The sequence below is a fragment of the Mytilus californianus genome, unplaced genomic scaffold, assembly GCF_021869535.1.
Source record: "Mytilus californianus isolate M0D057914Y unplaced genomic scaffold, xbMytCali1.0.p SCAF_8, whole genome shotgun sequence".
Classification (NCBI taxonomy): domain Eukaryota; kingdom Metazoa; phylum Mollusca; class Bivalvia; order Mytilida; family Mytilidae; genus Mytilus; species Mytilus californianus.
The window spans coordinates 80,249,187-80,373,873 of record NW_026262734.1 but is presented as its reverse complement, the minus strand read 5'-3'; the positions used below and the strand labels follow the sequence as shown (position 1 = coordinate 80,373,873).

The window sequence follows — 124,687 nt, the reverse complement described above, 5'->3', positions numbered from 1 at the left end:
GTATTTGAATCCTGTGAAACAGACATAATCAATGGCACAGAAACCTGACTCTTAAGTTTTATATCACCATACGAGTATATATTACCATCCGAATACACTGTTTACAACAAAAATAGAAAAGACGGATATGGATGAGTATTGTTAGCAGTCTCAAATAAATACATCTCATCACAAGTAATTGAATATGACACAGACTGCGAAATAATCTGGTCAAAAATAACATCTCCAAACAATAAAACACTATACTTAGTCGCGTACGATAGACCACCTTCAGATAAAGGGGATTCATTATAAAACATTGGTATCTCTCTTAATACTGCGTGCAAAAAAACAAATGCAAACGTCTGGCTAAGTGGTAACTTTAACCTTGACAAAATATACTGGGAAAAAAATTTGACAGTACCAAATAAACCTGACTCAGCATTACACCAACAACTGCTTAATATTCATGATGATAATAATTTAGCACAAGTAATAAACAAGAAAACCAGAAATGATAGAACTTTGGACTTAATGTGCATGACATCCATCCTTTGTCAATATAATTGAGACCCTCCCACCTATAGGAGGAAGTGACCATGACATTGTCTTTTGTGAAATAAATTTTGCTATACCATCACCAAAACAACACCCACATAAAGTACGTATATACAAAAAAAAGAAGCAGACTGGGAGAACACAAAGAAATATTTCATACTAACACATGATTATTTGAAAGTGAACAAGACAACTATGACTGTCGATGATCTATGGATCACCTTTAAAACCAAAAACGACAGAAAACATCAACAAAAATATACCAACGAAAGAAAATGGAGAAAAAAATTACCATGGATAAATAAAGACCTAAAAAGATTCATCAGAAAGAAAAACAAACTTTACAAAAAGAAAAATCATGACTCATCATACAACAATAAATACAAAGAGATAAAGACCAAACTTCAAAAAGAGATGAGAAAAGCATACTGAGCATACATTGAAAATATGATCTTTGACATCGACATAAAAGAACCAGACCAGAAATATTTCAACAAGCAACCCAAAATGCTACACTCTTATATAAAAAGCCAAAGAAATGAGAACACCGACAGTGGATCTTTATGAAGTGAAGGTATCCTTCATACAAACCCCTCTGAAAAAGCATTTCTATTACAACATGCATTGCCATATCCCAGACAAGTCCAATCAGCAAAATATCTAGGCATTACACTTTCTTCGGACCTCAAATGTAACAAACACATACAATAAATACCAAACGTCAAACAGCAAAAGAAAATCAATCCTTATTATCAATCAAACGAAATCTAAAAATTAACTCAAAATAGTATAGGAAAGAGCTTATCAAACTATAGTAAGACCAAAATTAGAATACTGCTGCACAGTTTAGGATCCACACACCTCCGAAAATATTTATAGATTGGAACAAGTATATACAACGAAGAGCTGCACGAAATACTTGCAACAGATATCACAATACCAGCAGTGTATCTGAAATGCTAGAAAATCTAAACTGGCAAACCTTCAAGAGTGCAGGTTGAAAACCAAACTCTTAATGTTCAACAAAGTCATAAACAATGAAATTGCAATCCCATCGCAAGGTATACTCATGAAATGCCAGTCTAAAACAAGATCTACCCACCAACAAGCATACAGACAACTTCAATGTAACAAAGACAGTTTTGAATTTTCATTCTTCAGCCAAACAATCAAAGATTGGAATAAATTACCACCTGATATGTCAAACCAAACCTCTACAGACAACTTTAAGGATGCACTCACTCATTAAGTCCTCCTTGAATAATTCTCGCACCTAAACTAAATGTGCCTATTGTTTTTATCTTAATATAAAAAAAACCCATAAAAAATGGAAAACAATCAAAATTATAAAAATTGTAAATTTCATAAACATGATAAATAAAAGAAAAAATGAAATAAACTTAAAACAACCTCATACAGGCATGCGCTGGAAAATTATCCCCAAAACGATGATGGTATTTCGTAACTAAAGGAGAAGAAGAATACCAGTCTGCATCACAATTAATCTTCTCCTACTACTAGTCTGAATACCAATATTCCAACATTTTTCTTCCGTTTCTAAACAAAGATTTTTAAATACTTACTATGCTGAATAATATTTTACCATTCTGGGGCATCAGACTAGTGGCTAACAGTGCAGAGTGCAATACCAACAAGAGTAACCATTAAATCATACTATACCAACAATAGTAATCATGAAGTCACACTATACTAACAGGAGTAATCATGAAGTCACATTATAACAAAAGGAGTAACCATGAAATCATACAATAACAAAAGGAGTAATTATGAAATTATACAAAAACAAAAGGAGTAATTATGAAATCAAACAATACCAAAAGGAGTAATTATGAAATCATACGTATTAACTAACAAAAGTCATCATGATATTACACAATACCGACTGTAATAATTATAAAATCACGTATAATTATCAATGCAATAACAACATCAGTAATCATGAAGTCACATTATAACAACAGGAGTAATCATTAAGTCACTCAATACTAAAAGCAGTAATCATGAAATCACATTTTACCAACAGGAAAAATCATGAAGTCACACTAAACCAACAGGAGTAATCATGAACTTACTCAATATTAAGATCAGCTATCATGAAATCACACAATACCAACAGTAGTAATCATAATATTACTAAATACCAACTTAAGAGTAATCTTGAAATCACCAGTTTACCTATTTGAGCTGTCATAAAATCACATAATACAAAAAGGAGTATCATGGAATTACACAATATCAACCGAGAAAATCATTAAATAAGACAATGCCAACAGTAGTAATCTCGAAATAACACTATCCAAACAGGTGAAATCATGATTCGCACGAAAATAGGGTAAAATATTCTTCTTTCCATGTTTGATCCTATGCGAAATTTAAGTATACTTTTTCCTTGCATTACGTAAATAGAATTTTCTAAACAAAACGTTGTACATTTTGACACTACAGGTACGCAAGTAAGAAGACATTCATATGTTTATGTATAATGAAATAACTGTGTAGTTTGTACCTTATCTAAGAGTGCATTTCTTTCTAACCAAAATTTTGTAAACGTTGTGTGGCGTTTGTTGTTGTTTTCTAAACGCTACAAAAGTAGAAACAAATACATTGTTAAATCAGTGTTTACTGACCCTGTTTGAACTTCCAATAATGCATGCACATGTTGTTGGTAAACAGACTTTTTGCAAACGTAGAAACAAATACATCGTTTAATCAGGTTGAAGTTAGAAACAAATGTAGCGTTTGTACTAACAACCGATGAACGACAAACTGTAGACGCATTTTTAGCGAGTGCATAGTTTGTCAAAGTTTATGTAAACTTTGCAAACGTATGTTAGAAACAAATGATCAAAACATGAGCGCGCTTAGCCGTTTGCATCGTTTGTGTTAGAAAGAAATGCACTCTAAAAAATATGTAAGCTATTTTTACCTGTATGTGTGATGAAAGTTCTGTGTAAATAGTTTGACAAGGAGCTGGCTTATCACGACGCAATTGTAAGTATTACCAAGGAATTGTATATCTTAATTACTTTCGTATTACTAGTGTTAATTCATGTACTGGTTACTCCCAAAAACAATATGTTTTTGCATTTTTATGCAGACAATTTCTATATTAAAGAAATTAAAATTTCCATCACATTTTCAAGTACTTTCCCTTTCGTTTTAGCACTCGAAAAGAGAAACGAAGGGGCGAGGCCCTTCGAACTGATTGTTGAAGGACGAATAGACGACTAATCAACTAGGCTATATACCTTGTACCACAACCTCGTCATATATATTTTTGTAAAGTATACATTATAATAATTATATATATAATTATATTTCTGGACAAGAATTAAAAGAGACAAAAGCATAATGTTTAAAATGGCACGAGAAAAATCATCAAACTTTACCAAAGACATACTTCAGGGGGCACAAATAATCTAAAATCGTTGTTTGTATTTAAGATTTTGGTGAACTTAATTTGAATCACTATTCATTTGTAACTAATTTCTTTTCAAAAAGAAGGATTTTGTTTCCTTGTGTTGATTCAATACTAAACATATGGAAATTTTATAGAAAATCAACAGCCTTTCCTCTTGTACTCTCATGTTTGGCAATTCGGTGCTTGATAGATAGAGGATAATTGCATGCAGTCCTAGCAATGATTTCCTTAAAACAAGTTTATAAAGTTAGATATTAGTTTAAACAAATATAAATATGGACCAATTCAAGTACACCTTCTAGGGTGCGCTCGACTTTAGTGACTCATCACGAGGTTGTTTAGGACTTTTGTAAACAATAAATCCTGGCACATCATAGAAAAACAAGTGAATAATCTATATTTAAAATTTTATAACAAATATCTCTTTTTTAAAGTCTGTGGATTTTCTACAAAAATCTTGGTTTTATTTGCCACAAAATCCTCTTTTTCTATTAAATGCAATGAAACAATAAATAATAATGCTTTTGCATGAAGTTCCCCCTTGGTATATATATTTACAAAATGGCCCATCTCTATTATTCATTATTTTTGCTGTTTTGATACTATTGCAGTTTGAAAATTTCGCAATTCAAATGGCTACAGAAGGGGTCATAAACATTAAAGTCATATGAAACGAATTTCTTGTAATTTTAATGTTTTAAAGGGGCACTAACTGTCAAATTCATGTTCACCGATTTGACTCAAATTCTCATATTTGATTTATAACAATGTAAAACATTTATCCAAATTATAAAAAGTATCAAATAAACAATTCACAGGGCATGGACTCGATAATATGTAGCTTCGTTTCGTGTGTATTTTAGTCTAGACGCCATCTAAATAACTATCGAGTTGACCTCCGAAGACCTCCGATGGTCATTTAAGCGATATAAATATACATATAGATATAAATAGATAGCGAACTCGTGCAGTTGGATTTTTCTAAATCTGTTTAATTTCATATCATAGATTAAAAATACAAAATGTTAATCATCGTTTTTACCTGTATAAGAATGATTTGTGTGGATCGAATCAGTCAATCGAATGGTTTACCTTTGTTTCAATTTCAATGTTGACATTTTTTTCCTTTAAATAACTGAACACGCACAATTCATGCATTATCCATCTCTAGCTAAGGGGTTAAATTGAAGTTCACATGAATACGGATTTAATGAGGTCGAAATATTCACTCTCAGACAAGTGAATTATTCATCATCAATGTTTCTTAGCTTATTTTGACAAAATTGAACCATACTGGCTGCTAAAAGCGAATTATAATTTTCTTATTTCATTTTCATTAATGATTGAACAAAAAAAAATAATATTTTAGATTTTATATATATCTCGTAGATAGTGCCCCTTTAAATTATTGATCCAGTGCATGCATATATACTGAACTAAGTCCACGTTTTTGTATTTATTAGAAGCGGGACATTTAAAGACGTATCGTATCCGTATCTGATGCGTTGACGTATCTGAACGTATTTATGGGTTATTGATCAAAATTGATTATTTACGTGTTTAAATAGTACATGTTTATGTGGATTTTTTTTTGTTATGTTAGATGTCTTTCGGTCATTAATACACTCTCTTTTTAAGGTGTAATACCACCAAATCATAGTACGTCACATCCGGTTGCATGTCATCTTACATTATACTAGATTTTTCTCAAACTATTGAACTGATTATGACAAAACTTGACAGGAATGCTTGAAATAACCAGTATTACAAAGGAAAAAAGTCACATTCAGTTTATTTAACAAAAAAGTCTTCTTAATATGGGAAGCTCCTTTGACCTTGTGAGTACTCTCATGTGTTAAAATTTCTTGCTATTTAAGTGAAATATTACAAATAATGAAATATTCTGAGTGGATTGAGTCTCCAAAATACATTTTATGAGAAAATTTCCTTGAAATAGGACTTTACCATGAATATTAGTTGACAGAACAAGCCATACTTAGAGTCTTGGGGAGCTTTTTCTCCTTATTTCTTATATTCTGCTATACTAGAAAACTTTTCCTAAGAAATACTTTAATAAATATATAGTTTTAAGTAAATGAAATTATTTTTAAAGCAGTAACAACAAATAATTCACCAAAAGAGAAGTTTTTTATGTCCCTCTCTGGAACTTGGCGTAAATTTAAGTTTTACGTAAGGACTTATTGAAACCTCCTTGGAGACAGTAAACTTTTATATGGATAGTTCATACAGCTTGAATACTTTAATTAATCATTTATAATAACATTTCTATCCTAAATGAGTGAAAGTTACCCCAAAATTTTTATTTATTGGCCTAAAAAGTAGAAATTTTGAGTAAATGAGAGGTATAAATGGACCAAAAGAGACCTTATAAGGAAGACAAAGAGGTCCATTAGTAGTATTTATCATCCCAAAGTCATCTTTTGCATCATATTCAACTGTTTGTAGGCAGATGTGATAAATATTTGATCATTTATTGGTCAACACTATATTCTATCATGATGCGGCTTGGTTTGAATTTTTTTGCTCGAATCGCTGTTGATGTCATCTTACATTATACTAGATTTTTCTCAAACTATTGAACTGATTATGACAAAACTTGACAGGAACATTCAGTTTATTTAACAAAAAAGTCTTCTTTACACGATAGTTTTCAATTTATGTTTACTCGTTTATATCTAAACACTCGATATTTAGACCATCGATCGTCACTTTTCAGGCATGAATTTAAATGATACTAATGCAGATATAGATAATGATTGAGTCAAAAACTGTGATGATAATTTCGAGAACAAGGATAAGAGAGGTTAACAAATAGGGAAAGGGTGATGAAATTTTTTGTTCTCTTTCATTTTTACTATTTGAAAAAAAAAGTATTGCCTGCTAAATGTATTAAAATTGGTATCAGTCACCAATCCGACTCTGCAGATGTTGAATGATTCATTTATTAGCAAATTTAAAGTACGCGTATAGATATTGTCAACGTAAACTTTAATTGTTAAATATAATTCAACTTCACGCCTGGGTAGTTCTAATGATTTAAATATCGAGTGCTAAAACATATACAAGTATATAAGATCAGGAACATATATATATATATATATATATATATACTGTTCCCAGATAAGATTGACACGAAAAACACGTGATTGTTAAATGTGTGTAGATGTTAGCTTCTGCTGTCGTCCATGCTTTCATAATTGTATTGTTAGTTTCTGTAACTAAATATATATCGTAGAAACAATTCCTTTAGGGCAACAAATGTAACAATAGATAAAAGAAGTCATGATTTTGACATACAAGAAGCTAGTATATAAACACATTTTAAATACATCTGTTAAACAATTACTAAAAAACAATTCAGGTATTAAAATTGATAGAGACCAAAAATAGTCATTAACCTTTCACTTTTTTTTCCAACTCTTTTCCCTATTCTCGATTGCTACATGTATTTTAACAATAACCAATAGATACGTTCATATACGTCAACGTATCAGATACAGATACGATACGTCTTTAAGTGTCCCACTTCTATTACTGACCTATAAGGTATTATCGACAAATAATATTTCATTCAGTGATTGTTGATCGCAAGCTATATAATTTTCGAGTTTGTTGCCGAAGTTTACCTGATCGTGACATTGATAAACAATCAATACATAGCACGTGGAGAGCATGACAAATAAGTGAATAGCTCTGATATTCTTTTTTTTTTTATATTTTCCATGCGTTCCAATTTGATAATTAAACTTTTCCTTAACACTTGTTAAATTATTTGTTGTATGAAATTGTTCTTTAAGAATCAGTTATTACTATTTACCTTCCTGTGCACGTTTGTTTTCATTATTTCATCACGGTTTTCCCATTACACTTGCGCTGTGCAATGGCCAAAGTTGTAACGAGAGGTCTTGTAGTTAAAGTCACTGCCTACGGAAAAATATCGGCGAATTAGTGTACAAGAAGACAATAATTCAATATCAGTACATTTATGAAGATTTTGACAATATGAAGGATTTTCTTTTACAAGAAAGTTCACGTTCACTTGCTTTATAGTAAAACTTCGCCATTCAAGCATATAAAATTGATTCAACTCTTTTCTTAATATGAAGTTTCATATGTATTAAATCTTATTTGGAAGTGTGCTTATTTATACAGACAATTAAAGCACTTCATACGTGATAATTTGAATAAAACCGTTGATATGCTACTTTTCGTTTCAACTGAACATAATAGAAATCATTGCTTTCAAAATTTCTGTACAAAGGTTATTAATGACATGCATATATATGTTTTTGAATGAGGGCCAAACATAACACTTATCATACCTGTTCCTCTTTATCATTTTGTTGTTATATTGCATAAATAATATTTTTGGTTATCTGCATAACCCTTAATTTACATCGTCTGTATTGGTGTATTTACATATACATTAGATCGACTAAAATCACAGGCATTGTTAAGTGATGAAATACAAGATTATAAGCGCATGTACTGCAAAACTGAATGCTTTCTTTTTAATTCATTGGCATGTAAAGCGTTAGACGTGCACACACATTTCAGATGATGATTATAAAAGGCTGTTAAACGTCCAGTGGCAAATAATACGTATATTCAGGACGAGAACGTGTTAATGTTAAAAGAATATTAACCCTGCTTTGTACTAGACTGACACGCCGATTCGGATTTTTAATGGTATAGTTCACAAGGTAACAGTCCGCTGGAAGATATGTCACCCTTCCCCGACACATTAATCTGACTCCGGGCCGACCAGTCTTTGCTCTCACTTCTTAATCGTTTTTTTTACATGGATTCGTCTTCGTTTTGTACAAATATACATCATTCTAAATCCTCTTGTCTGTATGCGAATGACTAGCAACAAGATATAAAAATATCATTTCCATATAAAAAAGATTAAATCGAATGTTGAATGATGAAATCGAGTGTTGAAAAACTAATGTTGAATGTTGAAAAAGAATGTTGAATGTTGAAAAAGAATGTTGAATGTTGAAAACGAATGTTGAATGTTGCTGCTCACAAGGAAGCTACTAAACCAAGAGTTCCAAAATGGTGAAGTCGAAATCATCCCTTCGTAAATTTTACGGACGCCATCACGAATTGGTTGACCGTTATGGAATAACCATTTCACAGATGCTATCGGATATGTTCCTTATGTCGTAATTACAATCCACTTCCTTTTTCACCACGAATATGACCTACCGAATTAGACTATTTACCGGATTTGTAATAACATGAGCATCACGACAGGTGCCACATGTGGATCAGGATCTGCTTACCCCTTCGGAGAACCTGAGATCACCTCCAGTTTTTGGGGGGGTTCGTGTTGCTTAGTCTTTAGTATTTCTATGTTGTGTCTTGTGTACTATTATTTGTCTGTTTGACTTTTTATTTTTTAGCCATGGCGTTGTCAGTTTATTTTCGATCTATGAGTTTAACTGTCCCTCTGGTATCTTTTGCCCCTCTTTGAAATCGAATGTTGAATATTGAAAACTAATGTTGAATGTTGAAAACTAATGTTGAATGTTGAAATAGAATGTTGAATGTTGAAAACAAATGTTGAATGTTGAAACAAATGTTGAATGTTGAAATCGAATGTTGAATGTTGAAATCGAATGTTGAATGTTGAAATCAAATGTTGAAAAACAAATGTTAAGTGTTGAAAACGAATGTTGAATGTTGAAAACGAATGTTGAATGTTGAAATCGAATGTTGAAAAACGAATGTTGACTGTTGATAACGAATGTTGAATGTTGAATGTTGAAAACAAATGTTGAATGTTGATAAAACGAATGTTGATGTTTAAAACGAATGTTGAATGTTGAAAACAAACGTTGAATGTTGAAATCGAATGTTGAAAAAAAAAAAAGAATAAAAAAAATTTGAAAAAAAAACTTTTTTTGAAAAATATTTTTGAATGTTGAATGCTGAAATCGATTGTTGAATGTTGAAAACGAATTTTGAATGATGAATGTTGAAATCGAATGTTGTAGAACGAATGTTGAATGTTGAAAACGAATGTTGAATGTTGAAAAACGAATGATGAATGTTGAAAACGAATGTTGAATGTTGAAATTGGATGTTGAAAAACAAATGTTGAATGTTGAAAACGAATGTTGAATGTTGAAATCGAATTGTGAATGTTGAAATTGAATGTTGAAAAACGAATTTTGAATGTTGAAAACGAATGCTGAATGTTGAAAACGAATGATGAATGTTGAAAACGAATATTGAAAAACGAATGTTGAATGTTGAAAACGAATGTTGACTGTTGATATTGAATGTTGAATGTTGAAAATGATTGTTGACTGTTGAAAACGAATGTTGAATGTTTCAATCGAATGTTGAATGTTGAAAACAAATGTTGAAAGATGATAAAACGAATGTTGAATGTTTAAAACGAATGCTGAATGTTGAAAACGAAAATTGAATGTTGAAAACGAATGTTGAATGTTGAAAAACGAATGATGAATGTTGAAAACGAATGTTGAATGTTGAAATTGGATGTTGAAAAACAAATGTTGAATGTTGAAAACGAATGTTGAATGTTGAAATCGAATGGTGAATGTTGAAATTGAATGTTGAAAAACGAATTTTGAATGTTGAAAACGAATGCTGAATGTTGAAAACGAATGATGAATACTGAAAACGAATATTGAAAAACGAATGTTGAATGTTGAAAACGAATGTTGACTGTTGATATTGAATGTTGAATGTTGAAAATGATTGTTGACTGTTGAAAACGAATGTTGAATGTTTCAATCGAATGTTGAATGTTGAAAACAAATGTTGAAAGATGATAAAACGAATGTTGAATGTTTAAAACGAATGCTGAATGTTGAAAACGAAAATTGAATGTTGAAAACGATAAAAAAAATTAAAGTTAAAAAAAAAAAAAAAAAAAAAAAAATTAATATTGAACGTTGAATGTTGAATATTGAAACAACTTGACATCCGTTTAAATAGTAGAATATTTTTTATAGCAGAAACATCATATAATGCGGAAAATTGAGAAGAGACGTTCTTTGGCAAAACACTACCGGTGTCTCTTTTCAGAAAAAAACTTAGATAAAAACTGATCGTAAGTTATACTGAATTTGCATTTATGATAAATTACCACGATTATAAGATAGCGATGTACTCCTAATCAAGGTATTAAGGACCACAGATGTTATATTTATCCAAATGAAAGAAACTTGTATTTGTTGAAAATATTTTTTAAATCCTGTTACTTCCAGGATAATTAAAAATCAATGTGAAAACTAATTACAAACTTTTTTTAAAAATTTGGGACACATAATTTTATTTCAAAATGCCACTTTCAATTCTTGTATTAATATCTTGATTACGATACAACGAAATCTTACCCTTGTAATCATTCATGCTTTGTTACTTAGTACACGGGTAAAGTATTATGTACTATGAAAATAAGAAGGCAAATCCAGGCAATTTGATTGGACGAGAAGTTGTAAGTATGTGCTAAAGCACATACATCCCAAACGGGCACTGTGATAAAAAACACTTATAAAAGTCATTTCAATGTCTATAAATAATTGATAAACATGTATCACACTTAAATGATTATGCTGGATACGTCAAAAACACATCAATCAAACAAAAAAAAACATATTCAAATCCTTCATATCAGTTGCCTCATGGGTTCAATGATCCATGTTTTATGTTTGAATACCTTCGCCTTTATTTATCTATCGGAACTCATAGCGATAGAATATTTGTTAGAGAATCGTTTTTTCATAACACCAGTTCTCTTGTGCCGAAAAATTCAATTCAGCTATCTTTGAATCAGTCGCATGACGTGTACATTTATTTTCCTAAATGTTTCTTGTTTTGGTATTAATTGAATTTTACTATTGTAATAACAAATTAACAATGAAGGTATGTTAAGAACTCCTACCATGATTTTCTTGATAATGCTTTTCTACGCTTAAAAGGAACTATTTGAACCGAGGGCTGATAGTAGTAATGTTGAAATCGTCCTTCCGAATGGCCTACAGACGCCCTAATAACTTTGTTGTACGTTATATAATATATATTGCACATTTTTCATGTAACTGGTTTTGCTGCAAAAGAAGGAGAAGACATCTAAATGTCTTATTTGATCAACTTTGAAGCACTTATATAAGCATTTTAATTGTTTTTAACAGTGTAACTATGGTTACGATTTATGTTTGGAATCCAGACGCCGAAATAGGGAGCGTAGGACATGTTTCCTTGGAGGTTGACAACAACTCAACATATATAAGCTGGTATCCACTTAATAACAAGACTAAACTTCAACAAAAAGTAAGAATTGAAATTTAGCTCTTGTAATGCTTACTACATTCATGTTATAGAAACACTGATTTGTTTCATATACTTTCAGTATTGATGAACAAAGATATAAAAACACAAGTTAATAGATTTGGGCTAAAACGGTGATTTGATAAAGAATCTATATATGTCAATAATTTTTTTCATCATTTCTACTGCGATGGACAACCCATTTGAGGTGGGTCTCATTGGGGTCTAAGCGTGACACGACATTGGCCGAGTTTTGTAAGCGTGATTCGTGAAAGACAAATTATTGTGTGTGAAAACGGGAAACAAAGTCGGGCGGGACACGTGAAATTACAAGCCTTATTATTATTAAAATGATAAGTGGTATACGGGAATCTGACAAACAATAAGCGGGATAAGGGATCAGAACCCCAAACATGAGACCCTCTTTGAGTGCTATATATATATATATATATATATATATATATATATTTCAGATAATAGTTTCTACCAGCTGTCAATACTCGAAAGCTGCAATAATAGTTGATTTACAATGTGTTGCTTTTAAAATCATTTTCAATAGTGAACAAACAAATGTTTTATGAGGCAAATCCACCATTTTATCTTTCCCAAAACAGCTTCTTTGAAGTGAGTTCGTATTCTGAAAAATAGTCTTGTCTGAACGAATTATGTCTTTTCGAGTATAGCTATATTTCATATACATGTAATGTCTCATGTCTTTATCATTGTTAATTTAGGCTACCATAAAAAAAGCATTACCATCATCGTACGAAGAAGACAGTTCACATTTTGCTATGAGACCTGCAGATGGGATATTCAGAATACCACGTGATCTTGTTAGCGCTTCAAAAATAACTGACTGGTGGACACACAACAAGCCAAGCAAACAATATCATCTTTTGGCGCGTAACTGTGCAACAGTAGTTCGAGATGCGTTGGTAGTTGGATCAAGGCACCAGGTTCTTATTTCGTTATTGAAGCTGTTGTCATGGAAATGGTCTGTTACACCGATGGATATAAGAACTTATTGCACAATTGTGAAAAAGAAATTCATATTGATAAACTTAGACATTTTAAACATCTTGATTATGTTAGGAACATTGTTTCTGATAGGATTTGCCACAGTTGCTTTTATAAAACTACTTTATGTATTATTTATTGACAGCCATACATTTTCACAATTAATACGCATGTGCTTACGGATCGTACTTATTTTAACAGTTCTTCTCAAATATTTTGAGTGTACCCTAACTTTAGGTATGATTACTGCATTGGTGTTAATTTGCTGTTTCTTGGTATATATGTTATATATTTTTCTTTATTACTCTTATATGATTCTTGTGTTCATTTCATATAATATTTATTATTGGTTTGATTTTGTTGCAAATGACATTTCAATATTATGTGGGATTCTTCTCCTTGCATCAAAAAACTTCAGCTTGTCGTTATTTGTAGCATTTATCATTTCCTTGACTCTTTGCATGCTAAAGTTTATAGCGGTATGGATTTTTTATGATAATTGTGATATTATTGTTTTGCTGCTTATTGTTATTTTAAATATAGAAAAATATATTCAAACTATAGGGCAGCAAATTCGCAATTACATGACAACCGAGCCTTTAAACTGACAAATAAGGACTAATCAAATCAACAGAATGGACTACACGTGACATGGTTATCACAACATACATATATACATATTGAATACCATAAGAAAGAATTAATTATGTACAACAAATTTAGACTTAATTATTAAAATATATGTTAACTGAAATTGAAAATCTGATTATTCCCTAATTAACAATTTACATTTAGTCATCTATTGTATTTTTCGTCTTCAAGGGAATTTGAAATTGAGGATAGATCTGTGAAAGTGTCTGTTATATTGATTCATTACTTTTTAGTCTCGTGGTGACTTGTATTTTGATAAATTGTATCAATACATACTTGTATATTTTGTTTGTTTACCTCTAGAAGTGTTTCGATATTGTGTGGTTGGGTTGCTGTCAATATATTGGCCGAATGGCAGTCAAGATACACGAAGATGGTCCTGTACATAAGAGTTTATTTTTTTTTTTCATTGACGCAAAAACTCCCAGGTAAGAGATGTCATGCGCGAAGTTGAATCCTTGGTAGATCAAACTCAAAACTATACAAATGATGTTTGTGCTTCTCCTTCAGGCATCCATCATTTAGGAAGAAACGATATTGGTTTACCTGAATTCTGAATATTTTGTTTTGGTAGGGCGACACCGATATATAGCAACAAAATTAAGTGTTGAAATAAAGCGTGGCCTATACAAAGTGTACTTATACGATAAAAACAAAACAAAGAATACCAAAAATACCGATTTAAGACATGTTTACTTATTAAAAGATCTTATTTTGCTGATTAATTTTGCTGCTCACACTTTCTCTATCTACATACATTTTCATTAAAAAAAACCCACAGAAATCGGTAAAAGTCGTTATTGAAGGGCAATAATAACTGCTATAGGGAATCGAATGCCGATTTCGATTAGACTGACCTTATTGTATATTTTGGATATCGGATCATTTTTGCTGTTGGAGTTTCTCTCTATCTTTGTAGATTTCAAGATTGTAGCAAGAAACGCATAAATGGATGAAACACAATCATCTTTCTACAATTCTCAGATGATATATATCAAAATTATTTATAAATTAAGGTTCAAACTCCCTAAGACAAGTTGACCTTAGATGGAGTTCGGTCTTTTAAATTTTAGTTTAACTAGTAATGTAGAGTTATGTAGCTCATGACGCGTTCAAGTATTAACCCCGGTTTTCAAATTGTTGTGTTTGAGTGTTCCTGGTGAATGTAAATAGATTCATGACGCGTTCAAGTATTAACCCCGGTTTTCAAATTGTTGTGTTTGAGTGTTCCTGGTGAATGTAAATAGATGTAACAATAAAAAAAAAAAAAAAACAACAACAGAAAAAAACACTTCGGACTGACATAATTTAGCCAGAAGATATCACAATAATGATTGTAGTAAAAATATGTCGTTATCAATTCAGCAGTTTCAGAGAAGAAAATGTAAAAGATAAATCTCCTTCTGTGACAGATAGACGACGACAGCCGCCAATGGGCGCCAAGTGGTTGCTATAGCTTATGGATCTTTGGTTCAGGTGAGCTGAAAAATTAAATTCGAGAGCTACTATATATGACCGTTTTGGAACCGGGTATGTCGACTGGATTAGCAACTCCTGCTATACATGCATCAACAAGCATGACACTCTTATAATATTACAAGTAATTATTGTCAAAGTCAGAAATGAAAAGAAATCGGTAATTATATCCGCTTGTCAATAGTGGGCATGTGGAACCTACCGCAGAGTTTAAGTTTTCCCTCGCATGTTGAGCAAAGGGGAAGTTGTGAAACAGTAGATTTTCCCAATATAAAAAAGAAATCATTCGAACTACTGGGCATATCATTAGCTGATTTTGAACAGAAACATAAGTAAAAAGCGGGGAGAAGAAACCAAGAGACACCAATAAAAAAGAACAAATGTATCCTTTAGTTATTTGTTTCATTGCGTCGATGTCTCATTGAAGGTATCACCACATATCCTGCGGGACCAATGGAAATGTTCAGATATATAGAGTAACAAAAGGCATAAAGATGTTACAGCTTACCGTGACTAACACTAAACATGATAATGTGATATCTAAACTTTTATTTGCAAACATAGAGCATATTTCTAACCATATTATGACATTGGTTTATAATCTCTATCATGCAGATATTTTAGATTGTGATTCAGACATAATTTTCGTTACCAAAAGTCTTTTATAGTAGAGATATTGATATCATAAATTGGTCAAAACTTTTACTAAATTTTATCACGAGTATGGACTCATTGCGGAAGTATAAATCCGCGTTCAGAATTGATAAAAAGTAGTATTAAGTACCCTGTATTATGGTAATATTGTTTAGCTTAAATATGTAGGAATTGTCTTTCAAACCTGTCTGCCTGGCTTGATAGACATAATAATACATGAGAAAATAGGTAGATGTGGCTTGATTGCCAATAAGACAACTGTCCATAAAGATCAAAGGACAATATGATGAAAGGTTATGAGTATACTTGCTTCTTGTACTTTTAGGATAAGTATAATTTTTAAAGTTTGAGGCAATCATGTCTTCATGAACTTTTTATGACATACCTGTATGAAATCTTCTATGCGTACATCAACCGATATGTGTAGAACGGCATGATTTCTGTTCAGCAGGTTAAGTACTTTGAGCATGCTTTGAGTAACTGGGAGCATTCTCTATTATGGTATATTTTGTTATTTTTTTTTGCTTTTTTGTTATCTTCTGTATCCTTAGTTTCAAGTTAAGTGCTGTTTCTGTACTGGTTTTTAGTGTATATTATTGTATATATACCCTTTTAAAATTAATTGATCGAGATTAAAAGAAGACTATGTTAAGACAAAAAAAAAGTTTCCCCACAGCACATTTTCATGAGCTTGTCCCAAGTCAGAATTTATCGTGTATCATATCGTAATGTTATTCGTCATCAATTTTTGATCGTTTCTTTTAAATTGACTTTCAACTTTTATAGACTAGGAACGATTTTAAACTTTACATATTGACATATCATATACACACCTATATTGTGTCTTCTAGATGGTGTTTGGTTATTTTTGTCGTTGGGTTGTGGTCTCATTGGCATTTAGTCCATTACTCCTTTTTCATAAGATATAGTTGATCAAATCTGGTTTAGAGGGAGTCTAAATATATACCTTAATACACGCTACACTTCTACTTTTTATTGATTAAAACAAACATTGATAAAACTCATCCATATAAAACACAAACTAATCACAATTGTTGTATATAATAAAGTAAAATCCCAAAGTGCTAATAAAAAAAAACATTGGATAATGGACATGTAAGGTTATATTTACAACTTTATAGCACTGCAAAACATTACCGGTTAGAGGTTATTTTTAGCTTAAATAAACCCCAAGCAAAATATAATTCAAACGGACCTTTTTAATTTAACTTGCTATACTGGAATCAGGTCAAAACTCTTAATACTTGTCTTTTGAAATGGTAAATTTAACCTACACGGGAACAACATCTGCAAACATGTTTTGGAAAGAATACGTGGGCAATATTTGTATATGATAATATGTTGTAGAATTGTCACTGAGACAACAATCCTGTTTACCAAAAGTCAGCTAGCAGAAAATATGGAAGTCATGATAATTACATGCATGTATTGCCTTTATAACTAGTGACCAAGAATCATTTGACGAGTGTGTAGATGTAGAACATTTTTAAAATAAATATGAAGTAAAACTCTGACACTATTTTAAAAAAGAGGACAGCAGAAAATGTAGGTAAAGGAGACCATTTTTTTTTTAAATAAGCATGATGTTATCAGTATTAAGATCAAAATTCATTAATGTAATAAAACAAATCTTGTGTGACAGATAGACGAAAACAGCCGACGATGGGTGCCAAGTGGTGGTCATAGCTTATAGAAGTATGATCTGGTTGGGGTGAAAAATCTAAATCTAGAACTGTGATCGTTGTGGAACCGGATATGTCGACTGGATTAGCACTTCCTGTTATACATTCATCAACAAAAAAAGCAAAAAAACAAATAAAGCTAGCCTCACAAGAATGAGTACCAGATACACGGACAGTGCTATATACTTCTGTCTCATTGTACAACCCCTTTGTAAAAGTCATTGTTAAAGCCTTATTTAAGAATTCACAAAGTTATAAACTAATTTCTAACTTTATAATCACAGAAGCTCAATTGTTAATTCAATAACAATATCTGAAAGTAAATATTTATGTTCATTTTCAACTCAATGAGTTGCACCACAATGAGATTTGACAAAAACACTGTTTTCTTAAAAATCTTAGCACAAGTATAGTTTCCGATCTGTGTCAGCATACGTAAGTAATACTATCTGATTTCTCATCATCATATACATGTACGTGTTAATCAACGGAAATGCGTATCACCAGTTGATCTTTCTTCTTAAATTTACTCATGCATCAGGATGTGTCTGGTTCAAAGTATGGAAAACGTCCTTGATGCTTCATTGGTTTCTGAATGTTTTGGATAAACAAATGTCTTCTGAAAATAATAATTAACATTATTCTACTTATGATATTTCAACTTGCATGATATGGGTGTTTTAATTATAACATTAAAGAGAATAATTGGAACCCTGGTAAATATCTACGCGGGTCAGGATTGGGTCTTAATTTCTTAATTTTTGTCAGGCCAACTTTTCTATTTTACATTTATTGTCCTATTCTTTATCTTTAAGCGCCATATTATTCTCTTTTCTTCATCAAACATGTACTTCTATTCATCCTTGAAATTATTTTTGTTTTCTTTATCATTTCGTACTTTTTGGGTTGTCTCATAGACTTTTATCCCATATCTCTTATAAATTCAGAAATCATTGTATTGATGCGAAATAGCATCCAACATGCAACAATAAAAACTTTATTCATATTAATTAAGTAGTGATTTTCTAACATAACAATTTTTGCAAATGTGAGAATTAGATTTTCATTTTTGCCGGCTGTCAAAGCTCGAAAAGAATTTTTTTTACTGAAAAATAATGGATGTTGGACACAAAATAAACGAAGGATAAACAAAAGCAGACATTGATTTCTTAGTGAATGCTACCGTTATAACATTACTATACCGGTCGTACTTTAACAGTGATTACCTGAACATGTTTATGCCATTGTTTTACTTGTTTAAGAGTTTATGACAATATTTGAAATTTTATCATTCTACTTGTAGCTTTTATACTTATAGACATACATCTTAATCAGGGTACAATTTTCAGTTGATTTTCAATATCAAATTACTTTTTAACCGATCCTAATCAAAGATAAATAATTGATGAAACTCAAAATTGATTATTCAATAGCCACCATTTGGTCTCTTGTGGAGAGTTGTCTCATTGGTAATCATACCACACCTTCTTTTTCATATTTTTGCTGTTCTATTGTCAGTCTATTGTGATGGCTTTCATAATTTGTTTGGTACATTTATCTATAATGATTTTAAGAATGTACCTCTAAGCTCATCTTTCAAATCAGGTCCAATCTGTACTTCACTTTAATTTGTTCTTCTCAATACACTCCTATATAAACCTGTATTTGTAAATGAAATATGTTAACAATGTATGCAAAATTTATAAGCATATGTAAAGTGGCATCATCTATGCAGCGACTCACAAATTGAATAGGCTTATAGGTACATGTATCTTTAACACTAAACGATGGCTTTAGTAGAATGTGACTGGATGCCTTCAGTTTTATCTTATAGCTCATTTCACATATTCAAAACCAGGCGCTTTTACAGATTGCTTTCCGTAACAGGTGTCGCTAATTGTTGTATGCTGTATGGATACCTTCAATATGTGAACAGTGAAATCAGAAATTATTGCAAACATTTATATTGCAATTTCGCCATGTCCAGCAAATATCGAGATTAGTTATTGTGATTTTTTGTCAAGGCTGCATACAGAAATATGTATCGGATATTAGAATGCGAGTTCTTATTCGTGGGATAATATTAACGCTGTCTCAATATTCGCATTAATAAAAAATCTCCCAATATTATTAATTTACATAATTATGTATTTGACTTTGTTCTTGCGTCTTTAGTGAATAGTTGTCATATTGGCAATCTCACCACATCTCCATATCTTTGTAACTAGAAAATTTCAGTAAACTACATGAGATGCCCTTAGCATTAAGTAAGGTCATTGAGTCACCATGATATTAATTTGATGATAGACTGTTATATATATATATTATTCTTAATTATTGTACCAGAGTATTCAATTTACAGCATTGCTTTGGTTTGTGGATATGACATATAGCTGTACCTCGATTTTTTTCTAAGCCTTATTTTTATGAATGCCAGTGATTCACAAGCTAGGGAAAATTTCCCTTAATAGGTAAATTTCTCTTAATTGAAGGATTTATTTCTAGTTCTGAATTATTTCTTTTTTTATGAAATCCACATGTTTTTAATTAGAACGGCATATATTATTAAAAAGCAACATTTCCAAAATAAGACTAGTACATGACTTATTTACTGAAAAGTTTCAAGCCTATGAAAAACATCTTTATCAAGTTTATAGAAATGTAATTTTATCTGTATAAATTGTGCAATTTTAATTAAAAAGAAATATCATCGTGTTGTCTTTTATCTGGAGAGGGGATGGGGCGTTGCCTTTTCTCCGGACAAACAATTGCTTTTGTCAAATTAAAATAAACCCTATTTTTTCTGCAACCATGTCTCCCTTCTCACAACATTTAAATGGTAGGTGTCGAAGTATTGTTTGTAGAGTTTACTGGTGTAGTCATGTTTAACTCTTCCTTACATATATAATATGTAAATCAAAATTTATCGTTTCTTACCAGAACCAGCTGAAACTTTCAAGGTCAACTTCTGCCATATATCTTTGCTTTAGTTAAATGTTATCCCCTTTCATGTTTGATGATGTAGAGCAAGTAAAGAATAAGACACTCCTTTCCTTTTCCAATATAGTTTAAGTTTCTTCTTTCATTTGCAGTACATGTATATGATCTTTTCAAAGTTTGATAGTCATGCAACCAAGGATTTGATGAAACCTAGAATCTTTTTTGGAAAATCTAAGACGATTTTATGTTACTCTGATACACTATTTTACTGATTGAGGATCTGTTCCATATCACCTCTCAAAACAATGCAAACTTAGTTCAATCAGAAGTTCAAGTAGCAATTTTTACTAAACAGTAACAGTTCATGCATTAACAATATTTAAAACAGTCAGAATAAATATAATAATAAACCTCAAACATAAATTATGTAAAATATTCGAAAGTATTTACAAACAAGCATAACAGTGCATTCAACAAGAACATATTAAAACAGTTAAAACAGTTCCATGCAAGTTCAATATTATACACTTTAACCATAAATTTGTCTATTATAGAAAATATATGGTCGATTAAATGTAACATAAATAATTTACTGCATAAGCTCCACAATACTAAAGACCCTTTATTATTTAACACATAATATTACCCATCGGACCTAGTAGATGCGGATTCACGGTGGAGGTGAGGGGGGAGAGGATAATCATTCCCCCTTTGACTGGAAAATATATAATCTTCCTAAATTTTTTTGGCCTTTGGCGTTATTATGTATTCAATTTTCTGTAATTACGCCCTCTTAAAAAAAAATCGTGGAACCGTACCTGCCTATACACATCTTCATTACATAGCTTAATACATGTGTAGATTTAATACAGACAATGATAACCATTATATTATATCTCAAACACCATTAAAGAAATAAAAATAAAAATTTACAAAATTATATCTAACTTGCTTCATCTACACCTCACCACTCAATATGACATTACCCTTTTTCAACTCTTTACACATTTATCAATCTACAATACATAGTCCTATGGGAAGGTCTGGATGGGATTTCTTCCATTCTTTATTTTTTTATTGTTAAGATCATTGTTCTCTTTTCTTTATCAATTTTGTCAATCATTCTCCATTCTTTGTTTTTTTGCAAATTTTCTCTATTATTTTTTGCCCCTTTTGCTGCAATTTTTGACCAATATTCGCTATTTTTTAAAACCGTATCCAAACCTTTTTATAGTAACATATCAAGTCATATTTTTGAATAAAACTATACAATTACAAAGACCGAAAATGACTTAGACACCTATGTACAAAAATTATGCACTAAAACAACAATAATTGAAAATTGTGCAACTAATAGTGATTTGATACTTCAAATGTTTTCCTTTTCATAGTTTCATTGAGGGAAATAAAACCGGAATGCTTTTTTACCATTTAAAAAATCAGGTCATATCAAGTAGATGTAATCAATTTTTTGATACACTTGATAAAAAAATCTGTAAAATGACATCTGCCACTTTTTCAAAACATTGTGCAAAAAAAAAATGAATAATTAAAATGTAAAATGCAAAAAAAAAAAAAATACATTCTAACTGAAATAAAATTCCTGCCCATTAAGGACATCATGCAGTTAGCAAAAATATCAATGCTGCAAACACTGATTTTTGTTTATTTAATGTTCATATAATGTAAACTTTTAATATCTATATACAAAATATGGACAACTATTTGCATAATGGAGGTTAACAAAAGTATGTTAACATGAAGGTATTTGAATAAATTAACTTTTTTACACTTTATTTGCAAAAAGATAAAAAGCAATAAACGTAACATTACAAAGATCACTGCCCTAATTTAGTCGTCGTATGTTATTAAATCCTTTTTAAAAGAAATAGATCGAGAAATACTTTCTGATTTAAAGCATGCAAAGAAAATTAAGATTACAACAAAAAAATACAAAAGAGCATAGAAGTAAATAAAAATCTCATCATAGAATTAAAAGCGAATGGTGGACAACAATAGAAATAGATACAACTTTTGTAGCTTTATTTACTCACTCATTTAACAGTTCATTACATAGGTGTAATAAGGGAAATGCAATTCTTACATATATACAATGATTGGTATGACAAAAATAGTCAATTCACAAAATGTTTATGATTTTATAATAAACAATGAACAGATCAATATTTTTTTTATATATTTACATTAAATACCGTAAATAATGGATAGTTGTTTCATCTTGATAATACCTAATCTTCTCATATTTTATATTGATTATTTTGTGAGAACCAGGTTATCGAGTATAATAAATAGACATTCATTTCGTATGTCCATGACTTTCAGAAACTGAAATTGACACTCAAAACTGTTATAATACTCAATACACTACTATGACATAAGTGGTATATTCTTTCTTCAACAGAACATATATTAAGTGTTAATAGGATACTTACAAAATGTGACAATAAAATGTAAAAGTTTTCTATTTACAATTTTGAAAAAAAATGTTACTTGTGATATCACTACATTGTCATAAAAATAAATGTTGATATTTCAGACAAACTGTCATTATGCACATAGTTCTTAATAAAGATGTTAAAGTTAAAGCTTGCTAAAACTTATTTTACCCTCACGCATTTACAATCTTCGTATAAGACATCTTGTAACACGATATTTTTGTGAGGTTGTGGGTTATACTTAAGTATTAAGGACAGTATTTCAAATGGAAATGAATACATAAATATTATTGTAGAAGTTTAAATATTTTCAGACAAAGATCAAGGAGATACATAATGATAGCTGACAGAATATTTGATAGAAATTCATTGATGTAGTTATGATCCCTTTCAATCTCCGAATTAAAGGGGTCAAATAATGACCTTAGTTTATCACCGCCTTTCCTATCTAGTTAAGCACAAATGCATACATAATAAATAAATCATGTCAATATTACATATACATTAAAAAAAGTGATATTATATTGTTTTATCTAAAATGCTGTTATATCATATTTTTTCCATGAATGGTATACACTAATGATAAAAAATTATCCATTTCAAGAAAAAATCAGTTGCCGTTAAAAATATCAAGCATTAAGCAATGGAAATAAATGTCACTCTACGGAATGTACAGCAAAAAATGGTTTCATTGTGTTCTATTTTTGGATGAAAATAATGAACTATGGTTTACAATTACCAAAATTAGTAACGCTGTTTGTAAACAAAACTCAACAAAGATACCAGGCTTATAATTAATTCACCAGTCTGCATTAAGTCTACACATGACGCACTGGTGCCACTCGAATCTAACCAGTTATAAGGTCAAATAAGATTTGAATTTGGAGAGCATTGAAAACTGAAACTTTTACAAGGCTATGCTAAATATAGCTTAGGCCATTTATCCATGGGTTAGAAGAACCTTCATGTTTCGGATATTTTTTCAGACATTTTATGAAGAGAAAAACACAAAAAGATCGAAGCAATGATATTTAACTCTGAGGTGCTGACTATTGGAATGCTGATGAACTTGAAAGACAAAATAAAATATGCTTGTGAATAACTGTACATTACATCTAAATTGAAAAAAAGTACAAGATTTTACTCGGAGGGTTATACAATAACAAACACTTAAATAAAACTGAAATATCTTTGTAAAGGTTTTCTTTATATTCGGCACATTTACTTATGCTTTCACTGTTATGGCTCTAATGGTGTCCGGCCATTTAATACGTTTTGTAAAGCAGGAAGCTAAGTCTGTCTTATTTTTCAAACCTTGCTGCTTTATAACTTCAATAACTATATCAACTGCAGGAGTGGGAACTCCAGCGATTTTGGCAAGGTTTTTGAATATTTGTTTAGGACTTTCCCCATTCCTTAAGGCATTAACAAGAGTTAGCAAAACTCGTTTGTCGATTTCAAGTTTAACTGCTAAGTGCTCAACAAGTGTTGAAATATTTTTATCTTTCACTAGGTCTTTAAAACCGTCAATATATATTTCCGGGATGTCCAATTGACTTGAAAAGTAACGTAACAGAAAAAAGACCCTTTCCAACCAGTCAGGAGTTTCCATGATCGCAAAGCACGTGTCAAATATTTCTCGTTTGGGTTTATCCAAACAAAGTTTACTCATGTCTTTAAGTACATATATTATAAGTTTTATATCACAGTTCTGTATCTTTCCGTCGACTAAGCTCTGTAAGAAACCAATGGTTTCCGTTGAAAAATCGTAGTGGTGAGAAATGCAAATATGAATCTTCCCCATTCCTTCCAGTAGAGTTTTCTCATTCAAGAGAGATTTTAAAATAGACGAAATTAACTTTTTATCGATTTTACTGTGTTCACTGATCCATCGACACAACAGATTGGTTTCACCTTTGAACACATAAACCTGGACAGCCTGTAGAATGTCTTGTGATACGCCTGCCTTCATTGTCAAAATTTCAATGAGAATAGAACTTAGATCGGATAGTTTGAATGGATATCGCATAACAACCAATCTTTCAATGATATCGGATGGAATTGCTAGTTCGTCGGAAATCATTGGAATGTACAGCTTTAATTTATCTAATATAACATTATTGTCAGTTTGCTTCGTTGGTGTCTGTGTTAGGGATTTAATGGTCTCCAACAATTCGATTAGTTCTGCTTTAGCTTCAACTGATTTAGCTACTTGTAGAAAAATCTCTAATATAAGAGATGGGACAGCTTTTTTAGGTTTTTGTCCAGTCAATACTTTTTTCAAGTCAATACTGATAGCTGAGTGTATGCCGAAGTACTCTCCGATACCACCCACAACTTCAGCAACCACTGAATTTAAATTCTTTTCACAATCAAATATTTTGAGTATAATTGGCACTATGCGTTCATCGATACCAAAGTTCTTGCATCCCCATTGGATTATTTTTATTTTCAATTTTTCTTTATCATTTTTCAACAGATCTGTTACTATGTATAGAAATTCTTTTGAAATTCCTAATCTTCTTTCAAACAATTGCAACAAAGTGTCAAACTGTTCCTGACTAATAAATATTTTCAACGTATCTTGTATAATTGCAACTATAGTTTCTTTTGTATCATATAATGGTGTTTTTCCGTTCAACAGACTCTGAAAACATTCAATAGTTTTTTCTGATATGTTGTAGTATTTGGCGATGCAAATAGGAATCTTTTTTAGCCACGTGGTTTGACTTTTTTCTTTTTGAATGGTCTGTAAAATTGTAAGTAGCAGCTTTGAGTCAATGTTTATCCATTTTCCTAAGCATTCAGATATAGGTTCACAGTCGCCTTTAAATATAATGGACTTTATTGACCTTGGCAATTCCAACGGTATTCCTATCTTTGCACTGACGATTTCCGCCACAGCAAGAAAAAGTTCACACGGATCAAACGGGTCTTCTAAATCAACAAGTCTAACAAGAATGTCAGGTGGAATGCCAAATCCATTGGCAAGTGCTGGGATATACGGTTTTATAATCGTAAACAGCATATGAACAAACAACTTTCCAATATCTTTTACTGAAATGTTTCCCTCTAGAATCGATTCCAAAAGATGTTGCTTATTCTTGGACAGTCCAATCATTCGACCAATGCTACTGATTACGGGAACTAGGCTGGTATAGTCTAGTTTGCGTTTTACAATACAATTTAAGACAAATGTTACAAGCTCACCTGTTGTACCTGCTGCTTCTGTAATCCATGAAGTTAACAAAGCACAATCTTTCTTCTGATCTAATTCAATAACACCACGCACAAATCCTTCGGGGAGACCAAAGTCAATCGCGATTGACATAAAACACTGACAGATCATGTCTTCGGGAGTACCAGCTTGCAGTAAGTTCCATATAAGTTTAGAGACTTGTACATCAGCACCAAATGCTTTACATTCTGTGAAAACAGTCGATCTTTTATCCGTATCTTCAATTTGGTCAAAGATGTAACGTATTTCCTTTAGTTTTTGTTCTGGCGGTTTCGCGTTCATTATGAGTTCTAAATCTGTTCTGATGGCCGGATGAAGATCGTGCTTTTTGGAGTAAGTAATAAAGATAACATTGAAAATACTTATAACACTACAGTCATTCATGATAGTTGTTCCAAGCACATTGAGAACAGACTGATTGACATCCGATTTTTTTGACAGCCATGCGATGAGTACATCAACATTCCCTTCTTTTGCAAAATCCTTGATTGCATTAATGGTATCTCCTTCGACTCTGACATGTCGCAATAAAAATAATAGAAGTGGGATACCTGCCGTTGGAATCTCTCCGTGTAGTATTTGTTTTCCAAGATTTATGGCATTTGTTATTTGTCCTGCTGACTCCGATGCTAGAGGTAACAGCTTTTCAAAAACCTGTGTGACAGGATTTTCCTTTGAAATTACAGATGACTTACTTATCTGGATGCATATTTCCAAGACGAATGTCTGGATTTCACATTCTGGCATATTGCCGTCAATGATATGTTTTATTTCTCTGGCCATATCGGATGACAGCCCAATATGAGTTGATAGAGAAGTTATAAAAGATATAACTGCAGATTTCATATTGCAACAGTCATTCAACGACAACTCTATAGTTGCCGTTAGATTGGTATTTAGACCAATAGCGTTGCATAACATATTTACTAAGGTTGTATTCGTTTTGCCTTGCAACATGTCTTTCAAAACCTCTAGAATACTTTTCGAAATACCGACTCTTTGTCCAACTGCATGTAAACAAAACATGGCCTTTTCAAAATTGTTTGGTTTGATTAGAATAGTGGCAAGGAAGTCATTTATTTCTTCTGAAATATGCATTGCATTCAGAACTTCCTTGATTATTCTTTGTCCCTCTTTACTCTTGAAAAAAGCTTCTACTATTGTCCACTGATTTTGTTGTAGCCTTTTATTGTCACATGATGATATTATGATGGTTATAAATTGGAAAAGTTCTTCGGACAAACCAAAATATTTTCCAGTATGCTTAACTATTGTCAATATGTCATCTCTTTTAATCGTCTTACCACGAACGATTCCTATTATTGCCACAAAAAGTTTTTTATCAATGTTTGCAGCATCGCAAATCCATGAAATGAGATTCTCTGGATTGCCATCAACCAGCAAAGATTGTAACACAGCAGAAAAATGACCTGGAATCTTTAAACTATCGAGATTTGCTTTAAGGAACTCAAATATTTTATCCTGTGTTATTCCTCCTTCAACGATACATACTAAACTGTTTATTATGTCTTGTGGTATACCTAATTTAGTAGCAAGAATGTGGCTTACTTCCTGTATTGCCTCTTTTCCTACAGCTTTCACTAGATCTTTTCCAATTCTTGTTATGTGTTGTGATATTTTTCCTTCGAATTCGGCAGAAAATGAAAACGACAGTGATTGATCCACTTGTCTACGTTTGCTTAGGTCAGTTTCAACTTGTTTAGCCACAAATGAATCTACTGTGCCAGTTGTAGATGCTACGCATGAATGATATTGTCCCTTTGCAAAATTTATGTTACCAACGAGTTTCTTTTTTCTTTTTGACATTTTATTTGGTTTACTGAGTCTGAATCCAAGATTGAATTCATATGCTTTCTCGTGGACACTGTGACTTACTATATTTTGTGCAAATTTGTGAACATCTCCATCAAAAACAATGGAGGCACCTTTTGTTTCTAAAGTTCCAACACTCAATTCCTTACTTCCTCCATTGACATCAATCGATGTTGGCTGAGTTATCCTCTCATCACCCTCGAGGCCAATATCAATTCCTCCTCCACATAGAGACCGTGTCACAAGGTCTATATCAGCTGCGAAACCAAGCTTCACTCCTGACTTTCTATCAAGGCGAGATTGTATATCCAGGATGTCCACTTGACCTGTCAAGCCACCACTATCTATATTAGAAGTATCAATTGTGGCATTTTTTACATTGTCCAAATGCAGTGTCCCACCAACGTGTAGTTTCTGCATCTGTTGTGTTGTTTGCTCGCCTTTTTCATAGTTTGCACTCACTGTTGCTATACTTGATTCAATTCCAATACCTATGTTGACACGTTTATTACTAGCCTCAAGTGAAGCTCCTTCTATTCTCAAATCATCAGTCCTAACATTCATATTACCTTTCACATCTATATTCGCTGAATTCAGAACATTCACTTTCTTAGCCTTCACAGTATAATCACCGCCTATATTAGTCGAATCAGTGCTTGTTGTTTGATTACTTCCACGTTCATAAATTGCTTCAATTCCAAAACTTCTCTCCTTATCTTTTGTAGATTTCTGTGTAAAAACTTTGATCCCCTTTTCATTAGTCTCGTGATTTAAAAGACGACGTGAATGCGTTATTTTCCCCATTTCTGCAATTTCTGAAACATTACCAGATGAATTGAGACTGCTTCCTTGCCATTCAATGTTAGATGTTTCTGATATTATAGAGGTTCTCGCTTCAGAAGATGAATCTTCTAGTGATGTCCCTTGTGATTGTTGCGAACTTTCATCCTTTTGATAGTATTTTATGCCCAAAATTGATGAAGTTTCTTTCGTTTTTGTCGTGGTTTGAAGGTCAAGCATTGATATTCCTCCTGTGGCACGAATGTCGTTTCCAAATTCTGATTTTATATTACCGGCTACACTTGTAAAGCTTCCCCCGGCTTTGAACACATTTAACCTACCAACTATTGTAGACTTTTCCACATGTGTCATGGTAGTTTCTGTGGTACTTCTACAAAGTCCAAACCAGGATGATTTTGTTTTTCTTTTTGTAGTTTCGTATTTGTTCGCCGTAATCGATATGTTGTTTCCAGCTTTAAAAGTATTTTCCCCTTGGCTTTTGATGTCAGATGCATGGATTTTGATTTTTCGTTCTGCTTCAATGTCTATTGCGGACTGTTCTTTATTTGTTCTTCCAGCACTCAATTTACTCCCTTCGCAAGGTCCTCCATTTGCGTCTGATGAAATAATTATGTCATGATGAGCTTTTATTTTCATACCACTACCGGCGTCTAATTCACTAGCAGACAAGGAAACTGAATCCTTCTCTGACTCCAAATTGATATTTTGTCCAGCACTTACAGAAGATCTTTCACACAAATGAAGTTTTCCTCTCGATGTCAGACGAACGTTTTCTTTTGCTTTGATTTTAACATTTTTGTCAATTTTCAAGATTCCCTTAGTTGTTGCTAGTTCAAGATTCTTTGCATCCATACCCTTTCTTACATCAATACTTGCTGCTTTTATTGACAAACTAAATTGAGATTTTTGTTGAGTTGCAATGATGACGTTCTGATCTTCAACAATTAATCCCAAATGATCAGCTATTTTCAAGTCTTTGTAAACATCTGACCTATTTAGTAATTTGTTTATATCTTCCAGTGCACGGGTATTCAGAGTTAAGCATCCAAACTCATGATTTGCCTTTTTATTGTTACCTGTTAAAGAAATGTCCCCATGCTTAGCTTCTAGTTTTGCCTCCTTTACCTTGCTTTTTTCATGTAATGTGATGTTGCCACATTTTGATACTGCATCCATTTTATCTGCTTTTATTTCGCCAAAGTCTGTGTTACCTTTGCTAGTAGTGTTTAATTCTGTCACTTTTATATTTCTAGCGTTAATTGTATTTCCACTCTCCAAAGTGGCGATTTCTTTTGTAGAAACATTATCTAATGTAATGTTTTCTATTGCCTTTAAATCAAGTTGTTTAGATTTTACATTACCTGCAGCTATTCTTTGAGATATCACGGACATGTCTTGTTGAATATTTGCTGTGTTAATTTGTACTTCTTGTTGTGCTTTTACGTGAAGCGTCTTAGAATCGATGTTTTGTATTGTTGCATTGTTTCCTTGAACAACTGCCTGTCCTTCAGTTTTGATTGATTGCAGATTTGCTTCCTGGCTTACATCAACATGTAAATGTTTTGATTCCAGGTTTTTAACTTCAGCATTGTCACCTGTTAATCTAATACTTCCTGTTATTGCTTTCATAATCCGACCTTGCCCACCAAGTTGTTTGATTTTGCTTGCGGATATGATTATATCCCCGCATGCTTCAATATAGCCGTCATTTTTCCAGAGTCCTGTTCTTCCCTGGAATTTTAATGATGCAAAGAATAAGTATCCATCCGAACGAATATCTGTATGTTTGCCCTCATTTATAAAAGAATCAATTCGTATACCTTGATCAAGATTATTTTGTGGAAACTCCAAGCTTTTGCTGAACGAGTTTGGTCCAAATATTTTATTTATAAGATTTTTTGCCACTTTTTTGCCTCTTTTTTTAAGACTTCGATATTTAATCCTTACGAAGTCAACATTGAGTTCCAAGGGAATTATTTTTGAGTAGAAACTGTGTGCGTTATCTAAAGATGTGATCATTTCATTCATGTCAAACTGTCCTAAGCCCCCCTTCGAAATTTTTTCGCATATTTTTACAACGTCTTCACACAGATGTGATGAAACACTCAGATCACAAATAACTTGTTGTATCTTGATTGTTTGTTCTGTCAATTTGTGAATATCCTCTGGAGTATTGGCCATCGAAATCTTTGATAAAGAAGAATCAACTACCGATTTCCATCTTTCTAGGTCACCTGCTTGAGGGATTGTTGACATTTTCGCTGAGAATTGAAAATTAAGTACGGATTTGATATTAATTGATTTCGAATGAAGAAATGAACCTACAATAATACAAAGAAGACCTTCAATAACAAGTATTTTCTGATTTTCTCCTCCTAACTGGGAAATGTGTTCCACGTTTAATTTGTCAAAATTTTGTGGACAATTTAGGCAAATGGGAGCCACTATTCCAATTTTTGTACAACGAACCTGTCCATTATTGACAAAAGAACAGTCTGCCTCAATTTTAATCTCACCTTCACTGTTGATTTTACCCATAATAAGCATATTGCTAGCATCAAAGTGCATTTTTGCTTCGCCGTCTATGTTTTTTAAATATTGAATATGACCTTTCATTTCTACTGTTGTCGCTGTGACTTGCAAAGATAGTTCGCTCTTTTGTTGATTGTCATTGTTAATTTTGCTTTCTTTATCTATTAGAAGCGATGATTCAGCCAGTATTTTTATCCTTGGTGTATTTTTTATTAGCCCCTTTAAATCTATTGATGTTGCTTGTATTTCCAACTTCTCAACGTTTGACACTTTACTGTTGGAATCAACAAACAATGACTGTGCAGCAAATAAGTCTGCGGTATGGATATCCTGAATCCTAAAATTTCTAAAAGAAACACAGTGTCCTTCGATTTCTACCATTGTATCTGTTTTTTTACCACAAATTATACCACTAAGCTCAACACTCCCATGAATTGTTGTATCTTCTTCTCTGGCATTACCTATGTATAACTTCCCTTTTTCTAATTCTATTTTGCAAGTGTCATCCATTCTGATGATCTCAGAAGCGATCAGATTGCACTCTCCGACGGAAAACAAACAGACTGATTTTTCTGAGAGTGAAAGGCTTCGTTTACAGTCTACCAAACAGTCACCCTGTATACGGCATTCAAATCGTCCTTTAATATCAACTGTACTCACATCTTCTAAAACCACATGGTCTTTGGAATTCTCTGATATGATAACAACTTGTCCTCCCCTTGAAATATACAATGATTCTACTACAAAGTGAGCAGATCCCATTACATGAAGCTGTCCATTAACTGCTAGTCTATCACTCTTGTTCATTTTCGGTTCACAAGAAAAAGCTTTACACCGAAGAACTGCATGATCATCTATGTCAATTATTCTCCCACGACTCAAATAGAGCCGACCACTTGTATTAACCATACCGTGAAAATGTGTGGATTTGTCAACAGCAGCTGCAATTTGTAAGTGAGGCACATCTACCTCTCCTTTTATAATGACATCACCGGAATTGCTAATAATGCTAGCCTTTATTTGATCATCTTTGAATGAAGAAATGTTTCCATCTATTTCAATATCCATTTCAGAGAGTAGCTTGCATTCGTTGTTATCGGTTGTTGTGGGTTCAAAAAGAAAACACTTTGGATCAATTTGTTCTTCAGCAAACACTTTAACAATTGAATCTTTGTCCAGAGATATACTTCTTGCGCGTATTTGAGAGTAAAAAGAGATTTCAATATTTCCTTGGATAAATAACAAACTATCAAGGTTCAAAATCTGTTCATAACATACCAGTTTACTTGACTCATCTGTTCTAATAAAAAACGTAACATTTTGACTTCCTGTCTGTGCCTTTAGATTTCTCGACACGAATGTGCAGTCTTCCTTTAACCACAAATAAAAATCTGGAGACACAGCTTTGGTTTCGCTAAGGCTGTCAATAGTAAGTTTCTGATTACCTAACATCTTTTCATCTCCAAAGGTTCTTTCTAAATGGAATACACTAGTGGTTAAATTCTTGTGCATTTTGCAGCCATCCATACACAATACTGATACGTTTGCTGATTTTTGTCTGCCTTCAATGTCCATTTTCAAAACTACAGAACCTTTGGTGCATTTTAATTTTATACCATTTGCAGGTATAACAAATCTGTCAGAATCGTTCGACATACCACCACTACAGCAAAAATGAAACTCCTTAGAGAAAGGCGATGAAAATTGTATTTCGAATAGAGATTTAACTTTTCCATCTATGGATACCTTCTCTTTAGAGCCCCAACTTAGTTCTACTGTCGATTTATAGCTTTCGATGATACCTGCATTTGTTATGATAGCTGCCCAGATTTTGTTAACATCATTTGAAATCAATATGCCATTATTAACTATATCTGCTTTTGTACTAATTGAAAGAGGTCCATTCGTGCATTCCAGCCTTGCGCCTTTGTTGTTTATGATATTTTCAACTACATTGATGTCCAGAACATCTGTTACTGAAAGGGATGAAAAGTTTGATAACGTATTGTCACAATCAAGGTATAAAGAATCAATGTTTACGCACTTTCCATGGTTGAAAAAGTTTGAACATTGGCATCTGACTGCATGTTTGTGTTTACTTGATCCGGAATCATTAACCTCTAGATCTCCATGATGCTGCCATTTAGAAATAATCAATGATGGAATTATTCTTTCATTGTCAGAATGAAGCTTCATTTGAGATTCCTTTTCTGTAAATAGGTTATTTAAAGTAAGTATTTGGTAAGAATTTGTTATTTCCTCTACACTTTCTTCGAAATAATATATTTCAGTCTTGGATGACGTTGTCATTATGACATCAGCATTTTTTGCTGACATTCCATGACATGACAAAGTTCCAAACATTACTATATCATCAATGTGATCAAGATTTACTGGTCCATGTACTATAACTGACCCGTTTAAATCTAGATGAATCTTTCTCGTCTCTGATTTTTCTGACGTGAGCTGATAGATAAGCTTATGGCATACAATGTTTGAAAGTTCATCAATGGTTGTTTCGCATGCCCCTCCGATGCAAACATAGCCATCAAGATGCATTTGGCTTTCAATGATAAGTTTTTGGCTTGGACCTGTCAGAAGTCTCAAGTTTGGAACCTGTACAATCCCCATGACTGTTATATTTCCGCACTGGCTTTCCACAACTAGTAGAGATGGGACGGATCGATCATTATGCACACAATGAATATGCCCTTTCAATTCAATGTTACCCGACGTTTTCACCTTACATATTTCTTCGTTTAATTCTGAATTGGTTCCATTTATTTTGCATACAGATCTTTCCGTTGTTATCATCTTTTCAGCTGTTATCAGAGATGAAGATGACATTGTAAAACGGCCATTTATGGTAAGTTCGGGTTCACATACAAAATCATGTCTGACAATCATTTCACCGTCCCCATTTGTACGCACCTCAATTTCGATGGTTTTACAATTCGATTCAACAATCATATATTCAGTTCTGAGGAGGCTTCTATTTAAAATGTTGATATATGCATGTTTATCCTGTCTAAATTCTGTATAATTTTCCATTTCCGATTGATCATATAAAACCTCATGTCCGTTTGCTATCTCTGGATGACGATGGAGAACTGTATGATTCTCCATATTTGTTCGATCATATAAAACTTCATATTCGTTTGATATTTCTTGACGATGACGGGGGTCCGTATTGTTTTCCTTGTTCGTAAATTCATATACGTTTGTAATCTCTAAACAAAGAATGGTAATTGTTATGTGGTTAAGAGTAACAAATCCCTTTTTCGACTCTACAAGGAGTTGAGCATCCCCTTCTATTGCATTATGAAAGAATACAGTCCCTCGGGTGCACTTAATCCACATTCCTTTCTTTGGTAAACTAATTGAAGACTTCCGCAAATCTGATCCACCACGAAAACTGCAATGAAATGTTGGGGCATTGTGAACAAAAACAGTCAAACCTTCTGTGGATAGAAGGATACCTTCTAGTTTTGTGATTACATTTTTCATTGTCGTATAGTGTATTTCTACTTGTGAATAATGGCTTTGGATTGTACCATGGTTTTTCAAATTACCAGCAAATATTTTCACAACTCCAGGGCTGTTGATTTTTCCGTTGTTCTTTAGGTCGTGTTTTTTAGAAAGTGTGTCTGTTTTGTGCCCAACCACTGCTGTAGCTATTTTGATACTTTTACCAAATATCGACGCTCCCGATTCATTTGCGAGAAGACACACATTTTGAATTCTTAAAGGACCATGTGTACATTGTAAAATTCCACCAGTTCGATTGTAAAACTCTCCTTTTCCTTGAATGACCAACTCTGAATTAGCAAGTTTTACATCATACACATTTGCAGTTGAAGACATAAGGACATGCCCATTGTCAACTTCAATACATCCTTTGTGATTCAAACTTCCGTATTCCTTTGTGTTCTTATTTTCTTTAAACTCTAATGTGCAGGAATTCATAGATTTGATAACAGCCCATTCAGTAACTCGAGCTGAAATACCTAAATACAAGTCCCTTGCGTCAAAAGAACCATTAACAATTCGACTTTCCTTACATATGTCAATTTCTAAATCTTCCTGTGATGTTATTTGACTTTCATTTTCTTGTTGGAAAACTCCAGTATATATACTTAACTTGTTGTTCAAGTTGTAAACTAAGGATCCATTATGAAAACAATTGTCAACTGAGATATTGCCACCATTTTGGATAATAAGTGAACCTGTTTCATAGATGCTAAAGTCATTTGTCTCAAAAGATTCGAAGCTTCCCAATTTCATCTGTCCATTAATTCTGGTATCACCTTTGCATATCCCAGATATACATCCTAAAGTACAAATAGATTCATTTTCTACACATATGTTCCCATTTATTTCTAGAAAAATCTGTTTGCATTTTACCTGGCTTAAATCTTCAAAATCACCATACATTTTAAATGATATCTCGGGAGATATAATTGAACCTCGCTGTTTGTTCCATGATTCAATTAGTGATACAAAGTTGTCCACCTGCAATTTTAAATTTGTGTAATCATTGTCGTACTTTTCCTGTGGACAAAACATTTCCCACTGAAGCTTTTTTGTGGTACTTGTTAGTGTTGCACCTTTAATTTCAATCGGTGAATAAGGATCAAATCCATGTTTAAGCATCACAAAAATGAGCTTTGTATCCAATCTTTTGACGGCATCACCCAATTGTATATTTGAAGGAAGCAAAATGTCATGTTCATCCGTGCAATGTTTATGTTTAATGCTCGATAAGTAACGGTTTGCTGTATCTTTGTCACATTTCCTACATGATAATAATGATTTACATTTTACTTCCATTAGCTCCGAAGCTTCAATTGTACCATGGTTGCAAATGTCTCCTTCAACGTGAAGCTGTAATGTTCCTGTTATATTCTTCGATTTATGATCACGACAGCAACATTGCATAACACTATCTCGACCAGTATGTAAGTAGCCACATACGTGCACACCAAGTATATTGCCATTTCCGTTGGATTCGTTTGTCATCTTATTTTGAAAGTGTCTGTGGTATTTGACTTGACCATCAATGAAGACCGTTTTGCCTGCTAATTTAAGTGTTTCTGTTTTCAGACGGGCGCTTACAGAAAGTCGAACTTCATGATTACTTTTCAGTGATATATACGGACACACCATTATACTGTGAACAACCATATTTAAGTTACATTCAAGTTCAAGACGTTCACATGTCATGGCTTTTGGTGCAACTGAAATTTTATCTGCAGTAACTCTTAATTTCCTACCTTTTGTCTGACAATGTTTAAGTTGTACATGACATATTGTCTCTTCTAACGAGCAGTGCACAGTCAGGTATGGCTACAAAGAAAAAGAAAAACATTATTTATTAGTGAAAAAATAAAGGAGATACATGTATTGTGTTAAAAATAAATACTGCTGATTCATTATTGTTCGTTGGGTGCCAATTTTCGTGGATTTCGTGGGAACAGGTGAACCACGAATTTAAATGTTCAACGAATTACAGATTTTCCATAAGGTCGAATACAGAATACGGCAAAACCACAAAATTAAATGTCCACGAAAATACAAGGTTTCATCAATCCACGAAGATTGAAACCCACGAAAATAATTGAATCCACAGTTATACTTTTTTTATATATTACCTGACCGTGATTTCATTCATGTCTTAGTTAAATTGATTTAAGTGATCTTACAAAATACAAACGTCGAATTTATTTGCAATAGAGACAAAACACAATTTCTGGTTTGTAAATTTTAAGAACTTGTTTGTTTTCTTGAAAACATTTCTTTTTTTAAGATGGGTTAATGTATCGTTTTAAGGTCAAGGAACAGTAAATGGGCTATGTACAGATTTTTGTAAAATTTTGCATCTTAGATAGGCTCGTTGAATTATATAGAAAAATCGAAAAAATAATATATTTATCTCTTTTATTATCAAAAATCGCCAGAACCTACATGCTAAGAAAGTTTGACAAATTTTATGAAAACCAAACAAGTTATGTTACTATCGACACTGCCTTACTAACTAAAATAAAGAAATACAAATCTGTTTTTCAAAATTGATATACAGCGTGTAATTTTGTTAATGTTCCCGACTTGAAATGTATGTCACTTTACATATCTAATATATGTTCAAATTGAAATATTTCATGCAATAATTTAAGAAAAAGATAATGCATAACAATGCCTTTCTTTCAGGTTGCACTTATACAAATACAGAAAATGCAATTTTCCATAAGAACTCCCTTAAGAACTAAAACTGTGCAACTTTTATAATGAGGTTGCGTACAAAATTATATCCTAGAAAGTATTGTTGATATGCACTACTATTTTTGACTAGGTCAGTTTTCCAACTGAAGGTCGTTGGTTCTCTCCGGGCATTCCTGTTTCTGCCAAAACAACTGACCAACACTAAAAAACACACAAATGCTATATGGTGTCACACACCAATTAATCAATCAATTGTTATTTTTAAATACACGATCAGTTATTTTAAACTTTAGAGGATTGAATAGAGGCAATAAGGCCTTTATTCAGCCAAAATATTACTGCTAATTCAAAAGTTATCATACATATTCTTAAATTTGTCCAAACTAGACTAAGGTTCAATGTATTCAGGAAAGAAAATCAAATTTCACATTGCACGAAATACCATGCCAACAAAACCATGACAAATTTTTTTGTAAACTTTCTTGATTTTCCTTATTTTCCATTAAATTTTAGGTCAAGTTTAGATAAGAAAAGTATTGCACACCCAAGAGACAACTTTATGTTTAATGAGATTACGTCAATAGTTATAATGGTTACATTCTCTTATACTATTTTGTTGTTTCTTGGCTGCGCACGATGTTCCACAACAGAAATAATGTTTTTTGTGAAGACAGATAAAAATCTTTATGTTTTCCATTTATATTTGTTGAACCTTTGCATTTCCAAACATTATGTTCCTATTTGAAATAGTTGTCAAACATTTTACTTTCTTTGGCAAAACCGGGCCTTAATGTCCCTACTCCTTTCCGTTTACTCCCCTTTCGCATGTCTTTACCATAATAGAGAAAAGACACTTTCCTTCTGAAATCTTATGTGTCTTTTTTTTTGGAAGTTAGTTAAACAATTGTATAACCTTGTGCTATATGTCTTTTTGTATCAGGTAGATTTACAAACAATATTTTAGAACTCATTATTTTTAACAAAGAAGCCTTAAATGTTAAACTTCCTGTATTTGAAAAAATCCTTTACATCGTTTTTTTTAACAATTGCAATCTCAAATCTGTTCAAACAGAACCGCACATCAAACTTTGTACAACAGAAAAGTTGATTGGACATGAGTGACAATTTGTCACGCCCTCATGAATGGGCGTACGTGCTATCAAATACTTTCAAAAAGCTTGCATTAAAATTATTTTACACACAAGTAACTGTATTTTCTAAACAAACAAAGAATATTTCAATTTATTTTGCGTTTAACGTGAAATGAAGCCAGGGATTCGTAATCTTCAAAAATAGTTCACTAACGGTTGATAAAATGTAGAAAGTCTGAATAGAAATATAACAATTAACAAGTTTATAAATTGCATTGAAAGTACAACATCTAACCATAGATATAATTGGCTTTAATATCTATGATCTAACAAACGATAAACATTGCTAGAAAATAATGTGCCACTCTTCCTCAGGTTGAGATGGCATATATTGGTTATTTGATTTTATGAGATTAACAATCGAAACCCCCTTAAATATTGTCTCTTGACAAGCACGAAAAGTGTCGAAACTGCACTTCCAACAGATGGCAAGGATATCTAATCATATAAAATTTTTGCAATCAATTTTTTAAATGCAATGTGGCATTCCCTGTTGATCGTTTAATAAATAAAGGCAACAGTAGTATACCGCTGTTCGAAATTCATAAATCGATTGAGAAAAAACAAATCCGGGTTACAAACTAAAACTGAGGGAAACACATTAAAAATAAGAGGAGAACTACGACACAACAGAAACACAACATTAAAATGTAACACACACAGAAACGAACTATAATATAACAATGGCCATTTTCCTGACTTGGTACAGGACATTTTAAGAACAAAATGGTGGGTTGAACTTGGTTTTGTGGCTAGCCAAACCTCGCACTTTTATGGCAATGTTAAATATAACACTAAAACACTGCACAATAATAAATTAACATATTCGTTTATATCTGAGCTTTAGAATAATCGAGATTGCATTATGTAATGGACTAATTTTATTATTTTCTACTGTCCCTCTATATTAATCGATGGGCATTCCTCTCCCTTTTGAAATTACTTAATCGAATATGAAGTCACAAGTTTGTCTGACGTTAAAATACGTAGTCCCATATTTCACGGCTACATTGAAACACATAGTGCACTGATTCGCCATAATATGTTGAACTTCATGTTTAATACTGAAACTATAAGAGATATCAATATTTAAAAAAAAATCAAATTCGAATACTTGCAGCTATATGAAGTCAGTTTATAATAGGCGTGGTAATCCATCCCTTTTATCCAATCAACTGTCCTTTATAATAAAGACCTTCGTGCGATTGTAGTTGAAACATTGTAATTCATATAATGACATTGTTATAGTTTTAGAACACAATTACATCAACATCAAAATGTTATGTACTTTATTGCGGAAGCTGTGGGCTACTGATTCAAAATAAAATTGATTTCGACAAGTTGCTTTGTAACCACTGTCATGATGTTGGGTGTAATGATTGAGTCAAAAATCGTGGTAAAAATATCCAGAATAGGGAAAAGAGAGGGAATAAATAGGGAAAGGGTGATGAAAATATTTTCGGTCTCTTTCATATTTTGTGTTTGGAAAAAAAGAATTGCCTGCTAATTTATAAATGTATTGCTATTGGTATTAGTAGTCAGTCTCAGTCTCCATTTATAAGTAATACAGTACGTGTATAAATATGGTGTTGTTCACATTAAGGTTTATGACCCCTTCTGTAGGCCTGTGTAGTACGAAATGTTCAAGGTGAAACAATATCAAAACAGCAAAGATAAAAAAGATCTGTCATTTCGTACATATTCCAAATGGAAACTTCATTCAAAGAAATATTATTTATGTGTTTATTGCATTATATAGAAAATAGGGATTTTGTGGCAAATAAAGCCAAAGATGTTTGCAAAAAAATCTACAGACTTCAGTACAGAGATTTTCGTTATAAGATGTTAATAGACATAGGAAGATGTGGTATGAGTGCCAATGAGACAACTCTCCATCCAAGTCACAATTTGTAAAAATAAACCATTATAGGTCAAAGTACGGTCGTCAGCACGGAGCCTTGGCTCACACCGAACAGCAAGCTATAAAGGGTTCGTAAAATATACTATTTTAAAACCATTCAAACATAGATTACTCACTTGTTTGTCAATGATGTGCTACCGTTTTTTTTTTACCAAAAAGTCATGAACAAGTTAAACTTTAAATTCCAAAAATCCATGTGCTGAGTCACTGAAGTCGAACTCACCCTAGAATGTGTACTTGAATTGGTCAATATTTATATTTGTTGTAACCAATATCTTTATTGATAAACTTGTTTAATGAAATCATTGCTAGCACTACATGTAATAATCCTCTATCGAACACGCACCGAATTGTCAAATATAAGAGTACAAGGGGAAAGGCTGTGGATTTTCTATAAAAGTTCCATGTTTGGCATTGAACCAAGAAAAGGGTACTCAACTGCATTTGTTTAATAATTTAACTTCACGACAGGGTAGTTCTAATGATTTAAATATCGAGTGCTAAAACATATACAAGTATATAGATTGACACAAAATCTCGTGATTGTTAAATGTGTGTAAATGTTAGCCTCTCTTGTCGACCATGTAATGTTTTCATAATTGTATTATATGTATTGTAAATATATATCATAGAAACATAAGGACAATAAATGTGATTAAGTCAGGATTTTGACATAAAAGAAGCAAGTATGTAAACACACATTACACATCAATTAAACAATTATTAAAATATTTATTTATTAAAAAACAATTCAGATATTTCAAAAGAAAGAGACCAAAAATTTTCATCGCCCTTTCTCTATTATTTCCCTATTCTTGGCTTTTTTTAAACAAGTAAATAATATATACAATGTCCCATAAATACGTTCAGATACGTCAAGGTATCAGATACGGATACGATACGTCTTTAAATATCCCACTTCTATTAGAGACAACAACAAAAAAAACAACAATTAAGGACTTAGAGTGGTCGAGTGGTTGGTTCGGTCATTGGTGCTGTCCAATACTTTGCAATTTTGTTGGTTGCTTTTTACCATAAATGTTTTTCGTTTACTTATAATGCTATAGTATAAACCAAGCAGTGGCATATTTATTTTGAAATTGTTTAAGTCATCTCAGCTTTTATATAACTTATTATATGGTATTATTCCTGCTAATTGTTGAAGGTCTTATCCAGACCTATAACTGTTCATATTCTTATCTGATACCTGCATACATAGTATTATCAATCATACCACAACTTTTAATTTGTATAAGCCTATTTATTAATGACAGACCATTGAAGGAAATGAGGGTTCTATTCTATTATTCATAAATGATAATTTCAAGGGTCCTCATTATCTATTGTTCTTCAATAGTTTACTGCATTACATCTGATTTCAAATTATAAAAACCTTTTTCTTTACCTTAATACTATCATACGTCATCACAAATGAATTCAATACCAATGATACGTGTTTCTTGAAGAAGCTTGTTTAAAACCAATAGTTTTGAAAGCCAACCATAAAAATCATTTAAAAATTAACATTCGGTGTTGAGCGTTCCTTATGAAAGTAATTCCAGAAATGTGCTTTGGACGTATTAAATTTACTAAGTTTTATATTAATTTTTTTACATGCCTGGGTCGATACCGCTGCTGGTCGACTATTAATTCCGAAGGAAATGATTTGTCCAGTAGTCACGATTAGTACTTTCAAAAATTGGTAGAGAAATGATTTATAACTAACCTTTCTAAAACTATTATTTATAAATTTATATAAAAAATCAATAACAAACTAGGGTTTTAATTCTATTAGACTAGGTTGATCTTAGATTGCTTAAGTATCATTTCAGGTACTCATTTTGTAATATAGCTCTTCAACTGTTTCGGTTCTCCTACATCATTGGCTTCCACAAATTCGGCTTTCAGCTTTTATAATGAAGATATATTGAGAAAGTGCTACGAACGCCTGAAATCTATAAGGGTTGTTTTTATTTTCATATCCAAAATTGCACATGCACAGAGTTATCAGGTAAAGTAACACCGTTGCAAATTATTCATGCTAAGTTCGAATTCTGATCTGATTTATGTAGATTGTAGTTTCGGTATTTTACGAAGAGTTTTGGACTTTCTAACTAAGTTATTTTGGATATCCTCTTGTCATCAATATTGTAAAAAATATAAAGTATTTTCCTACCTTTCTGTTTGAAACTCTGTCCTCCAAAGACAACTGAAATACAGCACTTGCTTTTGTAGAACATCTTTTGAGGTGCACTGTGGTTGAATTAGAAGATTTCAATACTTGATGCAATCCAATGTCTTTGACTGGAATGAAGACCTCAAGTATGCCACCAATTTCTCTCAGGTATGGTTTTTTGGTACTGGGTAACTCTCTTCGCACATTTATTTCTAACTGTTCCATGTTACCTTCCTTAACACGACTCTAAATAAAAAAGACAAGAATAAGTTACTTAAATAGATAACATAACGGATATTGTTTTTAAACAATATTTTGGAATTAAGTAAACGTCTCCTAAGTGCAAAAATCTGATTATTTGCCCTGGCTTATGCTATACATTATGTCGTATTTATCAGGATGTCAGTTCATCAGTTTTTTCTGACTCGCGCATCACTAAAGAGATATAAATTGTCAAAAGACAAATCTACTGCAGTAAAACTGATTCCGTTAATTATTACAACGAAAAAAAAACCATTCATGACACAACACCCTTATGAACACTCAATAAAAACAGAACCACTTAAAAAGCGCTGTTATTTCCTTTTTTTTCATTTCAATAAGTAAAGGTATCATTTCATAAAAAAAATTACGACAGTTTGCTCTGTAAAAAAGTATAATATGGTCAACTTCACATGACGGCAATAAGAGAGATGCATGTCACAAGGTCACATTAAAGTTTGCGCTGTCAGTTGTCCATTAAAAACGTTCCACGAATACCACTTTAGAATAAAGATATAATATGGCATTTGCATATGAGGACAATAAATTGTCATAAGTATAACTTTCTGGCAAATGATCTCAGGGAATTACATTCAACATGTGTTGTTATCACAATTCTAATAAATACCAGTTGTAAAGTTTCCATACTTCCCTCAGCCACCACTCCCCTCCCTAAAAATAAAATAAATGGTCTGAATATAATAACGGTATCATATGACCTACTACACGTAATGGCAAACAACTCTACCAAGTATAAAACCATTCTGTAATACGGTCTCTTAGGAGATGCATTCACTCCCAATGACACATTATTGAATCAAATAGTCATAGTCCAATATTTCCAATTAAAAGGTCGAAATTATGGCGGTCTAATCTTATCAACATCACATGATTGGAAAAAAAAATACCAACTTGATTTACGATAGCTTTCTATTAAACGGAGTGAGAGAAGTGTAATTGTTCAAATACTAAACAAATTTAATCAAAGTTCCACAACTCCCGTTAACATTATAGCTGTTATAGCACAGTCGATAAAATATAGTTACAATTATTTCTACCAAGTATTAGAGCTTTTTATCAGAAGTTCGTTCAGTATTGACGTATTCTGACAGACAGATAAATGTCATTAACATAACCAGCGTAAGAGCATGGGTCTTTATTTATAGAACATGAATTTCTCTCTCCATGAAAATAAAACAATGCAATGTGATTTATTTTAAGCGTTCAATAATCCTTCAATTACCTTTAAGTTAAAATAGTAAAATAACCAATGTCCTTGCTAAAGGGTATCCAGAAAAAAATTTTTTCTACAAAATGCTGAAATGCTTACCATTTCGGTTATCTGAGTTCTATTGCGATTGGGTAAATATCATAACTTTACTGCATTCGTTATCAAACTATACGTTTATAAAAAATATCACAACATTTTGTTCAATCCTTCCATAATCGTTCCTGCTGAATATATTTCAATAATGCACTTATTCATAATAACTGTCTATGGGGTCGATGACACATGGGATTCTTTAGCAGACATTATCAGTTGAGTACCTGTGTTCTAATTATAGAACCTTGTAATATTGAAATAACAAAGACATGTTTTGAAGTACAAGTTATTGCAATATTGATAATACACAAAAAAAAAATTTGTTAATTTTGTAGTCCTATCAATGAAAAATATTTGAAATGAAATATACATAAAAATTTAAATAATTCTTAAATTGCTAGCAAATATCCGGAATATGGTTTTGAACATAAATGCACTGAAATGTGAGGTTTGGTTTAGGTAGTAATAGATTCAACAGCTTTTGTTATTGTTTTCAACCCTAATCGAACATGTTGAATTATTCCTTTAGAAAAGGATTAGATTAAAGTTACCTAGTATATAAAAATAAGGGAATGCGGTATGATTGCCAACGAGACAACTATACAATAAAGACCAAATGACATAGTTGCCATGAGCTATAGGTCACATGTTCAGGTAAGGCCATCAAATACTAGTATAACCATTTAGTATATATTGGGAATCATTCATGCAAATTTGAAGCGAATCTGCGTAAGTTTCCTTCCAGATACTATTTCCCATTTTGAGATTATGAAAATTGTGCCAGATTTTGAAACCTACATCTCTATATGACGTTGATTTGATAAAGTGACGAAGGCCCTATCCCTGGGACAAGAACTTATGTAGTATATATTTTACAAATTTCTCTCATGCATCATTGTTTTCATTTCATGATTTTCTGTTTATTAATCTTGTCTAAGGCTTTTTTCAGTTGAAACTTCCAAACAATGTGAGGAAAGGCATTTTTTGTTAACTTTGCATGGATATCTAAACTATCAATGATTACAATGTATGAAAGTCTTCTTAAAAATGAAAACACAAGCAAGGCTTAATCAAAGTTCTGACTGATAGATTGACGGGCCAGTTTCGGACGAAAAAATTTTGCTTATATATTTAAACTTTGTTCCGTGGTATAAATATTTTCTTCTCAAGGGTTGTTGATCGTATAAATGATACCATTTTCAAATACAAAAGGGGACATTATTTTATGTTATTGTTATTTCCCTTTTACCAATATAAATCAAATCAATAGTTGTAATATTTTTGATATAATTGTCTATAGAAAGTCGAGTCAAAATAGACAAAACAAAGTACTCTTACGCAATAAATGTTCAAGATAAAAAAGGTTTAAATATTTGGATATACAATTGCCATGCACAATTAACACAACTTTTTCATTATTATTCATCTATTGGGAAGTGGTCCAAAATGATTAATTGCGAAGAGTTGTATTAAAATACCTGACATGTATTCTATTTAAAAGCCTTGAAAAGAATAGGTTCATTATTCAAAAAAATATAGTTCGAGTTATTGGAAGCTTTCCAAACTAAGTCTTTTTTTTCAAGGCCGATACAAATATTTGATTATTCATATTATGATTTCATTTACTTCAACAATGAATATACTAACTATTGGCCCAAGTTATTTTGTTCAAACTTTAATATATTTTTTTCAAATCTTCAATTAATATTTTGCATTTTGTCAGTTACATCTATGATATTGAATTTTAGTCGAATGGAAGAGATTTTTTTTAAGCATGGACATTAGAAAATACCAGATAATCTTACATAGTTAACAAAGTTTGACTGAACGGTCTTTGTGCATTTTTTGTTTCAAACTTGGGTAATTGTTTCCAGAGTGTATTTGAAATATTTTTTTGCAATATTTGATTGATTGGTTATCAATCGTTCTTTTTTTGAAACCTCAATAAACCGTTCTTCAAAACATTAAGGATTTAACTTAATTATAGTAGTCCTTCTAAAGCAGAAAAATGTGAAAAAACTCATCAAAGATACCAGGGTTCTAATTTTGTTAACACCAGACGCACGTTTCGTCTGTAAAAGATTCGTTAGAGACGTTCAAATGAAAAAAAAGTTAAAAAGAATTGAATTCAAATAGTTTGAATGGTTTTGCCAAATACAGTTGATATTATCTTATCTGCGAAAAAAAAGAGAAAAAAATAGTATTTCGAACAATTCAAAGTTTTGAAACTAGGTAATTTAGAGACAATATAAAAGATAATTAATGTTGGCACATCTAGGACGAAGATACGTTCGGGATGATTAAACAGTCGATCAAATACTTTCTGAATTCAATGTATATGACGCTCTGTGCAGGTGGTAAAACGATTACCAGTTAATAATATGTTCAACATAACCAACCAGATACCGTTTTATGTATGCACTATTGAATGACTTGATGCATGTGACTAACACTGCGGAAAGAGTTAACTATCTATCCTTAAAAAAACCAACATTTATTGCATTAGCGTTTTATGATACATTACACTATGAAATTCATATGACGTGCTTTTTCATTTTTACACATGAATCTTGCGTATAAGATCCTTAAAATCACTTTGATGTAACACTTAAAAGAAGTATTAATTTTATAGATGTTAAAATTTAATATGTAATGGAATGCTTTCAGTTTCAAATAAATGATAAGTCTGAAATTTTGATAAGTTTTAAGTTTTATCTATGTTATTGTTATTGATTAACTTTGTGACTTCAAATACAGATGTTTTTTTTATAAAGCTCATTGATATAGATCTAGTATTGGTTATATTTTTCAGAAAACATTAAATATTATCTTTTATTTGTTAATCAAGAAATAGCTATTGATAACATAACCAATAGATAGAACTAATTTAATTTATTCTAAATTTAAAGTATTTAAAAATAAACAAAATTAGAAATCATTAAAACAATTGCGTAAAAAAATCTTTAGCATTCATTTTTGTTTCTCACTCAGCCTTTTTTAGGAATATTACTGCAAATCATAAAATAATACAATTCAATAAATAATAAATGAAGAGAAATTTTTATAAGTGAAACTCAGAAATAAGGAAGTTAGATTCTTTTTCATTGCGTTGAACATATTGTTTGATATGCTCACACCATGCACTATTGATTCATTTTTTTCGAAGGTATCAATTTTCGTGGATTGAGGAAAACTTACATTGTCGTTTATATTTGATTTCGTGGTTTGGCCAAAGTCTGTTTGAATTCCTGAAAAAAATTGGTAATTCGCTGGTCATTGGAATTCGTGATTCCCGGGTAACCACGAAATCCACGAAGATTAGTATCCAACGAATAATAATGAATCCACAATAAAAAGAACATACCGCGTTATCTACCTTCAGGTTATATAAATCGTTTAATTTTACTTAATTTAATTTTTTCATAATTGTGTTCAAATTAAAAATCGTAAAAGGTTCCGTGCATCAAAGTGATCAGCTAGAGATTGATTGTATGAGTGCACAAGTGCACTATTATTTGCCAAAAAACCGATACTGAGCTCCATCCGTTGTTATTAACTTTCCCCCTTATTGAATATACAAGATGATCACAACTCAATTAAATAGAAAAGTGCCATTTGTCCCGTAATTTGCATTGTAAAACTATTTATTTATGATTTATGCACACATATCTGAAAAAAGTAATCAAGGAATCGTTTGCTTCGTTTCATGTTTCTTTTTATAAAATCAATAAATGTTTTGTCAAATTATTCCCTGTAAAAATAAAACAGATGTAAAATGTATTGCACAAAGACCAGTGAAAATCCACGAAATATCAATTTACCTGTATATAAAAGAAAATGATATCCGTTAGCAATATGTATACATGTATATGCTTGTTTGGTGCCCACCTGCAAAGACTGATATAAACCTAACTCAGAGATAATATCAATTGTTTCGTCATGTGACCTCAAAATCTCTTCAGCACATGCTCTTAAACACAAAACAAGGTTTTCAACTTTCAAATAGAATTAAAAATTTACAACTGCACAAAACAAAAGTTGAGACCAAGGACCAAATACCCTACAAATTAAAACGAAATGCACTCACAACAAATAGATAAAACATTAATAATGGTGTCCCGGAAAACAAAAAGATACAATATAATTTTTTGATAGGTTGTTTAATTCTTTGCATGATCCTAAAAACAACATAAATTAAGCACGCATACATAGGTTAAACAAACCCGAAAAGAGGATCCAAGCCCTCCATTTTTTTTTCATATTCCTAAAGAGCCGGTACCATGTAATTAATAGATGAACTGGTCGACGAGGCATGTCTCGTTTTAAGGAAAATGGGGAAGGGCATGCTTACTGATTTTCTGAGTAAAGAAAGTACATTAGTGTTTGATATTTGATAACATATAAAATATCACACCATTAATGTCTATGAATGTTTCGTGTCTAAACGCTATAATTATTAAAACTATCAATCAATCAAGCAGTCAATCAACTATCAATCAATCAATAATCGATAAATGAATGTGGAATTCGTCAAAGTTTACACTATGCAACATTTCAATTAATTGATGAGATTATTTACAACCACTGGGTCGATGCCACTGCTGGTGGAGTTTTTATTCCTCGAGGGTATCACCAGCCCAGTAGTCAGCACTTCTGTGTTGACATGAGTTATCATTGATATGGTCATAATCATAGATTAACTGTTTACAAAACTTTTAATTTTTGAAATACTAAGGCTTTTCTACCACAGTAATAGATTACCTTAGCTGTTTTTGGCAAAACTTTTAGGAATATTTGGTCCTCAATGCTCTTTAACTTCGTACTTTATTTGGCCTTTTTAACTTCTTTTTTTATTCGAACGTCAGTGATGAGTCTTTTGTAGACGAAACGCGCGTCTGGCGCAAATACAAAATTTCAATCCTGGTATCTATGATGAGTTTATTTACAACCACTGAGTCGATGCCACTACTGGTGGAGTTTTTATTCCCCGAGGGTATCACCAGCCCAGTAGTCAATACTTCTGTGTTGACATGAGTAATCATTGATATGGTCATAATTATAAATTAACTGTTTACAGAACTTTGAATTTTTGAAATACTTAGGCGTTTCCACCTCAAGAATAGATTACCTTAGCTGTATTTGGCAAAACTTTTAGGAATTTTTGGTCCTCAATGCTATTCAACTTCGTACTTCATTTGGCCTTTATAACTTCTTTTTGATTCGAGCGTCACTGATGAGTCTTTTGTAGACGAAACGCTCGTCTGGCGCAAATACAAAATTTCAATCCTGGTATCTATGATGAGTTTATTTACAACCACTGGGTCGATACCACTCCTGGTGGAGATTTTGTTCCCCGAGGGTACCACCAGCCCAGTAGTCAGCACTTCTGTGTTGACATGAGTTATCATTGATATGGTCATATTTATAAATTAACTGTTTACAAAACTTTGAATTTTTGAAATAATTAGGCTTTTCTACCTCAGGAATAGATTACCTTAGCTGTATTTGGCAAAACTTTTAGGAATATTTGATCCTCAATGCTCTTCAACTTCGTACTTAATTTGTTTGGCCTTTTCAACTTCTTTTTTGATACAAGCGTTACTGATCACGATGAGTCTTTTGTAGACGAAACGCGCGTCTGGCGCAAATACACAATTTCAATCCTGGTATCTATGATGAGTTTATTTACAACCACTGGGTCGATGCCACTGCTGGTGGAGTTTTTATTCCTCGAGGGTATCACCAGCCCAGTAGTCAGCACTTCTGTGTTGACATGAGTTATCATTGATATAGTCATAATTATAAATTAATTGTTTACAAAACTTTGAATTTTTAAAATACTAAGGCTTTTCTACCACAGGAATAGATTACCTTAGCTGTATTTGGCAAAACTTTCAGGTATTTTTGGTCCTCAATGCTATTCAACTTCGTACATCATTTGGCCTTTTTAAGTTCTTTTTTTATTCGAGCGTCACTGATGAGTCTTTTGTAGACGCAAATACAAAATTTCAATCCTGGTATCTATGATGAGTTTATTATTAATCAATCAACCAATCATATAATTCACCAACCAATGAGTCAATCAACCAACAACCACATCTATGTTGTAAACTCTGTATATATAAGCATTTTGAAGAATATTCCAAAACTGTATTAAACCAGGACACAGTATACTTTTTGTCTAGAGCCGGGACATATAATTTACATTTTAGGTTAGTTTCACAATTTGTGACATTCGAATGAAAGATAATAAAAAGATTTTCATTCTTAAATGTACGGAGAGAATTTCATACAAATTTATAATTTTCTTATACTTGTTTCTTTTGAATAAGGGTAGGGACAAACCACAAATTCCTAAAATAATCTATAATTGATCAAATGGGTCCACAGCTTACCGGGGTACATTTTCTGACTTTAGTTTTGTTCGAGAAAAAGTGTCTAACAAACATATTGAACTCCAAGGCAAATAAAAAAATTGGAAGTCCATTTAAACTGACAAAAGTCAAACCCTATTAATCAACGGAATAAACAAAAAAAGTATATTTCTGACTTGGAACAAAAGAGAGGTGAAAGATACCAGAGGGACATTCAAATTCACAAGTCAAAAATAAACTGACAACGCAATGGCTAAAAAGAAAAAGACCAACAGAAAAACAATAGTACACAAAACACAACATAGAAAACTAAAGACTGATCAACACGGACCCCACCTAAAACTGGGGGTGATCGCAGGTGCTTCTGAAGGGTAAGCAGATCCTGCTCCACATGTGGCATCCTTCGTGTTGCTCAAGTTAGTACAAACTCGGTAATAAGTCTAATTCGGTAGGTCACATTCGTGAAAAGGTGACGGGATTGTTGTTACGACATTAGGAACATATCCGCTAACATCTGTTAAACAGATATTACATAACGGTCAACCAACTCTTGATGGTGTCCGTAAAATTATAAAAAAAAATTCCAAAGAAAATGATGTGTTAAACCTGGTTTTGTAGCTAGCTTAACTTTCCGCATGTATGGCAGTTGTTTATAGTTCTTTTATATTAACAAATTGGGTTTGCAACTCTTAGAGACATCTAAGGTTAATGTGACAATAATTAGGAAATCGGCAAAGACGTCAACAAAAAAGGTGTAGTAAATAGTAAAACTCATAAAAGATTCCAAAACCAAAATGCTGTACGCCAGACGCGCGATTCGTTTACATAAGACTCACCAGTGAAGTAAATAAGACAATGACGTCACCAACAAGAAAGTTTTTGTTTTCATAGCACATACCGTTTATAGTATACACTTTTCCGAATCTTGATGGTAGAATGCATAAAAGAAAAAAAGGGCAAAGACAATTAACAGGGAAACTTAATTGAAATAAAAAAGATACACAACTTCAGTACCTAGAATCTATAACTCAAGAACATCTAAGTTGAGTTTTAATTTGTTAGAATTCATTTTTTCCCATAAAAGGTAATGCCGGCTATAGACGATTAACATACTAAGGCAAGTCATTGAGAGGATTTGTTTTTAATATTTCAAGAAAATTGAATTAATTTAAGACATTTTCCACAGTCGATTGGGTTATTGGTAATCGAAGTTTAACTGGCAAGACTTAAACTTGATCATTAGACGGCCGACGTTTATCTATTTATAAAGTTTCATTTTAAATGTACATGATAATGTTCACTTATTCAATGACAGGTCTACACATATACACGAACTGACAAATACACCAAACAAATCTCAAAATCTCTTGAATGACAAAAAATGAAACGTTTTACAACAAAACTTTAAATATAAAATTACATTGGTAACAAACATAACTAGGAAATTGTGTCAAGTAAAAAATGTGCTTAAGGTCTAAAAGAAAAAGATGGACTAGAGATTCTGAAGATGCCAATAGCTTAAATGATTTCAATAGCTGACTATGCGGTATGGGCTTTGCTCATTGTTGTAGGCCGTACGGTGACCTATAGCTGTTTATTTATGTATCGTTTGGTCTCTTGTGGAGAGTTGTCTCATTGGCAATCATACCACATCTTCTTTTTTATATTCAAATATTTATTTAGTCCGATGAGATTTGTTAAGGTATTTTCCACTTACTGCAACAGTAAGAATATGCTTCATGCATGACATTTTATTTCAAGTTTTATAATTTCCAAGAAAACACGATATATTGCTTCTTAAGCTATGTATTAATTAAATCGGTAAATATCTATTGCATGAACCAGTTGAGCTGTCAAATACAACCTTCCAAAAACCTTTTGAATGTTTAACCAAAACATTAAACAGGTTTTTGGGCACATGATTTTACTTTTTTGTTACGTGCCCCCAGTTGTCAACAGAAGTTATAAAGTTGTGCTAACACGATGAAAATGTAAACGCATTAAAATATATACGTTTCTTTTATGACACGTGATGGCTCCAATAAAAAATTAAATATCTTTTTTTAATTTTAGAATACGATATGTGATATTTTGTCATTGCTAATTATACGGTATGGATGTTGCTACCTGATGAATACAGAACGGTGACATTTAATTTAATGTCATATTGCATTGTCCTAAACGAGTCAGTTATAATCGGTCATTAATTAATAGTAAGTATAGCATGTATAGGTCCGTTATTTATTCCGAAAATCTTCTTGGAGAAATTAATAGGGGAAATTAAGAACACAAGTGGTTAATTGATTATCTTTTATAAATCTATTTGGAAAAAGATTAATGAATAAAAACAATCAAAATGAATCGTTGCATTCCGAAAAAAAAGTAAAATCACAAAAATACTGAACTCCGAGGAAAATTCAATCGGAAAGTCCCTAATCACATGGCAAAATCAAATGACAAAACACATCAAACGAATGAACAACAACTGTCATATTCCTGACTTGGTACAGGCATTTTCAAATGCAGAAAATGGTGGATTGAACCTGGTTTTATAGCCCTATACCTCTCATTGTACGACAGTCTCATCAAATTCCGTTATATTCACAACGATGCGTGAACAAAACAGACATAATAAATAAAATAGTCAAAATATGGGTACAGCAGTCATCACTGTGTTACAATACCAAAACAAACAATCATTTACAAAAAAACACAAAAGCATCTATCAAATTAAAAAGAGTGCACACGCTGAAATGTCTCGCCTTCTTTTACTAACCATTGATTTTATGTTGATAGTCCTAAATACAAAGCCTTACTACAAGTAACACATAAACGTAACATGATCCAAGAAAATGAGGTCAAGGTCAGATAAACCAAACGAGAAATACATGTACACCTAACAATCATTCAATAAACCAAACATAGTTGACATATTGCTTATTGTTTCTAAGAAACAGTCTTAGACAAAAAACTTAACATTGACCAATGAACCATGAAAATGAGGTCAAGGTCAGATGAACCATGCCAGACAGACATGTACACCTTACAATCAATTTAGGCATTAAATATAGTTGACCTATTGCTTATAGTATCTAAGAAACAAACTTAACCATGAAAACTTGACATTGACCAATGAACCATGAAAATGAGGTCAAAGTCAGATGATACCTGCCAGACATGCATATACACCTTACAATCCTTCCATACATCAAATATAGTTGATCTATTCTTATAGTTGAAGAAAAACAGACCAAACCACAAAAACTTAACACTTAGAAATGAACCATGAAAATGAGGTCAAGGTCAGATGACACCTACCAGTTGGACATGAACACCTTGCAATCATTCCATATACCAAATATAGTAGACCTTCTGCTTATAGTATCTGATATATGGACTTGACCACGAAAACTTAACCTTGTTCACTGATCCATGAAATGAGGTCAAGGTCTAATAAAAATTGTCTGACGGGCATGAGGACCTTGCAAGGTACGCACATACCAAATATAGTTATCCTATTACTCATAATAAGAAAGAAATTATCATTACAAAAAATGTTGACTTTTTTTCAAGTAGTCACTGAACCATGAAAATGAGGTCAAGGACAATGGACATATGACAGACGGAAACTTTGTAACATAAGGCATCTCTATATACAAAGTATGAAGCATCCAGGTCTTCTAGCTTCTAAAATATAAAGCTTTTAAGAAGTTAGCTAACGCCCCCGCCGCCGCCGCCGCCGGATCACTATCCCTATGTCGAGCTCTCTGCGACAAAAGTCGCAGGCTTGACAAAAACCACATTCATTGCACACATCCGAACTGTGCATCACTGGTTTGTCGAAAGGATAAGTGTATCCTGTAATTCTCGCAATGAAAGAAATAATAACAAGAAAAAAATCTCTAAAGAGATGAAACATAGATCAAAGTAAAAACAGACCACAATTCTGCGTCGCTAAAATTCAAGTTCTTGGATATCATAAGAGATGTCCGCTACTCTGTATCAAAATAACAAGCTTTTTTAAAGACGGTTATACATAATTAATAGTATATACAAAACGATACTAAAAAAGCAGAAAAAACGGAGGGTCCGTATGCTTGTTTTCAAGATATAAGCCATTGAAAATTTGGCTACGCGTCGCCAGTAAAACTGCATTTGCGACCGTCAAATCGCCAATTGACGGTGGCAACTCTTCAACTACAGTACTGGATAGTTAAGATAGTTAAGAGTTAACCTTTTAATAAATATGTTTAATGTTATATATAGATAGAATAATCTCTATATAGAAAATGAACGTGGATGTGTATGTGTACATCCCCAAAAAAAAACGTTTGAAAAGAATACAAATTTAGTTATGTTTTAAATTGCTGATGACAAAATCGATATTTGTACCAATGTAAACTATATCCAAAGATCTAATTACAACATTGGTAAGATAACCTTTACTAATAAGTTTGGTTAAAGGTTCGATGAGTTTACATAGTGATTTCCGCGTTTTTAGTACTAATTTACTAATCGAATCTTTGTATCTATGAAAGAATTTAGTAGAAGCATTGAGTAATTTATGGTAACGAAATCCCTGACTTAATAGTTTACCAGTGATGCATTGATTACGTTCGTTCAAATATATGACATCACTACAAACACGGACATAACGAACGAGTTGTGATATATAAACACCATATGATGGAGCCAAAGGAACATCGCGCCAAAAAGAGGAAAATTAACAATTGGGAATGAAAAGTCGTCTCTTTTGTCGTAAATTTTAGTATGGAGTTTCCCTTTAGAAATTGAAATGTTTAAATCTAGAAAAGGACAACTAATACTGTTTAAGTTAGATGTATTCAAAGTAAGTTCTATTGGGTAAATTTCGGAAGTATACTTATAGAACTCTGGATTATTGAACGAAAAAAATATCATCAAGATAACGGTATGTATTGTTGAATGTATCAACCAAATGTAACAATGACGTGTCTTTACTGAGTTTGGTCATAACTGAGATTTATAGCAATACAGGAATAAATCTGCTATTAAAGGGGCGCAGCTAGTGCCTATAGAAATACCGATTACCTGTCGATACACATCATCGCCGAAACGTACATATACCCTACATCAACTGTCAAGATGAAGAACAGGAATAAAAGCCCTGTTCATTGATAATTTTCTATTTTTCTATGTATTGTGTGCGATTTTGTCCCATGTACATTTACTCCATATCCTTTCATTTTCTATATATGTTGTCCAGGAGAAAATGTAGAGCTTCAATCATATCTTCACATTTTCAGTAAGTGTTTCTAGCATACTTTCCTTTTTCGTTACAGAAAAAGGCTTCAAACCAATTACAGCAAATAAAATACCCCAAAAATAAATAATACTATTATTTTCATAATCTTTATTATGTGTGACGCTTTTACTACACGGAGTTCTCCAAAACAAAAAAACGCTTTGCGAGTACTGGGAGTTTATTTTTTTATTTTAGAAATGGGTTTATCATGGACCCTATTATTAATATATTAAATATATACTAAAAATATGTATTCAAATTATGGAAAGAAAGGTAGGGGTTATTGGACAAGATTTTTAATTGCACTGAATGTATAAAACAAGAGGAGCGATCATCCTTAAGGGGTAAAATAGTTTTGATAAAACTATTCAAATTAAAATTGTTTTTATCTGTAATTGAACAGATAATGTTACCCTTTTTAGTAATTTATAGTTACAATGATTTGAAAATATGCTAAGTATGCAGTCAAATAAAGCCAAGACTAATAATAAACACTGTCCTTTCCTGGATCGTTTTAGATATTTGGATGATATATTGGCTTTCAATAATGACGACTTAAGTATGTACACTAAACAGATTTATTCTACTGAACTTACTTTAAATAAAGCTAATGCTAACAATGAACACAACCCTTTCCTGGATCTTGATATCTATATCTAAGAGAAGCTTAACACCAAAATTTACGATAATAAAGATGCTTTTTCATTTCCTATTGTTAATTATTCATTTTTAAAATGGTTACGTTCCCTTGTCACCATCTTATGGTGATCATACATCTCAACTTGTTCTATTCGCTATTGTATGTATTAAGGTATTTGATTTTAACGAATAAAATATCTGTATTGCAAAAATCAAAATGCAGCCATCTTATACGTTCATTTATTTCACATCCAATCTTTTTTTTGTAATATTCTTAACAAAGCATAAAAATGTCGGCATTCACCTCAAAAGCTAATCGAACCTTTAAACAGACTTATTCAGAACGGATATAGTTACGATACTGTTGTGAGGTCATTAAAGATGGTATATTTTGGTATTAATATTGATTCACTCATAGGGGTTTTGCGTCTGAAATAAACACATTTATTCTAAAATCAGTTGTTGGCATGATACAGGTTATGTTCTTCTCATATATTGTATTATGGTCTGATACTAAAACCCTAACGGGAGGGATTGTGCTTGATTTTCATATGATGAAGACATGTCTCAATCAGTTTGATTGAGGTCATGAGCTGGCATGTCAGCAACTGCTAGTAGTCCGTTGTTGATTTATGTATCATTGTTTTTTTGCTTAGTTTCCATTATTACCTATTCTGACATTGGACTCGAACGTCTTTTAAACTGAGTTTTTACTGTGTGTATTACTGTGTGTTTGTTTATTCTATATTGGCTAGACGTATAGGGGAGGATTAAGATCTCAAAAAACATGTTTAACCCCGCCACATTTTTCCGCCTGTCCCAATTCAGGAGACTCTGGCCTTTGTTAGTCTTGTATGTTTATTAATTTTAATTCATTTATTTGTTTTGGAGTGACATTCATTTTCGCTGAACTAATGCACATTTTGTTTAGGGGCTAGCTGAAGCACGCCTCCGGCGCGGGATTTTCTCGCTATGTTCAAGACCCATTGGTGGCCTTCGGTTGTTTTCTGCTCTTTGGTCGGATTGTTGTCTCTTTTACGTATTCTTCATTTCCATTCTGAATTATATATGGGAGTCCAAAGTTGAGATAGGTACTAGTATCACAAATCATGTTTGGTACAATTCTTTATCCAATTTTACTGATTCAACAACATTTGATTGACATGAGGTTAACTACTTGTCAAAAACAACAAGTTCTGTTTCGGAACCCACCAGCAAAAGGTTAAGACCCACCATCCAACAGTTCATATTAAGACATGGATGAATTTTATAAATGTTAAATATTTATCATGTTTACAGAATGTAAAAGGATTATTCTAATGTTTTTTTTTCTTGCAAAATTTGATATTGAAAGAAGACTGAAGGGCATTTTTGTTGTTTGTCCGTTCTCGATGTTCTAAAAATGCGATTTTAAAACTGCATACTGAAGCAACAAAGAGAGTATATCTGTTAGTTGCTTGCATCTGTACCCATTGGAAACACATCATAATAATATGAACTTTTCTTTTCATCTGTTATTAACATGAAAAAATCGTGAATTTCGTGTACGATTACATAGTTTTACGACCGTCAGCAAAATAAGGACCAAATCGCTAGCACATAATATTTGTTCGAATGAGAAAAAAGAAAGAATATTCTTTCGAAGAAAAATTTTGCTCGCCGTGTTTTACATGTTTGTAAAATGGTACAAGCTTAAAATTTAAAAAAAAACTCTTAGGAATTTTAACTTATTAATGATAATAATTTTGCTGAATTTTGCTATTCTTGTTAGATTCTGTGTTGACTGTAGTTTTGCATTCCTGTTTGATTATGTGTTGACTGTAGTTTTACATTCCTGTTTGATTATGTGTTGACTGTAGTTTTACATTCCTGTTTGATTATGTGTTGACTGTAGTTTTACATTCCTGTTTGATTCTGTGTTGACTGTAGTTTTACATTCCTGTTTGATTCCTGTTTGATTATGTGTTGACTGTAGTTTTACATTCCTGTTTGATTATGTGTTGACTGTAGTTTTACATTCCTGTTTGATTCTGTGTTGATTAAAGTTTTACATTCCTGTTTGATTATGTGTTGACTGTAGTTTTACATTCTTGTTTGATTCTGTGTTGATTGTAGTTTTACATTCCTGTTTGATTATGTGTTGACTGTAGTTTTACATTCTTGTTTGATTCTGTGTTGATTATAGTTTTACATTCCTGTTTGATTCTGTGTTGATTATAGTTTTACATTCCTGTTTGATTATGTGTTGACTGTAGTTTTACATTCCTGTTTGATTATGTGTTGACTGTAGTTTTACATTCCTGTTTGATTATGTGTTGACTGTAGTTTTACATTCCTGTTTGATTATGTGTTGACTGTAGTTTTACATTCCTGTTTGATTATGTGTTGACTGTAGTTTTACATTCCTGTTTGATTCTGTGTTGATTGTAGTTTTACATTCCTGTTTGATTATTGTGTTGACTGTAGTTTAACATTCCTGTTTGATTATGTGTTGACTGTAGTTTTACATTCCTGTTTGATTATGTGTTGATTATAGTTTTACATTCCTGTTTGATTATGTGTTGACTGCAGTTTTACATTCCTGTTTGATTCTGTGTTGATTAAAGTTTTACATTCCTGTTTGATTATGTGTTGACTGTAGTTTTACATTCTTGTTTGATTCTGTGTTGATTGTAGTTTTACATTCCTGTTTGATTATGTGTTGACTGTAGTTTTACATTCTTGTTTGATTCTGTGTTGATTATAGTTTTACATTCCTGTTTGATTCTGTGTTGATTATAGTTTTACATTCCTGTTTGATTCTGTGTTGATTATAGTTTTACATACCTGTTTGATTATGTGTTGACTGTAGTTTTACATTCCTGTTTGATTCTGTGTTGATTATAGTTTTACATTTCTGTTTGATTCTGTGTTGATTGTAGTTTTACCTTCCTGTTTGATTCTGTGTTGATTGTAGTTTTACATTCCTGTTTGATTCTGTGTTGATTGTAGTTTTACATTCCTGTTTGATTCTGTGTTGATTATAGTTTTACATTCCTGTTTGATTATGTGTTGATTGTTTGGGTTTGAATGTTCCTAAATGTTGTAAATCGAGAATAGACCTCCGGACACATGCAATTAAAAATGTTTGATGTTCATTGATTAGCAGTGGCTCGAAGTTCCCGATGATATCTTCAGACAAAAGTCAGTGCTTTGGTACCGACATGATTTATGCAATATATTTCTTTGAAGTTTCCCGCTAATGAATTAAGAAATTATTTAGAGACTAAGGTTTCAACTACGTCAGGGAAACATTGGTATGTTCTGAATTTATATATTATTTTGATGTTCAATTTTGGTCATACAGCTCTTAAAGTTGCTATGTAATTATACTACCCTGTCTTTCAAAATGTTTGGGTTAGAGTGTTCCTTATTAAAGTTAATCCAGAAAAGCGCTTGGGACGCCGACAATGTATACATTGTTATTTTCATTTTCAACTATTTGAACTTTGAAAGCTTGATTTATCTTTTTGAATGCGATTTACTATATTCCGTGAAATAATCACGGTTTAAAAGCTATATAAAAGGTTTTTCGCTGAGAGTTCAACATTTAAAATTAATTAAACAGCACATTGTAAAAAGTGTGCAAAGGCAACACATATCATTTTGATAGATTGATATTTCTAGATACCAGTTTTCTGATGTTTATGTTTGATAACAAATTAGATTAGAATTTAACCAAAATACACAGCTCTTTACATTTACAATAAAATGAACCATGCAAAAAAGGATTAATATAAACTATTTTAAAGAACTGTTAAAAACCTTTGAGGTCGATTTAGTATAACAATGGAACTACGTTTTTACTTCTTGTAAAACAAATTTAAATCTATCAATTTAATATTTCGTAATACGTTCAAGACATTGGTACCAAAAATGATTCCGGTACCATACATGATATATAACATGTATAAATAACCTTTCTAAAATTGTTCGTTGATAAAACTTTGAGATTAAAAGAAACTAAGGTTTCAACTCCCTCAAGCAAAGCTGACCCTGGATGGATTAAGCTAACTTTGTTTCGGTCCTTTGTGGTCATATAGCTCTTTAACTGTTTCGGTTCTCATACATTCTTGGTTTTCAAATATTAGGCTTTGAGAGTTCCTGATGAAGGTAAATCAAGAAAAGCGCTTCGGACGCATGAAATTGATAACGTGTTGTTTTCATTTATTATCCTTAGATGGAGTTGGCTATTATTTTCCAGTTCTCTTTTGGTATTTAAACTCCTTTACTCTCCATATGTAGCATTGAACGTATCATTCGAGAAAAGCGCTCCAGACGCATACAATTTATGAAGTGTTGTTTTTTCATTTCTACTTAAGGAAGCCAAAAAAGACCAAGTTATTATATTGGTTTTATGTGATATGTTTTATATTAAAAATGAGAAGAATGAAATAACTATCGTAAATTCAATCATAAGAATCCTTTTTTAAAACGACAAATTTTATTTTTTTTTAGTGTTTTTTCAATCTATTTGAATGTTAATTGATTACTTAATATACATTTTGTGAATATTTTCACTAAAAAGAGACGTAAAAATTTTCCGTATCACATCGGTTTGAATTTGAAGTTTACGGTAGAAATCATACAAATAATCTTACATTCCAAATGTTAAATTCTGTAAAAGTTGATATGATTTACCTGATTTCTAATTTAAGAACCTTGTAAAGGCAAACATACGGTTTTCTCTAAATTTAAACTTAAAGGCATGTGATTGGAATGTTTCCAATGAATATTGAATATGAAATTTAACGTAGTAATCTCTTGTCGTATTCAGTTATTTATAGAACAACAAACACTCCATTGATAAGTGCATTACTGGATATTATTAATAGATTATTTACTAACCTTTAACGAGTCAGGTCAATGTCAAATGTATCTACGCAGTACATTAGTTGATAGTGCAAAAAATTTGAAAATTGTAACGTATTCTTTTACGACATCAAACTAGACAAAATCAGTTGAGACAGAATAACACGACGAAATTATATAATCATGTAAAGCTTGCACTCAAAAAATGTTTACACAATAAAAAGAAAAGTGATTTGTTCTCAAATACGTACCCTTGTTATAAGTAGGGTGCACAGTCAACAAATTTTATTAATTTGGTAACGGACCAATCCACGGCTGCATTGAATATAATTGTTATGACGAGAACAAGACCCATTACAACATAATTCAACATGAAAATCTTCGAAAGGTGATATTTCATGATCCTAAGTTTAGAGAACCCCAACACATCAATTAAAACCATAACTTCAAAATAATTATGGATTCCATCAAGGACTACGCAGGAGCATGGGCTAAACGAGAAGAAGTTGAACTGGACACTTTGTCAGAATGGGTCAAAACAATCAGGTCTCTGATAAAACGTCGCATTCATAAGTTGAAAAACTGTGTGAGTGATCGACCAAAACCTGTTTTCAGAGACAAAGAGGCTGTGAAATGTCTATCATCTCTTCACGATTAGTATGTTGTTGTTCCTGCGGACAAAGATTCAAATAATATTGTCTGTGTATGTAATTCGTACTACTACGAGAGTCTTGTAAAAGAATTAGGAATAAATCAGCACTCAGGTAATCCCACATACAAAAACATATCATTTGCCAAGGATGAGATTTTGGCAAATCATAAGTCCTTCATGGCTTCAATAAACATTACATTGAACAACAAATCGGAGGACTTACCTAGTTTGAATTGGATACCTACACTTCACAAAATTCCGTACTGACAACGGTACATTGCCGGCTCATCTGCATGTTCGACTAAAGAATTGTACATTAGATTGACAAAAATTCCGTCCGCAGTGAAAGAGGGTCATCAGAAATTCTGTGAAACTGTTTACTCACGTAGTGGTATTAACCATATGTGGATTCTAAAAAAACTCGAAAGAACTTCTGGTTAATTTTAAATCTCGATCTTTTTCTGAAATTAGTTCTATCAAATCTTTTGATTTTTCAACCCTGTTTACCACCATTCCCCATGTGCAATTGAAAAATCGTCTAAAAGAAATAATCCACAATGCCTTTCAACATAAAAATGGTAGCATACGCTATACATTTATTACTTTGGGATACCATACGGCATATTTTGTTAATAGTGAAAAAAAGGTAAAACATGCATGTTACACAGAGGAACAAGTGATCAGTATGCTGGAGTTTCTTATTGACAACATATTTGTTGAATTTGGAAGTAGACTTTTTCAACAAATTGTCGGCATTCCTATGGGAACGAACTGTGTGCCTCTCCTTACCGACCTCTTTTTATTTTCATATGAATCGGAGTTCCTTCAGACACTTGTCAAAAACAAGAAGATCAAAGAAGCCAGGTCATTTAATTTCACATTCAGATATATCGATGATGTTCTTTCCATTAACAATCCAAACTTTTCTGATTGGGTTCCGTTAATATATCGCCCAGAACTAGAAATTAAAGAAACAACAGACACGGCTTCCTACGCCTCGTTTTTAGACTTATACCTCCAATTTGACATACACGGTCAGATCAGTACCAGACTCTATGACAAACGAGACGATTTTAATTTTGAAATTATCAATTTCTCCTACCTTAGTAGCAATATACCAACTTCACCTGCATATGGGATAGTCATTTCCCAACTTATTCGGTATTCAAGAGCATGCAGCAACTACTCAGACTTTGTAAAACTTCACCAGTGTCTGAGTAGAACATTGATGAAAGAACGTCTCGTCCTTTTTCTAAAAAAGTTCATCGGAAGGTACCAAGACCTTGTTGATAAATATTCCGTATCAACTTCACAAATAATACACGATGGTCTTGAAGTATAGATTCTGGGTACTGACGTGTTTATCATCTTAATAACGTGTTATAGTATTCTTTTATTTGTCTTTATGAATATTACTTTTACTGTTTAGTCTGGTCTTTTGGTGGTATCCATTTGACGTGGCTTTGTACTTATACATCCCGTCATTGTGTTTTTGTATTATGATAATTTTTGTATTCTTGTCTTTCATTTTTGCTAATATGCTTTTTATGTATGCTTTTTTGTGTTTCTTGGTTACTTATGACGTGGCTCTGTACTTGATAATTTCTGTATTCTTGTCTTTCGTTTTGGCTGATGTGCTTTGTCTGTGTGCCTTTTTGTGTTTCTTTCTTGCATGTGACGTGGCTTTGTACTTATACATCCCTTCATTGTGTTAATGTGTCATGGTAAATGTTTGTTTTTTTATCTGTTTTTTTTATAGTTATTAAGATAATAACACAACGTTGACTGCTGTACCCCTATTTTGACATTTTTACCTATTATGTCTGTTTGTTTTGTTCACACATCGTCAATATATACGACTGTCAAACAAGTGAGAGGTTTAGCTAGCTATAAAACCAGGTTAAATTCACCATTTTCTACATAAGAAAATGCCTGTACCAAGACAGGAATATGACAGTTGTTGTCCATTGGTTTGATGTGTTTGAGCTTTTGATTTTGCAATTTGATTAGGGACTTTCCGTTTTGAATTTTCCTCGGAGTTCAGTATTTTTGTTGTGATTTTACTTTTTGCTATCGTCGTTGTCTGCAGTAATAACGTTTTTCATAAATTTTGGTCGAAGCCTAAAATATTGCCGCATATTATTCAAGATTAAAATTTGTTCTTATTGGATACACATTTACAATTTTCAATAAAAAGTGGCCTTTTCCCATTATAATTTGGAAGTTTTGAATTTTTATATTAGCTTTATTACAAGTGAACTCTAGAGATGTTTTGATTTTAGATGTTAACCTTTATAAGTTGTCATAAAAATGTTGGTCAATTTCTGAGTAAATGGCTAATGTTCTTTAAATGAGTATGGAGGAACATGTACCAATCCTTTAATTTGTAATGATAACGCAGGATGGAGTGAATTAGCAGTTCTGATCATATCTTTGCTTTAGAGAAATAAGCACTACTGCAAACGGTTAAAAAAAGGGAGGGGAAAAAAAGGGGGGGGGGGGGTAAAAGTTATGATAAAAAAATGTCAATTAGGAACAGGTTAATCACTCCATCCTCCACATGTATACGATTTTTTGAGTTGCACTAGTAACCAAATTTTGAACTGGAACGGTCATTTTGTTCTGCACAGCTCTTTTAAACGACTGAACGATATTTAGTCATTTTAAGTCTATCCGTCAATTTTTAGACATATACACTGTGGTAAATTCAGTACTGTTGTAGCTAATTAACACAGGAAACAAAGTTAAGTTATAATAACAGAAACTGCATAGACAAACACCGTCAATGAAAAGCACTGTTCGATTTGAACTGGTATAATTCTAAAAAAATAAGTCTTTCAATCATTTTTAGACTTAGCCACTGTGGTGAATTTAGTACTGTTGTGGTCATTCTTTCTTTTGATGAAAATTTGGTAAAATTCATATAAAATGTTTAACTTGCTAAAATGCTGAATTATTTGCAATAAAATAATCATAGTACGTCACATCCAGTTGCATACTAAAAAAGGTAGAAAAAATATTACCTAGAATTTGACTGTTGTAGGAAATCAATCCAACATGATAGTGCAGTAAACACACTTTCTGAGTCATAAACATATATATTGGGTGTTATAATATGTATAAATCAACATTATTTTTTTATTTAGTGTTTCTTGAGAATATTTTGGAATCTTGAGGTTACATGGTTACTAAAGCTTGTGCAAAGGTAAAAAAGGGGTAAACATTTTATTGGTTAACTTCCAGTGATGGTTATTTATTTTAATTACACCTTATATAAGAATGCCGGATTTTGATTGGTAGGTAGCCAGTGTATTTTTCGCATATTCTTACCTTTTTTCCTCTTTTCAAACGAATTTGCCTGTTTTTCACAACTGCCGGTGAATATGCTTTAAATTCCCGTCTATGCCATAGTATTTGCCATTTTGGATATTCCTTTTTTACCATCGCGATCCTCTCCCCGCCAAAATAATTCGGATATGACGTTACACAAAGACAGCGCTAATGCGTATAAATACATATATAATTCCCGCGGTACTTTGATATTCTCTATAGCTACTTATCCCCAAAATTATGCATAAACATGTTTATGGATTTCAGCTTACTAGTAAAAAAAAAAAGATTTCCCTTCACCTGTACAGAGAATTTCAATCAAAATTTGTTCGGTGTAATTAAACAGATACATCATGTTATGAAGGGGTATTTGCGAAAAATATCAGTCTAGGGACCAAATTTCCCTTGACTGGTATTATTGGCAAATACCCCTCCATAACATGATATATCTGTTCAACATGTAATGGAATGTTATGTAAAATTTTGTTTATAGTACTGGACAGGCTATAACTTTACTCATGCCAAGTATTTCTTTATTTGAAACAAAGAAAAATTTTACACAAATTTTTGAAGAGTGCAAATTTAACAAAGACTAATAGGGGAAAATCAATGGTGGTATTACACCTATATCATATATTTGTTATCTGAACCATATTCTAAATACTATTTCAACCATGAACAAAGACAGCAATGAACTAGTTTTTCATGTTAAAGATTTCATGTAAAATACGGTTTACAACTGGTATATGTGGTACCCTGTTAAATCGTGAAATTTTGAAAATTGTGACCACGATCACTTTTTCAATTGTTCTATCATTTTTCGTATCTTTTCCTTTCGAAAACAGTAAAATCATAGTAAGTTGTCCGAATGACACAGTTCAATCTAAAGAATATGTCAATTACTAAAAAGGGGAAGACTATATAAGTAAGCAATCAAAGCCACCAATAAAATAACACCAGACAAATTAAACACCAGAAAATTTAACTATCAAATATCATTGTCTATATAACAATCCATTATGAACTAAAAAATTGAGCAAAAAGAACCCCAGAAAATTCGGTTGTGATTTTGAATTTGATCAAATCAACTTTTTTCAAAGGTCCCTTGGAACCCTTTGTCGTGCCTGTGATTGATGTAATCACTATAAAAAAGTAATATTGACGATGTCAGTAAAATGTTAAAAAAAAAAATTTTCTATATGCTTTTTTTTATCAGGAAAAACCTTCTGTCCAAGTTTTGTAACCTTGCATGAAGTTATTGATGCCTACAAAATTTTCCCTAAGACTATGTCAAAATGAAAATAAGATGGTGTAGGTTTGCCTATGCGACAACTCTCCACCAGAGACCAAAATGAAATAATAGTTAACATTTGTAGGTCAACATACGGCCTTCAGCAGTGAGCAAAACCTATACCTGCTACGAATTGGAGATATTGAGAAAGTGTGACACGAAACAAAACAAAATGATAAAAATCCCTCAATCATTTGTGTTGTAGCTTTTCCTCTGAAAACACAGTGAATATTACGTCAAAACTCAGATCTCACTGAAAAGTCAAATTTGTTCCTAAATGCAGTTTGTTCGAGGGTGAAATTGTAATGAATCATTTATTATTCCAGTTTTATGGTCACGCCAGCTGTTACTATTCATTGTAGAACTCAGAAGACTTGCAAAACCTCGCTATACGACAAACGTCCAAAGTGGATCTTTTAAGGCCTACTAATACATTTTAATTTCATATGACCATGAAAGCGTTCGCTTAGTCCGCCACAGGTCTGAAAATATACACACGAACACTCAAACACATTTAAAGGGCAGTCCAAAACAATTGTAACGAAAATTCCGAATACTGAGGCAAATTCAAAAAGAAGAATAGACAAAATCAAACGCTATCAATCAACCGAGATAATATTCATGTTTTTTTTGCAAAATCAACATTTATATAAGATGTATGTTAAGCTTTGTAAACGTGCTAACTACTATGCATTTGGTGATAAATTTCACTAAAACAGATACAATAAGTGTTCATTTCGCAACGTTTTGAATCATCATTTTAAGACTGATGTTAACCGTTGATACATGTATCACAATAATACAAAAACTTGTTACAATTTTGTAGTAGACTCTTTTCAAATGATTGATACGATAAAACAAATACAATTGCCTGTTTTCTTATTTTGGAACATTGCAATGAATAAAGTAGGTTTAAAGACAATTTATTGGAAAATTTTCAAATCTTTTAATAATATAATATTATTACACATATCAGTTATGAATTTGATCTTCTATTTTATCCAGTCATTTTATAGGACAATAAATATTGCATTGATTGTTCTGAAAAATTATATCATTTATGCATTATTTACGAATTTATCATTCATTATAGTATCAAATGGATATACATGATATACCCGGACACAATTAAAAATCACAAATCAAATAACAAACTAAAGTTTAGGTTGACATAAAAGACAATTGACCAAATGACAATCACTGTCTGAAAGTCAGAAAACTATGAATTCAGCAATACGATCACTACCATTTTTATATGGTCATATTTAGTTGATATCTAAATAAAAATTAAAATAGTAAAAGGTAACATACAACATAATGTATCGCGTGCGATAGCTGCTGTCAACGTAAATAATAATGTATTTTTTTTTCAAATGATGCTATTTCTGATCATGAAGAAGTTTCTGTCCAAATTTTAAATTCTGTTAAGCTTTTACAGAGTTACTGATGAAATAAAATCCCATGCTATAATTTTATGTTAACTTCCGAAAAAAAAACGAGAACATTTATCAGAAACATACGAAAAAAAAAAAGAAAAAAAAAGGAATATTTCTTAATTTTTTCTTCAGTTGTTATCTTTTGATCATCACAATCTTATATGTCAAACCTTTAATCCAAGACTGTTCAACCTGAATTATCAGCAAAATACGGTAAAATGAAGAACACTCATATTTCCAAAATTTGAAATGTTTGACTATATAGGATATTGTCATACATTATCAATCATGCAAGCTTCAATGAATTCTTTAAAGGTTTGACAAAGTAATTGGCATCTTGAAAACCTTAACTTTAGACTGTATCATTTTTTTAAAGGAACATAAGCTGTCAAATTCATGTCCATTGACTCGATTCGATGCTCATATATAATTTATAATATATTTAAACGAATATCCTAATTATCAAAAGGCTAAAATTAACAGTTAACAATGCTTAAACTCGATAATATGTATCAGCATTTCGTGTGTATTTCGATTAAGACGTCACCTTATTAACCTTCGAGATAACCACCGAAGACTGCCGACGGTCAAACAACTCGATATAAACATAAATAGAAATGTAAATAGAAAACAAACACGTGTAATTGTTTTTTCTAGGTCTATTTGATTCCACATTATAGGTTAACAAATATGTTAGTCATCGTTTTTTACGTGTATAAGAATGATATTTGATGAATGGAATCAGTCAACCAAAGGGTTCACACTTGTTTCACTTTCAATGTTGAAATTCGTTTCCTTTTAATAGCTGAACACGCTGAGAACATGCATAACCCATATATTGCTTAGGGGTTTAATGGGTTATACATGAATACGTGTTCAATGAGGTTAAATTATTGACTAATACATCAATAATACATCAGCTATGTTTTGAGTTTATTTTGACAAATTTGCTTGTAACGAAATACAACAACAAGATTCCGCTTTTATTGATAATTGAAACAAAATGAATCGTTTTAAAAATTGTTGTTTCAATCGTACCTTATGTCTGCCTCATATCTTGACTTACATCTAGAAATCGACAATGAGGGTCAGTTGAAAACAAAACTTTACGACAAAAGAGATGATTTCAGCTTTCCAATTGTAAACTATCCATTTCTATGTAGCAACATTCCAGCAGGTCCTGGCAATGAATATTTATAAACATAGAGTACTGCAGCGTTTCCATGGTTAAGTAAATTTACAAATAAGCTAACATTTACTGCTTGTTCACATTGGTCAAAGTAACGTGGTACTGAGTGTTATGAGTCGAACTTTAAATTCGCGGTTTGTGGGTGCCTTGTTCGTCTAAAGTTACATATGAAACACCCATAAAATTTAAGTCTCATTACTTTTCATAATACTGTATTCATACTTGCATTTGTGAGTTCTGAAATGACACCTTTTTAAAAATTATTTTTAATTTAGAAATGTGTCTCCCCCATACACTGTTTTTTCATTGTCTGGGTATTGTTTGAATTTGGTCATTTTTGATTTTATCAGCTCTTCACGTTTGAATAGAATTTGAAAAAAAAACTGCAATACAAGGCTAAGTCATGTGGCCTATTGAGAAAGCAGTTTACAAAAATCATAGGACATGGATGAAGGAAAAACAAGTAAAACTACATTCCACGGCCTTATGTTGGCTTTTTGTGTACTCAAGGCAAGCAAAAAAAGTCAATTTTGGAGGACGGTGATTGGATTTTAGGGTAGATTTATTTATGAACACCTGCAACGAGTATATTTACAAAATAGATTTTGAAACATATTTTGAAATATTTCTTGACAAAAGAAATGATTCCAAAGGTTCATAAATAAAGGCAATAGTAGTATACCGCTGTTTGAAAGTCATAAATCGATTGATTACAAATTAAAACCGAGGGAACACATCAACTATAAGAGGAAAACAATGAAACAACAGAAACACTGAAGTGCAACAAAAAACAAACGACAATGCAACACACACAGAAACGAACTATAAGATAACAACTGCCATTTTCCTGACTTGGTACAGGACATTTAAAAAAAAAAATGGTGGGTTGAACCTGGTTTTGTGCTAGCCTAACCTCGCACTTTTTAGCAATGTTAAATATTACACTTGAAGAAAAATGAGTGACCATGGGTACTTTATACAAGCTCCGTGCAAAGATGATCATGACTTGACTGACTTCAATTTCTTTAACCGAATTATAAAATAATTATAGCACTCAATAAAATTGAGAATGGAAATGTGCGATATGTCAAAGAGACAACAACCCGACCAAAGAGCAGATAACAGTCGAAGGCCCCCATAACGGATTTATCGAGATTTTTATTATATGAAATGATCAATTTAGAATATTTTAGAATGTCGCCTATGGTGGAACTAATACTTATTATTGGAAATAAAAATCAATCATATTTCAGTTATATTGCACTATTTTTAAATTTCAGACTAGTACATTTTTTTAAAAACTAAGAATACAAATTATTCACCGAGACCAACATTGTTTATCAGAAAAGTACTCATGATAAGTCTAAATCAAAGGTACTGATATAAACATGATTCTAGGAGTCCAATAGGGGGTAAATTACAAAAATGCACCAAAGTCTAGTATTTGTTGTAATCTTTCACAATGATTGATTCAAATTGAAACACCAGAATTCATGTCGTGACAATGTTTTTGGAATATTTGCCTTTTGGCTGCGTAATGCCCTAAATATATCACTCGGGTATTTCACAGAATATAAGCTACCAAAATTTGAAACTGTTTGGATTAGTTTGCACCATTGATGAAGTAAGTCAGTCGTCTGACAAAATATAAACATTTCAGTGTTAAAGCTGTATATCAAAGGATTAACGTTCTAGTAGAGCCAAAATTCAGATAGAACTTAAATTCCCAGTGAAAAAAAAATCACATTCATAGCAATTCACTCAGCAAATATTCTTATTGTGCTTCTTTTTATCTTTTATTTAATGTATCTATGTTTTCATATTCCACTTTTTGATAGGACTATTTCTTTGAAATTAATAATCTCAAGGGATATAATTCAGCTCTTTCTAGATGAAGACAGGCAACAAAGGCAACTTTTCAGCTTTGGTTTTTCCATATTGAATGGTTAACGGTTTGAACATCTTTGTATTGATCATCTTAAGACAGAATAATTGATTTTATAATAATCTCTGAAGATTAAGACCAAAATATCACGTATACTAAAGCATTGACTGCAATTAGTAAGAAAAATCTAGATATTGTGTTTATGTTGTCAATTTTCGATAACATGAATACAATTTAAATTAAACATGGAAATTTATCTGTTAAAATGGTACAGTTTGCAACTTTTTTTATCAATAAAATAAGAAGTGATTGGATACAGGTATTTTATCATACCTAATTTGATAGAATAGTAAGAGGTTTACAAGCATGTAGGGGTAGAGACATAAAATGATCCTTGTTTCTATAAATAAAAGATAAAAAAATTAAAGACAAGTATTCCTTATAGCAATTTGTTTCACAATAATTCAGCTTTGCATTGAAGGTATGCATCATACCATAAATTTTTTTGTCAAGAAATAGCGGAAAATATTATTTTACATTTTCACGTTTTTAGGTTGGCCTTTTGCATGTTTTGTGTACTCAGATGAAGTTTTAAGTCAACTTTGGAGCGCTGTGAATGGATGAAAGGATTTTACGACCTTTTTTAAAGTTCGTTTATGAATAACTGCATTTACATAACATATCATAACATTTACAAAAAAAATTGTGAAAGACATAGACATATTTTCTTGAGAAGAATTCGATAATGCTTTCAAATTTTCATCAATTTGATTTAAATGACGGTAGCTATGATTACTATTAACAAACCCCGTTCGAAGATGGTAATGCAGCTTTTTACTTCAATTTATAAAACAAAATAACAAAAGCAATATCACACATAACTGTTTGATTATAAAAAGTGGTAAATTTTAAAATGTTAGTATTGTCGCCTTTGGATAACTGCTATAGTCTCACCTAAAAACGACAATAGCTCACCGATTAGTCCTGTAAATGTTAAAGAATGAGCAAAACACATTCCGTGAATTAAAGCTATAAAAGGCAACGAAATTTTAAAATCAATGAAAATATGAATTTTTAACTTGACAAATCACATACATGTATTTTGTTTAAAACAAAGTAAAAAATGTTACCACTTGTAACTGCAATTATAAAGGATAAGTAAGGAACAAACAAAAGAAGACTTTAAGTAGATCACTAAACTTGTTACTATGTGGATTGAAAAAGTGAATCAGTACCGATTGAATCAAACTCTTTGAAATTAAAAGTAATGATTATTATAATAATAAGTAGTACACAAGATAATTAATAGCATTAAAAGTTAAAAACAGAAGAGGTGTTTAATATTTTGCAGAATTAAATACAGAACCCATAATTTGTGAAAAAAACAAAGACTACCGAATCAAGTTCTTTTTTATGTAATTTGAAATGATATAACTTCAACAGAGAGACGACAGATACAAGAGGAACATTCAAACTTATAAGTCGAAAATAAACTAACAACTCCGTGATAAAAAAACAATAGACAAACAATTGTACTCATACACAACATAACTAACTAAAAACTGAGCAACACGAACCTCACCAAAAATAGGGGGCGATCTATTGCGAACCGGAATATGGTAAGCAGATCCTGCTCCAAATGTGGCACCCGTCGTGTTGCTCATATTAGTACACATCCGGTGATTAGTCTAATTCGTAAGGTCACATTTTGGACAAAGGGATCGGATTGTAGTCATCTGTAAAACGGATATTCCATAACGGTAAACGAACTCGTGATGGCGTAGGTAAAACACGAAAGGATCATCTTGTTAGCACATACAAGCCCTGGGATATCGTATCAATTGGGAGATATATACTCCATCTGCGCTGCTGGAAAAAAGGCTGCATAAAATGGAAACTTCATAATTTAAAAGATAAATCATCTCTTAAAATATTCTTACTTGGGCATACATTTTTGATATAAAAAATGAAATACGCCACAGAGACCTAGATATCTGTATTAACAGTTTGAAGATGCTTAATTGATTCTACAAAATTGTTGAATCTAAGTAGATGCAGGAATCACAAACAACAAACAACACCACAAGAGGACTTGTTAAAAATACCTCAAATATCTCTTTCCTATTTTGATTCTGACTGACGGATGAGATTAAACTTAATCTGAACTACTTGAAAGCAGTTACCACAAATCTATACAGCGCGAGGAAAAGTGAAAATTTTCATTTTCCTTCAAAACGAAAAATAAAAAAACAATTAGTAAGTGTTGAAATCAATTTACCTGCTTAGGAGTCCCCGTCAGTGTACATTTAAACAAGTGTTGCTGGTCATGAAATATTTATACAAAAAATACACAAAGAAGAGTTGTATGTTTGCCAAGGATTTTAAATACCAAGATTAGAACAGTTTCTGAAAACTGATATTTATCATTAATAGTCATTTAAATTTAAACGATTATATTGTAATGATTGATTCCATGTGTACCTCTATAAATCATGATTTGTTTTAATAACTTACTGGAAAGTCCGAACAGTAATATTAAAAAGAAAAAGAAAAATACAAGAAGACCCTTTACGAAAATGATAACAAAATAAGTAAATTTCCCAAGGCTTAATAAAGTAAATACTTAATTCTATTTTTAGGGATATATTTCAGCTATTCAAACACATAACAATTGTTTCCTGCAGAGTGTCTTCCGTGCTTTGTATGAACAAACCAATGGATGCAGTTTTAACTCGACAGCAATTTGACTTGATTACCTGTAACTTTTGAATGGTCAAAGTTAATCTGCAACAGGTTTAAGGTCTGCGCCGACAAAAATCAAGTTAACTTGAAAAGCAGGCTATGCAGTGCGGGATTTGCTCATTGTTGAAGGCCATACGGTGACCTAAAGTTGTTAATTTCTGTGTCATTCGGTCTCTTGTGGAGAGTTATCTCATTGGCAATCATACCACATCTTTTATTTGTATTGGTTCAAAAACGTTCTTTGACTGCCAAAAAGGTTATCTTTACACAGGGCTACTGCTGAAGTTACATATCAGATATTTATGGTCTCAACCAAATGTTTTTGATGAAAATAGAAAAAGTAAGCATGCAATCTAAAAATAAGCGTTAAACATAGTTAAACGAACGGTACATTCTTTTGATGTATATTATCCGAGGACGCTGTACGATTTGTTTTAGAACAACATTGTGCAATTACAATATTAATTAAGGCATATTCATGATCAAAAACGTATCATTTAAACAATGATAGTACCAAAGCCTTGGCCACTAAATCAAAATATCATTGGGAGCTCATTGCAAAGAAGCTACCTACATGGACATGTGTAGTTGGTGTATACAGTATATATACCATTCAAAAGTCACATCAACGTACCCTCAAGAATAATGTAAGAAAATCAAAGACGTGAAAGGTTGCTTTTAAGGAATCAATGACAACCTGGAGCGACGCTGATCGAGGAACAGTATCATGAATATCTAATTAATTTTGTTTTTGACACTTTTACTTGTTATTTGTTCTTTTTAAAATTGCATCTGAGATGATAAACATATAAGTTTTTTAATCCACAACCATACATTTAGAAGAATTAAATTATCACATTGAAAACATGCACAAACAGCAGTCCATACGAAATAAAAAAAAGATTAACATGTCCAAATGCTCAATGACCAATGAAATAATAGACCAATCAGTATATTTGTATCTATGTTGAATTTGTTTAATGGGTTTTAATTTGTGCAGATGTAACAAATAAATGTCTTATCTAATCAGAAATGAATAAATAGATATATAGCCAACAATATATTCAGATTCAACAAGTACATTATGTCATTTTATAACGATTGGTTGAAAATAGATTTTAAGGACAATGACGAAGCTACTCTTTGTAAAATTTATGAAGGTTTGTATATGTTGCATAAACCATGAAATGCGGTTCGTGTTGCTAAGTGTTTATATTTCTATGTTTCGATTTGTAGACTGTAAATTGATTATTTTACAGTTTTTCTTCGATTTATTGGTTTGAATATTCCTTTGTTCTCTTCCACATCTCATTTCTAACTCCCTCCGGAAAATAGATGGTTCGATTATATTCAGGTCCCTATTGCTTTTCACCCAGTTCATTTCTAAGATTTTAGTTTAAAGCAACTATATGTACACTATTTATTTGTTTTACAGTTTGATTTAGAAATAATACCGAATACAATTAATTAGATAATTACTTACACAATTATATATTAATATTCTTGTAATTATTATAAAATACATCAAATGACATAGTTACAAACCTGATCTTGATCAGTATCAATTTTTTTTTAGATATTTACCTGTGACGTCACTTTTGTGGCGTTGACCCAGTCGTTTGAAAGATAGTTCGTGGTTCTGTTGTGCTGTTTTGTGTGCTGTCCTATGTTGTTTTACGTGTTTGTTTTTATTCTGTGGTTAGCATGTCGAAATGTACTATTGTATTGTTTATTTGTGTATTTTTCTGTCCTGAATGTTCTTGCATTTATTTGTACTATATTCCTGTCATGCAATGGTGTCATTTTAGTGTTATATTTAACATTGCCATAAACGTGCGAGGTTTGGCTAGCCACAAAACCATGTTCAACCCACCATTTTTTTCTTAAAATGTCCTGTACCAAGTCAGGAAAATGGCAATCGTTATCTTATAGTTCGTTTCTGTGTGTGTTGCATTGTCGTTTGTTTTTGTTCACTTCAGTGTTTCTGTTGTTTCGTTGTTTTCCTCTTATAGTTGATTGCTTTCCCTCGGTTTTAGTTTGTAACCCTGATTTGTTTTTGTTTCAATCGAATTATGACTTTCGAACAGGCGTATAATACTGTTGCCTTTATTTCACATGTATATAAATGTTTTTCATTCTGGACAGTCAAGCTGTTTGTTATGTGGGTTACTAACATCAATATAAGTAATTATTCGTTGGATACCAATTTTCGTTGGTTTCGTGGATATGGGTGATCCACGAATTCAAATGTTCAACGAATTACAAATTTTTGATAGGCTTTGTACACAGAAATCGGCAAAACCACAAAATCAAATATCCGCGAAAATGCAAGTTTGTCTCAATCCACGAAAATTGATACCCACGTAAATAAAGTGTAGAACGGGACATATTTTGTGCTTTTATATATTCATTTCAATAAGTTTTTGACAAACTTTGGCTTTCTACTGACAATTTTAACCACTATTTCGTATTTGCTATGTATCACATGACATTATCAACAAGGAATTTTTGAGGTAATAAGATCGATATTTTAAGATATTTTTTTTTGGAACTGTTTCGTTTCTTAAACATTCTTGGATTTCAAATATTCGGCTTTGAGCTTTGATGAAGGTTAATCAAGAAAGCCCTGCCGACGCATGCAAGTTATAAAGTATTTTTTTTTACCAAACATAGATTTGTAACAATACGTTATGTAACAAGTCAGGAATATGTCAAATAGTCCGTTTCTATGTATGTTGGCGTTTGTTTTTGTAGCAAATCAGTGTTTCTCATGTTTCTGTTATTCAGTTGTTTTCCTCATATAGTTGGTGTGTTTATCTCGGTTTTGGTTTGTGACCCGGATTTGATTTCGTTTATTGATTAAGGACTATTGAACAGCATTTTACTACTGTTGCCCATTATTTGTTAGAATTCAAGTTAAATTTTGTATATTGAATAAAAATGTTCATCTGTCTTGCTCTACATTTCACGTGTGCTGTCTGTTTACACACATCATACATAATTGAGTACTAAATCCATTGATACATATTGTATTTCAACCTTTTTTGTTTGACTTCCTGTACCAAATCAGGAATATGGCAGTTGTTATCAAATAGTGCGTTTCCATGTATGTCGGATTTTTTCTCTCAATCAATTAATGACTTTGAACACCGGTAAACTACTGTTCCCTTTATTCCGTAATACTGTCATGAAATATTTAAGTATATTATAGCCCGTTCAGTTTAAATTTAGGCTTTTATCATTGCCATTAAATCAATTATTTTCAATCTATTTTTTACTGGCGCTCAAATGAAAGAAAACTAAATTTCAATTTGAAATATGACTGATTGCAATATAACGGCAGATGTTTTTGAAATATGGATTTCATTTAAGAGCATTACCAAGCAAGTGTTTAAATGCTAGTGTAAATTTCGTCCCCGAGGATACTCACACGCGCATTTGTCGTCACTTTTAATTAGACATACTGTGATTCAGTTATTTTTGTTGATACAAATTCTAAAGAATTGAGAAAAGCTTCCATTTTCTTGGATATTCGATTTCGAGAATTGGTCAGAGCTGTACTTGGAGCCTTTATTAAATTGTACTTCACTGAACATTTGTATTCGTTGAAGACTTGTACTTATGAAATAAACAAACATAATATTGCCATGTAACTTTGTAAAGTTAGTGTTTATATAATATTGAAATAGTGGAAGTTTTCTTACTATAGGAAAAGATTGCTTAAACCGTATGCGTATTCAAGGTACTAATCATAACCTTTTGGAATTTATGGTGTTTAGTGCTTTTTAACTTCGCTTTGATTTAGCCTTCCATCTATTTAGATTCGAGAACCACTGATAAGTTTAAAACCTGGTTTCTATTTAATGAGTATTGATGGTAGGCTTTTAATTCGTTGTTTTATACTATGTGTTCTCTGTTTATCTTCGGCTTATATGAGTTTTCATTGTCCGTTTGGTATATATGTCTCAATTTCGGAAACAAAACACAAACGACATTGCTATAAACAGTACCAATGACGACAACTGTTTAAAAAAAAGCCGCAACAGTTTAATTCAGTGTTGATATTACGAGATTTATACTGAAATATAACATCGTTGCTTCATGCGGAGGACAATTATCATGTTTAGTTAAACAATCAATTTGTTAACCAAAAAGGCTTCTCAAATATTCTTGACAATTCAACAAATTCACTAATACATATATTAACGTGTCATATGAAATTCTAACTTCAAAACAAAAGCTAAAATACAAACTTGTCGTTGGAAATTTGTTATGCTACATAAGGATAGTATATAATGTATAGGATAAAAGAAAAACTGCTTTGCGAAGATTATGTTTTACACAGAGAAAACATTCCATTCATAAATAGAAATTAAACTTTCTTAAATAAACCGATCTAACTGGAAACTTGAAGTACGATTATAAGATAAGTTAAGATAAAATGTCACATTTTTAAATAATGTATTGTATACTGATTTTTAGAAAACTATAATTTACCAAGAAGGAAGTAGTTTGACCGACATTTTAATGTAATGGATTTAAAAACAACAGTTTAACCTTCTTCAAAACGGACAATTGAATACAGAATAAAACACACACACACAATCATTATATCATTATTGAAAAACAAATAGCAGGCTAATGTGGTACACAGGACGAACAATGTTTCTATAGCTCTCGAATTTAAAACAGTAGAACCCATGCTTCTGTAACAACTGTGGCAACTTTATTTTCAATGTGTGTACACAATGTAGTTGACTGCTCGACAAATATAGCTGTTCGTTGTTGCTTTGCAGTGGGCATGTTGTGTCGACTATTATATTATTTGTTTGTGCGTTTCTCTTTGATGATTGTTCTTGCGTGTTTTTGTGCTGTATTTCTGTCACGTAGTGTTGTCATTTTAGCTATATATTTTTAACATTGCCATAGAAGTTGGAAGTTTGGTTAGCCATTAAAACCAGGATCAGCCCACCATTTTTTTCTTAAAAGTCCTGTACCAAGTCAGGAAAATGGCAGTTGTTATCAAATAGTGCGTTTCTATGTATGTTGGCGTTAACTTTTGTTTCACTTCAATGTTCCTGTTGTTCCTTTATTTTCCGCTTATAGTTGATGTGTTTCCCTAGGATTTAGTTGTAAACCGGATTTGTTTAATCGAGTTATGCCTTTCCTAGAAAGCGTTTTTTTTTTTTTTTTTTTTTTTTTTTTTTTTTTTTTTTTTTTTTTATTGTTTAGTGATATTGTAGATCATGTTTGCTGATATAAAGATGAACTATCGTACAGATCAAATTTGTAAGTCGTAAATTGAAAGTCCATCATATTCACCGGGCTATTTTTTTTGGACGACATATGCGTGATAGGTTGAAAATCAAGGTCAAATAATAAGTTGAAGAACACTAAATGACCTAAAGTTCTAAACAGTTGAGTCATTTAATTATCTGTGCTTTTATTTATTTCGTATCATTATATACGATAAGGTACAAGAGTACGTCAGAACAGTATAAAGTATAAACATAATGTAAACTGCTCGAGTTTATTTACACTGTATAGTGTTATGGGGAACTCTCGTTCCTTATCGTGCTGTTCAATAACTTTACTTCTACGATTCTATGAAAATGTGGTTTGCCGACCGGTCGGCTGCCGACAGGAAAGCAACAAAAAATAAAGAGGATAGATCGTTTACAGTAAATAAATGTTTTCCATTTTTGGTAAAACTTGACAGATTTGATTAATGTCATAATGATCATCGATTAATGTCCCTCATGGATAGCAATTCAAATAAAACCAGTTATTATGCCGTTTATTATGGGTAGTCATAGTCTTTAAATTTACTTAAAATATTTTCGACGCAATATTTTCACTTCCGCATAATTTATCAAAACTATTTCAAATAAAAATTTAGATGAATTCATATATAATTAGCATCTTCTGCAATTATTCTCTGAATATTATAGACAGAATAAAACATAAGATACCCAAAAAATCGTCAAACGCACAAGTAGAAAATGAACGGACAATGCTATGGCAATTTAAAAACGGAAAACCATCGACAAAGTAGCCATTAATGCTTGAAATTGCAGAATTTAACATAGAAAGCAATGGGCTATGAATTAGTGGTTTTATACCTAAAAACCTTTTTTGACTGCATCAACGTCTAAAAAGTTGACAAAACCACATTTCAACTGTCCAAATTTATTAAAAGGTTGGGACAAACATCATACAGCTACCATAACTTTTAGAAAGACTGTAACAAAAAGTATTTGACTGTGACAACGACGTAAACCACTGCAACAATCCACAAATGACTCTGAATAGCAATTTTTGTTTTTCACAACCCCTAAAATGTTGGGAAAGTCATAAATGAACTGTTACAACGAAATAAGGCAACTGTCACAACCCTAACAGTTATTATCAGTAGATTTGACAGTCTTCCACAGACTAAAACAGTCGTACAATGACTGCTACTGGTATGGACAGTTATTTTTTCGTCTAGTAGTGCATCTTGTCATGTTCATTTTCAACCTTATATTTTTTGGAATAAATGTTTTAACGTAAAAACTACATAAAAAATTATAACTTAAGGCTAAAACTCTAAAAAAGAATTCGTTTGATCATATTCACTCATTTGTAAATATTGTCTTGTTGTTCATTTATGATTTTTTAAAGTTTTTGATTAACTATTACAAATTTCGAAATACATGAAATAATAGCCATAACTTTTAAAGAATGGTGAAATTTGTCATTCTAGGTAAATAATTCCAATAGTTTTAACAGTTTGACGTACAATAGGTAGAGTTCAACATTCTAAACATGTTTGCTTTGTCAGATTGTCTTTTTTATAGCCATTGAAAAATGTTCTATTTTCAGCCATGTCGGCAATTTCGATAGGAAATAGGGGTCATCAGACACCTTTTTTAAAAAGTAGATACCAACATAATGATAGTAGCCAAGTTTGGTTAAATTTAGCACAGTAGTGTCAGAAAGGAACAGACGATGACAGACGATGACGACAACGATGAGAAAATGTCACATGACCCTAAAGTCAAGTTGATCTACAGAAAACATGTTTCCTTAATGACGAATCAGTCCATGTTCAATTTAAAATGACTACAAGAAATTACATAGTCTGTAAGATAAAAAAAGAAGTTATCGAAAATTTCATGATATGTTTGAGTGTAAGCTTTTAAACTCCTAACTTTGTAGGCAAGGTTGTAAAAAAATATTTAACAATGGCCTGATTTTATATATAAGATGAAAAGAATACTAAATAATAAGCACATCAAAAATTAGATTATTGTAAGTCTGAAACAACTACTTGAAATCATCAAAACCTGAGACAACTTCAAAAGGGACACGAAAACCTGTGACATCAGTGTGGATTAAACGGAACCATTAAGATAAATATTACTTACGTTTTTGTCAACTTAAACTGTACTTTTAATTGATATAGTCATATATATATATGATATGCGTGAAAGGAATTTTTTTTAACTTTCAATAGGTTTCAAAATTAACAAAATACTTGTTAATACCAGTTATTCCTGAGTAAAATATCACCCGAATAACTTTATAACGGTACTAGACCAATTTTAATTTCTTCATTATTCAAAGCTATAGTCACCACAAGTGAACAAAACGTTAATTAAAACTCACCATTTAAGCAAGTGCATACAGAGTGTAACTGATACTTGCAGTATTATAAGTGTCCATAACTGTTTACTTTGTCCTCAAAATTTAAAATATTTAAAACAAACTGTAATGATTTATTTGAAATCATTTCTTGGACACCAAACGACAAAATATCCTTTCATTTGTAGTTCGACGAATCGTCTACTAGAATCAAGCGTCATACATTTTCATCGTTTTGTAGTTCTTTCACTTTCACGATACTTATATCAGTTATAACATTGTATAAATATGCAAAAAATATAAAGAGCTTGACAGATGATAATATAGAACTGATATGAATTCATCAATATGCTTAAAGACTAATGGAAAAAGTAAAACTGTAGTAGATAACCGTTAAAATTCAACGCCAATATTTATTTTTATAACGATTGTAATTTTAGACGTCAAATTTAGCGCCTAAGTAAGTTTAAATATTAAAAGTTTAAACAAGATGTTGAGCTTTTGACTACTAGAAAATACAACAAAAAAGAAATGAATAGAACGGGTAGCTGATGTTGTTCTGAAATGTTATAATACTGCATAGATTCTTGCTTGAGTACATTTCCAAAACTTAATCGTTTATGTTTTATAATCATCTTTATCTGTAGAAAAACCTTTTGCCTCACATATGAATAGATACGAAGCTCGTACAGCACAGAAAGATTCGTTATCACCGCCTTTGTCTGGGTGATATTTTAGAACAGCTGCTTTATATTTTTCTTTGACTTCCTCCATCGACGCTTGTTCTGTCAGCCCAAATAAATCATACGCTGCACACAATACGTCATCCTTTAACTTCGTAATTTTCTTTTCCTTTGATTCTAACGAGTCTTCTCTTTTGTCGTCTTTAAAGAACATATTCATTAATTTGTCACCCAAAAAATAATCTCCTACGTTTACGACAATGGCAAAAGCAGCACCAATGAAAAGCCCCATTGGACCACCAATGAATGAACTTCCAATTCCTCTTAATAAATTCAATCCTATGGAAGTAAGAAAATGCACAAATGATTTTTCCATTTCTGCAGTTGTTATATCACCTTTCCACCAATGATTTAGGAAAGTATATGAATGATTTAGAATAACAAGTCCCGTATACATTGGAAATGCAAACTTGCTGGCAGTAGTCGCGAAAGGAAAAGATTTATATATGGCAGCATATATTGCTGCCAATTGAAGAGCACTGGGAATTGAAGCCAATACAGCGCCTTTTGCAGAAGCAATGACGGTTTCATATGTGACTTTTTTAACAAACTCCTCGAAAGAAATATCGTTTTTCTGGAATTTCTCATATTCACTTTCACTCGTACATATCAATGCCACTATACCATCAGTTACAGCTTGCAGAGCAACGTTCATATGTGCTTCTTTCCAGGCAGTGGATTTACAGTACTGATTTCTGTATGTTGTGTCTATATTCTGGTGGATATCAGAACGCATTTTGTCTTCTGCAGCTTTCATTTTGATTTGTTTTTGCTCTAACAATGACGTTTTACGGTTTAATGTATCATCCAACTTATCAATGAGCATGTTGTTAGCTTGTATCCCATTTTTCCATCTTTGTGTAGATTCTCGTCTCTGTTTGGCAGCATCTCGTTTACAAACTAAAGCTTTCAAGGTTTTCTCAATTTTTTTTTCTCCTTCCCACATTTTTCGATAACCTTCATGTCTTTTTTTATTTCCGTACTAAGCAATTTCCATTGTTCGAATTCTTCAGAAGCGATTACCTTTTCTAAAAGGGATTTGTTGTCATATAGAAAAGATATCATCGTTTCTTTTTTATCAAGTTGATGTTTCGCCCAAAACGGCACCTCTAGTTCAATATGATGACGTATTTTATTGTTAATTTCACCGAAAGAAGAAACTTCCTTTACATGTACGTCTGTTGGGCCCATCACCTTAATGTTTTTTAGATTTAAATCTTTTGGAAAATGAGCATTCTTCCGCAGGTGTTTTGAATTCCACTTGTGTTCCCAAATTTCTATATTACGTGCTAAGTTTTTTCCATTTATTGAAAATTTAAATTGGATGCCAAATAATTCTCCAGTATCCGTGTTATGAAGGACAACATCGGTATATTCTGGTGTTTTTATAATCTTGTTCATATACGTTAACGAACCTTTCCCATCTTCCTGTATCACGTTTACAGGCAAATTATTTTTTATAATTTCTGCCAGTATCTTTACGGTTTGTAACTCTTCAAATGCAACACCGAGAACAATGTTTTCATTATTGGGTAGACTGCTTATCATGTCTGATTTTTTCTTAATTATTTCCATAGCAGCATTTATACCGCCTTTTCTTAGAGTTTCCACAAATTCAAGCCATGGGTAACGACTATACATGGACAAAAAACTAGCACCAGGGAGTGCAGATGTACTTTGCCTTCCCTTTGAAGGTACGATTTCTTTGAAATGTGCGTACAAGTGATTAAAATGTGCACGTTTTTCTTCATTTGTTTTAATAATAATCATTTTCACCAACTTTATGTTAGAATCCGGCATTTTCATGTCCAGACATACTCTATGTACGAACTGTTTCTCTAATTTTTGTCCAGAATTAAATGAAGGGAATGTCGGCTTTATTTCTTGTGTAACGTTGAATACCACATCTGCGTTCAAACGTACATCAACTTCACACTTTTCACAGACTGGAAAACAAAACGCAAAATTTCCACTGCCATAAACAACCTTTGGTATTCCCTTTTCATTATCTATAATGCAATTCAAAGTATCTGTCTTTAGTGTCATGTGCTCTGCAGGTTTACTGAAATTAAATTCATGAATTTGCCATCCTACTTCGATAGTAAGAACATAAGCATCTGGTGCAGGTACATTTGCTTCAACCGTTTTAGTTTTTTCTAGAATAACACGTTCTTTTAAAATGTTAGGAAACAGACTTTTAAATTTCAATTGATCTACGATGTCCTCAAGCAATTTGTGTTTAAAGCATTCAGAAATATTTGAAAAATTGTCATTAGATTCACTCAACCACTCTCTTATAGAAGACACCATCTTGTAATTGTCCTGTCCATCAACGATTCTATAAGTGTGTTCACCATTATTCAATTTATTTTCGGTAACAAGAGTAAAAACACGTTTCAAGTTTTCTTTTTTGGCGTCTTCTAATAATGATGTCACTTCATAGTCTAATTTGGTGGAAATATCATCTTCAGAAATAATGCCTTGTTCGACTAAAGGTTTGCATTTCAATTTAAGTTCATTGATTATTTTCAAATGAATATCGTCTAGAATATCTTCTGGTATAATGAAATTTGTTTGGAGTAATTGCGTTAACGCATATTTGTATAACTCTATAAGTTTAACATCTTTGCTAATCACTATATAAAAGAAAAATAAAAGCAATTAGTTGAAATCTTGCACACATCTCTTTAACTTTCCAAAAGGCATATTTTGAAGATAAAACATATTTTTAGATATACATGTGCTCTTTTATACACGAACAGTGTGACTAATTTTTTCAATGGGTACATTAGCATAACGGCATAAACTTGCAATGGATAGTCAATCGATAGCATCATCCATTATTTATTTCTCGTTTTGGTGTACAAACTATGAAATTAACTAACACAATACCTTTATTCTTTAGAACTGTTAGTTAAATTGCGGAAGATATGTTACAAACAAGAATGTGTCCATAGTACACAGATGGCACACTCGCACTATAATTTTCTACGTTCAGTGAACTGTAAAATTTGGGTCAAAGCTTTAATTTGGCATTAAAATTTAAAAGATCATATCATAAATAGGGAACATGTGTTCCAAGTTTCATGTTGATTGGACTTCACCTCCATCAAAACCTACCTTGACCAAAAACTTTAATCTGAAGCGGGACAGACGGACAAACGAACAAACGAACGGACAGACGAACGAACGGACATTCAGACCAGAAAACATAATACCCCTCTACAATCGTAGGTGGGACATAAACATGTATCGATTGGGAACGCATTTAAAGTTGTATCTTCGAGATGTGATTGAGAGCATTTTGTGTCAATTCTTTTATTTCCGCCATCAAGTTTGCGAATTCTTCGAACATTATTTTGCCTGTCACCTTGATATCACCTATTATTTTGTTTGATTCACATTACAGAAAATAGTATGATAATCTAGATTGTGTACAAATTTACAAATTCCTACAATTAAGTTAATGTACCTCACTTACACTTAAAACCAAATGTTGTTAACGTGCAAAAGTTGGTACATACGGAAGCGTATTAGCGCCACAAATTTTTAAATAGAACTTTTCTTCCTATCTTTGCGTTATAACGCAAACATTTGCGATATAACGCAAACCTTTGCGTTATAACGGAAATATCTTGATTTCAATTATTTATTAAATTTTGTATATATGTCCGTCTGTCATTCATTTCGGTTATGATTTACTAGTAGATAAAAATAGAAACATACATAAAAGGCCAAATCATTATAATAAATATGCATAGGAATAATGGAATACTTGAAGTGCAATGATACATAAATTAAGACTGATTTGTGCATCAGAAAAGTTTATAATAAAAATAAGAAAATAGATATAGTATAGTATTTAGGCATATTTAAATTGAAAGATAATAAATAATGTCATACAATTGTGAAACTTCCAAGTCAAATAGACAAAATGATTTTACTGCTTTAAAATGAATTATTTATAAGGAAACATTTTTTTTAAATTTTGATGCAAGAAATCGTTTTTTTTTAATCTCAGAATATGATAAAGATTCTTTGATAGAAAGTTGAATTTTCATTTCAATATAGTGAAGCATTTTTAAGATGCTTGGGTAGCAATTTGAATGGAGAGAACATAATTTTATTAATAAAACATCTTCATTCTATACATTTATTGCCAAAGGGTAGCTTGTTTGAATCTAACCAACTTTACACAGTTCTTAAAACGAGAGCTTACTTCGGAAGTATTTTTATATTCGGTTATAGCTATATTAGCAGGGTTGATTTTTTTTTCTTCGGTATAACCTCAATTTACTCAATTTTTTTTGTAATATATATACAAGTAGTAACATGGATATCGTTTTTGGGGGCCTTTATAGTTTGCTGTTTGGTGTGAGCCAATGCTCCGTGTTGAAGACCGCACTTTGGCCTATGATGGTTTACTTTTACGAATAGTGACTTAGATGGAGAGTTTTCTTATTGGCACTCATAACACATCTTCTTATATTATTCTGCTCATTATTAGTCAATGATATGTTCTAATTATTCAAGCATTTTACTTTGCAATGACTACAAAGGTGATAAAGGAGTAGGCCCGGTAAGGGCCGTTTTTGGCCTCAAAATTCAGGTTCATCTGATGAAAGATTTTGGACACTTTTTAAACACTTCAGTGTCTACTTCAGTCGATTCGATTAGTTTATGTGAAAGATTTGAACTGATTTAAACGGACTGCAATAAATTTTGATTCACTGCAATTTTCATTCTCAAAATGGATTGTTTTGAATCATTGCGAAATGGTCAAAAGACTATGGATTTTCGCTAAAAATCTAGCAGTTTTATTCTCATACAATGTCATATCTGGAAATCTAAACATATCTCTTGAAGAACCATGTCATAAAGGAACAACAATTCACATCTTGTCGGAAAACTACAGTTTTGCTTATGTTAGAAAAATTACATTAAGCTTAAAATAATACCGCTGAATATAATTTTTCTATTAAAGAAAAACCAATGAAAATTCACAACAGCTTTCAAATCAACCTGTAATAAAAATAAAAGAAATAATACGCTTGATAAAACTTTAGCATTCCACTTTTTATGCCATATGATACACAATGAATGTATAAAACAAAACTAAATTTTTAGCTTATCGAAACTAAAAACTGAGGGCTAAAATTTTAGCTTTCAAACATTTTGGGTTCAATTTTTTTCTGTTAAAATTTTAGCCATTAGAACAATTTTAACAAGTACATAAATTTTGTTTTTTCATGATTTAAAATGCTAAAGTTTTAGTTTTTACAAGGATTTGTATAGTACTATACAAATCCTTGGTTTTTACAACAACATTTTAATTGAAAGTGAAAACTTATCCAATAAAATCAAATTTAACGGATTTCGCAGATGAGATTTAATGTTTGATCTAGACAAATCACGTGTACGTGTATACATGTAGTTACATGAACAAGAATTGCATTTTCCACATTCATTGATTTATATGCTGATCATGCTGATTGGTAACCTCAAATTATACTTATCAACTTTTGGTGGATTGCACATGCTTAATCTGTAGTTGTTTATGTGGTTTCAGAAAACTTATTTGTTAGTCCTTTTGTTAATCTACTACGCTTTTCGACACGGTATTATCAGTTATTTTAGCCAAATGATTTTTGATGATGCTTCTGGTATTATTCACTTCTTGTATACTATAAAGCCATATACTGAACTAGGCTGTATTGTATACGGTGTGTCCATATAACACTATATATTACATGAATTATATAAGGTTTACTCTACGGACCCTATTTGAAGTCATAAGTCATAAAAAAAATATTTTAGAATACTAACTGCCTAATTAATGTAAAAAAACATTGAACAGAATGTGGTGGGGTTTAATATGTTAGTCCGATCCCATTCCTCCCCCTAACCGGGGACAGTGGTGTAACAGTGCAACATAAAAATGAACTATAAAAATGATTTGTCAGTTGGTGGTTATAGACACGTTTATATACTGAAATATGTTCTATTTTAGCAGCTACAACTTCGCTTCCGGGAACTACAAGTTTTTCATCTAATGGTATGTAAGACAATATACTATTTTCATATTACCGACTTTTGACTGGTTTATATTATTGTTCGACAGGTTACCTACGACATCCAAGTACTCGGTCAATTAAGATAAAAGTAAAGAAGTAACATCAAACATTAGATCTGTACAATTCTTAGGGGAAATATACTGCTTTATATTCTCTTTACACGACAAACTCATTGGTAAATAGTAAAATTTCCCCTCAAGCCACACCAATTAAATGTTTGATGTAACTTCTTAACGTTGCTCTTAATCGACTGAGTACAAGGATGTCGTAGGTTATAAACAGTAATCAAGGACAACTTTTTGTTTTAATGTTTTAATGTTTTAATATTTATATACTGTTATTGTGTATTCTACCTGTACTCCTCTTTACACCCTTTAGAAAAACAATTTCAGTATTAACACATTTCAAAACAGTTTGCAATTTTTTTTAAGTCTGCTATTTTATATTTCACTCTTATTTTTCAACATGCCTGGCCACGTAAATTGAAATACTTCATGAAGAAAACTGTTTTGTTCCAGGAAAGCCTTCTATTTTTCGTGCCCACACTTATCACCCAGTATATTAGCATTAATTTAGAGTTCCCAATATCAAATATAATCTTTTTTTATGTGATCAAGTTTACATGCATGTGTGAAATGTTCTAATTTTTAAATTTTTAAATATTAAAAACAGAGTAACAATTTCTTTTTTGATAAATGGGATTTTTAAACCCTATATTTTATTTTTACTTATTCATCACTTTTTAGGAACACTTTATTTTTTTTTGTGATTATGATAATTGTCGCACCTGAAACAAAGTTAGTAAGATAAGAACTGCTTCTCATTAAGTAAAGTTATTGTATGTTAAGTTGAATTAATTAATTTAAAAGGTTGTGAGCTCTGTTTTTCTCTCTCTTTCTATGGGAGTCTATTGCTGTATTTTGAAGAAAAAAGACTTTCAATTAATGCAAAATGTTCAGTGATAAGTTTTCTGCTTAAGTAAGCTTGAAAGGAACTTCTTCTGAAAGATCAATGTTATTATCTAATAGTTGTATTACTATCAGTACATAGCAGTACACTATTCCAGGCCCTGCCCTTAGGTCATTGTAAAGTTTTCTGTCTTATAGTCATTTTGATAAGAGTAACTTTAGATACATCAATGATTTTTTTTTTGAATTTGCATGACTATTAGTACACATCAGATTGAAGATTATTTCAAGGCCATGCCATCAATTGAAGGTTCATGTTAAGTGACTTTGAATTAAGTATAAATTTTCAGTGTAAAGTTTTCTGCTTTAGTCAGTTTGACAGGATCTTCTTGTGAAAGATCAATGATACTTTGTATAAAGTTGCATGTCTATCAGAAAATATCAGTTTTGCAATTTTTTTAGAGGCCCTGCTGCTTAGTATATGGTCCACTGATTTTGAATGTTAAGTTTTCTTGTTAAGTCAGTTTGATAGGAACTACTGATAAAATAAATGATATTTTGCATAGTTTTAAGTGGTACATCTATTACTATGCATAGGCAGATCCATTACTGGATCATGACTGGAGCCCCCCCCTTTTTAGGTCAGTCAGCAGGCCCCCTTACAAAAATTTCTGGATCCGCCACTGCTATCAGTGCATATCAAAATGATGACTATGTTATGGCTCTGTCCTTAGTCATGGTACAGTGATTTTAATTAATAAGCAGTGATGCTGTCCATCAAATTTGCTGTATCTAAAATTCTGCAGACAGACAAGATGCGATGTTATTATTATTTTTTATGGAGAAACATTTCCTTATGACAGGCTTACAATATTATCCCTATTATTATACACAGTTCTGTAATTGCAGGTAGCAAAAGTTCCCTGGGTATATCATTTTCAATGAAACTAAGTGGTAAGTTTTGTAAAATTATTCTTGCAAGAATCACTTTTAAAAATATTACAGTTACACAACCATGGCTTTCTTTTCAATTGTGTGTAAAAAGTAAAATCACAAAAATACTGAACTTTGAGGAAGATCAATTCGGAAAGTCCATAATCACATGGCAAAATCAAATAACAAAACGCATCAAAAGCGAATGGACAAGAACTGTCATATTCCTGACTTGGAACAGACATTTTTAAATGGAGAAAATGGTGGATTAAACCTGGTTTTATAGTGCTAAACCTCTCTCTTTGATGACAGTCTCATCAAATTCCCTTATATTTACAATGATGCGTTAACTAAACAGACACACAATCAATAAAATAGTCAAAATATGGGTACAGCAGTCATCCTCATGTAACAATTTTAAAAGGAACAATTTAACAGAACACAAAAACATCTATCTACAAACACATTCATTGATTTGCATGTCTGACGTCAGAAAATTTTATACGTCACATATATTTGTCTTCAATGTACATACAAACAATTTTAAAATTTCACATATGCAATGTTAGCATACAGGGTTAAAAAATCAAAAGTATGCAAGAATAAATTTCAGAAATAGACCAAGATATAAAATAGTTCAAAAGTTATATAGAACTTATAAGAATCCACAAATAGTTAATTCCACTACGCGATTGAAGTGAAAATATTTTTAACACATAAAAACTAACTTGACATGTTTTGAAATATTTTTAATTTTTTTATTAGTCAAGTTTGCTGGGAACCACTTATGGCAAGATTTTAGTATGCAGTTGTTATGCTCCTGCTTTAAAAAAGTTAAGGGATACGTGTTGTTTTCAATTTTTTTTCCCTCTCTCTGTCTGTCGGTCATTCCCATGAATATTTTTTCCTTGAATTTTCTCAGGAACTGCTTTACAACTGCAAGGATTTCTGAAATTTGGTTTCAGGGTTATATGAGTCAGCAATACCATGTGATGTGTTGTTAGATTCATAAGCCAAAAATTCCCATCTACCAAACACTTGCATCATTTCAAGTTATTACATGACATCCAAGTTGAAAATTTTCATCACAATTTTCAGTAACTACATTACAATGATTTCTGAAATTTGGTTGATATGAGTCAGCTTTACCGTGTGCTGCGTTTTCAAATTTATCACTCAACAACTTCCTGTTCACTGAACACTTACATATTTTTACACTATTAACATTTTCCAGTAGCTCACAGTTTCACTTGTTTTAACTTTGGGTTATCTCATCTTCACTGAGATGAAATGGCATATTGCACTTTTGGTCATGGTTCATTGACTTTAAATATTTTGCAGAAGTATTGCTACATTAATTTCAACATTTGGATTACTTTTAATGTCATATCAACATTTTTATTTATTTATTTGGAAAACTTGGTATTACCACACTTTTCTCTTGAATAAGTAAGTGTTGTGTATAGATGCCTAGAAGTAAAACATACTATGGAAGGCCACTCTTTTCTACATTGTAAATGAATAATTTGAAATGACAGTTTTATAAATGTTCACCTATAAACTTGAATGATATTGTTCTAGGGTTTTTACATCACATGGCTGATTCAGATGCTGTTTTAAGAGCAGAATCAGGAATGTCCTTAATTGAAGAAGAAGAGGTGGAGACAAAGCCAGAACAGTTGATCAGTTATACTGATGTGTTGTTGTGTCCAGAAACACAAACTGCAGCAGAGCCATACTTTAGCACAGATGCATGGCAGCTTGTTTTAAATACCCTCAAAGTATTAGAAGGTAATCAGTCTGAATATCTATAATATGGCATTGACACATTCCCTTGGAACTGATTTTTCAAATGATATAAAAGGTTTAATCTAAATGGTTGAAAATATATTGAAAGGTACAGAAAGGTAGTAAAAAAAACCACCATAAAGCAAAGAACATTGGAAAAAAATTCAAAATAATATCAACCAAGATATTAAACAGACCTATGTTTCTGGGATCTCCTTTACTTAAGCATGTTTAGCTCTTGAGAATATCATGTCACATGTGAAAAGGAAGCATTGATTTTCATAGGAAAAACATTTAATAGCAAATATCAGAGCATGATGCAGATATTCACAGTTTCAAAACTTATTTGAATGACTAGGTTTTTTTTTAAATGATTTTATACTATAGTGTTATTTTTAAAAAGAACCTTCAATTAGATTATTTTCATTACTTTTTTATGTTTTAGATATGTATATTGTTAACACTCAGAAGAAATATGATATGATTTCTCCATCTCGGACAAGAAAAGGCAAAGCTTTAATAGGATCAGCTAAAGGTTGGTCATTAAAAAAATCATTTTGAAAAGAAATATAAATATAAGGACATGATGTGTTATAGTCAATGAGACAACCATTCAGAAAAGCCCATTAAACAAGTTTTAAACAAACAGACCATTGTACGGTCTTCAACAATAAGACAATAAGAAAAACCTATGCCTTCTTGAGTATTCAAAGTTTAAGAGACCTCAACAATAAAAATATTGGTATTCTATTTGTCAAGAACAAATTAGAAACCTTTTCATCAAATCAATGACGTGACTATAAAAACAACCATACGAGTTATCTCATTCTGATTAGATATAGCATGTTCTGAAGGGCTATTTTGCCAATGAAAAAAGAAAGATATTTTTCGCTTGAAACCCTGCTGATATTTCTGCTTAATAACACATAACATTAATACAGATGGGAAAGTGAAACATTTGCTATTGATTTCAATTGTTCTTTCTCTTCAAGGCATTACTAAAAAAAAAGTCACAATTAATAAAGCAAGCTATTGATTAAGCATCATTGTGAAGTGGGAAAAGAAGTATAATTTGAGCAAGTACCATGGTTGAGATAGTGAACTATGATTTAGCATGTTACTAAGACAATTAGTATATTCTAATTCCATTTAAAGAATGTCATTGTGTTTCAAATATGACCAAGCTTTGGCTTTGTCTGAATCCGTGAACCAGTTTTGATGGTCAACAATAGTTATTATATATGATATAAATTGCAAATTCATGTATGATTCTTGTTAACAACATTTGTAGCATTAAAAAAAATATTTAAAAATTTCACTTTGTAAACTTTATTATTGAATTCAGGATCAAACAGTTTATAAATTTATTGTAGGAAGAATATTTAAAAAGTGTTCAAAAAAGAAATCAGACCAGATTGATTCAGGTAATTAATTCTTTCAAGAAGAAAAAAAAAGGAAAAATCAAAAACTTAACTGCCTTCGTTGGTTGAAAGGTCATTTTGGGTATTACCATTTATTTGGTGTCAATCATATGTAATTAAAAACCTGCTCTTAAGAGCCTCAAGTTTTATATATTGTTGATTTTACGTTTTTGATTTATGGGAATTTATTCATAAAAATTTGAGAGAATTCTGATTAAAACTCAAAAATGCTTTGAGGGATTTCCATGAAACTTTGGTGAGCGGTGGTGTAGTGGTGAGTGCATCGGACTACTATCACAAAGTTTCCTGGTTCAATTCCCAGTTGGGATGAAAATTTCAGGAACTGAATTGTCAGCTCTCCCTAGACACCATTTGCGAGTATGGTCTTGAGAAAACGATGATAGTCCGTTGGAAGGGGACAATAAATGGCTGACCGGTGTTAAGAGAGAGCCATAGCTCTTGCATGTAAGAGACACTCTTGGAGATTTCGAAACAGAGCAGCACTCGTACCCGCAAAGTGGAAAGAAATTAATATAAGTTGCAAAACTTGATTCCCAATCCACTATAAATAAATATGTGTAAACTAAACTTTGGTGATTTGTTTATTTGCATTGACATACCTTCCCTTTTCTTATTTTAAATTTTGTTGATCTTATGTTTAAAAGGAGTATTGGGATTTTATTCATAAAATATGAGGGATTTTCAAGTTTTCTAACTCTTACACAAAACACTTTGAGCAGTTTTCCTGGTGACTTGATTACATGTATAACCACCCTTTTTTCAATATAAATTTCTGATATGAAATGGATACCACTGTGTTTTCATGTCTCACAATTTACCATGTTGGGGGCCGAAGTCTATTTAAGCAGTGCTCAAAGTATTTCTAGCGGAACATTTCATTAAAGCATAATGATAATGAAGAGCTGAAAGGGTGGTGAGGTGTATATCATGCCCTCATGGCCCAGCTCTTTGATAATTGTATCTGACAGACATCCACTGCCTGTTTGCAGATACTTTGAATATTTCAGTTTGATGTTTGAACTTCAATGTTTTTATTACTTATTTCTCCAGTACAGCGAAATAAAACTCATTCATCTAGTTCGAGCGCATTTTCATGTTGTCAACTACTTTGAATAATGAGTGGGTTATGCTTAGCAAAATATGGGATAAAGTTTTGCTTTCTAAATTTCTAGCAATATATTTACACAGTCAGTATTGTACACAAAAGCTTACCATGAATGAGCATAGTATTTGATAAAACCAATACTTTTTAAAAGGATCAACAAGTCATTAGCAGGTCATGTGTTTAATTTGTTGTTGGGTAAGGTTAATTTTATTTTACTTGTGTTAGAATATTTGGGTCACAATAAGCTACAATTATTAGATGTGCTAGCTAAGTCAAGTTACATCTGAAGTATTTGGTGATAAGATACTTATTTTTAGAATATATTGTATTACAATTGAGCCCCTAATGTAATGGTGTGACTAGTCAGTTTCTTCAGCACAGTCGCATTTAACCCTTAATAATTGATTACTTTATAGGAAAAAGAAATGTATATTCCTTCACAAGTGAAGACAGTTCTCCACTAAAAGCAATGGAAGGTGAGTGAGTAAAAAAATGTTATATTCAAATTAACTTTATTTTAGAAAAAAACAATATTTAGCTCACCTTACTCATAGGGACAATGTAAGTTGAAACTATGACTTATTCTTATATCCATATAAATGGCTGTCCTTAAGACCAAAGAATTGTTAAACCATTTGGAAACCTGAAGCCTAATTTTTTTCTGTAGTTGTCTTGTTTCATAATAATTTATAGGTAATGAAGATTAAAGTTATGACCTATTTGTAGGAAAAACAGAAAAAAAATCCTCAACAAGTGACGACAGATCTCCATTAAAAGCAACAGATGGTAGGTATATTTTCTTATTTCAGTATGTATATATACAGCGTTATGTTGTCCTAGATATAACTATGTGTCTAGCCTACTTCAAAGAAAAAGAATTAATATAAGGCATGTCAGATACTAGATTGAAGTTTAGTTTATAGAACAAAGTGATCCTATAATGCTTTATTGGCTTCGTTGTCAACAGTTATATGGATCTGCTTACCCTTCCAGAGCACCTGAGATCACCCTCAGTTTTTGGTGGGGTTTGTGTTGCTTAGCTTAGTTTTTCTGTGTTGTGTCTTGTGTACTATTGTTTGTCTGTTTGTCATTTTTATACGCCCGTCAAATTTTGACGGGACGTATTATGGTATACAAATGTCAGGTGTCCGTCCGTCCGTCTGTCTGTCCGTCCGTCTGTCTGTCTGTCTGTCTGTCCGTCTGTCTGTCCGGCGTAAACATGTCGCACCGTAACTTGAGAACGACTTAACTAAATTTCATGAAACTTAATATAGTTGTTTTTTATGATGGTCAAATGATCTGTATACTTTTTCGTGAAAATGAGATTTAAACTTTTTGAGTTAGGGCACTTTGTAACTAAAACAGGGGTGTGTTTTTTTTCACATGTCGCGCTGTATCTCAAAGACGGTTTATGATTATTGCTTAAAACTTTACACACTTCTTTGTTATATTAAACTGAAGATCTGTAAACTTTTTGGTTTCATACAAAATTTTATTTTAGTGATATTTGTAAAAAAAAAAACAGAGTGGGGGGGGTTTCACATGTCCCGTCGTGTCTCAAAAACAATAAATGGTTATTGCTTAAAACTTTCTCAGAAACTATTTATGATTATTGCATAAAACTTTCACACAAGACGTCGGGCGTATCATGCGCTCATGGCGCAGCTGTTTATTGTTTTTAGCCATAGCATTGTCAGTTTATTTTCAATTTATGAGTTTGACTGTCCCTCTGGAATCTTTCGCCCCTCTTTAAGGTTCAATCTGTGGTTACAGTCTTTTGAGAAATCAAACATTGTGTCAAACCTTCATGAAATTTTAGGAAATTTGAAAAGAAGGTTGTTTATGACCAACTGACAGTATTCAGAGCAAAGTTTTGAAAATAATCATATAAATATATAGTATACTGTATACATATGTTTGAAGGACTTTATTGGATAATGATTTTTGTAGGGAGAAGAAATTTGAATATTTTACCAAGTGCGGAAAGTTCTCCAGTAAAAGCAACATATGGTGAGTATGAATTTTAACTAGACATTTTTAACATCCGGATTAAATTAATGTGACAAATTTTTTTCTGGGCTTTTAATGAAAATACATAGAAACCATATATTTTCAGTATCAGGGTAAGATTAACTGTTTTTTGACACCTTCATTGTCTACTTTTCACCTTTCTTATGTTTCTTTTCAACTAATACCACTTGTAATTAAGAATGTAAAGACCTATATAAGTCTCTGAACAATTGGTTAAGATTGTTATTTTATTCAAAGTAAAATTGAGAATGGAAATAGGGAATGTGTCAAACAGACAAAAACATGACCGAAGAGCAGAAAACAGCCAAAGGCCACAATTGGTCTTCAATACAGCTGGGCCCTAAAAAAAAATGTGTACTAGTCTAGTGATAACTGATGTCAATCTAAACTCTGAAATATATTAATGAACTAAACTTAAAAATCAATCAAGATGAACAAAGGCCAGAGGCTTCTAACTTAGGACAGGTGCAAAAATGGGATTGGTTAAACATGTTATTTTGAGATATCCCCTATGCCTCTTGCCAATACAGAAAATACAAACACACAGCAATATGCACAGTAAAAGAATAGGTAACAAAAGAAACTAAAAAAAATGACAATGGTACATAAATTAACAAAGTAATACTAGCATTTACTGACAGGCCAGCTCAAAACTTGGATTAAACTGACTGAAAGTTAATGTCTTCATCATATGAATATCAATCTCAATTCCTCCTGTTAGTGATTAAGTATCATTACATCATAAAATATATGAGAAGTACATAACCCCGTCTCTTGCAATGACCCCCATTAGTGAATCAATATTAAAGCTAAAATTTGCCATCTTTAATAACATGAAAACAGAATCGTAAATATATCCCTTTTTTAATAGGTCTTTTTAAAGATTTTGAGTTGAAAGCTGACATTTTTTTGCGTTTGTAAATAATTTAACCGTATTGGATTTGAAACACTAGAAAGTATACGAAGTCTGCATGCTGATTTCTATTTATGAATGATGACCTTGTACTTATGATAAGATTTAGTAAATGTTTTGACTAGTTTATGATATCTAAAACCCTTGTGTAATTATTTTTCAGTAATACATAGATTTCTTTCGCTAAAATCTAGTACATTGTTACAGACACAAGCGAAATTGTAAAAGTTGAAATATAAACACCATAAGATGGTGAAAAAGGAATGTCACCATCTAAAAATGGATAATTAACCATATGAAATGTTTACTTTTTCAGATTTAAATGATGCTATAGATGTGTGCCCAATTTTAGAAAAGACCAGTGAAATTACTGGAGACGGTGAAAAGATAAGTGAAACTACTGGACAAGGTGAAAAGATTAGTGAAACTACTGGACAAGGTGAAAAGATTAGTGAAACTACTGGACAAGGTGAAAAGATTAGTGAAACTACTGGACAATGTGAAAAGATTAGTGAAATTACTGGAGATAGTGAAAAGATAGGTGAAACTACTGGACAAGGTGGAAAGATTAGTGAAACTACTGAAAATGGTAAATATTCTGAAGTTTTTACAATATCAAATCAGTCAAAGGTTGTATTGGTGACTGTGGCTTCTCTTCAAATTTTTGAGATGGCCACCATATACTTAAAATTGGAAGATTGTGTAAGGCTGAAGGTTTTATAATATCTCTTAGTATTTAATACAATGGACCCAATAGAGATTGTTTGCATCTCACTGATATTTACTTTACCATAGGGCAGATGTTTTATGAATGTGATAGTTTAGTTTCCTTATGCAACAATCTTTCTCAGGTGCTTTGCTGTTATTTTGATAGTTATTTTTGAAATGAATGATAACTGATTAAACAGATTTAAGGTGTGTGAAAACAAATTTCAGCTTCATAATGCAAAATTTAAAGAAGTTGAAATAATGACAAAATTGATAATGGAAATTGGGAATGTGTAAAAAAGCAATAATCCAACCAAAGAGCAGAAACATCTGAAGACCCCCTTTGGGTCTTCAACACAGAGAGAAAATCCAACACCTTTAGCTGGCAACTTATAAAAAATGTGTACTAGTGCAGTGAAAATTGACGCCACACTATTATTATCCAAAACATATAAAAGAACTAAACAAATAAGTGTCCCAGGTTAGGTGAGGGTTGAGATTCCCCTAACTGGGTATTAGGGGAATAGAAATTTGTTGAACCCTGAGATAAAGCTGAGGGTAATAGTTGTATCTAAGAGGACAATAAACTTATTTTTCCACAAATATCCATTCAGTAAGACTTTTATTATACTGAAAGAAACAACATACACAAAATAATGCCAGGGACTGAAGGGCATAGTTGACCATAATTCATTTATACAAATGTAAGAGACAGCATACACATTGTGATGACACCTTGTCTATCTCTTCTAAGGTATTGGAATGCTGTCTTTTCTTTTAAGGTAATCAGAAATAATATTTTGTCAGTTTGAATGACTGAATTTGTGTTTTTGGCATCCTAATGCATATCAAAGTGAAAGATCCAAAATATATTTTATATGCCTTGGACAATATATTTGTTTCATTAAAAACAAGTTGTTGTTTTGAACTGTACTTGGATAATCTAAGTATAAGTTGATCTGAATATATGATATAGTTTCCAAGTATTTACAAAGTAAGAAAAGTTATCTGTTCCTGATATGTCATGTGATTTAAGCAATATAAAAGTTTTTTTGCTAATATAATAAATTTATCTTTCTAGGAAGAAAAAGAACAAGTTGTTCTTCAAAAAATGAAAAAGTGGATGCAACAGAATCCAAGAAGTGCACAGTAAGACTGACTGATATTGGTACTATTAAAAACTTGAAAACATATGTTGATAAGACAGAGAAAAAAAGAAAAAGAAGAAAGATATGTCTAAAGAACTTGTAAAATAATATATGTAATATGTTAAGTTTTAAATAAGTTCATCTGATATGAAACAACAAATTCAGGATACTTTGTGTCATATTTCAAATAAGTTGAATGGATATCTACTTTTATGATAAAACTATGATATTTCAAAAAGTTGTAAATATTTTTTTGTCTAATTTATGAAAATCAGTAATAGAATAAGGAAAAAAGTGTAAATATATTAATATATAACAAAATCCCTTCAAGAAAATCTTGACCTTTAGCTTAGTCATGCAGTTCTATGACAGCAGAACTTGTTTTATGTTAAAGTAGCAACTTAAATATAAGTATGACCAAATGCTAAGCAAATAATAGAAATCAGGAAAGAGAACACATTGTTGTGTATTAATTCTGTGGGACTTGATTATTTATCTAAAGTTTTTCAATAGTGTTAATGTATGTCATGTCTGCAAATTTTCTACACTAATATTTTTCAATGTTAATTTTTTTTCCATCAAGTAAATGAGTCTGCAATACAAACAAAAGAGTGTATTGCACAGTTCTTTCCATTAAGGTCATGTGTATTCATTTATGCACAAAAAAAGTCATAACTATAAGTATTGTTTTTATAACTGTGTAATGTTTACCCTCCTATATCAAGTATATTGGCCAAGAAACTTGAGAAAAAAGTTCAAATTCTGTAAAGTTTTGCTTGAGCCGGATTTTTTCAGCAAGAAATTATTATATATATATAAAGAAGTTCAAGTCAAATATGAACTTGATTTTTACATTATACTATATATAGATATAATACTTTTACTTAATCATGCTCCTCGGATATACAAGTTGTCCAATTATTGAATTGAATAAAAGACAAATATTGGTGTGTAACGATCTTCATACTGTTAGCGTTCAGCCAGGATGAAGAGGTTATGCTCCAATTAGATTGAGTTATTATAGTTATAAAAAAAGGAAGTGCATTCTAGATTGATTGATAGAGATGGAATCTTATAGTTAATTTTAGTTATGATTTGAGGATAATGATATATAAATAAAGTCTATCTTGTGACTTTAATATTTTATTGTTGTTGTTTGCTTAAACAATATGTTAAGTTTTTTGTTAATAAATTTTGTGTCTTTATTTATTCTGTTACATTATCAGCTTTTTTGTGAACCTTCAGAATTTGTGGATAATCTTTTGCAATATAAATGTCAAAATATTCATGCATCATGCATCTTTAATTTTCTTTTTCTTTGCATAATATGTACCATAATGTATATAGAGATAATCTTTTTACCTAATCATTCTGCTCGGATATACAAGTTGTCCAATTATTGAATTGAATAAAAGACAAATATTGGTGTGTAACGATCTTCATACTGTTAGCGTTCAGCCAGGATGAAGAGGTTATGCTCCAAATTGTCTCTTGTTGATTATTGATTAACCCTTAAGGGTAAAGACCAAATGTTTGGACATTCAAAGAGTGTTTTGAAAACAATATCCACATGATTGTCTGAAGGTTTGCTATGGTGTAGAAGCATCTTGAAAACATATCTGCTTTTATCCTTTTTCCTTTTTGGGGTGGGTAAGAATATAATTCTTAATAGGGAACTATAATTAAATAGTTGGGAAAAAAGGAAAAAGGATATTGCAATTCTATCATGAATAAGCTAATTCTTCATTTAAACTTTGCTCATGATGGTGAACCCAGTGTGGTTACCATTGCGCCCCAGGCCAAAGTTAATTTAGCACTAAAAAGGAGTGAGTTTTTATTAGATGTTGTTAATAATTATATGCAAATGCAAAATGAAAATGATATTGTAGAAATAGAAATTATTTTATCAGAGTATAATCGCAATTTTACATTAGGCTTTTTATTTAAACAATTATTAAATGACAATAATGAAGTAAAAAGATGTAGAGAGGGCAAAACAGCTCATCTTGTTCCACTGATTGAAAAGTTCAAACTTGAAACAGACTTTGTTAAACTGCTTCTGCCACGAAAAATCAGAGCAAAAAATGCTGTTGCCATTCATTCACTTTATATCAAACCAATGTATCGTTCTGTCATTAATGAGTTTTATTTACTTAATTTACATGGAGTAAATTCACAGGGACATATAAGTGCAGAAGATTTTATGAGGTTATTGCACGAACTTAAAACCTGTCATGCTCATTATTTAGTGCACATTTTACCAGTTTGCATTTGTTTGAGATGCACTGAATATAGACATGAAAGACTTAATCAGCTTTCAGAATGTACCTATGCAACACCTTACCATGGTCCTATTACAAATAGCCCTTTCCGTAATTTACCAGTAGGACAACAACAATTAACAGGTGGCAGACCTGGATAATGTTATTCTGTTATTCCATAGTTTACATGTATTACATCTTTCACATTGTTATTTGTTTATTATGCTAATAAATGATTAGTACACAATTGAATATCATTTGTCTTTATTTTAATCATATATAAGTTACTAGTAGTTGTTGATTTATTCATAGACGAAACATACTGAAAAATAATAAACAGAAAAAAAAGATTTGAAGAGGCCATATTTTGAATGAACATTCAAAATATTGTGGCATTTAAGGTCTCAAGGTCTATTGATTATTTAATATTTCATGGAAATGTGTTTTTTTTATTTTTTAATAAATTTCCAAATATAGGCAACCAATGTTCAACAGTCATAATTCGATAAAAAGAAAACAAATCAAGGCTGCAAACAAAAACTGTTAGAGTATTTTAAAGTTTCTCAACGTAACAGTTTTTTTCTTATTTTCCTCCTTACAAAGTCATTAACCATAGACATGGAATAACTTTTATGTTTAGGTAATTAGGTTTCATGATTGCCAATGTTCTACTATAATGTTCCAGCCAAAGACACAAGGATATGAATATTACAGTATAGCCTTTATCATGAAAAAACTCTTTGATTGTATTTAAAGCAACAGTAGTATACCGCTGTTCAATAGTCATAAATCTAATCAAACAATAAAACAAATTCGGGTTACAAACCAAAACTGAACAATCAATTATAAGATGAAAACAACATCAAAAGCACTGAACTACAACGAAAACAAACGCCAAGTTGAACATACATAGAAGCTGTATAGTCAGGAATATCATTTAGCCTCAGAAACAGTTCAAAGAGATTATTCAAAAGCAGAGATCAAGTTTAGTGTAAATGTTGAATAAGATTCTAGCATATCAAATCACACAAAATATCAGAACCCTATAATTTCTGTCATCAATACAAGTGTTCTCTAGAAATTTCAACGAGTGAATAAGCCATATGGTACTAGCATTAAACATCAGCTCCCTTTACAAACCTTAACACAAAATTATAAGCATTCGCCGAAAATTGAAGGGTTTGTTAGCATTGATAGCATGGAGAACTTGCATTACATTTCATAAACAATGCGTCTTTGTAGTGCTTTTGTGGATGCTTCTTCAGCGGCCTCTGCTTGATCTCTGATTTTGAAATGTCGACTTATTTTTTTTGTTTTGTTTCGGACTTTTCTCTAATGGTTGACATTCTTCCTACACCAATGAATGAGAAAGTGAGCTTAACATGCTTAAGTGGAAGAATCGGAATTACAAATAAATAATCATGCATATTATATATACATTCGGAAGCATCGGTATTTCATTCCAAAAATCACGACTTTGCACGAGTTAACACATACTACTGTATCATTTTGTCCACTATTGCAATTGCTATTGTGACTATGTTGAACGCATCCATCCCATCGAACACGAGATAAAGGATACAACAGATACAGTTAAGTCGGCCTCATATATTGACTTACATCTACACATTGATAATGAGGGTCTAAGTAGCAACATTCCAGCAGCGCCTGCATACGGAGTATATATCTCCAAATTGATACGATATCAAGAGCTGGTTAATAACCGCTATGGATGAACAGTTTCACAGATGATATCAGATATGTTCCTTACGTGGTTACTACAATCCCCTTCCCTTTCATGAATGTGACCTACCGAATGAGACTATTTACCAGGTTTGTTGAAATAACATAAGCAACACGACGGGTGCCACATGTGGAGCAGGATCTGCGTACCCTTCCGGAGCACATGAGACCCCCCAGTTTTTGGTGGGGTTTGTGTTGCTTAGTCTTTAGTTTTCTATGTTGTGTCTTGTGTACTATTGTTTGTCTGTTTGTCTTTTTCGTTTTTAGCCATTGCGTTGTCAGTTTATTTTCGATCTATGAGTTTGACTGTCCCTCTAGTATCTTTCGCCCCTCTTTTGCCAAACAAAGTTTACCTTATATCCTCTTCTGCGTTGTGTCATATATTTCATATTACAGCACTTATAAAAACAGTTTGTGACTGAGGTCAGACTAAGATAACCGTTGACAACAAAAATCTCTGCAATAGTTAGAAAAAATGAAAATAAGGTATATATCGCATGCGTCCAAAGCGCTATTCCGGGTTGATCTTTATCATTTACGCTCAGAGCCTTATATTTGAAAGACGAGGATGTAAAAAAAAAACAACAGAAACAGTTGAAGAGCTATTCGACCAAAAGAACAAAAAAATAAGACAACATAGTTGACGGTCAGCTGCACCTGGTGGACTTGAAATCTTAGGTTTTTTTTATTTAAATATTTATAATTGGACAATTGAAGAGAATTTGAAGGAATTGCAGAATCAAAACTCCTTTTTTTGCTGGCATGGTTTATAAAAAAAGTCGATATAATATATGTTATTACCAATGTAATTTCAACTGATCTTACGCTTTAATTTGCATATGGACAGTCTTTTTGAAGATGTGTGCAATAAGGATGATTTCCGTTACAATTATAATTGATTTCTAATCACTTATCAGTGTCACAAAACGGATATACAAAAGAGCTGACGGTATGATACTAGTATGGGACAAATAGCTGAACACTAATTGATGAATTTATCCAAAAAAACACCTGTATATATACGGACTGGTCCATGATGAGCAAACCGGTTAAACACCGCCAGTCAAGTGAAATAAATCAAGTATTAACATCAGAACAGTTATCAAAAATTAAATTGGAAATATATTATAATTGCTTCCTTTGTTGAAACACCATTTAAAAACAAATAATATAAAGGTCATACAATTATTCAAGCATTTAGGAGACAAAAGTCAAAACATAAAAGCGCTTTTAATGCTGAACTCACCTGAACGTTTGAAAAGTCCTTGATTTATCCTTTGTCTAAAGCGTTTGAAAGATAAAGAATTTTGAAGACTTCAAAATGGCGCAAATTTATATTTTATTTATAGTTAAATGGCAAAAACATCAAATTTGTCTGTTTTATAAATTGCAATGAGAATTTTATTTAGAGAAAGAATCATACCAAAACAGGAGGAAACATCAGGAATCTTTAACGTGAGTATTTCCTTATATTTGACTTGTTTATCTATCTGTTTGTATGAGAAAATGTAAACAAAGTATCTACTGGACCCATATGCTCATGTACAAGTTCTATAGCTGATATATATGTTCAAACAGCTCAGTCAATTGTTGATTATTATACATTTTTTTCAAGTATTCTTTTATTCATATTTTGGACATCTTCAATCGCCTGTCCAAAGCCAAACTGACTCCTCGTTAGGTTTGTCTTGTCTTGACTTAATCTTAATGGTTTATATATTGTTTTTAAACGACGTATAATATATGTGGACACAACATATAATAAACAGTACTGCCTAGTATACAATATGAATTTGAAGTATACAAATGGAGGATGATAACAAACATTTAGCGATAATACCGTGTCACAAATATGCAAATGCAGCTATTGTGTTTCTTTGAAACCTACATGTAAATAAGTACCTGTGTTACTTAGTATTCTTAAATCAAGATTCAGGGGCAGATCCAGCCATTTTCATAAGGGGGAACGGGGGTCAAAGCATAAGTTCCAGGAATATACCCCCCTCCCTAATATGCCCCTGAGACATAATATACATAACACGTACCTCATATGTGAAATATTTTACATTTACTGTATCATCATACAATTTCGTAAAAAACTAAAACTTTAGCATTTTATATCATGTAACTTTAATATTATAAGAACTTGTTCAAATTTCGAAGAATGCTAAAATTTTAGTTTCATAAATTGAATCTTTTTTTTTGGCAGCTAAAATTTTAGCCGTAAGAGTTTTGAATTAAAATTTTCGGTAGGCTAAAAATTTTGTTTTAATATATAAATGTATTGTGTATTATATATAAAAAGGGAATGCTAAAATTTATAGCAAAGATGTTATTTCTTTTCTTTTTATTGCAGGATGATACTAAACCAGTTCGGAATTTTCTTATCTTATTTCTTTAATAGATAAATTGTATTCAGCTGAATTATTGAAAAGCTGAATGCAGTTTCTCTGGCACAAAAGAAATTAAGGTTTTTCACCATGGATGCGAATTGTTTCTTTTTATGAAATGGTTATTTAAAAAGATATATGTAAGTAATCATACATTAAATTTAAAACACAGGTTTTTAGCGAAAAAACATAAACTTTTAGCCATTTTGCAATGATTCAAAACAATCCATTTTGAGAATGAAAATTACAGTGAATCAAAATTTATTGCAGTCCGTTTTTAGTCATTAACGACGCTCAAATTCAAGCTCAAATATGAAAAATCTATCAAGTATGCCATAATATGTCACTTTTCAGATGGTTTTTGTCAAAAATGAAAGTGGCCGCATCCGTGTTCATTCTCAACCTTTATATATGTTATGTATTATCATCAAATACAACTTGCATTTAAATATTAAGAATGAACACAAATGCGGCCACTTCCATTTTAGACGGAAACCGTCTAAAAATTAACCAAAATGCTAAAATTTCAAAGATTTCAGTAATTTAGCATGACTTAATGATGCTAGTACCCGATACATGTGTATTGTATTGTCAAAATCAGCCCATATTTAAGTAACAGAAGTATTCCAATAAATAGCTAAAAATTTACATTTTAACAATTTTGTAAAACTGCTATATTTTGGGGCCAAAAAGGGGTCTTACTGGGCCTTCTCCTTTAATATATACAGCCTCCTCCATTAATAACTGCTGTTTCCTTTGAATCTTAAATAAGAAATAAGATAAAACAAATGTTTGCGTTATTACGGAAAGGTTTGCGTTATTTCACAAAGGTTTGCGTAGAAACAGTACTAAGTGAAAAAGACTTATTTTTCGCAAAGATTCCGATTAACACGCATTTTGGTACCACTATATATGTTTATAAATAGCGACAAAAATGCAATCATTTAATTTATTATATTAATTCTAATTCATTTATTGGCATCATTCTATGAAACTATTGATAAGCATACCTTGTCCCATCTTGTATCCTGAGGTTTAAGGCGAATCTGCAAACATCTATTGCACTGAAATTAAAACGATATCTGACATAAGTTATATTCTATTTTGAATTAATTTAAAAAAGACATTCTCTCAATGAAGTAAAACGATCTTTTATTTTTTATCACTATAAATTATGTCATTGTTTAGTTCATTGATATGATCCATGTACAAAATGTAATGCAGTGAAAATCAAACAAACAACTCTTACAGGATTTAAAATTTCACTAATTTGAAGGCACCAGATGCAAATTTCGACATTAATGTGTCGTTAGTAATGTAATAGCAAATGAATAGGATTATGTATTTATAAATCCGAAACTTCCACTTCATTTTAAATTGAAATAACAGGGAAATAAAAACTCAAATTGAAGAAAAACTCTGCATTAGTGTTCCATTATAAGTAATATTTTGCAGCCAGACGTACGTTTACTCTAACGTTGAAGATCAGTCTAATACATATGTCTTAATGTGCCAAAGGTTACGTTATATGTGTAGCATTACTAGTAATATGATACTGGCAATTGTAAATACATTAAAGTTTAAAAAGGCCCTTTGATTGAAAGTCTGTATCTGATAACGTCAAAACTATTTTTCAAATAAGTCCGGTCTATAACCCTGTATATAGGTTTAACCCGGCCATATATAATGTGCCTATCCCAAGACATTAGCTTTGAGTCCAGTGATTGTCATTTATCCATGTTTGTCATAATAAATGTTCGTAAATTGTTTTCTTATCGTATGGGTATGGGTTTTTCTCATTGTAGAACACCGTAAGCTTGTCTATAATTACTCACATCGACTTAATTTGACTTTTGTGGATAGTTGTATTATTTGTAAATCTTTTTATTTTCTAATGGTATAAAATTAAATTAGAAAAAGTGGTTGGTGAGCAAAAGTTTATATTGTCATAGTTCTGACAGAAGAGTTTAAAATTAAACCTCAATCTTAACAGCACATTCTTTAAATTAATAATTTCTAAGGGGAATTGTCCTGTAATCATAATTTACATTACTTTGAATGCTATATTGTATTTTATTCGTTTGATGTGTTTGGTAAGGTACTTTCTGTTTTGAATTTTCCTCGGACTATTTTTGTGATTTTACTTTATATTTTTTATAATTTCTGCAAGACTTGGCTCACAAAATTGGCGCGCAGCACAAAACACAAAGGATAAAATTGTAAAATCATATCTCAATTGGCTTGGAAATATATTATATTATGTAAGATCTTTTCAATTCTGAATGATTCATTAAAGTAGAAAACGTATACCAGAATAATCCTTTTAAAACTAAAGGATTCTGTGTATGTATTTATTCATATACATGTATCAATATATCCGTTCGATTTATTTACTAATTTTTTTTTGTCTAGGTAAAGGACTTGAACATGCATATTGAAATATTTAATCGTTGGACAGAATGAGGGCAGATAATAACAGTATATTGATATTCAATAAAAAGTCATTAGAAATTCAATGTGCAAACACAACAATTATAAGATGCTGTTCTTCATTTATTTTGTTGGTTGATATAGTCGGGCGTCGGGTTATGTTAGTTTTGATGGACTTCACTTTTCTGTTCATGTGATGTGCTGTTTATGATTAGCTATTTTTAGCTTGAGGCATTGATTTATATATTCTATTTAAGGATAAAAAATATCTTTTTAAATCACTAGAGAACTTTATCCAATCGTAGTTGCTAGTGTTTTCTCGTAATAACGTCATATTTCCATTTGCCTTGAAATGGCACACTTATGTATTCTTTATATTGACTGAATAAACCGTTAAATGATTACGAATAAAGTACTATATAAATTGAAATAAACTTTACATTTTACTCTTGAGAAATAATTCAAATAAAATTCATAAAGTTTCTGCAATGTTCTTGACATGTTAAGATATGAGTTTTGCTCTTAATTAGAGTTCTTCAAATCTTAATTATTTTTGTCGTCAAAATTACTTTTGTTTGATATCATTTGGTAAAGTCGTCTGTCGCCATTCACTTTAATTTAAGAATTTTAAATTTTTCCATAATAAATATATAGTAACATTTGTAACTGATTCTAAACGGTTGTGACCGATACTTAACACTTAAAAAAACTCCAAAAAAAAAAAAAACTTGTTAATCTAAAAAAAAAAAAAATCAAAATAGATCTACCTTACTTGCATTTTTTTTTTAGAAATTTACATTGTAGACCGTTGTTTACTTGATCACATACTTTTCTTAAATGTATATTTATGAAAAAGAAGCTGACAGGACTGAATCCTTGTTAATCTAAATAACACCATTGAACATTTTTGAGTGCATATTCAATAATCAATTGAACAATAACAAATGAAGTAAACAAAACTAACCTTGTGATTTTACTTGTGGCCCAGTTGATTCAAAATTAGAAGTGGAAAATCCAGATATCTATAACCCAAGCTGTTTCTACTTGGGTAATTTTATCAAGTATTTTCTTGTTTGTCAAAAAACCTTAAGTACGTAATGTAGCTGTGGATTTTTTGAAAATCAATAACACTATGAAGTTATCGGTCTGTAAAAGTACGTTTAAATATTTCATATATGTATACACAAATATAAATATAAATGTACTCAAAATTCGTAGATTAAGGACTCTTTGGAAATAACACGATTAAAACATGTAAATTTTTTTTTAAAGTTATTGTTGGTTAGAGACCACTGTCTCCTTTATTAATAATATTTAAACCACTTATCACCCTTCTCTTATTTGAATGAGGAGCACTAGTGGTTTGATAAAATTGTGTGGAATTTTTTTAAAAAGTGTTGTTCTACTAAAATTTGTTTCATCACTTTTTGCTCTTTTACATTATTAAAACATATCATTATTAGAAATTGAAGATTAACAAAACGTTTCTCTTGAGAAAAAGATCTTACCCAAATAAATTAAAACGGTAGGTTCCCTTCATTATGTTGACAGACAATTTCTTAATCGTTAGCAATACATACATTTAAGATATTACTATCAACAGAGATATAAGGTTGTATATTGTACTATGGATAGTCTGCTTATGTTCATTGTATTCTTCTTAATATTTTGTTACTTGGATAGACAAAAGAAGTTAAAATAAGATTGGTTTCCTTGATAAAATGAATACCTGTTAAACAAAGAACCTGCAGTTGACCCGGAAGCCTGAGCCCAAAATGTAGATGTATATGTCCATAAATATTCAATTGTAATTGATAAAAACGAATTACTTACAATTAATTTAGTGAAAATTTTGATATTATGGAAAAAAGGAAAATCACAAAAATACTGAAGTCCTAGGAAAATTCAAAACGGAAAGTCTCTAATCAAAAAGCGAATTCAAAAGCTAAAACACATCAAACGAATGGACAACAACTGTCATATTCCTGACTTGGTAAAGGCATTTTCTTATGTATAACTTGGTTTTTTAGCTAGCTAAACCTCTCACTTGTATAAAAAAAGGCAACAGTAGTATACCGCTGTTCAAAAGTCATAAATCGATTGAGAGTAAACAAATAAGAGGAAATCAACAAAACAACAGAAACACTGAAGTGCAACAAAAAACAAACGACAATGCAACATACATAAAAACGAACTATTAGATAACAACTGCCATTTTCCTGACTTGGTACAGGACATTTTAAGAAAAAAGAACAGCTAAAATTTAAAAAGAGACAAAATATTGCTCTATCAATGTTTTCAATGACCAACTCACGACTGAATCTTGACTAATTATCTAAACTCTGAACTGCCGGTTAACTGAACTGCCTGTTAACTCTGAACCGGCGGTTTACTGAACCGCCGGTTACCATATCTATATAAATAGGGTGCAAACATTAATCCACCATTCTGCCTCTGATGAAGGTCCTTTTTGGACCGAAACCGGTCAGGCTATGAAACATCACCAGGCGCTTTTAATTATGTGTATTGGCATATATACTATATTTTTATGCTTTTACATTTTCCCCCGCTGATACACATAATTAATATGGCTTCTTCTAACGAAAGCTCCATTTGGAGTTAATGTGTTTAGAGACCTCTTATGTCAGTACACCTTTCCTATATTGCCTAATTATCTAAACGCCATTTCATCCTTATCTTAACGACAATATCTGCCTTTTTCAACTGTACAGGATTGAGAGCAAGATAACAAGTCTACATTATCATATTTTTAATAATAATAATTATAATAATAATAATAATAATAATAATAATAATAATAATAATATTAATAAAAATAATAATATAATATTAATACTCATTTTGGAGTGGATTTTCACCCTCTGCAAATTTCTTGATTTGATAGTATTCTGGATACATCTCGTCCGTTCGTCCACCAATAAAGTGTTTGCTCAGTTTTTGTATTAAGGTATGATTCAATAAATAACTTTAATCTTAATCATAAGGATCTAGTTTAACCATGCAAGCGATTGACTGTCTAGCAGTCACTCCCTGTTTGACGATTTGTTAATGTATTATATCAATTATTAACATCTCTAGTTCACTTGCACGTACATACATGTATAACAAAAAGTAGTACCTATTGATAAAGGCTAAGACAGCATATGATGTCTTACTCTCAGATCTGAAATATCGGTTCTGAAACCAGTACGCTTTTGTTTGCACGTAAAGGTATAATGATATTTTCCGCACACAACAAGTTAAGATACTGCTTTATATAAAATGTCTTTTACTTTTTTTTCAAACTAAAGAAAAAATTACTGTTACTTTGTTTGAACTCAAATAAAAAAAAAATGATTGGTATTGGCAACATTAACATAGAAAGCAAAGGAGTCGTGACTTAGTGGTGGATCTTTTTATAAAACCTGCCCAGTGTGAAGCTTTTCGTCAAATATATTTTCCAGCGTCTGTATAAAAGAATGACTTGATATTTGTTCAGGAAACTTTTAAAGACATGTTGTATCTTGTATGCTGTTTGAATGACTTGATATTTGTTCAGGAAACTATTTAAGACAAGTTGTATCTTGTATGCTGTTTAATGTTCTGGACGGTGCTCAGTACTACAAGGAAAACCACACTGTGTAGTAAACTAAAAGAACTGAAACAGGAGCATTTAAAAACAGTATCACAGATCAATCGAGACTAGTTTAATCGTAGGCTTAATTGTGCAACCAATATGTGCGATATTAAATCCGACACCGTTCCTGAAGAAGGTAATCAAACTAAGCGCTTCGAACACGAAACATTTAAAAAATAAATGTTTATTTAAAACATGTAATCATGATACCTTAAACAAGACATAACTATAGACAAAGGTGAATAAATCAAATATAATTCCAATCTTTATTTTTCACTTTTATAATCAGTTGCAAAGATTTAAAGTCTAATAATAATAAGCTAAACAGTAAAGTAAATTAGCACAAGTACACAAAGTTATTAGCACCACCAATTTCAATGACATATTAGGAGTTCCGACATAATTGTAAAAATGCAATACTCTGCAGTTTCTAGGAACACAACATTGAACTATCTTATAAGACTGATATTTTGTGTCACTGTCATGAATTTCGTCAGCATATGTTCTTACTTGTTATCAATTACAAATTTAATGGTATTTGTACTACATCTAGTCCTTTCTGTCGCTCGGTGAATGTGTTGAAGATGGTTATCTCTACTCCTCGACGTAGACTCAGTCATGGTCATGGTCATTATCCATCACCGACTCTCCATGATGTCTCTGTTAATGACCTGCTGTCATTTATAGAAAAACCGTTAGGTGTTCATCACATTCACGTGCAGCTTCATTCATTAGCCCTTTCAAAACCTAATAATCTGTACACCTTATGTTTGGAAACCACTGTTACAAACCCTCATTCAAACCAACACATACTTACACTTGGATATTCAAACTATTCAAACCATAGATATAGGAAGATTTGGTATGAGTGCCAATGAGACAACTCTCCATCCTAGTTACAATTTATAAAAGTAAACCATTATAGGTCAAGGTAAGGCCTTCAACACGGAGCATTGGCTCACACCGAACAGCAAGCTATAAAGGGCCCCAAAACATTACAAGTGTAAAACCATTCAAACGGAAAAACCAACGGTCTAATCTATATAAAAACGAGAAACGAGAAACACGTATGAACTACATAAACAGACGACAACTACTGTAACCAGATTCCTGACTTAGGACAGGTGCAAACATTTGCAGCGGGATTAAACGTTTTAATGTTACCAAACCTTCTCCCTTTTCTGAAACAATAGTAAAACATCACAACATAGAAAAACACACTATAAAATATCAATTGGAAGGCTTAACTCAATCAAAAAACGTAAATTAACACACAATGAACGAATAAATTTGACCTGTGACACCTGAATGCAAATACACAGTTAATAAAAAATTACAAGGGATAAATAATTAAAGTCAAAAGTGAATAAACAGGTTAAAACAAAGTTACAGTATGATGTCACTGTGAAATTTCAAACAATTTATAGAAAATCATCACTTTTGATGAAACCTGCGTCATATTATACACAGGTTATTGAAAATAATTTTGTTGTTAAGTATACTTCTTCTTCTGTGTGTATAAAATCTTCCGTTTAGGAATACCAAGAAATTTCTTTAATATCAATAAAACTAATCTAACACTTGGTACATATTGGTGAATATCAACAATAAAAATATACAATTAGTGCTAGATAAAACTTCCTGTACAGGTCCAAGAACAGCATCTAAGGAAAAATGAAATAATTTTGATGTTCATAGTACGAAGAAGTGAAAATTTATAGTAATTAAATACCAAATAATCAAAGCTGGTACTATATAGACAAGATCCATGTTAACATTAAATAACAAAAAAGCATTACAAATAGTATCAACAGGTCAAATTAAAAAGAAAGTACGATTTGAGAGTACTCGCAGTTACTGACAGCTAGTTAAAAGCCAAAACAATTAATAATAACAAATCATGCAACAGAGACGAAAATCAACTAAAATACATCCCAGGGATTTAGTATTTTAACGTCATGAACAGTCAAAGAAGACATGACTTGTGCAATGCCAAAAATAAATGTATCGACAGGTAATAGGATAGTTAGGAGTGACTTCTTTATAGATAAAAATGAACGTGTGTGTGTCTCTATACATCCCGTTTGAAAAGAAAATACAAATTTAGTTATGTTTAAATTTGCTAATGACAAAATCGATGTTAGTGCCAATGTAAACTATATTCAGAGATCTAATTTCATCAGTGATACGATAACCCTTACTAATTAGTTTGTTTAAAGGTTCGATGAGTTTACACGGATCACATAATGATTTCCGCGCTTTAAGTACAATATTACCATAAAATTTAGGATGTGAAATACCATTTTTAATACAGCCAAATTTACTAATCAGTTCACATTAGAAAAAAGAGAAAAGATAGTCTGTTTTTATTGATATCCATTTCACGTGACTTTGTACTGATACATCCCGTCATTGTGTTATTGTTCTATGATAATTGTAGTCTTGTCATTCATTCCTGTATAACTTCAGCATCATACGAATAAAAGAACAAGTAAGCAAGAAGAGGGGCATAGTTGGTTCCAATTAAAAAAATCACTGTTTGTTGAAAAACGTAACAAATATGTTGTCAATCAAGAAATCAAGCATCTTGATAATGTCAGTTTCGGTGAATTTTTTGTTTGAGTCGTAGTAATTTTGTACAAAGTAAAATTATCTCTCCCTAAGACAAGATACTACAGTGGCCATTATTTTTATAAATCAAAACAATACCAACCCTTTCAATTTGTTTTTAATTTGTAAAAGTTTAGAAAAGTGTTTTTATACTATTGCAAGATTTTCTCTGAGTTAATGTCAAAAATAAGGATAAGTGTTTTTTTAACATTTTGGTCTTTCAAGATTGATGTAGCAGGAGTATTGATATACCCATTCAGCTTTTATTTCTGATTTTTATCAACGACTTCTCATTTAATCTATTCGGAAAGAGTATCGACGTCCACTATCTCGCGTTTAACCTGTTGCATAATCCTCGACTGAATCCATAATTATTTTGAAGTTGTGTTTCCAATTGAGGGATTTAGGCTCACAATATTTCGGACCTTTGGATAACACATTTTGCAGGACAGTGTTATTGACAATGTTCAAGTCACTTATATTAACGTGGCCTGGTGGTTTATATATGATTGGGAAACTATCACAGGTGCAATCAGGAGTTTTAAACTTTAAGTCGTCAATTTTGAGATCCTGAAACGTGTTTGTAATTGAAAAAATTTGCTGCAATTGGTTTAAGAAATGAAATGTACAGACAGATTTTTAAAATAAGGAGGTATTTTCGGTTGACTGGATAGTGATTACAGTAGTAACTACTTAGACCACTCGGCCACCGAAGCCCCTGATTTCCTTGATAGAGGGTAGCTACTCAAAAGGAAGTTATTAAACCAATAGTTCCAAATGGTGAAATTGAAATCATCACCTTCGTGAATTTTACGGACACAATCACGAATTAATTGGCTGTTACGAAATATACGTTTCGTAGATGATAGCAGATATGTTCCTAATGTCAGAACTTCAATCCCGTTCCCTTGTCATGAATGTGACCTACCGAATTAGACTTATTACCAGGTTTGTATTTAGATGTGCAACACAACGGGTGCCACATGTGGAGCAGGATCTGTTCACCCTCCCGGAGCGCCTGCGATCACCCCCAGTTTTTGGTGGGGTTCGTTTTACTTAGTCTTTAGTTTCCGATCTTGTGTTTTGTATATTATTGTTTGTCTGTTGGCCTTTTTTATTTCTTGCTATGGCGTTGTCAGTTTATTTAAGACTTATATGGCAAGCCAAAGTGGACAAAAACAGCTATTTTTCAATATTAAAAAATCATTTTCTAATATTAACAAATGATTTCCTAATATTAGAAAATTGTTTTCTAATATTAGAACATGGTTTTCTAATATAAGAAAAAGGTTTTCTAATATAAGAAAAGGATTTTTTTTATATTAGAAAAAGATTTTCTAATGTTAAAAAAGGATTTTCTAATATTAAAAAATCATTTTTTAATATAAGAAAATCAATTTCTAATATAAGAAAATGCGATACTTTTTAATATTAAAAAGTGATTTCTTTATATTAGAAAATGATTTCTTAATATTAGAAAATCAGGAGGATTTTGAAAATAGATAACTCAGCCTTGATAATCGCAAAAATAAATGGTTTGTTCTGTTGTAATTTGAAAATAAATAATCTGACTTACAATATATTGAAAATAAATAACTCGGCAGGTCTTTTAAACCATTTTATTAATGCTATTTAAAGCTGAGATGGCACCAGATTCTTCATAAAATTCATCTTTTTAACAAAAATATTCGGAAAACACTTCCCAAATCTTTTAATTATAAAAGAACAAATATAATTTAAATATACTTGAAATGTCCCAAAATGGGTTTTATTTAACTTGAGCTATATTGTCGCAGGAACACCATAGATATAATGGCCTTTTTTTCTAAACATTGTTCAGAACAAACTGAATAAATAAAATGTAAAGAGCAAACGAAAAAAAATACATTTTTACTGAAATACAATTCCTGCCCGATAAGGACATCAGGCAGTTAACAAAAATATCATTGCTGTAAACATTGACTTTTGTTATTTTAATGTTCATAAAATGTAAAGTTTGAAATATCTATTTACAAAATATCGACAACTACTTACATATTGGAAATTAACAGAAGAATGTAAACATGAAGGTATTTGAATTAATAAACTTTTGCACAATTCATTTGCAAAAAGATAAAAACAATAAACATAACATTTTAAAAATCACTGCCCTAATTTAGTCGTCGTTTTTAAAGTAATAGATCGAGAAATCCTTTCTTATTCAAAGCATACAAAGAAAATTGAAATTACATAAAAAAAATACAAAATATTATAGAAGTAAATAATAAACTCATCATAGAATTAAAAGCAAATGATGGATAACAATAAAAATATATACAACTTTTGTTTATTTTGTTAGCTTTATTTGCTCACTCATTTACCGGTTCATTCAATAGGTGTAACAAGGGAAATGCAATTCTTACATATATACAAACAATAAAAAACAATGATTGATATGAAAAAAGAGTCAATTCACAAAATGTTTATGATTTTATAATAAACAATGAACAAATCTATATTTTTTTACTTTCAAATTAAATACCGTAAATAATGGATAGTTGATGTCATCTTAATAATTCCTCATTCTCATTTTTTATAATGATAAGCCTATCATTTTGTGAGAACTAGGTTATCGAGTATAATGAATAGAAATTCATTTCGTATGTTCATTACTTTCGGAAACTGACACTTAAAACTGTTATGATACTCAATACACTACTATGACATAAGTGGTATATTCTTTCTTCAACATAACATATACTGATTTAAGTGTTAATAGGATACTTTTGAAATGTGACAATGAAATGTGAAAGTTTTCTATTTACAATTTTGAAAAAAAAATCTTGCTTGTGATATCACTACATTGTAATAAAAATATATGTGCATATTTCAGACAAACTGTCATTATGCACATAGTTCTTAACAAAAATGATAAAGTTAAAACTTGCTAAAACTTATGTTACCCCCACGCATTTACAATCTTCGTATAAGACGTCTTGTAACACGATATTTTTATGAGGTTGTGGGTTATACTTAAGTATAAAGGACAGGATTTCAAATGGAAATGAATACATAAATATTAGTGTAGAAGATTAAATATTTTCAGACAAAGATCAAGGAGATACATAATAATAGCTGACAGAATATTTGATAGAAATTCATTAATGTAGTTTTGATCACTTTCAATCTCCGAATTCAAGGGGTCAAATGGTGACCTTAGTTTATCATCGCCTTTCCTTTCTAGTTAAGCACAAATGTTTACATAATAAATATATCATATCAATACTACATATAGATTAAACAAAGTGATATTATTTATCAATTATGGACTTTGACGAGGTCGATACGTTATATATGGACCTGTTCAGATTATATTGGCCGAGGACGAAATCTTAGCAAAACTCGTTTGTCGATTTCAAGTTTAACTGCTAAGTACTCAACAAGTGTTGAAATATTTTTATCTTTCACTAGGTCTTTAAAACCTTCAATACATATTATCGGGATGTCCAATTGACTTGAAAAGTAACGTAACAAAGAAAGGATCCTTTCCAACTCTGATCGCAAAGCACGTGTCAAATATTTTTCGTTTGGGTTTATCCAAACAAAGTTTACTGATGTCTTTAAGTACAGATATTATAAGTTTTATATCACAGTTCTGTATCTTTCCGTCGATTAAGCTCTGTAAGAAGCTAATGGTTTCCGTTGAAAAATCGTAGTGGTGAGAAATGCAAATATGAATCTTCTCCATTCCTTTCAGTAGAGTTTTCTCATTCAAGAGAGATTTCAGAATAGACGAAATTAACTTTATATTGATATTACTGTGTTCACTGATCCATCGACACAACAGATTGATTTCACCTTTGAACACATAAACCTGGACAGATTTTAGAATTTCTTGTGACACGCCTGCCTTCATTGTCAATATTTCAATGAGAATAAAACTTAGATCGGACAATTTGAATGGATATCGCATACCAACCAATCTTTCAATGATATCGTTAGGAATTGCTAGTTCGTCGGAAATCATTGGGATGTACTGCTTTAATTGATCTAATATTACATTATTGTCAGTTTGCTTCGTTGGTGTGTGTGTTAGAGATTTGATGGTGTCCAGTGATTCGATTAGTTCTGTTTTAGCTTCAACTGATTTGGCCACTTGTAGAAAAATCTCTAATATTAGAGATGGGACAGCTTTTTTAAGTTTTTGTCCAGTCAATACTTTATTCAAGTCAATACTGATATCTGAGTGTATGCCAAAGTACTCTCCGATACCACCCACAACTTCAGCAAGCACTGATTTTAAATTCTTTTCACAATTCAATATATTGAGTATAATTGGCACTATGCGTTCATCGATACCAAAATTCTTGCATCCCCATTGGATTATTTTTATTTTCAAATTCATTTTTTTCATTTTTCAACAGATCTGTTACTATGTATAGAAATGCATTCGAACTTCCTAATCTCTGTTCAACCAATTGCAACAAAGTGTCGAACCGCCTGACTCATAGATATTTTTCAAAAATATCTTGTATAATTGCAACTATAGTTTCTTTTGTATCATATTGTGGTGTTTTTCCGTTCAACAGACTCTGAAAACATTCAATAGTTTTTTTCTGATATGTTGTAGTAATTGGCGATGCAAAAAGGAATCTTTTTCAGCCACGTGGTTTGACTTTTGTCTTTCTGAATGGTCTGTAAAATTGTAAGTAGCAGCTTTGAGTCAATGTTTATCCATTTTCCTTAGCATTCAGATATAGGTTTACAGTCGCCTTCAAATATAATGGACTTTATTGACCTTGGCAATTCCAACGGTATTCCGATCTTTGCACTCACGATTTCAGCCACAGCAAGAAAGAGTTCACATGGATCAAACCGGTCTTCTAAATCAACAAGTCTTACAAGAATTTCAGGCGGAATTCCAAATCCATTGGCAAGTGCTGGAATGTGCGGTTATATAATCATAAACAGCATATGAACAAACAACTTTCCAATATCTTTCACTGAAACGTTTCCCTCTAAAATCTATTCCAAAAGGTGTTGCTGATTCTTGGACAGTCCAATCATTCAAGCAATACTACTGATGACGTGAACTAGTCTGGTGTATTCTACTTTGCGTTTTACAATGCATTTTAAGATAAACGTTACAAGCTCAACTGTTGTACCTGTTTCTTCTGTAATCCATGAAGTTAACAAAGTACAATCTTTCTTCTGATCTAATTCAATGACACCACGCACAAATCCTTCGGGGAGTCCAAAGTCACTCGCGATTGACATAAAACACTGACAGATCAGGTCTTCGGGAGCATCAGCTTGCATTAAGTTCCATACAAGTTTAGAGACTTCTACATCAGCACCAATTGCTGTACATTCTATTAAAATAGTCGATCTTTTGTCCTTATCTTCAATTTGGTCAAATATGTAACGTATTTCTTTTAGTTTGTGTTCTGGCGGTTTCGCGTTCATTATGAGTTCTAAATCTGTTCTGATGGCCGGATGAAGATCGTGATTTTTGGAGTAAGTAATAAACATAACATTGAAAATACTTATAATACTATATACAAGATTTATAAGAGTTCTTCCAAGTTCATTAAGAACAGACCGATTAACATTCGATTTTTTCGACAGCCATGCGATGAGTACATCTACATTCCCTTCTTTTGCAAAATTGTTGATTGCATCAATGGTATCTCCTTCGACTCTGACATATCGCAATAAAAATAATAGAAGTGGGATACCTGCCGTTGGAATCTCTCGGTGCAGTATTTGTTTTTCAAGACTTATGGTATTTGATATTTGTCCTGCTGACTCCATTGACAGAGGTAACAACTTTTCAAAAAACCGCGTGACAGGATTTTCCTTTGAAATTACAGATGACTTACTTATCTGGATGCGTATTTCTAAGACGAATGTCTGCATTCCACATTCTGGCATACTAGTATTGCCATCAATGATATGCTTTATTTCTGTGGCCATATCGGATGAGAGCCCAATATATGTTAATAAAAGTTATAAAAGATATTACTGCAGATTTCATATTGCAACAGTCATTTAACGACATCTCTATAGTTGCTGTTAGATTGGTATTAAGACCAGTAGCGTTGCACAACATATTTACTAATGTTGTATTCGTTTTGCCTTGCAACATGTCTTTCAAAACCTCTAGAACACTTTTCGAAATGCCGACTCTTTGTCCAATTGCATGTAAACAAAACATGGCCTTTTCAAAATTGTTTGGTATGATTAGAACAGTGGCAAAGAAGTCAATTATTTCTTCTGAAATATGCATTGCATTCAGAACTTCCTTGATTCTGATGATATTATAATGGTTATAAATTGGAAAAGTTCTTTTGACAAACCAAAATATTTTCCAGTATGCTTAACTATTGCCAATATGTCATCTCTTTTAATCGCCTTACCACGAACGATTCCTATCGTAGCTACAGCAAGTCTTTTATCAATGTTTTGTAGCATTACAAATCCATGAAATGAGATTCTCTGGATTGCCATCAATCGGCAAAGATTGTAACACAGCAGAAAAATGATATGGAATCTTTAATATATCGAGATTTGCTTTTAGGAACTCAAATATTTTATCCTGTTTTATTCCTCCTTCAACGATACATACTAAACTGTGTATTTTGTCTTGTGGTATACCTAATTGAGTAGAAAGACTGTGGCTTATTTCCTGTATTGCTTCCTTTTCTACAGCTTTATTTGACCAGATTTTTCCAAATTCTTGTAATGTGTTGTGACATTTTCCCTCCGAATTCAGCAGAAAAATGAAAACGACAGTGATCGACCCACTTGTCTACGTTTGCTTAGGTGAGTTTTAACTTGTCCAGCTACGAATGAATCTACTATGCCAGTTTTAGATGCTATATAGATATAAGAAGATGTAGTATGAGTGCCAATGAGACAACTCTCCATCCAAGTCACAATTTATAAAAGTAAACCATTATAGGTCAAAGTACGGTCTTCACTAGGAGCCTTGAATCACACTGCACAGCAAGCTATAAAGGGCCCCAAATATTACAAGTGTAAAACCATCCAAACGGGAAAACCAACGGTCTAATCTATATAAAAAACCAGAGAAACGAGAAACACTTATGAACCACATCAACAAACGACAACTACTTGACATCAGATTCCTGACTTAGGACAGGTGCAAACAATTGCAGCGGGTTTTAACGTTTCAATAGTACCAAACCTTCATCCTTATCTGAAACAATAGTGTAACATCACAACATAGAAAGACACACTATAAAATATCAATTGAAATGGCTTAACTCAATCAAAAGACATATTAACACAAGTGAACATACACTGAACGAATAAATTTGATCTATGATACAAGGTAAATACAAAATCAATAAAATAAGGGATGATTAATTTAAGTAACAGTATTATACCGATGTGAAATGTTAAACAATTTCAGAAAAACAACAAAAACCTTAAACAAAAATCCGCTATTTACAATAATATTATACACAGGTAAATGAAAATGATTTTGTTGTTAGGTATACAGTTTAAAAGGAGAAAGGAAATATTTTTACAAAATAAATAATTTTGACGTTCAAAGTTCGAAGAAGTGAAAATTATCTTGTCCCTTTGCAAAATTTATACTACCAACGAGTTTCTTTTTTTCCTTTTAACATTTTATTTGGTTTACTGAGTCTGAATCCAATATTCAATTCATAAGCTTTCTCGTGGACACTGTGACTTACTATTTTCTTTCAAATTTGTGGACATCTCAATCAAAAAGAATTGAGGCACCTTTTGTATCTAAAGTTCCAACACTCAATCCCTTACTTCCTCCATTGACATCAATCGATGTTGGCTGAGTGATCCTCTCATCACCCTCAAAGCCAATATCAATTCCTCCACCACATAGCGACCGAGTCAATAGATCTATATCAGCTGCAAGACCAAGCTTTTCTCCTGACTCTCTATCAGAGCGAGATTTGATATCCAGGTGTTCCACTTGACCTGTCAAGCCACCACTATTTATATTAGAAGTATCAATTGTGGCATTTTTTACATTGTCCAAATGAAGTGTCCCATCAACATGTAGTTTCTGCATCTGTTGTTTTGTTTGCTCGCCTTTTTCATAGTTTGCACTCACTGTTGCCATACTTGATTCAACTCCAATACCTATGTTGACACGTTTATCACTAGCCTCAAGTGGAGCTCCTTCTATTCTCAAATCATCAGTCCTAACATTCATATTACCTTTCACATCTATATTCGCTGAATTCAGAACATTTCCTTTCTTAGCCTTCACAGTATAATCGCCGCCTACATTAGTCGAATCAGTGCTTGTTGTTTGATTACTTCCACGTTCATCAATAACTTCAATTCTACAATGTCCATCCTTATCTTTTGTAGATTTCTGTGTGTAAACTTTTATCCCAATTTCTTTAGTCTCGTGATTTAAAAGACGACGTGAATGCGTTATTTTCCCCATTTCTGCAATTTCTGAAACATTACCAGCTGATTTGAGATTGCTTCCATGCCATTCAATGTTAGATGTTTCTGATATTGTAGAGGTTTTTGCTTCAGTAGATGAATCTTCCAGTGATGTCCTTTGTGATTGTTGCGAACTTTCATCCTTTTGATAGTATTTTATCTCCAAAATTGATGAAGTTTCTTTTGTTTTTGTCGTGGTTTGAAGGTCAAGCATTGATATTTCTCTTTTGGCACGAATGTCGTTTCCAAATTCTGATTTTATATTACTGGCTACACTTTTAAAGCTTCCCCCGGCTTTGAAAACATTCAACCTACCAGATATTGTAGGCTTTTCCACATGTGTCATGGTAGTTTCTGTGGTACTTCTACAAAGTCCAAGCCAAGATGATTTTGTTTCTCTTTTTGTAGTTTCGTATTTGTTCGCCGTAATCGATATGTTGTTTCCAGCCTTAAAAGTATTTTCCTCTTGACCTTTGATGTCAGATGCATGGATTTCGATGTTTCGTTCTGCTGCCAGGCCTATTGCGGATTGTTTTTTATTTGTTCTTCCAGCACTCAATTTACTCCCTTCGCAAGGTCCTCCATTTGCGTCTGATGAAATAATTATGTCATGATGAGCTTTTATTTTCATACCACTACCGGCGTCTAATTCACTAGCAGACAAGGGAACTGAATCCTTCTCTGACTCCTAATTGATACTTTTTCCAGTACTTACAGAAGATCTTTCACACAACTGTTTTTCTCTCGATGTCGGACGAACTTTTTCTTTTTCTTTGATTTCAACATTTTTGTCAATTTTCAAGATTCCCTTGGTTGTTGCTAGTTCAAGATTCTTTGCATCCATACCATTTCTTTCATCAATACTTGCTGCTTTTATTGACAAACTAAATTGAGATTTCTGTTGAGTTGCTATGATGACTTTCTGATCTTCAACAATTAATCCCAAATGATCAGCTATTTTCAAGTTTTTGTAAACATCTGACGTAGTTAGTAATTTGTTTATATCTTCCAATGCACGTGTATTCAGAGTTAAGCACACAAAATCATGATTTGCCTTTTTATTGTTACCTGTTAAAGAAATATCCCCATGCTTAGCTTCTAGTTTTGCCTCCTTTGCCTTGCTCTTTTCGTGTAATTTGATGTTGCCACATTTTGATACTGCATCCATTTTATCTACTTTTAATTCGTCAAAGTCTGTGTTATCTTTGCTAGTAGTGTTAAGTTCTGTCACTCTTAAATTTTTAGCGTCGATTGTATTTCCACTCTCCAAAGTGGCTATTCCTTTTGTAGAAACATTATCTAATGTAATGTTTTCATTTGCCTTTAAATCAAGATGTTTAGACTTTAAATTACCTGTAGCTGATCTTTCAGATATCACGGACATGTCTTGTTGAATATTTGATGTGTTAA

General features: G+C 31.7%; 3 protein-coding genes across 6 annotated transcripts; 2 read left to right on the top strand and 1 right to left on the bottom strand.

Annotated features, from left to right (window-relative positions):
- Positions 1 to 3,499: 3,499 nt before the first annotated feature.
- LOC127711757 (uncharacterized) lies at positions 3,500 to 14,013 on the top strand. The gene is made up of 3 exons (XM_052217870.1): positions 3,500 to 3,549; positions 12,178 to 12,316; positions 13,048 to 14,013. Exons 2-3 carry the CDS (start codon positions 12,185 to 12,187, stop codon positions 13,936 to 13,938), a joined length of 1,023 nt encoding a protein of 340 aa, XP_052073830.1. The 5' UTR covers positions 3,500 to 3,549; positions 12,178 to 12,184; the 3' UTR covers positions 13,939 to 14,013.
- Positions 14,014 to 17,090: 3,077 nt separating this feature from the next.
- Positions 17,091 to 73,897, bottom strand: LOC127713038 (uncharacterized). Its single transcript, XM_052219637.1, has 5 exons — positions 73,876 to 73,897; positions 43,082 to 43,327; positions 20,752 to 36,960; positions 19,396 to 19,473; positions 17,091 to 18,433 (listed from the first exon to the last, which is right to left on the bottom strand). Exons 2-3 carry the CDS (start codon positions 43,304 to 43,306, stop codon positions 24,436 to 24,438), a joined length of 12,750 nt encoding a protein of 4,249 aa, XP_052075597.1. The 5' UTR covers positions 43,307 to 43,327; positions 73,876 to 73,897; the 3' UTR covers positions 17,091 to 18,433; positions 19,396 to 19,473; positions 20,752 to 24,435.
- A 14,660-nt stretch (positions 73,898 to 88,557) lies between these two features.
- LOC127711043 (uncharacterized) lies at positions 88,558 to 102,271 on the top strand. Of its 4 annotated transcripts, XM_052216996.1 has the most exons (11): positions 88,558 to 88,763; positions 90,600 to 90,644; positions 92,205 to 92,414; positions 92,857 to 92,946; positions 93,785 to 93,835; positions 95,375 to 95,434; positions 95,685 to 95,744; positions 96,909 to 96,968; positions 98,219 to 98,341; positions 98,372 to 98,491; positions 99,692 to 102,271. In XM_052216996.1, exons 2-11 carry the CDS (start codon positions 90,632 to 90,634, stop codon positions 99,859 to 99,861), a joined length of 957 nt encoding a protein of 318 aa, XP_052072956.1. In that variant the 5' UTR covers positions 88,558 to 88,763; positions 90,600 to 90,631; the 3' UTR covers positions 99,862 to 102,271. The 4 variants fall into 4 exon arrangements, with proteins under 4 accessions (XP_052072956.1, XP_052072959.1, XP_052072955.1 ...); XM_052216999.1 differs by lacking the exon at positions 96,909 to 96,968 and having other exon boundaries at positions 88,559 to 88,763; XM_052216995.1 differs by having other exon boundaries at positions 88,560 to 88,763; positions 98,219 to 98,491.
- Positions 102,272 to 124,687: the final 22,416 nt, after the last annotated feature.

What these genes read in the sequence shown, in the direction of transcription:
- LOC127713038 (XM_052219637.1), bottom strand. Translation starts at nt 43,306, where the DNA reads ATGGAACAGTTAGAAATAAATGTGCGAAGAGAGTTACCCAGTACCAAA. An exon ending in ACAGAGTTTCAAACAGAAAG is followed by an intron (nt 36,961 to 43,081) that starts GTAGGAAAATAC and finishes TTTTCTTTGTAG; the next exon opens with CCATACCTGACTGTGCACTG.
- LOC127711757 (XM_052217870.1), top strand. Translation starts at nt 12,185, where the DNA reads ATGGTTACGATTTATGTTTGGAATCCAGACGCCGAAATAGGGAGCGTA. An exon ending in AGACTAAACTTCAACAAAAA is followed by an intron (nt 12,317 to 13,047) that starts GTAAGAATTGAA and finishes TTGTTAATTTAG; the next exon opens with GCTACCATAAAAAAAGCATT.
- LOC127711043 (XM_052216995.1), top strand. An exon ending in TACCCTCAAAGTATTAGAAG is followed by an intron (nt 92,415 to 92,856) that starts GTAATCAGTCTG and finishes TTTATGTTTTAG; the next exon opens with ATATGTATATTGTTAACACT. An exon ending in ATCAGACCAGATTGATTCAG is followed by an intron (nt 93,836 to 95,374) that starts GTAATTAATTCT and finishes ATTACTTTATAG; the next exon opens with GAAAAAGAAATGTATATTCC.